At 37.2% G+C, this 134,325-nt stretch overlaps 2 protein-coding genes across 3 annotated transcripts; one reads left to right on the top strand and one right to left on the bottom strand.

Annotated features, from left to right (window-relative positions):
• Positions 1-6,469: 6,469 nt before the first annotated feature.
• Positions 6,470-19,825, bottom strand: LOC129420879 (alpha-N-acetylgalactosaminide alpha-2,6-sialyltransferase 2). Its single transcript, XM_073867117.1, has 9 exons — positions 19,523-19,825; positions 11,025-11,406; positions 10,196-10,361; positions 9,738-9,912; positions 9,168-9,306; positions 8,935-9,038; positions 8,637-8,720; positions 8,350-8,449; positions 6,470-7,315 (listed from the first exon to the last, which is right to left on the bottom strand). Exons 1-9 carry the CDS (start codon positions 19,666-19,668, stop codon positions 7,145-7,147), a joined length of 1,467 nt encoding a protein of 488 aa, XP_073723218.1. The 5' UTR covers positions 19,669-19,825; the 3' UTR covers positions 6,470-7,144.
• A 36,901-nt stretch (positions 19,826-56,726) lies between these two features.
• On the top strand, positions 56,727-120,819 carry LOC129421129 (alpha-N-acetylgalactosaminide alpha-2,6-sialyltransferase 2-like). Of its 2 annotated transcripts, XM_073867126.1 has the most exons (10): positions 56,727-56,850; positions 61,815-62,066; positions 65,843-66,218; positions 115,425-115,590; positions 115,884-116,058; positions 116,454-116,592; positions 116,722-116,825; positions 117,800-117,883; positions 118,454-118,553; positions 119,663-120,819. In XM_073867126.1, exons 2-10 carry the CDS (start codon positions 61,921-61,923, stop codon positions 119,831-119,833), a joined length of 1,461 nt encoding a protein of 486 aa, XP_073723227.1. In that variant the 5' UTR covers positions 56,727-56,850; positions 61,815-61,920; the 3' UTR covers positions 119,834-120,819. The 2 variants fall into 2 exon arrangements, with proteins under 2 accessions (XP_073723227.1, XP_055032420.2); XM_055176445.2 differs by lacking the exons at positions 56,727-56,850; positions 61,815-62,066; positions 65,843-66,218 and adding exons at positions 108,436-108,810; positions 111,325-111,733.
• The last annotated feature ends 13,506 nt before the right edge of the window (positions 120,820-134,325 follow it).

Below are 134,325 nucleotides of genomic sequence, written 5' to 3'. Positions count from 1 at the left end.
TCAGATGTGCAAACAACATGACACAGACAAAGAAAACGCGAAACACTGTGTTAAATTTCAGTTTGGGGAGAACGTCAGTTTCGTAAACAGTTCCGCGCATCTGAGAAGTGAATTTGACTTTTTTTTAAAGTTTGTGTCGTGTTTTATTCAGAAACTGATCTGCCACTGACTTGTTTCTCCGTCTAGAACGCAAGTAAATGCCTCTTTAAGCGCTTTTATATTTAAAAGAAACCCGCAAATTAAAAGGAAATGACGAAATTTACGTGTATATTTACAGCTGGTCGATTCGCACTGGATTAGTATTAACTGAGGTAATTTCTCCGGACATTTTTAAAGAAGGTAAAAGACGCCGTAATCTTTACTGACATTGTCCGTAATGATTACTGAAATGGAGCATTCGGACTGGACTAAAATCACAGAGAACCTCTGATAAAAACTTGCTTTACCCCACCTCCCTATGTAAAACTAATCCCGTCCGAATAGTACTTTATACATTTACTGTGCACTTGCTATTAAATCAATGATGAATATCAGACAGGGGCACTTCAGGGGCCAATCAGATTTCATTGGCCAATTGTCATTAGAGATAATCATGTTTATTTTGGCAAAGTTTACGTAGGACTACATTTGATTATATCTAATGCTGAATTTCTGTACCATACATCATGTATCCCAATGCTAGACGTAACGTTGTTATTTAAGTGTACTGTCATGTATTGTCATACGATCTGCTGAGGGGAAAATAAAACAGCAGTATGCTAAAAAATTAAGATAAAGTGTTTTATTATTGTATTAAACTGTTGTATTAAAAGTGTTCTATTTTTTTATTGCTTCAACTAGGCTACTACTGAGGATGTAATGTCAATACATTTAAAACTATTTAAGATAAATGTAGCCTACTATTTAATAGAGCTATAAACATCAAAGTATTTATAAGTCTATCAGTTTATTAAATCTTAGCCTGACTACAATTTTTTGCAACTACAATGTTGAGAGCATACAAAAATCTCACCCAAAGTCAGACAAAACAATTTACAGATCGGATAAATACACAGAGGAGCAGTAATAGAGAAGCAACTGATGCATTTTGTTTATGGAAAAACAAACACTTGAAACTAAATTAAAACAAGAAATTACCACTAATTCATCTAACCAGTAGATGGCTGCAGAGGACCACTTGCATTATCACTTCCACTCCCTAAATCGACTAGAGTAGAGAAAATACTGACCCATAGAACAATTATGATTCATGCTTTCCTTTATCCCCCCAAAAATTATTTTCTTTAAAACACCTTTGATAATCAATAAAAATTGATTTTGTTTGTTTAAATGTACGGTTGTTGATTGCAAACTGTACAGAAACTGTCGTCCACATTACATGGAACAGTTTCACATGACTATCTGACCCCCTCCCCCACCTAAGGTTTTTAACTTGAATATAGAGCACACCAAATGAAAATGATAAACACATTTATTGAATGGTTATGCTATTATTAATTTGCCATTGAATGTAAATACCAAAATTTGTAATCTATGATAGGCTACAGTTTTCTTTGTGTTCACTGTATACTTTACTTTGTTGTCCCCCAGGGGAAATTTGTCTTGGGCCTCACAATCACTGCATTACAAACGTACACAGCTCATACATGGCAATTAGAAAACAACAGTTACACATACAACCCCCCCCCCACACACACACACACAGTACACACATTACAACAAGGAACAATCCAGTCCAAAGCTCCATACTGGGTAACGTACAAACAACCGGCTATTTATCATTAATCATCTTTATGGCAGTTGGAATAAAATAGTTTTTATATGCATTTAATTTGCATTTTGGTACTCTGAAACGTCTACCTGAAGGTATAGGAGGACAAACTCCTTATACAAGATGTGTGTGGGGTTATCTAAAATTTTCCGTGCCTCCCTGAGAACTGACTTTTTATAAAGTGCCTGCATAGCCCTGGTCTGAATGACCTACAATCTTTAGTGCAGTTTTAACCAGACGCCCCAACCTGGACTTTAACTCAACTTTCAAATTGCCATACTAGGTCTGCATGCCATACTGTATAAGATTCTCTAAGATTATATGGAAAAATAAGAACAAGAGCCCGCTAACGACACCATACAGTCTCAATCTTCTAAAAAAATACATCCTCTGCCGGAGCTTAGAACAAAGACTTTCTATATGAACATGCCATGTAAGTGAGCAGCCCATAAAAACACAAAGATATTTATAAGAAGAGACCTGACGGATATGAGGAGACCTGACGTATGGGAGTGCTATGGATACTCACTAAACTTGATTCAGAAACTGCTCTAGGGTCAAAGATCATTTCCTCAGTCTTTTTCACATTCACAACTAGATGGTGAGCGTCACACCAATCTACAAACTGCTTAATTTTGGAGTGATAGGATGCTGTGTCTTGATCCCTACATAACAAGCCCAAGATGGCAGTGTCATCTGAAAATTTAACAATATAATTGTGTGGGTGTTTACTCACACAGTCATTTGTGTAGATGGTAAAGAGGACTGGGGAACTCACACACCCCCGAGGGGCCCCTGTGCTTATAGGCTTTAGTTGTGAAACTTCTTTATTGACTCTAACATACTACATCCTATTTGTTAAGAAAGAATAGTACCATCTAATAATAAAGGGGCTAACACACATATTCTTCAGACTTTCTAACAGTAAATAGGGCTGTATTGTATTGAACGCTGAACTAAAGTCAATAAAGAAAAGACGTGCATAGGCCTTAGTGTCCTCAAGGACCAGGTGGGTGATGCTACTTATGGCATCGCCTGTGCTTCTCTGGCATTTGTAGGCAAACTGCCAGGAATCAAGTTTGTGGCCTACCTGAGTTTTTAAAAGACAAACCATGTATTTCTCAAGACATTTCATGACTATTGAAGTCAAAGCTATTGGTGTAAAATCATTATTTTTTACAGCCAAGATTATGTCATTAAAACATTAAAATATAACATGCCATATGAACCAACAACAGCGCATATAATTATCTAGATTGCAATTTATAATGCAGCAACTTTAAATTCACATGTTTCAATTCTGTGTGATTGAATTTGGAAAATAATTTTTAAATATAATGAAAATCTGCAAACTGAGAAAATTTTTTTGAGGATTTAAAAAATATTTACAATTATGTTCCTGTAGTAAGTAGTTTTCATCTTTAAAATTGTATTAGAAAATCATATGTCCTTTTGAAAGAAGTGGAACATTTGCCAAAATATAACAATGCCTTACCGCCACCTACTGGCGGTCTTATTTTTTATTTAGTTTTATATATGTTTGGGTTTTTTAATTTTGGCATTTACAAGTTTATATGAGCTTGCTAGGATTTCATTTTTATGACAGATACACAGAGCATAAGGATGCCCGGCCTAGTCTAGTTTATTTTATTATTCATTTTAGTATATTTCCTGTCCCAATGCATGCATTTGTTGTGAGATTACCTTTTTGATCAAAGTATATTGCCTTGATTTTTCTCAAGGATGTTAAATATTTACTTTAAAAGTCTATTTTAAATAGCTATTTATGTGATATTTCTATCTGCTGTTGAAATTACTTATCTAATTTGAAAATATCTTAAATGATCGGATTTTACAGCCACCACTGTTTGAATGGTGTCCTAAATAACACAAGCCCTTCATACAAGTAACTGTATAACAGTTTATGTGCACTATTTTGAAATTAGACACGATAAGTATGACGTTAAGACGAACGCACGTTCTCCACGTGCATATAAATTAGACACGGTAGTATGACGTTAAGACGAACGCACGTTCTCCACGCGTATAACAGACGCACGTTCTTTACGCGCATGTCACGCGCACGTTAAAGCCGAAAGTATACTAGGGACGTCCGCGTATGCGCGCCGTCCGCATGACGTCATTTTCGTCATCAGGAGGGTCCGCGGCCGGCCGCGCGGACCGGCCGCGTGCAGCCCCAAATTGGAGACCGCGCGGACCGTGCGCGTCCAGTCCGCGTACGACAGCGCATGCGCGTGAAAATATTTAGACAGGACACTCCACTATAAACAATTATACAAAGGAAATAGACAGCATTTGCACACACACTATCGTTTTTCTTCTTTAACTTTTACTTCTTCCAAGAATAGAAAGCCCTGGAGCATGTTTGTTTGATTCCTGTTCTTTGTTGTCTTATTGTTTGTTCTAAACTGTGTTTGCAATGGTGGATAAGTTACTTTTCTTCACCTATCTTTAATGTTTTGAGGTACTGTAAATGTCTCCAAATCAGTGCTGCCCTGACAGCCTGTTAGACTAATCATTTGAATAAGAAATCATTGGGATTGCGTATCTTGTCGAACGCGGCCGTCCGCGTGTAGCTGCGGGGACTATACTCGGAAAGCTGCGCGGCCGCGTGCGCGCGCGAGCCGGACGCGGACGCGGAAAAAAAGTATACCCGGGTCTTAACACGTCTTTAAGCTTGGTTTGGAAAGAAATGACACAAAGCGAGCGCCATAATGTAAGGAGTTGGCTGCATCCCAAATGGCGCACTTTACGACTTGCAGTCTCGACTTAGCGTGCGCGTGCATTTAGTTAGATGCTACCGCTGTCAGAAGAAGTGGTGAAAGCTATTCAGTCAATAGATGGAGATCTCAACGTGAGATGTAAACATATTAAATCCAATACGCAGGTCCAACATTTCATTAATCATTAACCACTGCAACTAAATGTTTCAACACATGATGGCAGTATAGGACAGGAACCGTGGTGACATCACACCAAACTGTAGATAATTCACGGAGCTGTATGTAGGTTTTTGACTTTTGAATAAAAAATACTATAATGTATTCGTAGATATTTAGGAAACAAGTCAAGTTTCTCTTTCTCTGAAAAACTATGCGTATCCAGTTTGTTTTGGTCTGTGTGATCCTTCCCTTACGAAAATGAACCATGGTTTCATTGTGGTAAAAGTGTATAACCATGTTTTTTTTGGTGTATTGATTACTATCAGTAAAACCATGGTTTTACTACACTAACCATGGTTTAACTATGGTTTTTGAAAACCATTGTTGTCAAAACTTTGGTTATTTTGTGGTTAAACGTTAAAGTGGTTTTATTACAGCTAACCATGTTTTTTTTTTGTTTTAACTGTAGTAAGACCATGGATAATTTTCGTAAGGGTTGCCCACTGCCATTTTTACAGCTCAGTTGGTCAGCTTTATTGTGACCTGAGTAATTTTATATTCATCTGTATTCTCCATTCAAGTACATAGCAGGGCCGTGCAGAGACATTTGGAGGGGCAGACGCTCAAAGTATGAAAAGGGCTCATACGACCTCGCCGACATGCATGCACACAACTGAAACAAATAATTAAGCAAAACAGAATAGAAAAGACAATTTTCCTTTGCTTTCCTTGCAAAAATAGTGAGACAAAAAATCTATATTGGGAGTTTTATATCTATATATTTTATATATTCTTTGTATGAAAGTTGTGTTCAAGTTTAATACAAGTGTTAACTAAATACCTTTTTTAATACAGAGATAGTATGTTAAAAGTGCATTTTAGTTCATATTGGTGTCTCAAAATAGCACAGTAAAGAACACTTAGATAATGTTAAGAACATCTTAAGATGTACTAAATATGAATTTCTAGTATAGTGTGCAAGGCCTTGTCCTAGCCCTAGGAAATCACCCCCAAAAAAGAAGGTCTTCGACTGAAAAAGCCACAGCAGATTAAGAAAAAAACTCAAATTTTATAATCAACAACACATCTTCAAAAGATTTGTTTTTTTAAATACAGCTTTAAATACACAGTGTCATGTTCAGTATCTTCTTTCATTGTCTGATCATTTGTGATTTTGTATCTGTTACCAAAAATGATTTACTCCTTCATAAAAGTAAAAAAGTTAAATCCCTGAACCTGTTTAAAGCAACCAGAAGTAATAGTTTAAAAATGATTTGGTAAAAGTGTTGAATTCAGTTACAGCCGCAGAAATAGTATGTATAAAAACTATTTTGTTGCCTTACATTTTTAAGTTCAATCAAATTGGCCTTTAAAGTCATTACAACTTACTGTTTCAAATTTTGACCAGTTGCTGTAACTCAGTAACATAAGTTGACATTTCTTAACCTATTTTAAAGAATTAAAGTAAAAAGCAAAATTGATAAAAAAACATTTTGTGATTTTAAGTTATATTAACACATGTTAATACATTATTTTAACATCTGAAACATACGTTTTAGAATTTTAACATACGTTATATTAACTCTTTACTAGCCAAAAAATTGAAGTTGAAATGGCTTACACATTTTTTAAAATTTAATTATACTTAAAAATTTAAGGGTGCAATTTTTTACAGTGTAACCACACAGAGCAGAACTACGGAGCCCCTAAGGGGAGATGGAGCAAAAATTAAATAAAGTTTAGTTTCGGTTGCGCACGTGAAACTATCATGTGGGAAACTACAAATTCTGCACGTGAAGGTTTCATGTGAGCACATGGAACTAAACTTTAGATTTTTTTACTCCAATGTCACCCTAGGGGATCAGTATTGAACAAATCAAAACAATTCACATTTCAAATTAAATAGCTTATGTACTAAATATAAGATATTGCACTTTAAAGCTTTAATAGTCCTACTTAAAACAGAAAACCATGTAAATCTACCCGTGACGCAACAAGGACATAATGGGAAAATGTTTACATTCATATAACATGAAAAATCATTTTAAAATAACCTCTTTGGTTGATTCTGTGTCTTTCGCATAGATCTTTTACTGAGATAACACACGTAAACGCATTACATTTATGTAGACCAGATAGACTCCATTCTGCCCCACCTCCATCTGCAATGACTCAACGTTTGTGGACAAGCAGATGTTTGAGTGGGTTAGTTATTTCAATATCTAACCTTGTTTTCAGCTCCTCTTTCTATGATGCACTAGTCAGCCTTTTGGTCTGAACCATTATTCAGAAGGTCGGCAACAAAGTTGCTTCTGTTTGCAGTGCCCATGAAACAACTAAACAATGTCTGATCTTCACCTTTTGAAGCAGAAATCCCAAATAAATGTTTGAAAAGAAGAACAAGAAGTTTATCCTGTGGCCAAATGCCACCCTTAGTTTAAATAAACACCTTGTACAAAGACCAGCGTTCTCAGTTACGCGTGAAGAGATTTATCAGTCCGGCCTCATGCAATTGCTTCCACAACCTCATCTCCATACGCATGTCATGATTGGCGTAAAAACGCACAGGCTTTATCGTTCTGTCATAGTAGTGGTCCGAGAATGAAGTCCAGTTTGGAGTCATATACCCGTATGCATCAACCTGGCAATAACAGAAAATAATTACAAACTTGAAAGATAACACGGTAACACTTTAGTATAGGGACCAATTCTCACTTTTAACTAGTTTCTTATTAGTTTATATTTTGGCGGTTTATTATTGATAATGCCTTGTTCAGCATGACCATATTGTTCATTCCTTATCCCAATCCAATACCTAAACATAACAGCTACAACTACCTTATTAGCTATAAATAAGCAGTATGTTGGGAGTTAACTGAGGCAAAAGCTATAGTTAATAATCAATAAGTGTTACCCATACTGAAGTGTTACAGATAACACTATTGTAAACCGAGTTTATGGTCATTGTGGCATGTTAATTGAGAGTTACATGACTCCAACAAAGCCAGTCAGGTGAGTCTTTAGTATGTACTTAATTCCCTGATTAACATATTTCAAAAAATGGTTACAGTAACTAGGGATGCACCGATAGGATTTTTTTTGGCCGATACCGATTTAAACAGACGACTTCAGGCCGATACCGATATTAAACACTTGTATACAATACTATACAGTTGGTCTATTAGCTAGTTTATTTCTGCATCAAATTATTTTTACTCAACATGGATTTGATCTAATTAACATTCAACTGACCAACATAATAAGAGAGGCACAAATTAAGCTAAAACAAATATAATAAGACAGCATGACAACCTTTAAAAGTGGTTTTTGCTATTCAGCATTTATTTTATTAACAACATTAACTCATTTTTTTTTTACATATAATGGATTTCTTTATGTAGTTAATTAATAATACAATTGGTATCGGCTTTTCTCGTGCTATTGCCGATATGCCGATGGTTTCAAATTCATCAAAAATCGGCCGATAAATATCGGCGGCCGATACATATCGGCGGCCGATACATCGGTGCATCACGAACAGTAACTCATCACTTTGTGTTTGCGTATAGCTTAGGGGTTAAACAGTTAACAGGGGTTAAAGAAAAACAATAGGTTGGTGGGTGTTGGTGTGCATTTGTGCCATGTGTCACATTCTTAAGAAGCATTTCAACGAACCTGATCACACGTATGAAGAGCAGCCAGGAGCATCACCGCTCCTGTTGTTGGTCTGTAATAATTTCTTGCCCTTGTTTTCAAAAGGCTTGAATACAAGAACCTGAAGAAAAGAAAAGAATTAAACTAGCTGCTTTATTGCATACAAAAAAGTGAATAGACAGAATGTAGCTTTTAAAATGCGTCTCCGTCTTAATGACCAGAATAATATACATTTATCTTTTAGTGTACATTATCCAGACCATGCACTGACCATTACAACTCAATACATACTGATACAACATGCTCACCTGTTTCTAAGATAACGGACAAAATCCGGTTGGTACATTTTGAAGTTATTCAACGTCACATTTTCACCAAAGTATTTAGGTGGTCTGAAAAAGATTAAATCGTTAATACACTTAATGATTACCTTTACATAAGAGAACCGTTTAAGGGATTATATGCAAAACCCTTTAATTATTATCTTACAGTAGTTAAGGGGAATTTACCCCTTAAGTGTCATACTTAAGGGAAAAACTTAAGGTGCTTTATGCCAGTGGTTCTCAAACTTTTCAGCATGCACCCCCCCCCTTATGTAATATTTACGTTTTGCTGCTCTCAGGGCCTTCTTCAATGACTGTATGTGTGGCGGCCGCTCTGATAAGAATGTAGTCTCGGTCGTGATCTGGCAGAAAAATGTATCTGGTCTCCTGTACAGAGGAAAATAAGAGTTGGTGAGAGCAAATAATTAATAATGAATATAAAAAATATATTTCTGTTGGAGAACTCCAGAATTAATGTCAAACTAAAAGGTGGTCTAGCTGGACACCACTCTTTACATTGGATACTGGTGGTCCCTTGAAGCCCAATCCACCATAACCACGTAAGGAGTTTCGCATGGTGTTTGTTGAGAATGTATAAAAAGATGTTCGAGATCCTACATCCTCCTCAAACCCCTTTAAAATCGCACCATTCACCCTGAAGATGGAAGAGAGAAGCATTAGGGCTTTACATTAATGGACAAGATTTTAACAAACTAAGAGATCTGTCTCATTTTTAAGCAGTTAAAGAAGAAAACAAATGATGATACAATTATTGGCTATATAACCCTATAATTACTTCAATTGTTAAACGCCAAAATAATTTAAGTTTTTCAACATAATTTCCTCACTTTAAGTAAAAATGTTAAGTTCAGTTGAATAGATATTTTAGGTTTTACCAATTGAAGTAATTTTTTTGTAAAAGTTCACTTTTTACAGTGTATGACTTATGAGTTATATTATCATTTTTAAATGATTTAATTAAAAAAATTGACCTTTTCATGTAAGGGGGTGTGTGCAAATGTATTGTACAATAAAAGTTTTGTTATTTTCACCTTTCTTGGAAAAAAAGATTATAGTCTCCCTTACCTGAACACATAATCATGCTCATCAATCTCTTTGCCTTTTTTTGATCCATTCAGTATTCCTCCGTTTCCCACCACGGCACAGCGGATGCACTGTGATCTGCTTTTCCTTTGCTCCCAGTCGTCAAACATTAACCGATTCGCAGATGTGTTTAAAATCCTCAGTGAGCTATTTAACACTGTGAAGACACAAAATAAACTTAAACCCTAATAATTATATTTTAAAATTACAGTGCTCAAATATAACACAAATAATGATAATACTTTCATTTATTATTTTTATTATTAGTAGTAGCTGATTTTCAAAAAAAGTTTTTTGTTCTGTAAAGGGTTTCTAGTACGAGGTCTACAAAAAGCTTTTGTATTAAAGTTGTATTATGTAAATTAGCAATATAAAAACAATAAAAACAAACTCTTGGTTAAGAAATCTGACTTTAATTGTTAAATTACTACAACACAAACCATCGACAGAAACATTTGCCCAACCATGAGCTCCACTATAACGTTTCAATCGCTGGTACTCTTCTGGAGTAAAATGCTTTGCCCACTGCAGGACTGGAATTGTTTGTAGAAACGTCTCAGAGAAGTTGGTCTGAAGTACACGCTTTCTGATATTGTTTGGACAGTCCTGAAAAAAATAACAATAAAGAAGCCCATTAAAATTTTTCCCCTTTATTGAATTTGAGCAGCACATTGTAGTGAACAGCGTACAACAAACATTCCAGACCCCTCCCCAATTGCTACATTTGGAGTGGATTTTGGTGGGTTGACATAAACAAGTGTCCAGTCAATCAGATAAGGCTGCTCGGACTCTTTTATGGCTGACCTTCTTGCCAAAGCAGAAAAGAAGAGGGCTTTTGATTGGCTCACACTATTTCTGCTTATCATCCTTTCATTTGACGACCCCCCTCACCATCTCATGAAGGCAGGATGGTCTTAAACGTTCCTTAAGGAAAAACATATTTCAAAGTATTGGCTTACCAAAGAACCTTTTCAGATTTAGCTTTCACCTTTTCTATTTCAATCAGAAGTGTAGTTTCTGTGAAACTCTTGTCTTTTATCTGATAGTCCAGTCTCAAATTCATGCTATTGTTTGAGCTAATGTCATGTTGTGTTATAATCAAATATGATTTACTTGGAAGTTCTCCAATTGCATTTATCGTACTGGCACTTTCTTGGCTGGAAGAGTCTCTATGCATTTTGAAATCTAAATGAAAAGTTTTAAATGCAAGCTTGTGCATTTCACTATAAACCCTTTATAACACTACAGTAGACACTAACTGACACTTACTGTTTGTGAAGGAACATCATCCACAGCATACTGGTCACCAAAAAATTCTTCCAAAGTGGGTTTTACTGGGATGACTATTTCTGTCCCATTTTCTGGCACTGTTCTGGAAGTGTTTGTGTTTAGATTTGTAATCTGAGGTTGTGTGTATTTTGTTGTTGATGGATCTGGAAGATCTGATTGATTGACTGAATTCCGCTCTAGATCTTCAGTAATGTTCGATTTATTGTGAGAAGATAGTTTGTTCATCAAATTCTGCCTTAGTTTTTTAATAATCATCTGTTCAATTTCAGAAGACAGTTGATATTCAGTAATGAACTCTTCATTTTCAGAAGACTGTTGATAGTTCAAACGGTTGTGGATGTTGTTTTTATTGTAATACAACCTGTAAACAGGAAAGACAGAACAGACAGCAAACTGTATGATTTATTAAACATTAAAAAATCATGTCATTTGCTTTTTAAAAATATACTTTATTCCACCTCAATATGCAAAACATGTAAACAAACCTTTTGCGTTTTGTTGTTCTATCAAAACATTCCTCTATTATTTTAAGCATGCTAACCTAACATGGTAACATTGGTTTGAAGTCGTGGCTACAATGGCAGAATTTTTGTAGGGTTAGGATTTTTTTGTTCTTCTAGTAAAATTACCCTCTTCCCCTTTAAAAAAATGAACTCAAAAAGATGTGAATTAAAAACATGACAAGCATTGAATTTTGCGTTTGTATTGCCTTTGTTTGTAGGTACAAAATAACTTTTATCAACCAGTCTGGTATATACTGTACTTAACGTAAGCAAACACGATCATGAAGAAACCAGAAAGCTAATGTTTACTAGTATGGCAATTTTTGACTTCAAGAATTACATTTTCACTAGTAAAAATGGTAATACTTGATATCAGAAAATGGATATCTACTAGTAACAATTGCTATTTTTGAAATCAATAATTGAATTTCCACTACTAAAAACTCAAATTCTTGATATCAACAATTGTATTTTCACAAGTTAAATGTCACCATAGGCTACCATTCAAATAAAAATTTTGATATCAAGAATTATATTTCTGATCTGAAATTAGTAGGGCTGGACCAGAATATTCGAATATTCGTTCCATGGGTTGACATTCGATTTTCATTTTTGAGATTCGAAAATAAATATATATATATATATATTTTTTTTTTTTTTTCAGCGTTAATGCAAAGTTTTTGCCAAGAAGGAAGTGCGCTTCACACTCCCGCTCTATAGGTGGCGCAGAGAGACCAACATCCAACAGCCACCAAATGCCACCAGTGGAAGATCGCCTCAAACGGAAAACGCGCTTCCTGCTTTGGCATTCACGCTAATAATGTTGTAAATAACGTTCAGTTTCTTGCAAAAACTGATTGCTTTGCTTCACAAGACGTCAATATGTCAAACGGAGTTATGGGGAATCACTTTTGTATTGGATATATATGCTTTAGCTCTTAAAGTGCGCGGATCGGTTGACTTGCATGACGGAGCACTGGGGTTTCTGCAAAATATCTTCGTTATTGTTCTGCTGATGAAAAAAACATATTGGATGGTGTAAGTGTTATAAATAAGCTTGATTTTGAAAGTATGCTACCGTTTTATTACAGTTTGTTGAACTTTGTTCATTTATTTTCGTTGTTTTATTTAAATGCTGTACCCTTTACGATTTCAGTAATTACTGTGCTGTTAGTTTCTGATACGGGAATGTTTGTTTGTTAGAAAAATGTTAGGCTACCTTATTAAAAGTATTGCTCTTGTGTTTTGTTTCACTGATCCTGTTCTTGCAGGACGCGTGACAGGCACGCCGTTTCCGGCTTGCGCTGTTCTGTAGTATTTTTAAAGTTTATTAATTCTAAATGGGGCTGGGTAAAAATATCGATTCATCAATGCATTGCAATTATTTCTTTCTCAATTCAATATCGATTTATCAAATCCTACGAATCGATTCAGCCCACCGACCAGTGGCGGCGCTGTGGGCAACACTCTAGTGAGAGCGTTCAGCGTTGTACAAGACGTGCTTTATCAAAACAGAAAGATCAAAGATGGCAAACAGCAGCACTTCTTTCAAGCCTGCACCATCAATGTGATCAAACATTAGTAATACTACACACATTATTTAAAAATATACTCGGGTACTTAATTGCTTGTGCATCGACTTATTATCGAATCGTTACCGAAGCAAGTAGTTCAATATCGAATCAAATCGAATTGAACCGAAGCCTCAAGAATCGAAATCGAATCGAATTGTGTAACACAGTCTCACCCCATGTCGTCAATATTTGACGACACTTGACCATTCGTCAATATGTGACGCGGAGGGTATACCTTTCGCGTCATTTTTTGATGAACTGGGGACTTCAATACTAATACGTCCGTTGCATTCTCTTCTCCTATTTTCTTACCATTTTCGCGTCGGTTTAGGGTTAGATTACGCAAAATTAAACAGTGTACGCGAAATTAAACAGTGTACGCGAAATTAAACAGTTGTCACCTGGCGTTGGGGTTAGAGTTAGGTTTGGGTAGGGATGTCATTATGTAAATCTAACCCTAAACCGACGCGAAAATGGTAAGAAAATAGGAGAAGAGAATGCAACGGACGTAATACTATTGAAGTCCCCAGTTCGTCAAAAAATGACGCAAAAGGTATACCCTCCGCGTCACATATTGACGAATGGTCAAGTGTCGCCAAATATTGACGCCATGGGGTGAGACTGGGTTGAATTGTGAAATTCCTAACAATATCCAGGCCTAATTCTAAACGTGTCACATGTCCATATTGCACGAAAAAAAAGGCACTACACTCCCTTGGGTCCGCAGCAAACACATCCGCCACATAATAAAACTGTAGACAGCCAGACACACACGCATATACACACACACACAGAGATTCCTGCCTTTATTAAAGAGAAAAATATGTTCAGCCCCTCCTTCCGAAGCTTCAGACTGGACCGGAAGTCGTCTTCTTAATGGGGTTGGCAAACCAAGTTAAAGGTGCATTCCCGCCACCTACTGAAAAGGAGTGTGAAGTGCATAACAGAAAGGAAGTTTAAAGCTAGATCTCTTTCAAAAAATATAAAAATGAAATTCATATATAAAAAGTTTTTCATAAAAGGGAGTTTTACATCCTATAAAATAATCCTGTTTCCTTTAGAAATATAAATAACTCATGATAAATTCTTGATTGTCTCCTAGGAGAACCTGAAGTGTCAGCTCATTGATTTTAATATTTCTTAAAGCGTGTCTTTCATTCTATAAGCACATGTTCAACAGTTTCAGCTAACCCACATTTATCACAGTTTCCATTCTCATGTTTACAAATTCTGTGTAAGCATTGATTTAATGAAGAAAGTCCAATACGCATTCTTGTGACTAAAACATCTTCTTTCCTGTTTCTGAATCTTCTTCTCTCTGAACCAACTCTTTCTTGAATGCAGTAAAAATGTCTATGTTTTGTTCCTTCATTCCATTCCTTCTGCTAATTTTCCTGTTTTTGATTCTGTATTATCACTTGAATTTCTGGTTTATGTAATGCCACTTAAATGTCAATTTGTGAATGCCGGTTTAGCCAGTTTGTCAGGCTCTTAGTTTCCTTTCACACCCATATGTGATAGAACCCATACAAGTTTTACCAGAAGTCCATACTGTCTTATCATGTTTTGCCTTGCTACTGATTTTTTACTTTACAAGCTATTTAGAGCTGCTAGAGAATCTGTACATTTCAACTAGTAAAAATTGAATTCTTGATATCAATATTTCCAATATTTTTTACTAGTAACAATTACATTCATGATATCAGTAATTAATTAGCATTGTCACTAGTGATAATCAAATTATTTATATCAAAAATTAAAATGTTTACTAGTAGGAATTCAATTGTTGATATCAAGAATAGATATTAGTAACAATATAATTATTAATATAAAAAAATAAATGTTTTTACTTGATATCAGAAATTCTAATTCCTGATTAGAAATATAATTCTTGATATCAACAACTGAATTTAAATGGTGGCCTATGGTGACATTTAACTGAAAATACAATTGTTGATATCAAGAATTTGCATTTTTACTAGTCAAAACTGAATTGTTGATAAAGAATTTTAGTTGTTACTAGTGGAAAATCAAAAACTGCAGTTGTTACTAGTAGAAATCTAATTTCTGCTATCAAGAATTAGCATTTTAACTAGAGGAAATTGAATTGTTGATATCAAAAACTCACTGAATAAAAGTATAAACAGCTTTCCATAAATGTTTAACAAAGGTAGATTCTCAAAGCCCAGAACTCATTGCTTGATGGTAAAACAAAGCAGCAGTGTCAGTTTTACTTCACAATACTGTTTTGATTGGACTATTGCGCTTCATTAAACCAAACAGTGTGAATTTATTGTCTGACCTTGACAGATCATTAGGGGGCGGTTTCCCGGACAGGGATTAGACTAGTCCTAGACTAAAACATTTTTTAAGAGCTGTCCAAACTGAAAACAACTTGCACTGACATATCTTAAAATACATCAGGGCCCTTTGTTTTGCCTCAAAATGCACACAGGTAATGTTTTTAGTACGGCATATTTGTTAAAACTAGTTATATTTCCTAATCAAACTAAGGCCTAGTCCTGGATTAAGCTAATCCCTGTCCGGGAAACCACCCCTAAATCTTCTGCATTACACAACAGATGACTTTTGTTTGCATTGAACTTTTTGTTTACACTGAAAACCATAATAAGTTCAAGGACAAGTTCGGTATTTTACACTTAAAGCCCTGTTTTCAGATTGTTTATGATGAAATAGAACGGTTTTGACTGAAATTTCAACATATGTTTCTTGTATCACCTCCCACCTGTACAATGGGTGTATGGTGCACTGAAACAATCCTTCCTAAAATGCATTAAACTTTTGTTTGTGAGTGGTCAGGGGTGTTCACCGATATGCTCACACAAAAATCGCTGCAAAAGATGCTTTCATGGATTTAAGTGAAAAAAATTCTTCGGACTGAATTTTTTTTCTGGCCAACTCATATTTCTTTAACTAAAACTTAATGTAGGCGAGACCAATATTTCATTGGTTTCCATATTTAAGTCTCCTGTGGCATATATAGGTAGCTGTAGTGTGCATGGCATTTAAGATGAAGGCGAAACAGCTAAATAACTCACTATATAAAAAGAAAACATGAATATCACCACCTTTAATGAATCTTTCATTCATTATTTATTAATTGTAAATGTATTTATTATAGCATTTACTAATATTTTTTTTAATCAAAGTTGAAACTGTTAACATTAGTGAATGCACCATGAACAACCATCAATTACTGTAATGACATAAACAAGAATTCATTAATGCTTATATACTCTATATTTCAAATTATTTGTTCATAATGCATTTACTAATGTGAACAAATACAACTTTTTAATCATGCAGAAATCGCACTCACGGGATTTGGATGTCATCTGCCTCTTGGTTCTTGTGGCGCCACATTTAATTTACCCACGAGTGTATCAGCAACTGGCCTGATGAGCATAGCAGTCAAAAACGGGACGCGGGTGATCATGTACGTGAGAAATCATTTACCCCAAAATACAGGACACCTAATCGCAAAGACACGTAAATTACCTGGCGGTTTGGTTTTCTTATCCCACAAACTGAAAGGCTTGCCAATCGTCATCATTTCGCTAAGCAAAGTCAATCTCCATTGGTCTTTTACACCTTTATTGCCAAAACATCGGAGCCTTCCTGCATTATAAGTTTGTCCATGCTAGCTGAAATAAAGTTTTACCTCAGTTTAACGCGGGTGTAGGCAAGTTTGGTCCTACAGAGCCGCAGTCCTGCAGAGTTTAGTTCCAACCCTAATCAAACACACCTGAACAAGCTAATCAATGTCTTTAGGATTTAGACATCAGGTTAGATTATCAGTGCTTAGGCTAAAATATGCAGGACTGCGGCTCTCTAGGACCGAACTTGACTACCCCTGGTTTAACGTGATACGGCCACAAAACCCGGAGGGGATCCGGTCGGTGCGTAGTGATTACACTTAAAGTGTAGAGAGGAACGTGATTTGGCTCCCCCCCAGGCTTTGATCACATCCAACTTAAAAAAGGTGAATACACGTCGTCTTTATGAAAAGTGAATTTAATAATGCAATTGATGGAAATCCGTCTAGCGACGGAAAACTTTAATCCATGTGCTTTCCAACAGGTGTTTTAGCATTCTTAAACTTGTGGACCTATTTTTCCAAATGCCTCACATCCGTATATTCTTCCGTTGAGAGCTTGAATAATAGATACTACAGCCCGGTTGGTGGCGATAATCCACCTTTGCCAATTGCAAGAATACAAACAACGTTTCCGGTTCGGAGTAATATCGTACCTCACAGCACATCTAATAAGTCAATGGAGATGGCAAAAACTAAGATTAAACCTGTTGGAATGCTTATTTTGCAGCGATTTTTGTGTGAGCATATCAGTGAACACCCATGACTGTGAGTTTCACGTCTTTGTAAACAAGTGTTTAAACAACTTTACAAAGAGCGAACAAAATTACAATTATTTCACTACATTCTAAAGCATAGAATCATACTGTGTATTCTTTAATATTGCATTTTAAAATGTATTTAATACCTAATTACATTAAAATGGTGTACTTTTACTTGAGTAAAAGTATGTTAATGTACTTAAATATTAAATGTAAAATAAAACAAAATATTTATGAAATGTAATAGAGTAAAAATTATGATACGCTTTGCAATGTATGTTTTCCAAAAAAAAACACGGATAAAATACAAATATTTGAAAAAACATGTTTAAGGAGAAATTTATAGTGACCCTAGCAACTTGTCAACCCACCTGTGATCTGTGGATGTTGGCATGAACGATCAATTTATTTCTCCTTTCTGTGTTTTTTGGCAATCTGTAAAACGATAGCTCCAAATTCTTGTTAATCTGTTAGTACAGTCTATCGCACAACAGCCTTTTCCCGTTTTAACGTGTTTTCAGCGTGTTTTTGCTGATGTCACACTGTACTAAAATGCTGCCGCTCTATATTTTGCCACTCAGTGGGCGTAACCACAGTCCCTCTCGCCGACGGTGACGTCATGTGCATCCCCATATGTCTATGACCCTCTATATGCTGATGTCACGCAGACGAGCCTCCGGTGTTGTGTTTGGCGACTTCCGCGTGACTTTCGGCGGCACGAGCAAAAGTGACCGTTGGCGACTGTATGGGCGTGTCCAGCGACGCAAGAAAGTTAAGAAACATTTTACTTTATGCAAATGTCGAGTGAATTTCGGGAGCAACTACCAATGAGAACAAAGCAGTGGAGTTCATCATCCTTCTCTCGTCAGTTACTGCCGTGGATGGTTCTCATTTGTTTATGACAAGCAGATTTAGAAACACCTCATTGAAAGAGACGGGTGACACACAGCGATAACATCGCTGGCTGTCTGAATGCGCCGTTTTTCTTTTCTTAACTTTCTCGCATCGCCGGAAGTCACCCAGTTTCCATTGAAATGAATAAGATTGCATTGCTCTGCTACTGTAAATTTGTTAAAAAATGTGTACATTGTTCACTCATTGTAAATTTGTTTAAACACTTGTACATTTATCCATTTATTGTAAATTTGTTGTAAATTTGTTAAAAACTTGTAAATGTGTTTAAAAAATTGTAAATTTGTTTTAATGTGGTAAATAAATAATTTACCATTGTATTTTTTTTTGCACTTTGAGGCCACCATATGTTTGCCTGCTCTTTGGGATTTTACTAATAAATCTTCTGCATATGGATTCGTCTCTCGCTATCAGTGTAATGAAAGCTTTCATCTCATTTTACATAAGCGCCTTAAAGCCCTAAAACCAAGCCAGAGTATTTCTTTACTTGACTGAAATTAAAAAGAACCAAACCCATGGGTGTCACCTCATTATAATTCCACTTAACATTCGTACGCTGTAAAAATGCAACATTAAAACAACTTTTGCAAGTCAATTCAGCCTACCATTTTAGGTTTTGACTTATAAAACAAGTTGAAATTGTTTAACTTAATTTGTTAAGTTAAAGTAAAATAAAAATATATGTTAATCATGATTTTTTACAACAAACAATGGTACAGTTTTGTCAGCCTATGTGGGCTGTCATCGCTAAGCTTTGCTTTTCCTCAAAGTTTCTTTCTCATATTAGGCAGTTTTTTGCCATTTCACCCTTGGATTGCCCACTGGGGCTTAAAAGACATTGTGAAGCTGTTGTGAAAATCAATAAATCAATAGAACAGTTTTTTTTACTAAAGTGAATGATTCGAATCTCTTGAGAGACAATGTAGATTATTTACTTCCTTATTGACAAATTACCAAATAACGCCTATTGCAATTGGAGCAATTTAAGCAAATTAAAATTATTCTCAAACTATTAAGATGGCTATCAGCTTTCCAATGTTTTTCATAAATGTGTTAAAAAGCAAGCATTTATTGCATACTGCATGTTAAAGTATTATGAGTAAAGCTCTACCTGTAGTGTTTTATGTTGAAGCTGGTAGGTTTTTCCCATGGCATTTGAATCTGCAGTTCCATGCACACTACAAATAATGCAAACAATCCGATTCCCACCAAAGCTATGAAACATAACAGCAGTCTCCGGGGAAGCTGGATCATCATTGTAACTCTTTCCTTGATCCCAAATTGCTGTACACCTGCTTACCTTGTAAGGAGGGTTTGGGGGGTTTGATGAACACTTTCTGATGAAATTGTCAAGTGCTTCTCAAGATCAAATCAAAATCAAAATTTTGATTTGAGATTTTTACACTGCACTGAAAAAAAATAAGAACAATTTACTTAGGTTTTCTATTGCATTCAGGTTTTTCAAGTAAATTGAACACTTGCATTAATTAAGTAAAATTTACTTAGAAAAGCTGAGTAAAATTAACAAAAAACAATAAGTAGAATTTACTTAAGTTTATGAAGTAAAGTTATATTACACTGGAAAAATAGGAGATGTTTACTTAAAAATTGCATGTATAATATTGTCACCAAAACATTTTAACTATAATTTTAAAGGGTTACTTCTTTACTGGAATCTTTCTGATTTAAAAATGTAAAATTTCTTCTTTTCTTTATTTGTTACTATATGCCACATCATGTTGAGCAAGTAAGAAGAGACTCAGTATGTCTCAGTACTGGCATAAGCACATACTGCTCATTAACACATCATGGTTTTTATGTGTCACCTGTCTATATACAAGCACCACTCTTTTGAATGATGGGAACCACAAAACGCAAAACAGAAACTCTTCTAAATCTTAAAGGGGACATTCCATGAAAATCAGACTTTTCCATGTTTAAGTGCTATAATTGAGTCCCCAGTGCTTCTACCAACCCAGAAAACATGAAAACCTGTAGCGACCCTGTAACTTTGGCTCTCTCTGCAAGCATGTGAATAAATAGGCCATTCGAATTTCGCTCCCCCCATGACGTTTTAAGGGGCTCTTATTATAATGATACTGCCCCTTCATCTGCGCTATCCAACCATGACGTGGCCTCACGAGTGCGAGAGACAGAGAGAAAGAATGACTGACAGCACGATGCGTTTGTATTCCCTCAAACACAAACAGGAGCCTACAATCTTATAACTTGTAGTTTTAATAATCTTTCTAAAGATTGAATTAACAAGGATTAACCTTACCTTAGTGCAACAGAGAGAGTGAGCGAGTGAGAGAGAGAGAGAGAGCGAGTGAGAGAGAGCGAGCTTCGCGGGTGACCTATCTACTTCGAGAACTATCAGAAACGCCAATGAACTTGGCATGCAGGTATTTGCATAATGCCGGCGCCGCCCCGCCAGGTGCGTATATAAGGCGCAGGTGCATAATAACAAATCATCTTTTATTGCTTCGAAGCCGGCAGACATCTGCTCACGAGAAGCTATTTTGAACTGATCTTCGTAGATCCTGTCTTTGGGGAAGAAAAAGATATCAGCTTGCCAAAGTTGGTTGGGCGAAGACACCTCAGCGGAGGCTCGCAGTGTTTTTCTCCACCCTTTCTCTCTTTGTCTGTCTCTTTAATTTAGGACTTGAGTTCGAGTGAGTGCGTTGCCTCTCCCTGTGTGTTTCACCAGCTTGCACAAAGAGTGATTACCCTAAGAGAGCAGCACGTTTGAGCTTTGTGTCTTTTTAAAGACAGCCACTCATTCGTGTCACGGTCGGGGTCGTCTTTTTAAAGATGGATTTCCGTCCGTGCTCGGTTTCTGGATGCGGTGTGTTCATCGCCCTCCGGGATGGCCACGAGCGTTGTCTTTTGTGTCTGGGGCTCTAGCACGCAGAGGCAGCGTTGCGTGATAGCTCATGCTCCGTCTGCGAGGGCATGCCTATGGCGGATTTGCAGAGACGGGTGTCGTTCCTCCGGCAACGCCCCCGCCTTCCAAGTCTGGTGCTGCTAAGGGCGCAGTTACCAGAAGGATGATCTCCGTATAACAGTGCTGGGTCGGTCTGCTGGTTCGTCCAGTAGCTCCCAGCGCCCTGATCCGTTGCCAGCGGAGGTCCCGATGGAGACGAGCAGCCCGTGTTCTACGGTGTCCTCGCGCTCTGTCGAGCCTCCACCCAATGCGATGTCCACCGTAACATCAGAGGGGGGGTTGTCAGCCTCGGACGTCGATCCGGATCCGCTCCCGCCTTCGGGCCAGTTTGCGGCTTCTGCGTTCGACCCCGGGATGGCAGCCATGCTCGCTCAGGCAGGGGAGGCGGTCGGCTTGGAGTGGACTAAACCTCCCCCACCCGAACCGTCCCGCCTCGATGATTGGTTCTTCGGGGGTGCCAGGGCTTCTCAGTCCTCGCCCCCGGTGCCTTTCTTTCCCGAGGTGCATTAAGAGCTGACGCGTTCGTGGAAAACCCCGTTTTCCGCCCGGAACCGGCCGTTTCAGCCTTCACCTCTCACCTCTCTCGAGGGTGGAGATGCCAAGGGGTACACTGGTATCCCGTCAGTGGAGTGGCCGGTCGCGATGCAGTTGTGTCCGGCCGGTGTTGCTTCCTCCTGGCGGGACCAGCCTACTCTCCCCTCACGGGCTTGTAAGCAGTCTTTGGCGCTGACCGGTGCTGCTTACAAGGCTTGAGGGGAGGCAGCCTCTGCCCTGCATGCCATGGCATTGCTGCAGGTTCACGAGGCTAAGGCTCTGAGGGACCAGCACGCGGGAGGTCACGACTCGGCGGAGTTCTCCGTCGGTCGTGCGATGTCTACCCTGGTAGTCCAGGAACGCCATCTCTAGCTGTGTCTGGCGGACATGAAGGATGTCTTGTGCGAAGGTGTCTTCAGCAGAGCCTCCCTTACTCACCCACCCAGCAACGGACTCAGGTGAGTGTTATCACACACAACACTGCTGTCGGTGCGGCCAATACGCACACACCGGCGATCACCTCCGTTGCGCCCGCCGCGGGTACACCGATTGTGCCTTTAGTCCCCCTCGCACAGTATCTGGGGGCGTGGGAACAGCTTCCCAGCCCGTGGCTTTTACGCACGATTCGTCTCGGCTATGCGATCCAATTTGCCCGAATTCTCCGGAGTTCGTTTCACTGCGGTGAGAGCTGCCGATGCGCACGTCCTCCGTCTGTCTTATTGGCGAAGGACGTGATCGAGCCGGTCCCTCCAGCCGAGATGAGGTCGGGGTTTTACAGCCCTTACTTTATTGTACCCAAGAAAAGCGGCGGCTTGCGACCGATCCTGGACCTGCGTTCGCTGAACCGTGCACTTCACAGAATGCCGTTCAAGATGCTGACGCCCAAACGCATATTTCCATGCATTCGTCCAAACGATTGGTTCGCATCTATCGACCTGAAAGACGCGTACTTCCACGTATCCATTCTCCCCCGACACAGGCCGTTTCTCCGCTTTGCGTTCGAGGGGCGAGCATACCAGTACAAAGTCCTCCCATTCGGGCTCTCTCTGTCACCCCGTGTATTCACCAAAGTAGTGGAGGGGGCTTTAAAACCCCTGAGAGAGAGAGGTGTGCGCATCCTCGCGTATCTGGACGATGGCTAATAATAGCTCAAACACGTCAGACGCTGTGCGATCACAGAGATTTAACTTTAAAACACCTCGCTCTTTTGGGTCTTCGGGTCAACTGGGAAAAGAGCAAGCTTCGCGCCGTGCAGAGAATCTCTTTTCTCGGGATGGAACTGGACTCGATCGATTTGACAGCTCATCTAACAGAAGCGCGTGTACAGTCGATTCTGACTTGCCTGAATACATTCAAGAGCAAGAGCGCGGTCCCGCTGAAACAATTTCAGAAGCTCCTGGGGCATATGGCAGCAGCCGCAGCTGTAACTCCGCTCGGACTGCTTCATATGCGACCGCTTCAGCATTGGCTTCACGATCGAGTCCCGAGGAGAGCGTGGCTGCACGGCATTTGGCGTGTTATCATTACACCTGCATGTCGTCGCACTTTCACTCCGTGGTTAGACCGTGCGTTTCTCCGAGCCGGTGTGCCTCTGAGACAGGTCTCCAGGCATGCGATAGTATGCACGGGGTGGGGGGCCACGTACGATGGGCTTGCGGCTTCGGGGGTCTGGATGACACCCCAGCTGCATTGGCACATAAATTGCCGGGAAATGTGGACTGTATATCTTGCGCTCGTCCGTTTCAGCAACGAGTTACGGGGCAAAGATGTATTAGTTTGCACAGACAACACTACGACCGTGGCGTACATCAATCGTCAAGGCGGTTCACGCTCGCGTCACCTGTCGCATCTCGCCCGTCACCTCCTCACTTGGAGTCAGAAGAATTTGAGGACTCTTCGTGCCATTTACATTCCAGGCACGCTTAATGTAGAGGCGGATGCGCTCTCTCGGGCTGCGCGTCCCGGCGAATAGCGGCTCCACCCCATTGCAGTTCAGCAGATTTGGAGACGTTTTGGCAAAGCGCAGATAGATCTGTTTGCTTCCCCAGAGACAACCCATTGTCGCCTGTTCTATTCACTAGGCGACGACTCGCTCGGCGTGGATGCATTGGCACACAGCTGGCCGCGAAACATGGGCAAATACGCGTTCCCTCCGGTGAGCCTCATTGCGCAAACCTTATGCAAAATCCGGGAGGACGACGAGAGCGTGCTGTTGGTGGCACCGTATTGGGCAACCAGGAGTTGGTTTCCAGAACTCTCTCTCCTTGCGACAGCCCCTCCTTGGAAGATTCCCCTGAGGAAGGACCTTCTTTCTCAACAAGGGGGCACATTATGGCACCCGCGCCCCGACCTGTGGAACCTCCATGTGTGGTCTCTGGACGGGGCACGGAGGATGTGAGTGATTTACCGCAAGAGGTATCTAACACTATTGCTGCTGCGCGAGCGCCGTCTACGAGACAGGCTTACGCGCTTAAATGGAACCTGTTTATCGACTGGTGTTCTTCCCAAAGTGAAAACCCCCGAGAATGCCCGATTAGTGTTGTGCTTTTGTATCTCCAGCGTCGTTTGGAGAATAGGCTGTCACCATCCACTATTAAGGTCGATATCGCTGCGATATCAGCTCACCATTCACCCGTAAACGGTAGGACAGTGGGTCAGCACGATCTGGTCATTAGATTTCTCAGAGGCGCTCGAAGACTGAATCCTTCGTGTCCTCCCTTTATTCCTCCTTGGGACCTGTCCTTGGTGCTGAAATCACTCCAGGAAGCCCCATTTGAGCCTCTGCATAGTGTGAGTGTTAAATTTCTTACTATGAAAACATTAACTCTCCTTGCTTTGGCTTCTGTTAAGAGGATAGGGGATATTCATGCATTTTCGGTTGATGATTCGTGCCTTCAGTTCGGGCCGGCTGCATCCAGCGTAACAATGAGACCCCGGCCCGGCTTTGTGCCCAAAGTTCCCACCACTCCTTTCAGAGATCAGGTGGTGAACCTGCAAGCGCTGCCTTTGGAGGAGGCAGACCCAGCCATGGCTTTGTTATGCCCTGTTCGTGCACTACGTGTGTATATAGACAGGACGCAAAGTTTTAGGACCTCAGATCAGCTCTTTGTTTGTTACGGTGGTCAGCAGAAAGGAAAAGCTGTCACCAAGCAGAGGATGTCCCATTGGATTGTGGATACTATAGCCCTTGCATATCAAAAGCAGAATGTGCCTTGTCCATTTAATTTACGTGCTCACTCTACACGCAGTGTGGCATCATCTTGGGCACTGGCACGAGGTTCCTCGCTAACAGATATTTGTAGATCTGCAGGCTGGGCGACACCTAATACGTTCACAAGATTCTATAGTGTTCGTGTCAAACCGGTTTCCACTCGAGTTCTTTCTACTAACTAGTTAAGAATCGGCTTGGAGCCTCTATTTTGGTGCTGTACATTTGCACCACTATGGAAGGCCATCGGGGCAAAAACCTCACAAAAACTGTTTTTGCCTCTCCTCCACCGCCCTGATAGCTGATGTTGCGGAGCATCCGCTGTCAACCTATCACTGTTGTATTCTCTGTAAACCTGTGTAGGCTAGGCGTCCACATTTGTCCCCTAGTTGGGGTTCATTTGTGTGTATAGTCCGTGGGGTTCTAATCCTCTACGTTTTTCCTTAGCAGAGCCTGCTCTGCATCTCTCGGCATACCATGTATTGTTCAGAGACCTTTTTATGAGTAACCTGTCGGTTGTTTCATATGTTTTTATGTCATCCATTAACCTTCTTAGGGGATGGCTTCCGCAGTGTTCTAGCTCCGCTCAGTTAAGATGCTTCCCCAGTTCGCTGCTTCACTATCGTGGGTTAAGGAACAGGTAGTGACCGGCCTTCTGCATTTCGCCTTAGGTTCCGCCCCTTTATGTGGAGGGCGGAGGGCTTTTGCAGGCACTGGAAGGGTTCAGCTGCAGTGGCGTTTTGGTAGGGATTCCCAATTCGTCGGTCACGACGTGACGTCGTAGTGACCGACTGAAAGGGAACGTCTCGGTTACGTATGTAACCCTCGTTCCCTGAAGGAAGGGAACGAAGACGTCACGTCCCGTCGCCACAGTTTGCTGTTCCATTGCTGTTTTCAGGCCGGGCACTGTTGCTCGGCTTCTCAGCAATAATATAGCTGATTTGGTATTATGCACCTGCGCCTTATATACGCACCTGGCGGGGCGGCTCCGGCATTATGCAAATACCTGCATGCCAAGTTCATTGGCGTTTCTGATAGTTCTCGAAGTAGATAGGTCACCCGCGAAGCGGTTCCCAATTCGTCGGTCACGACCTGACGTCTCCGTTCCCTTCCTTCAGGGAACGAGGGTTACATACGTAACCGAGACGTTTAATGTTTCTCTCAAGTTTCAAAGGAATACGAGGAGTTACAAGATAGAGAGTGAGAGACTGACAGAAACGCGAATGTGTTCAATCACAATAAACTTAAACATGTAATTTGATCTGTTTCTCTTAAGTTTAAGCCTTAAACGTGTTGTTTTATTACAGATCATTTAAATGTGCTCGTGTGGTTTGGTCAAAAAGTAAACTTCTGAGTGTTTGTGGAAGTGTATTTTATTATAACATGCTGGAAGTCATTGTGCCTGTTTAAAACACGGGCAGCATGAGACCTAAAATTCTTTATTTTTATTCCACAATGTTCCCCATCTGCTGATAAACATGTATTTAGTATGCATAAAACAGATGATTGACTTTTTAAACTTGTTCAAATATATAATGCTTATCATCGTTCACTAACTTCTTTAGTGAGAGAATCTTTCTCAATGCTCTGTCTTGACTACAGCACGAGCGCTTGAGACTCCGCCCACCTGAGCAGCTCATTTGGATTTAAAGGGATACACACAAAAACGTCTCGGTTACATATGTAACCCTCGTTCCCTGAAGAAAGGGAACGGAGACATCACGTCGTGACCGACGAATTGGGAACCGCTTCGCGGGTGACCTATCTGCTTCGAGAAACCTTTAAAACGCCAATGAACTTGGCATGCAGATAATTGCATCTGCCGGCGCCGCCCCGCCGCACAGGTATTTAATGAGCGGCAGGTGCAGTTATCAAATCAGCTATTTTTTTGCTGAGAAAGCTGGACAGAAGGAAAGGGTCCGGCCGATATCAGCAGTGGAACAGCAAATTGTGGCGACGGGACGTGACGTCTCCGTTCCCTTCCTTCAGGGAACGAGGGTTACATATGTAACCGAGACGTTCCCTTTCAGTCGGTCACTACGACGTCACGTCGTGACCGACGAATTGGGAATCCCTACCAAAGCGCCACTGAAGCTGACCCTTCCAGTGCCTGCATAAACCCTCCGACTCTCCTCTTTAAGGGAACGGAAATGGGGTTAAAGCAGAGGCCGGTCACTACTTGTTCCTTAACCCACGATAGTGACTAGGCGAACTGGGAAGCGAACTCGTCAGGCGGGACTAAGATCGCTGCGGAAGAAAAACCCTCTAGGGGTCTACCACTAAGGTGATGGATAAAAAGACACGAGGTCTATAAAATACACTCTCTTAGCAACACTAGAGAGGCGCGGAACGGACTCCGCTAAGGGAAACGTGGTAAATCATAAACTTTCCACGGAAATACTCACAAAGAAACCACTAGGGGGCGCAATGTGGGCGCTAGCCTCACCCAGATAGTCAAGAATACATCCAGTGAGAGGCTGGCAGCCGATGCTCCGCAACATCGGCCACCAAGCGGTGGAAAAAGACAAAAAACATTTTTTGTAACGTTTTTGCCTTAATGGCCTTCCATAATGGTGCGGTTTCTGCGCAGCCAAAAAGAAAGGCTCCAAGCCGACACAGGAGCCGTTCCTCGATGTTCTCACTGATCTGACGAGAGAACTCGAGAGGATACCGGCTCAACACGAACACTGTAGAATCTAGTGAACGTATTAGGTGTCGCCCAGCCAGCAGCTCTACAAATATCTGAAAGCGAGGAACCACGAGCCAAAGCCCAAGATGAAGCCACACTTCTGGTTGAATGGGCTCTCAAACCAAAAGGACAAGGAATGCCCTGTTTCTCATAAGCCAGGGCGATTGTGTCTACAATCCAGTGAGACATCCTCTGTTTAGTGACAGCTCTCCCTTTCTGCTGACCACCGTAACAGACAAAGAGCTGCTCTGAGGTCCGAAAGCTTTGAGTGCGATCCACATACACACGTAGTGCACGTACAGGACATAACAAAGCCATAGCTGGGTCTGCCTCTTCCAAAGGCAGTGCTTGTAAGTTTACCACTTGATCCCTAAAGGGAGTGGTGGGAACTTTAGGCACGTAGCCCGGCCGGGGTCTCAGTGTAACGCTGGATTCAGCCGGCCCGAACTGAAGGCACGAATCGTTGACCGAAAATGCATGAAGATCCCCTATCCTTTTAATAGAAGCCAATGCGAGGAGCATCAAAGTTTTCATAGTGAGAAACTTGACACTCACCGTCTGCAGAGGCTCGAACGGGCAGTCCCTGAGAGCATTCAGCACCATGGACAGGTCCCAAGGAGGAATCGAGGGAGGACGCGAAGGATTCAGCCTCCGTGCACCTCTTAAAAACCTAATGACCAGATCGTGCTGACCCACAGATCTACCGTCTATGGGTGCGTGATACGCGGATATTGCCGCGATATCCACTTTAATAGTGGATGGTGACAGCCTCTTCTCCAAGCGGTGCTGGAGATATGAAAGCACAATACTGATCGGGCATTCTCGGGGGTCCTCTCGTTGAGAAGTACACCAAACAACAAACAGGTTCCATTTCAGCGTATACGCCTGTCTCGTAGACAGCTGTTCCCTGCTCGGGAAAGCGCGTCTGCCGCTGTGTTGAGCGACCCCGGGATGTGAATGGCACGAAGAGACCTCAGATTCTTCTGACTCCAAAAAAGGAGATGGCGGGCGAAATGCGACATGTGACGAGAGCGCACTCCGCCTTGGCGATTGATATACGCAACAGTCGCAATGTTGTCTGTGCGAACTAATACATCTTTGCCTCTCAACTCGCTGCTGAAGCGGACGAGCGCAAGATATACAGCCCACAGTTCTCGGCAATTTATGTGCCAATGCAGCTGGGGTGATGTCCATACTCCTGAAGCTGCAAGCTCGCCATACGTGGCTCCCCACCCCGTGTTGGAGGCATCTGTGTATACTATTGCATGTCTGGAGACCTGTCTCAGTGGCACCCCCGCCCTGAGAAACGCTGGGTCTGACCACGGGGTGAAAGTGAGACGGCATTTTGGTGTGATTGTGACACGGTGAAAGCCGGTTAGCCACGCTCTCCTCGGGACTCGGTCGTGAAGCCAATGCTGAAGCGGTCTCATATGCAGCAAACCGAGCGGTGTTACAGCCGCGGCTGCAGCCATATGCCCCAGTAATTTCTGAAATTGTTTCAGAGGGACCGCAGTCTTGCCCGAAAACGTATTCAAGCAAGCCAGAATCGACTGAACGCGCGCCTCCGTGAGGCGTGCTGTAAGATTGACCGAATCCAATTCCATGCCGAGAAAAGAGATCTTCTGTGTCGGGCACAGTTTGCTCTTCTCTCGGTTGACCTGAAGACCGAGACGGGCGAGGTGTTTGAGCACCCGATCTAGATGAGTGCAAAGCATTTGACGCGACTGTGCTATAATGAGCCAATCGTCGAGATATGCCAAGATGCGAACACCGCTCTCTCTGAGAGGCTTTAAAGCGCCCTCTGCTACTTTTGTGAAGACGCGGGGAGAGAGAGAGAGCCCGAACGGTAAGACTTTGTACTGATATGCTCTTCCCTCGAACACAAAGCGGAGAAACGGCCTGTGCCGGGGAAGTATTGAGACATGAAAGTACGCGTCCTTCAGGTCGATGGCTGCAAACCAATCCTGTGGGCGAATGCATTGAAATATGGTTTTCTGCGTAAGCATTTTGAACGGCATCTTGTGAAGTGCTCGATTCAGAACGCGCAGATCCAGGATCGGTCGCAACCCGCCGCTTTTCTTGGGTACGATAAAGTAAGGGCTGTAAAACCCTGACCTCATCTCGACTGGAGGAACCGGCTGAATCGCGTCTTTCGCCAATAAGACAGCAATCTCTGCACGTAGTACGTGCGCATCGGCGGGTTTCAATATAGTGAAACGGATGCCTGTAAATTTGGGAGGTCGCCGGGCGAATTGTATCGCATAGCCAAGACGGATCGTGTGTAAAAGCCAGCGCGACGGACTGGGAAGTTGCTGCCAAGCTTCCAGATACCGGGCGTGGGGAATTAACGGCACAATCGTAGTACCCGCGGCGAGCGGAACGGCGGTGCTCGATGACGCGCTCTCTTGGGCTGCGTTGACATGTGTATTGTGAGAATGAGCACTCACCTGACTCCGCTGATGGATGGCTGCGCAGTGAAGACTCTGATGAAGATATCTCGGTGCGCTTAACACATCCGCTGGCGAGAGAGGAGGGGGAGGAGGACGTAGGGTTATGAGCCCATCCGTCACACCCGACCGCCTCTGATGACCTGGAGGAGGAAGAGGAATTCGCTCTTTTTGTGGTTTTGTGGGTGCCGGCTGAAAAGCCGGCGGAACGGAAATTAATGAAAACCAAAGATTCCCCACCCGGTCCTCCTCCGGGGGGGGAGTGGTGCGTTCACCATCTCCCAAAGAGCGATCCCCTCCACCTCCAGGTCGCCCATCTCAGGGCCGCTTAGATTTATGCTTTCCACCAGGCTTAGCGGGCTGAGCGGGCAGGGCGGGCTGCTGACGGCCGGTTCCTCGCTTCCTAGGACGGCCCCGATGAGGAACGGAGGCGGCCGCCGCTGCAGGACGCCCTCGGCGAGGGGCAGACTGAGGTGCCGACGTCGACGGGGCAGGTGTTGGTTTCTTCCGACGCGGCATGATGTTGGCAAGAGCCTCAGTCTGCTTCTGGGTGGCTGAGACCTGCTGTGCAAAGTCTTCTACTGCCTCGCCGAACAGGCCGGCCTGGGAGTTTTATCGGCATCTCTCATGTCCGCCAGGCACAGCCAGAGGTGGCGCTCCTGGACCACCAAAGTGGACATAGCACGACCGACGGCTTGTGCGGTGGTCTTGGTCGCACGTAGCGCCAGATCCGTAGCCGCACGCAGATCTTTGAAGACCGCCGAATCGTGACCACCCTCGTGCAGGTCCTTCAGAGCCTTAGCCTGATGAACCTGCAACAAAGCCATGGCATGTATGGCTGAAGCTGCCTCCCCACAAGCCTGGTACGCAGACTCCGTCAGGGCTGACGAATGTCTGCAGGCTTGTGAGGGAAGGGTAGGACGGTCCTTCCAGTAGGAAACGCCGGCAGGACACAACTGCATCGCTACCGAACGCTCCACTGTCGGGATACCGGCATACCCTTTAGCAGCCCCGCCATCGAGGGAGGTGAGGGGTGATGGCTGATACGGACGGTTCCGGGAGGAAAACGGGGTTTTCCACGTCCGAGTCAGCTCATCATGCACCTCGGGAAAGAAAGGTACCGGTGGGGAAGACTGTGAAGCCCGTGCAGCCCCAAAGTACCAATCATCTAGGCGGGACGGTACGGGAGGGGGAGGAGCTCTCCACTCCAACCCGACCGTCTCCGCAGCCCGAGCGAGCATAGCTGTCATCTCCGGGTCGAGATCAGGAACCGCAACCCTTCCCGAAGGAGGGAGAGGATCTGGATCAATGTCCGAAAATGACGGCCCCCCCCCTCCGATGTTACGACAGATATCGAATCCTCGGGAGGCCCGACAGAGGTAGAAAGCGACGCAGAACGCGCGCTCTCCGTCTCCATCGGAACCTCGGATGGTTGCGGATCCGGTGGCTGAGAGCCGCTGGAAGAACCAGCTTGCCGATTCAGCACCGTGAGGCGGAGGTCGTCTCTCCGTAGCTTCACAGCCGCCTTCTTAGGGGTGATCAGCAACGGAGGGCGGCGTTCCCGGAGAAACGCCACACGACCCCGCAGATCCGCAAGAGTCAAACTCTCGCAAGCGGAGCATATCCCTCCCACGAAAGCCGCCTCAGCGTGCTGGAGACCCAGACACGAGAGACAACGATCGTGTCCATCACGAGGACCCATATATTTGCCGCATCCAGAAGTCGAACACGGACGGAAAGACATCTTTAAAAAGATGCTTAACGCCCGTGAGCAGTGAACGGCTGTCTTTAAAAAGACGCAAGTTCAACTGCAGCTCTTTTAGGGAAATCACTCTTTCAGATGTGTAGTTGATGAAGCACACAGGGAGGAGAACGCACACACTCAACTAAAGAGAGTGAAAGCGATCACGAAGATCAAAGGTGGTGGAAACACTATGGGAGCCCCGCTGTGGTGCCTTCGCCCAACCAACTAGCACGCAGAGATCTATTTCAGAGAGATAAAGCAGCTTCTCGTGAGCAGTTTAGTCTGCCAGCTTTCGAAGCTAAAAAGCTGATTTGATAACTGCACCTGCCGCTCATTAAATACCTGTGCGGCGGGGCGGCGCCGGCAGATGCAATTATCTGCATGCCAAGTTCATTGGCGTTTTAAAGGTTTCTCGAAGCAGATAGGTCACCCGCGAAGCGGTTCCCAATTCGTCGGTCACGACGTGACGTCGTAGTGACCGACTGAAAGGGAACGGTGCATTTTTGCTCAGACCCATAAAGTGCCTATTTTAACATGCCACAATAAATTACCTATATGGTATTTTAAGCTAAAACTTCACATAATGTACTCTGGGGACATCAAAGATTTATTTAATATCTTAAAAACGTCTTGTGGAATGTCCCCTTTAAAGGAACAGTATGTAGGATTGTGGCCAAAACTGGTATTGCAATAACAAAACTAGTGGCTAAAACTGGTACTGCAGTCACAACTGGTGGCCAATACACAAAATGACAACATAAACATCAGTTGAGGGCTACAACTCCACTTTTTAAATGACAATATCCTGACCAGACCACTGTTGTCACTGATATAAGTATTTGAAATGAAAATTATTTTTTAATGTCTAGTGACATATCAGGGACATTTTATGATTAATTGATATAAATGTCTTACATACTGTTCCTTTAAAGATAATTTAACATTAAACACTAACAAGTCTTTTTTTGTTAAAAACACATAAAATAGCGTTTAATTTCACATTTTATTCTATTCAGCTATTCACGCTTGAACCATTTTTTGTTGACCAAAAAGGACATATGCAGAGTTAGAAATTGTGATATTGAGCCAATAACTATCTCAGATCATAGCCCAGTACAGATGAACTCGATTTGGGATTGGAATCATGTATGAAGTATTGGAGAATTAATGTTTCATTATTGACTGATGTTAATATAAGAGAAGAAATCAGGTTAGCAATAATGGAATATTTTTCTTTAAATGACAATGGAATGGTCTCACCTACTGTTTTATGGGATGCAGGAAAAGCCACAATAAGGGGGAAAATAATATTTATAGGATCAAGGTTAAAGAAAGACAGACTTAAAAAACAAGTAGATTTAGAAACTGAAATCAAGAGATTAGAAAATTAACATAAACAAAGTGGAAAACAAGAAGTACTTAACAAACTCAAAGAGAATAGAGCCAATTTAGATGAAATTTTGACACATAAAGCAGAGGGAGCTCTTAGATTTATTGATAGAAAATACTATGAATGGGGAAATAAGGCTAGTAGGTTATTATTTCTTACTTTTGGTTTCAGCTGTTGTATAAAAATTCCCAAATCAAAAGTTAGAGTTATTGGACATTGCTCTGATTTTTTTTCTATAGAGAGGGGTGTAAGACAGGGTGACTCTCTCTCTCACCTATTCTCTTTGCTCTCAGTATAAAGCCTTTAGCTGAGGCAATACGACAAGATATCCAGATTGAGGGAGTTGAGGATGGTGGGGGGAGAGTCCATAAAATTTCTCTTTTTGGGGATGATGTCGTGCTCTTTATAAAACATCCCCTTACTTCAACACCTCGATTAATGCAAAATTTAAAAGATTATGGAGACATTTCTGGATACAAAATTAATCAAAATAAATCAGAGGCAATGATGTTAAACAGGAATATGGCCTAAACAATTAAATAAGATCGTGTCATTTCACTGGTCTAAACAAGGTTTTAGGTATTTGGGGATTACTATCACACTTGAAACTACAAGACGTTTTGAGGCAAACTATAATAAGTTACTTGATCAAATAAGGAGGGATCTAGCTCGTTGGGAAGTTCTTCCATTATCTTTGTTTGGTAGAGTTGAGACTATAAGGATGAACCTGCTCCTACGTTTTTTATTTTTATTTCAGTCACTACCCATAAGAATTCCAATTTCTACTTTTAAGATGATAGACAAATTAATTTCTTAATTCAAATGGCAACACAAAAGACCTAGAATTAAACTTAATACACTTTATTTGGCTAAAAATAAAGGAGGTTTGGCTTTGCCAAATATAAAGTTATATTACTGGGCAGCTCAATTAGCAGCAATTGTGACTTGGATAAGTGGAGATGAGGAAGTAAAGTGGACTCAAATAGAGCAAGGGGAAGTTAAAGGTGCACAATTGCATGCCCTACCCTTTATAGATCCAAAATATGTTAATAAAATGAAGATTGAAAATTAATGGATAAAACATACAATAAAGGTATGGGTAGAAGTAAAGAAAATGCTTAAGGATGTTGGAACAATCTCATGAACTATGCCCATAGTGGGTAATGTAGATTTTCCACTTTCAATGTGGGACCACCGTCTTAAGAAATTTTTGACCAGCTTTTTGAAGAAACACACTTTAAGTCTTTTACACAACTTCAAGAACAATTTAATCTTACCTTAACTCTTTCCCCGCCAGCGTTTTAAAAAAAAGTAGCCAGCCAGCACCAGCATTTTTCATGATTTTCACAAAAGTTTAATGCCTTCCAGAAAATGTTCTTCTTTAAATATATAAACAAACAATATATCAGATGAAAGAATTGACCCTCTGCTTTAAAAAAAAAAAAAACGTTTCATCCTACCTTCATTAGTTCTCTTGTAATCGCCTCTAAAACATGGGTAGGTTTCTTCAAAAACACCCAATTTTGAGCAAAAAGCTGAGATAATTACATTTTTGCGAAGGACTTTTGATAGAGATCAGATGCAGAGCGATCTTTGAAACATACACAGACCGTGTGTCTCAATTCGTTCCCTACCTCCCGAGGTCGTGAATCAGTATATCGTGTACACAGGTTCGGGCACTGGTAAGGACCCTAGCTCACTTCACATTGGGACAATGTTCACTTATTTTTCTTATCACTCACAGCTGTTACTCATCAACAACCGGCAAAACCACTTAATTTTAAAAACAGTACATTGTGAAAAATGCTGTCATTATTCTCTTACATATCTGTGCATAAAATTGGAGGCATATAATTACATTTTAAATGTAATAAATATATTTACAATTTTAAATAAATATTATTATTTTAAATATTGAGTAGATTGTGGTCCCTTACTGTGTAGCAATGTGTGTTTATATTTACAACTAAAACAAACGTTTGTCTTTTTAAAAGTTCTGTAACATTTCATAAAGTTTATTGAGTTGGATCATGTGATGTTCGGTTGGCGAGCTTCAGAAAAGGTCACGTGATTTCCGGTGAGGGAACATAGGGACCATCGATGCTCACTGTTTTTTGCATTGCATGGTGGGAATTTTTAGGGAACGAACGTTCCAGTGCACTGAACGGATTTTGCGATTGAGACAGCCCTTAAAATGGCCGACTCCCTGATCAGTGCCCTGACTACTGAACAAGGGAGCTGATTGAGACACACGGAGAGTTCTTTCTCTTTCACGTGAGTTGCTACTTCCGGGTTGTATAAGTTGCGGAAGCCACCTGGTGGATAATAGCGGTATTGCGGAAAGACGGAAAATCTCGTCATTGGCGGGGAAGCGTTTTCTCTTAATTGACGAGATATCTCGCAAATGGCGGCGAAAGAGTTAAGTGATTTTTATAGATATTTGCAAATCAGACATTATATTACAAACCATAAGGAAAAAGAAAGAATTAGCATAATCCCCAATGGCATAGAAAAATATTTTATTACATTTATCGAAAAATGTTTCCCTGTTGGTAGACATGTTTCTCATCTCTATAAAATATTGTTAACAGGTATGGGTGGAAACACCTACAATATCAAGGAAAAGTGGGAAATAGAAGCCAATATAGAAATAGAACTTTAGAAGATGAATTGTGGGATAAACTTTGTTATAAGTGCCACAAGGGAATTAATAGTCAAGAGTGGAAGGAATTTGACGGAAAATTTAAAATACGTTATTTTCATACTCCTTTGGTTATTTCAAAGCAGAGATGTTCACAAGTCTCTGAGCTCGAGTCCGAGTCAAGTCTGAAGTCTTTGACCTCGAGTCCAAGTCAAGTCTGAAGTCTTTGAGCTTGAGTCCAAGTCAAGTCTGAAGTCTCTGGGCTCAAGTCCAAGTCAAGTCTCAAGTCTCGTTGTAACAAATAAAACTCTAATAACAAATAAAGAAATTATAAACATTTATAAAAAAAAACAAAGTTACACACTAAGTAAGGTCTAAAATTAGCATTAGGTACAGAAATTAAATTAAATGGATAATAACACTGTCTTTATTGTACAAATTAAATATTATTATTATTATTTTTGAGCAATAGAAGTGATTTTCTGTTTGTCTTGGGTTGTTTGATTAACATAAATGACACAGACTTAAGTAGGTTAATTGAGGTTACTGTCTCTTTATTAAGAACAAATAAGCCCAGACTGGTTTCTGACTGGTTTCTTAAGACATAAACAAAAAAAAATTATTAGAAAAAGAATACTGTGAGATCATTTTGCATTTTGCGTGAAAGATTTTATGTTGGCTTAACTTTTGAAACACTACTCTCTGTATGTGAATTACTGAGGGCATATCAAATGAAATAACAGTACATCCGCTTTCCAACAACAACAACAAAAAAAAAAACGTTTCAGCCTACCTTCATTTGTTCTCTTATCAGTTATCACCTCTCAAATTTTCAGCTAAATGCGGAGATAATTCCATTTTTGTGAAGAACTTTGTAAGAGATCAGATTCTGAGAGCCTGATCAAAACACACGTCCACCACAACGCTATTGTGTCGAGTGAATGCTTCAGTGTTTAAGTTGGGTAAGATTGCCATCTTGTGGATAATAGCGGAAATATCAATAAGACAAAAAGAAAACCTCAGAGAACGTTTTCTCTTTATTGACGAGATGTTTTATTTATTGACATTTATCTGGATATCACCATAATTGTGCAAAGGTATACAATTAAAAAATGATTAAAGACTGTGGTGTTTATTTTCATAAATCAGTACGCAGCAACAGTGGCGCAGTAATACTTGTGATGCGGTCTGAACCGTGGGTTTACCGGGGTATTTTATCACAGCTTAGAACGCGTTTCAACCAATCAGAATGAAGAACCAGAACGAGCCGTTTTATAAGAAAAAATATATATAAATAAAAAGTTAAAAAAAAATAATTCCCTATGCAAAGCATGCTGGGAAGTACAAGTCCACTGCTTGGGGCACGTTCAATCTCACACCGGTGCACAACGTTTTGCTACGGTTTCCGGGTTGAACGACATGTTTCCTGGAAACGGTGTGCAACAGAATGCAACAGGTTTTAGAAGCGTTTTCTCTTGTTTGGTGGGTGTGTCAGAAATGTCGGCCCAATCAGCGCCAAGATGTATAAAACCACGCGGTAGTAAAGAGACAGCTCGCTCAATGGGTTCAAGTTGGAATGTTGTCTTTCATTCTGGACGGCAAGGTCAGTGACTGTAACATTGAGGGTCTTTTACAGTATTAAACACACATTTATAACGATTTCATCAGGCTTCAGAAACATTTAAAAAAGAACACAAAGAATGGCCTCTCAGCTACCATAGTTGCAACTCATCACAACAAGGCGTTCAACGCATCACCGTTTCTGTTTAATAAACGTTGTGCAACGTTTTGTGGGGGCTGAACGCAGCCCAGGTTAGTTATATTTTCTTAAATAATTAAAGTTAATTTCCTTCTTACACCCGTTTAAGATTTAAGTGAATTGTACTTGATAAAATTAAGTTAAATTTACTCAATAATGTGTTAATTTAGAATTACTTAGAACTTACTAATTTTTTGTAAGTTAAATTTATTAAGGCACATAATCATTTTTTTTTACAGTGTGGGAATCTCTTGCACCACATGAAGTTCTCTAAAAGAGAAAAAATAAGATTGTAGGTAGTATAATCCTGCTTTAATTAAAAAGGTCGGAAAAACCAGAACGAGCTGTTTAACTTCTGGTTTGTAATGTTAATAAGTATTGTCAAGGCAACATCAGGATTGGAAGAAAAATGAACAAGCGAAAGACAGAAAGAATGGGAAAGAAGTGCAAGGCACTACATAGGTAATGAGAAAGGTGCATGAGTAAAAGATCTCTCCCAGTTGGCGGATCTAGGAAACAAACACAACTCCCTCAAGGAATATTTCTCAAAGGTATTTCTTACATGTACTTGTTCAACATAAATATCTATTATAAATCAAATCCTTTTGAATTAAATGCACATCGAACTGTTATATAAAAACAATTGAATTTAATGAGTGTCTGCACCGAAAAAAATGATTCACCATTGAAACTTTTTCGCTGAAATGAACTTTGCACTTTTTTATATTATTGCCTCCCTAAAACAATTTGCTCTGTTGGTTTTATCATTTTTGTAAGTTGCTTTCAATTAAACCCTAAATGTTAGTCTTTATTCACATGCACAATTGTCTAATATCTGTTCTTTTTGTACAAATGTGGAATGACAAGAATGACACTTACGTGAAAAAGGTTTTTGTGGAAAAAAGTTTTATTTTGCTTTCTGGAGCTCAGAGTAGACCATGAGAAATGTCTGAAGATGACTACACTGTAAGTTCACATTGAAAGGAAGCTTTTGCAAACGGCATACAAACTTTTAAATAATAATAAAAAATATTTCCACGTGATAAAGTTTTACCTAGTTATAAATACCCATGTTTTTCATAATAAAGACAGTGATACAAAATCGTAGTAACTGTAACCATGATGTTCAAGAACAGCTTCCTCTTTAAACTCACAAAGAACCACAAAAATACACAAAAGACATTTAAATACAATTAAAAATGTATCATACCTTAAGGGAAACTTCTGTCAAGCAATAAAAGTTGGACTCAGTTCAGCTCAGTTTAACAACTAACAGGTACAGTCCCACATAGAGGTGCTTGAGAGGCGGCCCTATTGTAAGATGAACAACAGCTGCTGGTAAGTCATTCACTCCTCTATCCTCTCCCTCTAAAAAATACATGTATGAGGAAGAGATAGAGATAGCTATGTAAAATGTTTTAATCACATTTCTTTCGTTTTCTTAAAATGTAATGTGCTGCAGGGTGTGACACACATTACTTAAAAACACATTTCCCATGCAGTCTCCCAATATGAGGTCATAAAACTACATACTACTTGGAAATAACATAGTTTAAGAGACACTTACAATGTGCAAAACATTTAGCACAAATAGAGAACAATTTGGAAACGTAATGCTAAAACGTATACTACATCACTAGTGTCCAATCCTGCTATCGGAGGTGTGTCACGAAGTCAGCTCCAACCCCAATTCAATACACCTCAAGCACATGGGAAACCTAAAAAAAAATCTTATCATGAAACATGAAAAAAGAATAAAAACATACATTTTAAAAAGGCATTTTATAAATGCTCACGCAATAATAGTGACAAAAATAAAATTAAAATGTAAAGTTAAATTTAAATTTTATGTTCACTTTTATTGGTTTTCATTTTCATTAACGTTTTCATTTTCAATATGTATATAGTGTTGCTTTCGTCAACGAAAAGTATGGCTAAATATAGTCGTCAACGAACCTTTTTCATGTGACGAAAACGAGACGCAACGAAAATGCTGGTCATATGACGATGACTATAATAAAATGTATAATGCAATATTGTTGACGAGACTAAAAGTGGTTTAAAAAATAAAAACGAAGCTACAGTAAAATGTCTCTTCATTTTCTTTGACCAAAACGACACGAAATGTTATAACGTTATTTCGTCTTTTTAGCCATCCCAGCATTTCCCCGCCACCTGACTGCAGATGATAACGTGCGTTGTTGGCGCTGCGCAGATAAATCAAAACATAAAAGTACAGAGAGAGCAAGTAGAAAGCATGCGAAGCAGTCTGCTCTCGCGATGCTTTGATATCATTAGCCTCCTTTTGCACAGTAATGGGCGTTTCACACGGTATGCGGCAACCACAAGTGTTTAGTTCTTTTTACGACGTGCAGGAAAGGGGAGAAATGGGGGCGGTTACAGAGATGAAGCTGAGTTGATCCACACGCCTTGCTCGTGCACCCAAAATCCTTTCCCTTTTACAGACACGACTCTTCATGGCAGGCGCTGTAGAAGATAGATAAACATATTTCCATTAAATGTTGCACAAAACGCTTCCACTACACGAGAAAAGCTGTAGCCGCGCAGCATTCTGGCTCCAGATGTAAAAGAAAAGCCCAAAATAAATCCCGTGCATCACAAATTCACACAGTTCAACAAACCTGTTAAAATCTATTGATTGCTGACACCACCAAATCATCTGCGTGATAACAATGTACAAATTTATATCAAGTAACAGTTTTATTAAATTACATTGCGTTGCGTTGTGAAGCATTGTAAAGATATCTATGCTAAAGACATTTGTTGTTTTGTATATGCTAATAACTACACTTATTTATTATTTAAATGAACAAAACAAACTTAGCTGAATACTTGAGTATTAAATCAATCAAACACCTGTACTATTGAGAACATAACCATACATACCAACTTTTGATTTTCCAAATAGACATCTGCTGTTTTCTTAAAGCTGACTTTTAATTTACTTACAAGAAAAACATTTAGTAAATCTCCAAAATTGCTTGGATTTATACTAAAGCAATAAACCCCAAGAAGCAGTGGGTTACCAGTGCATGTTATAAAATGCACTGTAACCCCACTGCTTCGAGGGGTTTATTGCGTTTATAAAATGGTAACTTCATATGCATAACGTTAGCGGGATTTTATAAAATAAAACACAAATAAGTTGTAATTATATTAGTACAAATATTACTCTTCCACCAAACAAAGTAGTTCCTCAGAATCAAGTGTTTTTTTTTCTCAGAATCAAGTGTGACTGAAACAGAGCGCAGTTCCCAACCAACACAGATGCAGCAAAGACACAATGAAAATATGATTTAAGACTGTGGTGTTTATTTAATAAATCACTGTTCATCTATTTTATACATTAACATTTATATTGTGCAACTGTTGAAGTGATGATCAAATATGCTTGGAAGCATGCTGAACTCTTTCCCCGTCAGCTTTTTTTTTTAAGTTGCCACCCAGTTTTAGTTTAATGCCTTGCAGAAAAATTATCTTCTATAAATAAACATAAAATATCAAATGAAAGAACCGACCATCCGCTTCCAAACAAAAACAAACAGAAAACGTTTCATCCTACCTTCATTTGTTCTCTTATCACCTCTCAAATTTTTTAGCTAAAAGCAGCGATAATTCCATTTTTGTGAAGAACTTATGTAAGAGATCAGATTCAAAGACATCAAAACTTACACGCTGTGTTTTATAGTCTTGAGTGAATGCGTCAGTGTTTAAGTTGGGTAAGATCGTCACCCATGCAGTGGATAATAGTGGATGTATGAACTTGAGTTATAAACTCCTCAGACAACGTTTTCTCTTTATCGAAGAGATGACTCAACAATATTTATTGACATTTATCTGGATATCGCCATTAATTGTGCAATTGTAGATAAATAAAAAAATGATTAAAGACTGTGGTGTTTATTTTCATAAATCAGTAAGCACCAACAGTGGCGCAGTGATACTTATGTAATGTGGTCTGAAGGGTTTGCCTAAAAGAAAATATTGTTTTGTCTATACTACTACTAGCTCATTATTCTATATGGGTTAAATAGAATTGCATTACTAAAAAGAGACTAAAAAACAATTTCACTGACTAAAACTAGAAAAAATAGTCATGGATAAGTCTGACTAAAATAAGACTAAAATGCCCAGACTTTTAGCCGACTAAAACTTGACGAGACTAAAAAGAGTATGAACGTAGCTAAAACTAATAAAAACTAAAATGACAGCTTGACACAAACTCAAATCAAAACAGGCTGCCAAAACAACACTACTTGTACGCAAATTCAAGATTAATGAGTGGGTGTGGGTTACTTGCTAAAAAAGAGGATTGAGTGGATGTCAGCTGCCAGCTATTCATTTCACAGGCTTGTGAATGTGAACTGACCTGAGTGTGATGCACAGGTTTTATTTCGTTCTTTTTGTCTCCATTTGAAGACAGAATGCTGCGTCTTCCTGGGTATTGGTGTCCATCAATTTTGACGCGTGTTACTGTACAAACAGATAGCGTATGATATCAAAGCATGACTAGAGCAAACTGCTTCGCATGTAGGGTGACCACCTGCTAATAAGCCCAAAGGGGGACAAGGGATGTGTTTCTGAGGGACAATGTGGGACGCTCCCTGGCCCGGCGGTGCACCCAACCCACGTGCCGACTTATTGATAGTGGTTTACCCATTTCTAGCACATACCACCTTACACTGGAAAAAACTTTTTTACTATTTTTGTCTTGTTTTAGTAAAAATATCTAAACATTCTTAAATTAAGATGCTTTTTTTTGATGAGCAAAACGACCCAAGAAAATAAGTCTAGTTTTTAGACCAAAAATATCTATAATAAATAAGTGATTTTGTGCACAAAACAAGCAAAAAAATCTGCCAATGGGGTAAGCAAAAAAATCTTAAATTTTTTTTCCCAAGAAATCCAAGAAAAATTTGCCTACCCCATTGGCAGATTATTTTTCCCTTGGTGTATGCACAAAATCACTTAAATTTGATATTTTTCATCTAAAAACTAGACTTATGTCGTTTTGCTCCTTAAGAAAAAGCATCTTAAGAGAAAGACACAAATTCATAACTGACAGCCTTAAATCTTCAGGAATTTTGTGCTTTGTTAGCAAAACTGCAAACAAGTATTTTGTGCCTCGTTATTTAATATTGAGTGTCTGCAAATACCGTATCCCAGTTCGATATTAACTAGTGTGTTGCTTTCTAAAAAAATATATTTTACTGTGGTTCTCTTCATTATTGGGCATCGTACCAATTGGTTATGTTGGGTTTGTAGTTTTCTTTCATGCCAATAGATGGTGCTTAATGTATTTATGGTGTCGAATTACCACAGCCAGGATACTTGACTTCACTTCTTTGTTGAAAATATTGACAAAAATATTGCTTTACTTTGGAAACATGTATTATTAGGTCTATTTGTAAATCAGAAGGGCAAACAAATTCACACATACATGATTAATTTTATTATCGTAATGGCAAAATTCCATAGCCTGGTGCAACCATTGCAAAGCATTACTTCCGTTAAGGAGGGTCCTCTGCTGAAGTTTAAAACTATTGGATCTGCCCAGAGTCACTCTGAATCTGCCATAACTAATCGCTAACGTTTGGTCGTGACGTATGTTACTCAGTCTGACGCCCGACCTCAACGTCTGCATTCTTAGCCACTCCCCGCTGTTCGCTGATTGGACCTGCAGATTTTTGCCGGAGAAAACGAAACTCTACACAGCAGTCCCAGAGGTTGTTCTGAAGCGAAATGAAAATTAAGCGGAAGAACGTAGGAGGGCGGAGCCAGGCTAAAAATTCCATATACATACATGTAAATTCTCTGGCCGAAAACCATGCTTTACAGTATTTAAAGAAGAAATTATACACTATGTTGATCAAATATTACCCTAAAAAAAACAGAAAGCCTGTCAGGTTCTAAAAGCATGTAATTATTTTCATATTTTCATATTTTAGCAGCAATGTCTTTATTTTCATTTTAAACCAACACTATGTAGTTTCCATGTAAAAATGACTTAAAGCTCCCCCATGTGGTTGAAAAGCGCAACAGTGCCTGGTATCAGACACTCTTCTGCAGGCAGGGGGAGGGGTGCTCTACCCTCCACTGCCACTTTCAGAGTGTGCTTGTAGTAGCTAGGAGGCTGCTCAGGTTGCAGCAACAGTACAATTTGTCCAGTTAAAAGTTGTTCTATCACTGAAATAATTTTAGAGACATTATTTAAAGGTAAAAAACTACATAGTGTTGCTTTAAATTATTTAATTTTGTGTTATTTTTTATACAATTTATATTGCTGTAATATTTATATTACTGTCAATTGTTCAATAAAAAAAACACAGCCAGGTGCTCGTGAAGGAGTTAGTTCAAACAAACCTTTTGACCGTTACCGTTGTCACCATATCTGAACTTGAGTAGATAGATGCTCATTTATTTTATTTATTGTTTATTGCTGATAAATTTTGGAATCAAAGGGAGGACATAGTAAATGTATTAAAAAATACAACTGTATACTATAAGTTATGAACATTGTTTTATCGCCTATCTATTTTCAAGTTCAAACGACGCATCAGAACAAAGACCTCAAAATGGACAATTACGCACACTTTAAGTCAAAAAGTTTGGCCTGAATGGAGAAGTTTATTGTTGAGCAGAGTTGTGCTAAGTCTATCTTTGCGGACTGACGAACGATATAGTATTAAGGTTGAATTACAGTATTATAAGCTCGAGCTATAATCAAACTGACTTAAAAACTTATAAGGCCATTTAAAACAAACAAAGTGTGCGCACCCAGTTAAAAAGAGACTATTGGGTGTTGCATAATGTTTGCTTTGTATTTATGGGTATGTTGTGAAAGAGCAAAGTGTTTTATGAAGGTTTAAAAATGGCACAGAAAAGTGAGACGTGTGACTAAAAAAATTGACTGATCCTGACGAGGATCAAACACAAAATACAAAGGGTACTAATATAGTTGACCAAGCGGTTAGAAAATGTGAGTAAACTTACTACAAAATGGTTGTAGTTTAAACTTGATACGCTGCAAAAACACAGAAAATCTAAGTTTGAAATGGCATCAAAGCCAAATTACTGTGGGCTGAGGAGTTTTCTGCTGTTGTCATTAAGTGGCTAAAACAACATCAAGAGGAAAATCAGTGTGTTGATATTGATAGTGAAATCAACCCTGATGATAGCATTTCCAACATTGATCCCCCGGGCAAAGTTCAAGTTCAACCAAGTTCAACCAAGTTCAAGTTCAACAAGTTCAAGTCCTCTGTTCATCGAGTGCGCGTACATGTGGAGGCTGAAAGAGCTGCTCTGGTTGCACGTGCACACTCTTTAAAAGATAGACATGAGCTTGAGGATCAACTGGAAGAATTAAGGAAACGAAAGGAACAACTGTAAAAATATAGAACATTTTACGGTAAATATCTGTATTTTAAAAAACAGAATTATTCCGTAGAATAACTTAAGGTTTTTTACTGTAATTTGAAGGTAAGTGTTTGGCAACTTTGCTGCCAGACTTTTTACCTTTTTTTTACGATTGTTTTTTTACATGTATTTACCTTAAATTTAAGGTTTCATATTAAAAAAAACATATAGTTGTCTTAATTTTAAATATGTGTTTTTTTATTTTTACATAGAATTCAATGTAATTTAACATTCAAGACAATTAAAAATAAGAATAATCCTGTAAAAAAAACTATGATTTCTCATTAAGTGAAATTACAGTTTATTAATTTTATTTTATGGTTAATGTTTTTAATAAAAATGTTTTTCTTTATTTTAATGACATTTACACGTAATGTAAAAAACTGAAAATTTCAGTAAAATAATACAGTATATTTCTGTGAAAAAAAATGTTTACAGTGTGGATTTGCAAAGTCATTTGTCCTTAAAATGTTTGAACAACAAACCACTGAGAGTGTGATATATCTTATTTTGGGGAAATATGAGGAAAATCTAAATCAAAAGCTTCATTTCTAAATTCAGATTTGACTGAACCACCAAATGCCACATCACATAGATATAAAGGTTTACCATTACTACCTTCCTAGATGTAGCAATAAAGTCACAAAGTTGGCAACACAGTCACAGAATTGGCATCACTGCTTCAGCCAATTCCCTTTTTTTTTGAGTAAGTAAACCCCACCCACTGATTAACATTGAATTTGCATACAAGTTGAAAACAAAAATGAAAAAGAAAACCAATGAATAAAAGAGAACATACAATTAAAACTGAACTTTACATTTTAATTTTGTCCAACATTGATGCCCCGGGCAAAGTTCAAGTTCAACAAGTTCAAGTCCTCTGTTCATCGAGTGCGCGTACATGTGGAGGCTGAAAGAGCTGCTCTGGTTGCACGTGCACAATCTTTAAAGAGATAGACATGAGCTTGAGGATCAAGTGGAAAAATTAAGGAAACGAAAGGAACAAATGGATCTCAATGTTGAAAAAGCAGCCTCTATGCAAAATGGCCAAAATGATGCTTCATTGTGTTGAAAATAAAAAATCTAATAATTTAATTTAACTGTAACTCTTTAACCATTTGAGCTATCAAAAAATAAGAATTGCTCCTAAAGAAGAAAAATTGCGGCTTATCACAGTAATTTCTTGTTATCTAGAGTGGAAAAGGCAATAGAGCGCGGTAGGTTGGAGTGGACTGAGAGTAGTCGATTTGTGTGAACGAAGTAAGAACGCGTAGATCAGTGCGGTAAAGAAAAGCCTCCTAAATTAAAATGTTGTACACCAGTAACACTAAAGTTAACTCGCTCTTGGTGGCTCGATACTCGACGGCCAAAATGGACTGTTTAAGTTTCAGAACCAGTGCTTGAGTTACGTTAAGCCACGGGCGTTAAGCTAAATAAATGCTTAATGCTTAAATAGTTAATCGTAAATAGTTGTAATATGATTATGACTTGCGAATGTAATGCTCATTTAACTGAAATAAACCAGGCATATCTGACCTCCGGAGGATGCAGCCTTCCATTTAAGAGATGGCTGATTATACGGTTAGATTAAATAACGTAATGTTTTCATCTTGAATTGACACAAAAAATGCAATTTAAACACAGCACATATACAGAAATATTGTGTTTTTATGTTAAAATAACTCTGCGGCCCTCCCACAAGATTTCCATCTCAGTTCGAGAATGACTTTAATGCCATTGGCTGGTAGATCTGCGCTTCGCTGCTGAAGTTAAACACGTGTACACGTTTGTGTTAATTTAGTCGCAATAGTATTTTGTAATTTGATTTGTTCATATTTGCCTATTCAGGCACAAAGGTTGCGTGTTTCTGCCTCCCCTGTAACCGTGGAAAAACAAAAATTTATTCATCTGCTTCATGTGATGTTAAACACATTTAATTTCATGTAAACGAAACAAAGGCTATTAATATCACTAAAATATGAAATGATTTTTGTGACTTATGTCCTTCAAAATGGCAGACAGTTAAAAAAGTCTAACCCAACCTTTGTTCAACCTGTTAGTTTAGATTTCGGAATTGACCTTGTGGTGTGAAACCATAAATCAATTTAATATGTTTCAGATTCCTGAGTCACCACATTGATGTTTCTTTTACCTATCTCACGCATCTTCATCTCTCTTCTTTCATGCAGGAGATAAAGAAGCTGAAAGAGTTAATTAGTGCTACTGAAAAGATCTGCAGGGAGAAATGGATCGAAGAAAAGAACAAAAGGAACAAGGAGATTACAGTAAAAGGTCAGACGAGTTCAACAAAATCTATCTGTCTACATAATTGCTATTCAACGGTATCCATTCAGTCCTGTGTATGTATGTGTGTGTATATATGAAGAGTTTCGTTGCAAAACGAGATAAATCCATTTTTTTACATTTTTGCCAAAACATGTTTATTATTATCTTATCATGTTATTATTTTGTTTTATGGTGCTACTTAGCTGTATTTTTTAAGTTATGAAGGTTTAAATCAAAACAAACTAACTGCAGTTGCATTGATATTAATTGGAATATATATATATATATGGTTTTGGACAAAATTAGCAAAAAATGTGTCACGCTTCAGTCAGGCAAGACTGAATGGATACCGTTGAATAGCAATTATGTAGACAGATAGATTTTGTTTGGAACAAGGAGATTACAGTAAAAGGTCAGACGAGTTAAACAAAATCTATCTGTCTACATAATTGCTATTCAACGGTATCCATATATATATATATATATATATATATATATATATATATATATATATATATATATATATATATATATATATATATATATATATATATATATATATATATATATATATACATACACACACACACACACACACACACACACACACACACACACACACACACACACACACAAATATATATATATATATATATATATATATATATATATATATATACATACATACATACATACATACATACATACATACATACATACATACATACATACATACATACATACATACATACATACATACATACATACATACATACATACATACATATATATATATATATATATATATATATATATAAATTCTTGAAGATTTAAGGCTGTCAGTTATGAATTTGTGTCTTTCTCTTAATAATAGTTGGGTGTGTGTATTTTACCTGAGGCTTTGGAATGATAATTGCATACTAGTGTGCATGGCCGTAGCCAGCTATGAGGTCACAGAGGTCCGGAACTCTGTAATTTTTTCATATAAAAAAATTACATTTGAAGTTCTCTAAATGACACATTGTTTTTTCAAAACGAATCCGCATATATAATTACGTTTGGACAGTTTACTGTATAGTTTAGTGTAAAATGATGAAGATTGGCTTAAGCTGCGACGGATTAATGTGAGACTTTGACATTGTGAACAAGTGATTCTTAGGTGTAGGTTAGTATTAGCTATTTATCTGATTTATTTCTGAAATACAAGGTTTGGACGTACTTTGTTTTTTAAGGCCAATTATTTTTGCTTGTTTTTCGTACTAATATCTGGCAACATGGAAACTGAAAGTTATCAAATAAGACGCATCATTCAGCGCGAGCAGGTTATTGCTGATACTACAGTCTGTAAGCGTATATCAACAGTATCAACAACACTAAGAAAAACAGAAAATAACACTGGTACAAAGATGTAGAATAATTGGTTTTAAATAAAATATGCCAAATATGTTAAAACACGTACCGTAAAACGGTAAAGCTATCTCAACAAAACATAAGCATTAAGAATTCTGTTATTTCATTTAATTTAGAAGTTAACCTTTAACAAACTCATGAGTAAAACAATAAGAACACTAAACAAGTTCTTGTTTAAAATCTTGTAATGTTTTTGTTATATAATATTGCTTATTAAAATGATTACAAAAATAAACATTGTTGCATGAAAAAGTAATAAATAAAAACAGTAAACCCAAATATTTCACCCAATTCCCCAAACATCTTGTGGTTGAATGAGAAGTATAAACATACACCATTCCGACACTCATATGCAATCCCCGCGCCCCCACCTGACTGCAGATGATCAAAAGGTTGTTTGATAGCGCTGCGGAGATAAACACAAAAGTACACCCAGAGCGATTAGAAAGCATGCGGAGCAGTTTGCTGTAGCGATGCTTTGATATCATCTTTGTACAGTAACACGCTTCAAAATTGATGGCCACCTATACCCGGGAAGACACAGCATTCTGTCTTCAAATGGAAACAAAAAGAACGAAATAAAACTTGTGCATCACATTCAGGTCAGTTCACATTCACAAGCCTGTGAAAATGTATAGCTGGCAGGCAGCTGACACCAACTTAATCCACTTTTTAGCAAGTAAACCACACCCATTGATTAACATTGAATTTGCAAGTAGTGGAGTTTTTGGCAGCCTGTTTTAATTTTAGTCTAGTCTTTGTGTCAAGCTGTCATTTTAGTTTTTATTAGTTTTAGTCACGTTGATACTGTACTCTTTTTAGTCTAGTCAAGTTTTAGTCGACTAGGGAGTGGTTTCCTGAACAGGGATTAGTTTAAGCCAGGACTAGGCCTTAGTTTAATTAGGAAATATAACTAGTTTTAACAAACATCACTTGTGTGCATTTTGAGGCAAAATAAGGGGCACTGATGTATTTTAAGATAATGTCAATGCAAGTTGTTTTTAGTTTGGACAGATCTTACATTTATTTTAGTCTTGGACTACTCTAATCCCTGTCCGGGAATCTGCCCCTAAACGTCTGGGCATTTTAGTCTTATTTTAGTCAGACTTATCCATGACTATTTTTGTCTAGTTTTAGTTGACGAAAACTGATGACATTTTAGTCTAGTTTTAGTCAGTGAAATTGTATTTTATTCTCTTTTTAGTAATGCAATTCTGTTTAAGCCAGATAGTATAACGACCTAGTAGTAGTATAGATAAAACAATATTTTCTTTTAGCCAAACCCATTTCAAACAAAAGTTATATTATTGTGCTCTGATTTGAATTTACAAGATATTTATTTTACTATCCTCTGAGTAAGTGACTTTACTGTTCATAAGAGTCTACATAAAAGTCTACATAATCAAAACAGAAGTAGTTTAAGCAAACGTACGCACACACACACACACACACACACACACACACACACACACACACACACACACACACACAAACACACACACACATGTTTAGGGTTTCCCGCAGCACTTTGCAGTTCGGGCGGCCCGCCTAAGCTGGGAAACCCCACCGCCTTAACAAGGTCGTCCAAATTTTTTTATTTTGCTGCACAAAAGGCCATCAAGTGCATCTTATACAGTGAAGCTGTATTCCCTACTAGTAAGCGAACATAAATAAGTAAGCAATAAGGTACGAGAGGCTGTGCTGTATCGTGAATAAGTAACGGCTGAAGGGCGTTGTTAGGCATGACACGAAGGGGAGTATTCAATTAAATCATTTTAGTATTTAATTTAATAATTTGAATCAATGTGAGAATAATGTGTTCATTCAACATTAAAACAAAACATTTTAATTCTACTCAATTAAATGATATTCACACAAGAAATATAAATATTTCGTGTCACATATATGTTAATTTTGCGCCCGCTGTCTATCCAATAGTATAGACCTACTTGGCGGGTATTTAGTAAAGCCCTTTCTGATTGGTCTAATTTTGACATATCTCTAAGCATGCAACACACAAATTAAGATACATAAAATAAAGATTTGGATGTCGGAAATCAGAATTAGCAAAAATCGGTATTGGCAGGTCACACCAGTAGAAAAATCGGCAATCTGTGCATCTCTAGAAATACATCACTGCCTGTCAAAGCTGACATTCATATCAGCCAAAACCCTTGTTAATATGAGGTGTACACAGAGACAGTGTTTTATATCTTGTTATCTTGTAATATGAAACAAATATAATCTTCTTTTAGTATTCCTGAAGATGTTTTTTTGTTTGTTTCTCAAGCACGAATTTGACCAAACTAGAGACTCTGCTTAACCCTTTCCATCATGCGCAGATAAATCAATGAACAAATATCACCGGGTGGATGTTACGAAACCTCAAAAACATGTTTGGATCGTATTTCACCTAAAATCAAAAGAAAAAAATATCAAGGACTGTAATTAATTATTTTAAATATTTAGTAAACTGTTTTAAAAGAATTACATAACTTGGTAGTGTTGGGGCACTGGATTACATTTAAATCAATTTAATTTAAATAAATACATTTTTAAATATTACATTTAATCTAATAAAAACATTGTTTTACAGTAATTAGTAACTATAGTCCATTATAAAATAACATACAGTATTAAATATTCTCTGTTAGACAACTATGTTTGAAATTGTTGGGTTGTTTTAACTTATGGGTGGGCAAATATGGACAAACTCAGCAGTTGTTATTTATAACACAACTGTTGCGATTAGCCGCATTTCACCCAACTAGAGAGAACTAACAGATAGTACATGAGAACTTTTGTTGTCACAATGGAAAAAAATATATTTTTAATTTTAAAATTATTGATTCACCCAAGTAGTGAAACAATCTTTTGCTAGGCACAGAGGTCTTTACTGGAAAGTCTTTCCAGATGTTTCTTTCATAACGTACCATCTCGCTTCTCCCCAGAGTCTGAAAGTTAAAAAAATGGAAGGTGTGGGAGAGCCAAAGGCTATGAAGTCGAGACAGTCACCTTAACAATAAAGTGAAAAGCCCCCCATTTACAAAACATACACCCAACCCTGCCCGTTTTATGTTGCATACAAATGCCTTTTGTCCCTTTGGGATATCCTAGAAGCCCTCGGGCCACCAAACATGTTTATACATATAGCCCAGCTCTGCATCAGACGTCATATAAAGATGGCAGGATAAGTCAAGGCTTTGTAGAGAGACAAAAGAAATAAGTTTTAAGTGTTACAGTAAGTGATTTTGTGAATTGACAGGGACTGACAGTAGATCGAAATGCTCTTGAAATAAAAACATGCGGCTGATTTGTATTTGCATTGACGAGTTGGGATTGTGGTTCAGCTGAGACGGCCATAGCAAGTCAGATGGAGATTAAATATATATATATATATATATATATATATATATATATATATATATATATATATATATATATATATATATATATATATATATATATATATATATATCAGTATTGTTCAAAATAATAGCAGTACAATGTGACTAACCAGAATAATCAAGGTTTTTAGTATATTTTTTATTGCTACGTGGCAAACAAGTTACCAGTAGGTTCAGTAGATTCTCTGAAAACAAACAAGACCCAGCATTCATGATATGCACAGCCCAGTCTCACGAAATTTCTTTATATTGTCACGTATTTTTTTGATTCTTTTTTCGTGCTATTATCACGAAATTTCGTGTTTTTTCGTAGTCGTATAACGAATTCCTGTTTTCGTGTGATTATCACGTATTGGTTACTCGACTGTTTTGTCCTATTTTCTTACCATTGTCGCTTCGGTTTAGGGTTAGATTTACATAAAATGACATCCCTAACCAAACCCAACTCTAACCCTAACGCCAGGCGACATATAAAAAAATAAATCAGGAAAAATAGTATAGATCAATATATTAAGTGACATTCTAATGCAAGCACCAAATCTAACCCTAAACCGAAGCGACAATGGTTTAAAAATAGGAAAAAACAGTCGAGTAACCAATACGTGATAATCACACGAAAACAGGAATTCGTTATACGACTACGAAAAAACACGAAATTTCGTGATAATAGCACGAAAAAAGAATCAAAAAAATACGTGACTATATCACGAAACTTTGTGAGACTGGGTAGGATATGCACGCTCTTAAGGCTGTGCAGTTGGGCAATTAGTTGAAAGGGGTGTGTTCAAAAAAATAGCAGTGTCTACCTTTGACTGTACAAACTCAAAACTATTTTGTACAAACATTTTTTTTTCTGGGATTTAGCAATCCTGTGAATCACTAAACTAATATTTAGTTGTATGACCACAGTTTTTTAAAACTGCTTGACATCTGTGTGGCATGGAGTCAACCAACTTGTTGCACCTCTCAGCTGTTATTCCACTCCATGATTCTTTAACAACATTCCACAATTCATTCACATTTCTTGGTTTTGCTTCAGAAACAGCATTTTTGATATCACCCCACAAGTTCTCAATTGGATTAAGGTCTGGAGATTAGGCTGGCCACTCCATAACATTAATTTTGTTGGTCTGGAACCAAGACTTTGCCCGTTTACTAGTGTGTTTTGGGTCATTGTCTTGTTGAAACAACCATTTCAAGGGCATGTCCCCTTCAGCATAGGGCAACATGACCTCTTCAAGTATTTTAACATATGCAAACTGATCCATGATCCCTGGTATGTGATAAATAGGCCCAACACCATAGTAGGAGAAACATGCCCATATCATGATGCTTGCACCTCCATGCTTCACTGTCTTCTCTGTGTACTGTGGCTTGAATTCAGAGTTTGGGGGTCGTCTCACAAACTGTCTGTGGCCCTTGGACCCAAAAAGAACAATTTTACTCTCATCAGTCCACAAATTGTTCCTCCATTTCTCTTTAGGCCAGTTGATGTGTTCTTTGGCAAATTGTAACCTCTTCTGCACATGCCTTTTTTTTAACAGAGGGACTTTGCGGGGGATTCTTGAAAATAGATTAGCTTCACACAGACGTCTTCTAACTGTCACAGTACTTACATGTAACTCCAGACTGTCTTTGATCATCCTGGAGGTGATCATTGGCTGAGCCTTTGCCATTCTGGTTATTCTTCTATCCATTTTGATGGTTGTCTTCCGCTTTCTTCCACGTCGCTCTGGTTTTGCTCTCCATTTTAAGGCATTAGAGATCATTTTAGCTGAACAGCCTATCATTTTTGCACCTCTTTATAGGTTTTCCCCTCTCCAATCAACTTTTTAATCAAAGTACGCTGTTCTTCTGAACAATGTCTTGAACGACCCATTTTCCTCAGCTTTCAAATGCATGTTCAACAAGTGTTGGCTTCATCCTTAAATAGGGGCCACCTGATTCACACCTGTTTCTTCACAAAATTGATGACCTCAGTGATTGAATGCCACACTGCTATTTTTTGGAACACACCCCTTTCAACTAATTCAACTAATTGCCCAATTGCACAGCCTTAAGAGCGTGCATATCATGAATGCTGGGTCTTGTTTGTTTTCTGAGAATCTACTGAACCTACTGGTAACTTGTTTGCCACGTAGCAATAAAAAAATATACTAAAAACCTTGATTATTCTGGTTAGTCACATTGTACTGCTATTATTTTGAACAATACTGTATATATATGAAGAGTTTGGTTCCAAAACGCAATAAACGCCATTTTTGAAAAAAATGAGTTACTGCCAAAATCAGCATTATATCAGGTCAGTAGTTAAAAGTAAATTCTTAATTTTACGCAAAATCCAATATCCGCCGTGTTATTCTGTCATCTTTTCTCCCTTTTTTCCCAAAATGCGATAAACGCCCCTCCCCCTTTTTTACAGAACGCAATAAATCCCACAGCGCACCATTCACACAATGTAAACAAACATGGCGGCGCGCTGAGTACATGGAGTCTTAGTTTTCCTCATCTACTTTGTGATCAACAAACAAGACAAAATAATACTTTAATTGCATTGATAAACCTGTGATGGTTTTCTGTGATGGGAAAGAAACGTAAGCCATCAACATGTAATAATTTCCCTGAAAGGCACTTGGGAGACGGGTGCTTGTTCTCCCGACAGCATCAAGCTTCTCATGCTAACACATTGACCCCAGAGGATCTTATGAAAAACTTTCCATAATTTTACTCAAAGTCAACGAAAATCGAGCAGGACCAAAAACATTTTACAGATGATCGCTGTGAAAGATGTTAAGCGAAGACGTCAAGTAACCGCAATGACAGGATTCTTAATATGACAAAGTAAGTGTTTTGATTAATAACATTAATGTTTATATTTTTAATTAGTGTGTACAACTAGTCTAGCCTGGTAATACCATCCTCTGCTATTTTGCTTCGCTTCATAGACAGAGTCTGGCTGGGCATAATTGACAATCGTTTTCCTTCTCGTGGGAGGGGCTTGTCTGAAGTTTAAAATCATTGGTCTAAACGTAAGCCAATCACACATAACATTTGGATATGATGTGCTTTATGCGCCGGATCAGCCGCATCGAATCTCTGCTGTAAAATACACGTATAAACCCATCGAGCGAAATACCAGAGTTAACATGGCTATGAACGACTTTTGCAGATTATGTTAAGTAAATCGTGCCAGAGCTAGTTGAACACTATCCTTACGGTGGCTTTCCACTCACGTCTAACGGGAGGAACGCCCCTCTCTCCTCTCAAACTCTTCCACCAGACAACCATAACCATATGTAAATTAAATCTCCCTACCTTATTTTCTGGTTAATCAGGAATGTCACCAAAGAATGCTTGCCCACGCGTCCTCCACCATTAACTGTGAACAATATAATTCCCTTCCATGATTTCTCGATCGTTGTGCACGTCAAGCTGTGCTGCACACAGTTTCTCGCTGACGATCGGTAAAGTTGATAAATTAAACTTTTCCAAAAACTTGTCGGGAGCAGGGCAACAACATAATCTCCATTCAAATGTTTAACAAACACTTTTCTTGTTCGGGTTTAAGTTGGCAAGCGGTTCTCCACAACAGAGCTTTCTGTGTCTCCATGTCCACAACCACAACAGACTACAACCGTGATTCGGCGTTTAGCGTCTACGTCACGGCTCTCAGCCCGCCCTCTGTTCGTTGATTGGACGGTCGTTTTGAGACCGGTGGAAAACGGTTTGAATGGGAGGTATCTCAGACTGAGTACAGAAGCGTAATGAAATTTAGCGGAAGTACGAAGTCTGACGTAGTCAGGCTACAACTAGTCAACTAAATGAATATAACACGGCAAAGATGAATGCACATTTATATAGGCTATTGATTCAATAGATTTATAGCATTTTGAATAAAAACTTGTCATGGATTTATTGCATTTTGTGGAAAAAATAATCCGTTTTTATAATAAATCTTTGAAAATCAACTTATGGATTTGAATTTTTTATGTTTTTATAACCTAAAGATGCTGTGTGAAAGTTTGTAACAGAAAATAGTTGTTTTCATCTTGTCACTTTCTTGGTATAGAAAACACGTTTTTACCAAAATTTGTCAAAATGGATTTATTGCGTTTTGGAACCAAACTCTTCATATATAGAGCCGTTTTTTAACAGTGAAAAATATATGCTTGGATTGTTAGTAGGACAATAAATCTTTAAAATAAACATAGTATGTTTAAAATAGTATGTAGTTTTTTGACCTCATATTGAGAGACTGCATGGAAAAAGTAATGTGTGTCACACCCTGCAGCACATCACATTTTAAGAAACTACAGGCAGAAATGTGATTATTACATTTTATGTAGCCACCTCTCTCTTTCTCATACATTTTTTTAGGGGGAGGGGATAGGGGAGTAAACGACTTCCTAGCAGCCGTTGTTCATCTCACAATAGGGCCGCCTTTCAAGCCCCTCTATGTGTGACTGTGCCTGTTAGTTGAGTTGTTAAACTGAGCTGAACTCAGTCCAACTTTCATTGCTTGACAGGAGTTTCCCTTAAGGTACGAGACATTTTTGATTTGTATTTAAATGTCTTTTGTGTATTTTTGTAGTTCTTTGTGAGTGTAAAGAGGAAGCTGTTCTTGAACATTACTCATGGTAACAGTTACTAAGTTTTTGTATCACTGTCTTTATTATGGAAAACATGGGTATTTATAACTAGGTAAAACTTTATCACCTGTAAATATTTTGTATTATTATTTAAAAGTTTGTATGCCGTTTGCAAAAGCTTCCTTTAAAGATGGACTTACAGTGTAGTCATCTTCAGACATTACTCATAGTCTACTCTAAGCTCCAACGCAAAATAAACATGTTTTTTTTTTTCAAAAAAAACTTTTCAAGCAAGTGTCATTCTTGTCATTCCACATTTGTACAAAAAGAACAGATTTTAGACAATTGTGCGTGTGAATAAAAACTAACATTTAGGGTTTAATTGAAAGCAACTTACAAAAATTAGAAAACCAACAGAGCAAGTTTTAGGGAGGCAATAATATAAAAAAGTGCAAAGTTCATTTCAGCGAAAAAAGTTTCAATGGTGAATCATTTTTTTCAGTGTAGACACTCATTCAATTCAATTGTTTTTATATAACAGTTCGATGTGCATTTAATTCAAAAGGATTTGATTTATAATAGATATTTATGTTGAACAAGTACGTGACTTTGTAAGCCTTTGAGAAATATTCCTTGAGGGAGTTGTGTTTGTTTCCTAGATCCACCAATTGGGAGAGATCCTAAAAACGACTTTTACTCATGCACCTTTCTTCTTAACTATACATTTAGTGCCTTGCATTTTCTTTCCCATTAGCATCACAAACCAGAAGTTAAACCGCTTGTTCTGGTTTTTCCAGCCCTTTTAATTAAAGCAGGATTATATGTGCACTTACAATCTTATTTTTTCTCTTTTAGAGAACTTCTGTGGTGCAAGAAATTCCCACACTGTAAAAAATGATGTGCCTTAGTAAATTTAACTTACAAAAAATTAGTAAATTCTATAAAAAAAACAATCTTGGTTAAAAGTAAAAATAACACAAAAATGTAAGCAATTCTAAATGAACACATTATTGAGTAAATTTAACTTAATTTTAAATTTTATCAAGTAAAATTTATTTAAATCCTATACGGGTTTAAGAAGGAAATTAATTTTAATTTATTTAAGTACCCAACTAGGCAGTGGACTTGTACTTCCCAACATGCTTTGCATAGCATTTGGAGAGTAAATTGTGAAATTAAATGCTATTTTATTTTTAACAAAAAATGACTTGTTTAATGTTAAATTATCTTTGAGATTTAAAAGAGTTTCTGTTTTGCGTTTTGTGGTTACCATCATTCAAAAGAGTGGTGCTGCTTGTGTAGACAGATGACACGATAAAAACCACGATGTGTTAATGAGCAATACCTGTACTTATGCCAGTACTGAGACATACTGAGTCTCTTCTTACTTGCTCAACATGATGTGGCAGATAGTAATAAAAATAGAAAAGAAAAAAAATTTACATCAGTGATTCTTGGGAATTTGGATAAAACGGGTTTAAATTTTGGGAAAAAAGTTATAAAATTATATAAAAATCATTAAAGACCAAGGTCTTGGCCGTTCAGCAATTTACTGTTGCAACCTCCCCTGTTCGTATTTTTTCATAAAATAGGCATTTTTCCAGTTATTACTCATACAACATTTACTTTAAGCCTAAATAGAAAAAGTAATGATTTTTTATTTAATAAACATATTTTTGTATTAATAGAGACTATTAATTTAATAAATCAACAGCAATGAAGAAACATATTGTAAGCATATTCATTTAAAACAAATAAAACTCCGTCTGACGATGGTGACGCTAATCTGACGGTGGTGACATTGGCCTCATTATTCCAAAATGTATACCACTCAAGTCAATGGCTTCTTGCTTAAACTTTATGTTAATATTTGGTCCAAAAAAATAACAATCCTGAGCACTGTGATGAACAAATACCAAATCATAACTTCCTAATAAAACCTGACAGAAAAGACAGAAAACCTGATGGTGGTGACCAGAGCCGGATTAAATAAATGGACACTAGGCAGGCTGCATTTTTTGCCCCCACCCCCCCCCCCATCGAGGTTATTTATGAATTGAAATCTGAAACTTACCAAAGTTACTAATAAAAGTGAATTCACATTTTACATAGCCTAGTCTTTGCTTACAAATTGGTTGTTTGTATACCAAATTAAGTCATGTGTTGTATATTAACCAGTCTATCAGACAATTTTTTGCTAAATTTATTATTTATTCGTCATTACATGGCTCTATTAAATGCTATTAAATTATCCTCACCTTATCCATTGGGAGTGTAATTGTTAAGGCAGTAGTACCAGTAAATAACCAATAGGTGTCAGTAATCCGCGGGAGAGCTTCGCTGCATATTTCTCTTCAAGATTGAGAATCGCAACGAAATCCTCGTCAAGCAACACGTCCACTGAGGTAAATGTCCTCAAAGAACTGGTTATTTATGTTTCAGTTATATGAATTATACACTAACAGTTTTTATATTATGTATAACAGTTTTATCTCGAAGTAATGGTAGTGCTAAACTCTAATGTATCCTTTCTGAGGCTGCTAGATTTTTCTTTACGCTATTCACGTTTGTGAAGTGAATTTAAAGCACATATTGCTTGCATTTGACTTAGTTATCCACTATCCATTGGTTTTGTTATCACGTTTGGTATCTAACGTGATTTTCGTGGGGCTTAAAGAAAAAAAATCTTGACCCGCTAGTTCTGCCATTGCAGTCATGAATTATTATGCAAGGAACTGTTTTTTTTTTTTGCCTCGTTATTATACGCAAACATGCCTTATATAACGTAGGGAAATGATCGTTTGTCCTTTATTTATTTATTTTTTGCAGCAACCATGTCTGTGTCCTTAAAGGAACTCTGTCAGGTACAGATTAGAACTATGAACTTGAAAATCAACCATTCTGATGACTGGCGTCCCCATCCGAGTCACCACCTCAGACAACAACAGTCATAAACTCACAAACACAAATACACTCAGTAATGCGCTTAATAAAGAAAGACTTAACTATGATTTTATCTGTGTTAACCTATGATATCAGTTATTGATGTATTTTAAATATTTACGTATTACTAGGCTTATCATACATGCATTGAAGTTTTAAAATGTATCTAATATAATACTGTAATTAAATTGAATGTTTTGGATACCACCATTAAATTATTTTGTGCATGTAAAACATAAGCAGCAATGTTTTTATTGAATTCAATTTTGAATTAAATTGAATGTTTTGCATAACACCATTAAATTATTTTGTGAATGTTAAACACAAGTAAATGTTTTATTTATTGGAGATAAAATGGCTGTTTAATTAATATAATACTTCTGTTTGTTAGGCACTAACAAGTGAAAATAGTTAGGTTTAAGTACATTTATTAAAACTCGATAGCTGTAATGCTTCTGTGCAGAAGGAAGCCCGTGAGCCATGAAGGTAAGTTTGCGAGCAGATTCATTTCCACTTATTAGACAGCAGTCCGCTCATCGTGTTTTGTATTGCATCACTTAAAGATCGTAAACCTTTAAAATCGAGTTTAGTAAGATGTATACTACAGTCAGGTTTGGTTAACTATTGAAGCATCGTCTTTAAGGCTCAATGTGACCGCAGTATTTGTTGAACACTGCTGGCAGCGGCGACGTCTGTGTCCGTACCATTTTATCAATGAGAGCATAAGTTCGTATCTCTCTGCTCCCGAGCCATAAAGCTCGTCTTTAATTGAAATAATGTTTAATAACTTAAAAAATACGGCGTTTTTTTAATTTCCTGAAAAATAATGGTTTTGGAGATACGGGGATCCCGCCCGACAGCGGCGAAATTGTAGATGGGACATTTGTAAAAAAAAAAAAAAATCCCCCTCTGTCTGGGCCCCATCCCGCCAATCGGGCCCTAGGCACGTGCCTAGTTTGCCTTTGGGTTAATCCGGCTCTGGTGGTGACATCTGACGGTGGTGACAAAAACCTAATATAGATAAAAAAATAGATGAGTTGTTCACATTAGCCATCTTGTTTCCCCTCTGTTGCTAGCTACTTCAGACCTCTTCTTAAAAATGATAAATTTATTTCATAATCTAATCTAATATTTTTTTACAAAGATGGCGGTGTTGACATGTTATGGTTGTCAGAGTAGCAGTGTCCAAAAATATGAACAAGTTTAAGAGAAAATAACATACAGGAGCTTGAGTGATCTTGAAGCATGCGGTAGAGCTAAAGGTTTGAAAATGGGGTCCTCAGGAATGCAGTTGACCCTTTAGTTGTCTGATTTTATTGCTTTTTATAAATATCTGACGGTGGTGACGAATATGTGGGACACATTTTGAGCAATCACAAAATAATAGTTAATATTGATCAAAACTCACCGTTTGGAGTTTTTAATACATATTACAATGTACCATTTCATGCGGTAAATATATTATTAAATTCAGTTATTACCTTTGGCTTTTTTAATCAAGTTGAAATGATTATCATTTAGGACAGCTGATTTTGTAGGCAATGGGCCAGCATATAATCATAAAATTAATAAAAAATAAAAATAAACATATAAAAGAAGCTTACATATGTGCAAAGGACCCCTTGATTATAACATTGATTATTTTTCTTCATGAAAATGTTATTAATTTCCAACAGAATTAGCACTTTTCTTAGTGGGACATGTTTTTGCCAAAGTTTCAAGAATCAGTGACATGTTTAAATCAGAAAGATTCCAGTAAAGAAGTAACTCTTTAAAAGTATAGTTAAAAGTATTTAAAATTATATTTTTTCCAGTGTAATATAACTTTACTACTTATTGGTTTTTGTTAACTATACTCAGCTTTTCTAAGTAAATTTTACTTGATTATGCAATTGTTACATTTACTTGAAAAACCTGAATGCAAAAACTTGCAAAAGAAAACCTAAGTAAATTATACTCATTATTTTTTCAGTGCAGTGTGAAATCTCAAATCAAAATTTTGATTTCATCAAAACCCCCAAACCCTCCTTACAAGGTGACCAGGTGTACAGCAATTTGGGATCAAGGAAAGAGTTACAATGATGATCCAGCTTCCCCGGAGACTGCTGCTGTGTTTCATAGCTGCGGTGGTAATCGGATCGTTGGCATTATTTGTAGTGTGCATGGAACTGCAGATTCAAATGCCATGGGAAAAACCAACCAGCTTCAACATAAAACACTACAGGTAGAGCTTTACTCATAATACTTTTACGTGCAGTATGCAATAAATGTTTGCTTTTTAACACATTTATGAACAACATTGAAAAGCTGAGAGACGAATCCATATGCAGAAGATTTATTAGTTAAATCCCACAAGGGCAGGCAAACACATCCAAATAGGGCAATCCAAAAACGTAACCCAATAAACCTGTCAAAATCCAGAACATCCATTACATGAAAACAGAAACCATGAACAAGAGACAAATTACAAAAACCATGAACAATTGATAAGACAGGTGTTACACTGCCAATACTTCGCAAATGGTGACATGTTTAAAACCGTTTTTTATAGGAACAAACAGTGGAATGTGAAGCGTGACATGACAAGATTACAAAATAAAAGACTAGAAACAGAACATGATATAAAAAAAATAAGGGCAAAGCTCTAATATTAATGCAGCCAGACCGGTTTCCCGAGTCGTGAAACACGAGTCAGTCCTGAATACCTTTTATTACACCTTGTTACATAAAGTTAAATGACAATTTAAGTTCAGTGCTTGTGAACACCACATGAACTAAATTGTTTAAGTGCACTGTACAAACTCCATGTTTGGTGAATTTAACAATTTAAGTTCAGCCTATGTGGCCACCAAGTTAAGTGAACTTAAATATATACATTTTTGGGAGACCCATTACTTAATTAAATTGAGGGAATGAGTTTACTCAAATGAGTTCAGTTAACTTATTAGGGTTTTCAGTGTACTCAGAAATGGCACCAAATGCACAAAACAATGTACATGCAAACAAAAGTCATCTGTTGTGTAATGCAGAAGATTTAATTATCAGTCAAGGTCAGACAATAAATTCACACTGTTTGGTTTAATGAAGCGCAATAGTCCAATCAAAACAGTGAAGTAAAACTGACGCTGCTGCTTTGTTTCATGAGTTTTGGGCTTTGTGAATCTACCTTTATAAACATTTATGGAAAGCCATTTTTACTTTAATTTGTTGAGTTCTTGATATCAACAATTACATTTTTATTAGTTAAAATATTAATTTTTGATATCAGAAATGGCGTTAGGCATGCAGTTTTATGAGACTTTTAATAATTCGTAAGATATGAATTTTGTGATATCGACAATTAAATTTCCACTAGTTAAATTTTAAATTCTTGATATCACAAATGCCGATAGGCAAGCAGTTTTGACTTTTAATCATTCGTAGGATATGAATTTTGTGATATCATCTTGTGATATCAACTTACATTGATTCTACTTAATTCTTAATATCAGAAATGGCGATAAACAGTTTTGACTCTTAATCATTCATAGGATATGAATTCTGTGATATCGACAGTTCAATTTCCACTAGTTAAAATGCTAATTCTTGATGAATTAGATTTCTACTAGTAACAATTGCAGTTTTTGATATCTAAAATTACACTAGTAACAATTAAAATTATTAATCAACAATTTAGTTTTTATTAGTAAAAATGCACATTCTTGATATCAATTTTTTTTTCACTAATTAAATGTCACAATAGGCCACCATTCAAATTCAGTTGTTGATATTAAAAATTATATTTCTGATCTGAAATTGGAATTTCTGATAACAGAAATACAATTCTTACTAGTAAAAAACTTTATTTTTGATATCAACAATTTAATTGCTACTAGTAAACATTTTTATTTTTGATAACAATAATTTGATTATCACTAGTGACAAAGCCAATTTCTGATATCATGAATGGGATTGTTACTAGTAAGAAATAATGGAAGTCGTTTTAACTTTTATTCGTAGAGTTCTTGATATCAACAATTCAATTTTCACTAGTTAAAATTTTTATTCTTGATATCAGAAATTACATTTCTACTAGTAACAATGGCAATTGTTTATATCATAATTTAATTTCCACTAGTAAAAACTTTCTTGATATTAACAATTGTATTTTCACTAGTTAAATGTCACAATAGGCCACCATTCAAATAACATTTTTGATATCAAGAATTATATTTCTGATCTGGAATTAGAATTTCTGATATCAGAAATACAATTCTTACTAGTAAAAACCTTTATTTTTTTATATCAATAATTACATTGTTACTAGTAAAAATGTGAATTCTTGATATGAAGAATTCAATTTTTACTAGTTGAAATGTACAGATTCTCTAGCAGCTCTAAATAGCTTAGAAAGTAAAAAAATAATCAGCAAGGCAAGACCTGATAAGACAGTATGGACTTCTGGTAAAACTTGTATGGGTTCCAGCACATATGGGTGTGAAAGGAAATGAAGAGGCTGACAAACTGGCTAAACCGGCATTCACAAATTGACATTGAAGTGGCATTAAGTAAAACAGAAATGAAAGTGATAATACCAAATCAAATACAGGAAATTGGTTCAGAGTGAAGAAGATTCGGAAACAGGAAAGATGATGTTTTAGTCACAAGAATGCGTATTGGACATTGTTTATTAAATCAATGCTTACACAGAATTTGTAAACATGAGAATGGAAACTGTGATAAATGTGGGTTAGCTGAAACTGTTAAACATGTGCTTATAGAATGAAAGACACGCTTTAAGAAATATTAAAATCAATGAGCTGACACTTCAGGTTCTCCTAGGAGACAATCAAGAATTTATCACGAGTTATTTATATTTCTAAAGGAAACAGGATTATTTAATAGGATGTAAAACTCCCTTCTATGTAAACTTTTTATATATGAATTTAATTTTTTTTTGAAAGAGTAGATTAAAAGTCCTTTCCAACATGCGCTTCACACTCCTTTTCAGTAGGTGGCGGGAATGCACCTTTTAAGTTGGTTTGTCAACCGCCATTAAATCCTAGAAGAAGAAGACGACTTCCGGTCTAGTCTGAAGCAATGGCGGCGAGCACAGCGAGGGACCGTTGATCCATTCCTAAATGTTTTAATAGTTCTACTAAACACCCATATATCAGTTTCCATTCTTTTCCAATTCATGAAGCGAAGATAATGTGGATCCATGCTATTCGGTGGGATATATGCAAAAGTTTTGTCATTTTGTCGTTGATATCAAGAATTCACATTTTGCACAATTGAGTTTTAATTGCAACAACATCCACCATCATTGTGATAAGTGTTTGAATTTTATCAGCTCATTTGCATTTTAAAGGACAAACCCAAAACGGCACATTTTTGCACACACCTACAAAGTGGCAATTTTAACATGCTATAATAAATTATTAATATGGTGTTTTGAGCTAAAACTTCACATTATGTGCTCTGGGGACACCAAAGATCTATTTGACGTGCCATGGCCCCTTTAACATTTTTACTAATGAAAATGTAGTTCTTGATGTCAACAATAGTAAACATTAGCTTTCTGGTTTCTTCATGATCGTGTTTGCTTACGTTAAGTACAGTATATCATATACCAAACTGGTTGATAAAAGTTATTTTGTACTGGGCAAACAAAGGCAATAGAATCACAAAATTCAATGCTTGTCATGTTTTTAATTCACATCTTTTTGAGTTTATTTCTTTAAAGGGGAAGAGTGTAATTTTACTAGAAGAACAAAAAATCCTAACCCTACAAAAATTCAGCCATTGTTGCCACGACTTCAAACCAATGTTACCATGTTAGGTTAGCATGCTTAAAATAATAGAGGAATGTTTTGATAGAACCACAAAACGCAAAAGGTTTGTTTACATGTTTTGCATATTGAGGTGGAATAAAGTATATTTTTAAAAAGCAAATAAAATGATTTTTAATGTTTAATAAATCATACAGTTTGCTTTCTGTTCTGTCTTTCTTGCTTACAGGTTGTATTACAATAAAAACAACATCCACAACAGTTTGAACTATCAACTGTATTCTGAAAATGAAGAGATCATTGCTGATGATCAACTGTCTTCTGAAAATGAACTGGAGATTATTGAAAAGCTAAGGCAGAATTTGATCAACAAACTATCTTCTCACAATAAACCAGACATTACTGAAGATCTAGAGCGGAATTCAGTTAAACAATCAGATCTTCCAGATCCATCAAAATACACACCACCTCACATTACAAATCTAAACACAAACACTTCCAGAACAGTGCCAGAAAATGGGACAGAAATATTCATCCCAATAAAACCCACTGTGGCAGACTTTTTTGGTGACCAGTATGCTGTGGATGATGTTCCTTCACAAACAGTAAGTGTCAGTTCATAGTGTCTACTGTAGTGTTATAATGGGTTTATAGTGAAATGCACAAGCTTGCATTTAAAACGTTTCATTCAGATTTCAAAACGCATACAGGCTCTTTGCCAGCCAAGAAAGTGTCAGTAAGATGAATGCGACTGGAGAACTTCCAAGTAAATCAAATTTGACCTTAACACAACTTGACATTAGATCAAACAATAGCATGAATTTGAGGCGGGACTATCAGATAAAGGACAAGAGTTTCACAGAAACTACACTTCTGAATTAAATAAAAAAGGTGAAAGCTAAATCTGAAAAGGTTGTTTTAATATGCTTAAACTTGTGAAGGAACACAATAAAATGTAGACACACAACAGGGCCAGTAACTTAGACATTTATTAAAATGAATCTTATGAAATTGATCAGAAATCATGTTTAACTGGAGTGAAAATATCGTCACTATAAATGACTTAATCTCATGTGAAAAGTTCTGTAAGTCACTTTGTACACTGTAAAAAAATCCTTGTTGCACTTATATTTGTAAGTTTAAGCAACTTGAAAGTAAGGAGTTGCTATAAATGATAAAAAATAATGTTGAAATAAAATAATACTATAGCCAAGAAAGTTAAATTGTAAATTCAAGCTGAATACATTAAAAATGTATGTGCAACAAGAATATTTGCTGCCTCAAATTTTAATCAAAAGTATAATTAAATTGGCATTTTCAAGTCATTTTAACTTTTATCTTTTTTTATCTTATACTGTGATAAGTTGCTTTACCTTGCTGAAGTTGAAATAGTTTACCTTAATTCAGCTTTTACACTGTAAAAAGTTACTTTAACTTAAAAAGTGGCACCAGCTAAAGAATTTCACGTTAACAATAAGAATGATCTATAGATCATTCAACAAACAAGAAATTTGAGGGAGTTTGTTATTTAATTTATCTGAAGGATTTTGTGAGATTCGGACCACACTGTAAACCCAGATAAGTTCTAACTCAAAAAAAAATGAAGCAACTGATTGCCCTATTTTCTTAAGTTTGCAAACTTAAAATTTTGAGTACTGACAACTTCCATTCAAATCAAAACATTTTATTTATCTAAACTTAGTTTAAGTCTTATATAAATTAAATTATATACTTAATATAACTTAAATTGTAGTAGTAATGTTACTTAAATCTTTTGTGGCAAATGATTGCCTTTGTTTTTTATAAGTTTTCTGTACTCAAATACTCAACTTTAACATCTTAAAAGTACACTGTAAAACCCAATAAGTCCAGAATACTCAAAATATTTAAGTAAACCAACTACTATTTAATTTTGTTCTCAAATCACAAAAACAAATCATGAGACTTTTAATGTAATACCAGTGAAAGTGTGTTGAGACTGAACTCAGTGCTGACTTTCACAAAGTTTTTGTTTATATGATAAAGGAACACATTATTGACCTACAGCACACTACACTTCTGAACAATGGTAAGCACAAGACAAAAAAAAAATGCAAACTCTTCTACATCTCTAACATAAATAAATGTTTAACACTACTGAGTCTTTTTATTTACTAAAAACCACATAAAATATTACTTAATTTAAAAAATGCTGTCATATTGCGGCCTCATGCAAAGCATGCTGGGAACTGGAACCTCCTCAACCAATCGTGTTGATTTAACTTTAAACTGAAGTAAATTTGCAGTGCCAGACTCTTTCTAAGCTTACCTAGCAAATTGAACTCATCACAACCACCAAACGTTTGTAATTGTTTGCATCCAAGAGCAAATTAATCCGTTTGAAACACGTCTGAGTGCCCGTTCAACGATGACGTCACTTTTTGGTATAAACTGCCACTTGAGGGCGTTTGACATTAAAATATTTAATTATGGTTGAATCTATTTTTCAAGTTTTCTAAATTTTTTAACTTTAGTGTAGTTGTAAAAACTCAGAAAAAGATTTACTGTTAAATTAAATCTATGATAGATGTTGAATTAACTCAAAAATAATAGTTAGCCTAACTTTTTAGGGACGGGGTGTACGCGTCATGATGAAAATATTTTTATTTAAAACACTCAAATAAAACTTAATTTTGAAGAAACTATGATAGAAAATGAACACATACTAGATTATTAATGAATTAAATGTTTTTAACAGATACCTCTAACGGGAATAGCTGCATGATGAAGTGAAACTAAAGGGTTAATAAACACAAACTGAAGCAGTTGTTGTAAAACGTCAGGCGAACGATGATAGATAGCACGAAGATTGTAAAAACTGATTATTTCCCACTATTAATACATTATCTTAAAGGAGTGTAACTACTGTATCATTAAATAATGCACATAAATAAAGTGAGCAAGAGCGCTTAACAATTATATCTAATCAACAGGCACCCGAAACCTAGCTTGCAGGTTGCTCAAACAACAAAATCTAAAAGATTAATACAGTATATAGTAAGCTGTTCATTAAAGGGACAGTATGTAGGGTTTTAAGTGTTTTATTAATCAAAATCAATGTCTTTATTCATAAATATGTCCTCGTTGGTGTCAAATGACCTCTGCCAGTGATCTGACATTTCTTTGTAAGCTTAAAATTTCTTCTCTTTACTTACATTGAACAGGTAAGTCCAAGGAGGCTTCCATGTTGTTCTGCCATACTGATAAACTATAATAGCAGAGAAGGACAAAAAGCACTAGTCTACCAACGCATTTTCATTCAGAACACGTGAACTAGCTGAAACGGACAAGGAGATCAGTGATTACATGACGGCTAGTTGCAACACACATTTGGAAAAGCAAGGCGCTAGAGAGCACTATTCGTTTGAATGCAAAATACAATTTCACCACTAAATGAGGGTAAATCCTACTTATTGTCTCTTTAAGACAAAGTCGCATTATAACAGCTACATTTTGTCTATATTCACTTTTTAATTATTTTCTTTTCTTCAGATTCTTGCATTCAAGCCGTTTGAAAACATATGCCAAAACGTTTTACAGACCAACCACAGGAGCGGTGATGCTCCTGGCTGCTCTTCATACGTGTGATCAGGTTAGCTTTTGTCGTTGAAATGCGTCTTAAAGGGATAGTTCACCCAAAAATGAAAATAATGTCAGTAATGACTCATTCTCATGTCGTTCCAAATTTGTAAGATCTTGGGAACACGGTTTAAGATGTTTTAGATTTAGTCCGAGAGCTTTCTGACCCTTCATTGAAAATCTACGTACGGTATACTGTCCGTGTCCATGAATGTGTTGAAGCATCAAAAATACATTTTGGTCCAAAAATAACAAAAAATACGTAATATGTAAAACTTGTGCACGAGACTAAAGTCACGTGACTGCAGTGACGCGGTTGACGTATTATTCTCAGACATGTTTGTGAAGCTCGGGTGCATCAGCTGCGTCGTACGTCAGCCGCATCACTGCAGTCACGTGACTTTAGTTTCGTCCATGCGCTTCACAACAGCACCGGAAGAGAAGACAAAGCTGAATAAAGTCGTTTTTTTAGACCAAAATTTATTTTCGATGCTTCAACACATTCTAACTGACCCACTGATGTCAACACATTACAAATTGCCTTTATATAGATTGGTGGTCTACATTTACAATAATTTAATGATTAATAGCAAGATTTATGCGTGTTTAATGACATGACGATGTCGAGGTGGAGAGATTTAGAAGCATATTGGAGGCACCCAAGTCTGCACTCGATGCATCCTTGATATATCAAGAACACATCCGGGTATTTTCAAATTGCGTTCTTGACAATTAGAATTGAACTTTGATAGTTAATGATGACATAGAGCGAAACAACAAGGACGCAAGATCGCTGAAGAACGCAAATTGAGAAACAGCCAAGTACATACTAAAGACTCACCTAACTGGCTGTGTTGAAGTCATGTGACTCTGACTTAACATACCACGATGACCATAAATTCTGTTTACAATAGTGCATTATCTTTAAGTTTGTAATTATTTTCTGTTATTGCCAGGTTGATGCTTACGGGTTCATGACTCCAAACTGGACTTCATTCTCGGACCACTACTATGACAAAAAGAGAAAGCCTGTCATTTTTTATGCCAATCATGACATGCGTATGGAGCTGAAGTTGTGGAAGCAGTTGCATGAGGCCGGACTGATAAATCTCTTCACACGTTACTGAGAACGCTCTGTACAAGGTGTTTATTTAAACTAAAAAGTTTTGCATTTGGCCACAGGATAAACTTCTTGTTCTTCTTTTAAAACCTTTATTTGGGATTTCTGCTTCAAAAGGTGAAGATCAGACATTGTTTAGTTGTTTCATGGGGAACTGATATGTGCCTTATCTCAGTAAATGATCTATGCGAAAGACACAGAATCAACCAAAGAGGTTATTTTAAAAAGATTTTTTATAAGATTACCATTTTTATTGTGGTATATGAATGTAAGCATTCGTAGATGGTCTATCCATAATGTCCTTGTTGCGTCAGGCGTGGAGATCTATATGTAGGGTTTTCTGTTTTATGGAGGACTTATATTTAAGCTTTAAAGTGCAATATCTTAAATTCATTAAACAAGCTGTTTGAATTGAAATATGAATTGTTTTGATCTGTTCTGCTCAGTTTGGTTACACCGTAAAAAAAATGTTGCACCCCTAAATTGTTTATTGTAATTAAATTGGCTTTGTTAGTGTAAAAAAAAAAATGTGAAAGTCATTTCAACTTCATTTTTTTATTTTGGCCAGTAAAGAATTAATATAACTTATGTTAAAATAAGTTAAAACAACGTATAAACATTTGTAAATATAACTTAAAATCAATTTTGCTTTTAACTTTAATTCTTTAAAATAGGTTAGGAAATGTCAACTTTTGTTACTGAGTTACAGCAACTGGTCAAAATTTTAAACAGTAAGTTGTAATGACTTTAAAGGCCAGTTTGATTGTACTTTAAAATGTAAGGCAACATTTGACTGTAACTGACTTCAACACTTTACTACCAAATCAATTTTAAACTATTACTTCTGGTTGCTTTTAACATGCTTTTAACTTTTCACTTTTATATGAAGGAGTAAATTATTTTTGGTAACAGATACAAAATCACAAATGATCAGACAATGAAAGACGACACTGAACATGACAGTGTGGTGTATTTGGGTTGTATTTAAAAATAAATCTTTTGAAGATGTGTTGTTGTTTATAAAATTTGTGCTTGTTTTTTTTTCCTCAAACCGCTGTGGCTTTTTCAGTGGAAGATTATCTAAAACATTAAGGGGCAGATAAAAAATAAAAGTTGAAATGTGAACTTGTAAATCCAAGTTGATTACATTGTAAGTGCAAAAAAAAAATGTACAGTGGCTTTTTCTACCTTATGAAAATTATAGTGCAGGCAAAGTAATATAATATTCGGTCATTACTCATGTCAGTACTTGCTCATTTACCGTTTGACGTGGCAGGATAAGTCTAAGAGAGGGTAACTTAAAATATGTGGAAAAAACAGCTAAAGACAATTTTTTGTAGTTTTTTGTTTTCTACATAAATCATGCTACATAATGTAAAGAATATTGTGTGAAAAATAACCTTGCTATATTTACATTGACTAAGATCATGTCACAAATTTAAATGTCAATGTGAAATCAGTGATTGAAATCAAACTTTTTTTTTTTGATTTCCTAATCTCATTAATTCATTATGAGATGTTAGCCGGGTCATAGTATAATAACATTAAATGTATGCTATATGTATTAATAGTTTGGTGTAAGGGTTTGTATTATTATACAAACGTTGCTTTCTGTTCCCCTTGAACTCTTTGGGGTGGTTTCCCGGACAGGGATTATCTTAAACCAGGACTAGACCTTAGTTTAATTAGATAATATAACTAGTTTTAACAAACATGCCTTACTAAAAACATTACTTGTGTCCATTTTGAGGCAAAACAAAGGGCACTGATGTTTTTTAAGATATATCAGTGCAAGTTGTTTTCAGTTTGGACAGCTCTTACATTTATTTTAGTCTAGGACTAGTCTAATCCGTGTACGGGAAACCGCCCCTATAACAGGTAAACCTTTGTTCAGATGAACTGATTGTCACTTTTATGTTGCATTTGACAGACGCTTTTATCCAAAGCGTCTTAGTGCATTCATGCTATAATTTGTTTGAATTCTTTGTGGTTTTAACCCATGGTTGGGTCAAAGGGTTCAAAGATTGAACCCATGGCATTTTTGCTGCTGATGTTCTACCAACTGAGCTACATGAATACTTTAATATTTTAATAGGCTATGTGCAATAGCTGATAGTGAGACTAATTATTTAATCATATCATTATTTTACTTAATATCTTTTTTCCTGTGGTTATGTTTACTTCAGTTTCTTTAATATAGGCAAATAGAGCTGCAGGAAAGCTTTTAAGCATGTTTCAAAAGTAAGGCATGTTGTCACACTATGGGGCGGTTTCTCGGATAGGAATTCAACTTGTCCTAGCCTAAAACAAATGTGAGAGCTGTCTAATATGAAAACAACAGGAACTGTAACAAGTAAACGGTACAGTATGTCTTTTAAAATTAGTTATCATTCATTTAGCAAGATCTGACATGTAAACATACCATGTTTGCAGAAAGAAACAACACTGATGGCAGCAACTATGTCTGCTTAGATGACAGCTGTCATCTGTTAAACTAATACATGTTTTACATGTTCAAATGTTTGAGCCATGTGAATGTATTAGCAATATAGGATATCCACCATGAACTCTGATAGGAATCCTGGTTGTAAAATTACACCAAAGTACATTAACCAAGGTCTAAAAGTCCCACAATAGTCTTTAAGTCTTTTATTTTTGTAAGATGTCAAAATAAATCATTGGTGTCCTCACAGTATGTATGTGTATGTGAAGTTTTAGATCAAAGTACCACATAGATAATTTATTATAAAATGTTTTATATGCCACGTTGTATGTGTGAGCAAAAATGTGCCGTTCTGGGTGTGTCCTTTTAAAAGCAAATGAGCTGATTTCTGCACGTAATGGCAGTGTGGTGGTTGAATAGTGCAGATTAAGGGGCGGTATTATCCCCTTCTGACATCACAAGGGGAGCCAAATGTCAGTGACCTATTTTTTCACATGCTTGCAGAGAACGGTTTACCAAAACTAAGTTACTGGGTTGTTATATTTTCTAGGTTGATACAATCATTGGGGACCCAATATTATCACTTAAAGCTCCACTGTGTAGTTTTTTGAGTTAATCCTTAGCAAAAACCCATGTGTTCTTTCAAAAGTATGTGCTCATTCGTGTGTAATTACTTCCACCTACTAATCAAAATATTCTCGTAAGTGTAGAATTTGCTATTTAGCAGAGATGGGACCAAGTCACACATGTGCAAGTCTCAAGTAAGTCTCAAGTCTGAACCTTCAAGTCTCAAGTAAGTCCCAAGTATTTTTTGTCTTGGGCAAGTCAAGTCAAGTCAAGTCACAGGCTATATCAAGTCAAGTCAAGTCCTGTAGTAGGTCAAGTCAAGTCCAAGTCAAGTCACCTTATTATTGTAATTTTACCTGCAGAATCTGATCTCAATAAAGTGAAAAGACAAGATATACAGTAAATAACTAACAGTTAATTACAATCATTTGGATTTCCATTGTAAATATTCATGTTCAGTAAAATACATCATGGAATCAAACAAAATTGTAACTTCATAAATTATTTATTTTTCACTTCTGCCAACCTTGTTTGAAATGTTTGAAATTTTCAACATTGAGTCCATAAAACAAATAACAGCTTAACATCCAACAGACTCCTCTCTGAACACCTCCCTCTCTCTCTCTCTCTCTCTCTCTCTCTCTCTCTCTCTCTCTCTCTCTCTCTCTCTCTCTCTCTCAAACATAGTTTACGCACACACACACACACACACACACACACACACACACACACACTCTCTCTCTCTCTCTCTCTCTCTCTCTCTCTCTCTCTCACACACACACACACACAAACTCTCTCTCTTTCTCACTCACTCACACACGCTCTCTCTCTCTCTCTCTCTCTCTCACACACACACACACACACACACACACACACACACACACACACACACACACTTGTGTAATGCTCTGACTGCTCAAGGCTGCGCCCAGAAAAACAAGCGCGTCGCACCGCGTGCGCGTCTCTTCCGTTCGTGCGCCTACATTTGAAATAACGAACTTGACGCAAAAGACGCTTACAAACTTAGAAAAAGTAGCCAAGTCTCATACCGCTCAGATCAAAATTATTTTGCCCACATTTGTCCCCAACACGGTATAATGACTCATCATTGATGAGGGTTAATGGCTACTTTAGCGATTATTACATTAGCTATCTACCAACTAACCAGACATTAAAAAAATGACAAGCACTTACTATGGCTCTTCAAATGACGGACAAAATTGGAGGTTGTCACGTGGCTGCCCGTGATTTTAATGTTGCATGTCTTGCAATGCACTGTTCATCTTTTGACATCTTGTTGAAGCCGAAAGCGATGACTCTCGGTACCCCTCCGGCTGACATGTTGATATCTGATCTAAGTGGGCGTGGCGTGCGTAAGGTACGAGAGCTGATAGAGACAGAGCGCCGTTATGCAAATTTGAAAACCACGCCCACCGGGGGGGAAAGCGATCCAACCGTCTCCATTGACTTTGTATTGCGAGAAGCCGCCTCCTTGTCATTTCTGGCTTATAACAAAAAACTGAATAATGCCTAAAAGCTGCTGTGTGACAATATGTACAGCTAACAAGCCAAAGAACCCAGAAATAAGTTTTTATAAGCTGTCGAGCCGTAAAACCCAGCCTTTAAGGAGAATAAAGTGGGTCGCCGACTGCGTTTCCCCCTGGTGGACGCAGTTCTACTAGAAGTACTATGAAAAGTTGCCTGTATCAATTTTTGTGTCTTTAAACGCTCGGTTTTTGGGGTCGACAGCTTATAAAAACTTATTTACAGATTAAACTTAAAAACAGAATAATACCTAAAAGCTGCTGTGTGACAAGGTGTACATCTAACACGCCAAAAAAATAAATAAATGATTTTTTGTAGGCTGTCGACTTCAAAAAACGAGCGTTTAGACACAGAAATGGAAACAGGCAACTTTTCATAGTACTCCTATTAGTAAAACTGCGTCCAATAGGGGGAAACGTAATCGGCGATCCACTTTATTCTCCTTAAAGACTGGGTTTTACGGCTCGACAGCTTATAAAAACTTATTTCTGTGTTCTTTGGCTTGTTAGCTGTACATATTGTCCCAAAGCAGCTTTTAGGCATTATTCAGTTTTTTGTTATAAGCCAGAAATGACAAGGAGGCGGCCTTTTGCAATACAAAGTCAATGGAGACTGTTGGATTGATTTCCCCCCCGGTGGGCGTGGTTTTCAGGTTGTGACGCGCTGCGCTCTGTCTCTATAGTGTCGTGATTCAGTCATGACAACGCCATTCTTAGCCAGCTGCGTCAACTTTATTTTTTAAAATTATTTATATATTTTATATTCAAACTGAAAACATGATGTGATTAACACTCAAGTCATTCAAGTCATCGTGTCTCAAGTCAAGTCAAGTCCCGAGTCTTTAACTTCCAAGTCCGAGTCAAGTCTCAAGTATTTTATTTTTTGTCAAGTCAAGTCACAAGTCACAAAAATAGCGACTCGAGTCGACTCGAGTCCAAGTCACCAAGTCACAAGTCCCCATGTCTGCTATTTAGAATACATACGGGCGAATCCATGTTGTGCCTCCATCTTTGAAATACATTCACCGACGAGGCACATTCCTGAAATTCAAGCTCCACCTTTCGCGCTTTCAGACTACAATCATGCTGGCCGCTAGCTGAAGCCTCCGAGGTTGCATTTGTAGGCGAAATACGTCATCAAGACAGTCTTATTTCAGAATATTAACAATTATAAAGCTGACAATTATTTTTAGTTAATCGTAAATTTATGTAATATGCTTATGACATGCGAATGTAATGCTCAGTTAACTTAAATAAACCAGGCTTGATGACATATGCAGCCTGCATATGCGACTTGCGTAGACTGAAATCCTTTGGATTTTACAACAGCCGCATACCGTGATGATCCCCCGATCTAATGCTTTGATTTGAAAACCTGTTGAAGACCTATTCTCTAGGACATTAAAACAAGTCGCCAAGGAAGCAAAAAAGAGATTTAAAATTACAACGCAACAGGAAAAACAACAAGACCAAAGTCAATATTGGAGTATTGTTAGTTTTCCAACATCATGAGGCTCAAGGGACACCGAAGTTGCCAACTTTCTATCTTCTCCACAGGTAGTTCAGCATATTCGTTTAAATCTATACAGTCTATGGTTTAAACTCAAAGTTTTACAGTTCCTTGGCTAACTATAGCATGGTTATGTATAACACTTGTTAGTGTAAACGCGCATGAGGATTAATGTGTTCGAACAGCCACACGCCGTCTCTCTGCCCATTTATGTAATCCGAGGTACTATTATAATTTTTTTACATCTTTTCTGACCTCTAACACAAAGCCTTTCATTGATACAACTAAAGCATCTGATCTGTGCGTCTTCGTTAGTTTAATTTTACAAGCGTGTGAAAGTTGCGTGATCTTATTTCACCAATACCAGAGAAAGCTCTTACACATACACGGATTAAACATTGTGTAACATGTTTACTTAAAACACAAGCATCCATTTAAACCCGTCATTACTCCCGCTCATGTTTAAATGACAGGAGAAGGACTCGTCCACAGACCATCCCCTCAGTAATCTGGAGAGAAGCGGTTGAAAATGGACAAAAAGAGACGGATTTAAATACCAGTTGTAAACGTGTCTCTCTCATCCACTTGTGATCCGATCGACGAAAACACATCTTAATACCAAGTGTAACAGCCCCTGGGATATCTTTCCTTGCGTCAATGAAAAAGGAGTGTCTAAGCTACGTTTATGGGTGCTTTTTGTATGTGATTTAAAGTGGACATATCATGAAAATTTGACTTTTCCATGTTTAACATAAATCTCTGTGCTATGACGGATCACAGACAAATGACACTATAAATTGTTCATTATTTTTCATCGCTTTTGCTTAGTACTGGAAGCCACGTTAACCTTGGCATGACACGGCCACCGAGTGGGGGGGGGGCTAGAAGGTAATATTCAGTTGGTTGTCATATAGAATTTTACAGCTAGATGGGAGTAGATCCAACACAGTGGAGCTTTAAAAATGGAAAAAGTCAGATTTTCATGATATGTCCCCTTTAAAGACTGATGTACAGGTGTGTTTACGTGTAGGCCCAGCAGAGGGAGCTGACGATCCGTCACGTATGCTTGGAAGCATGCTTAACTCTTTCACCATCAGCGTGTTTTTTTTAAAGTTGCCACCCATTTTTAGTTTAATGCCTTACAGAAAAATTATCTTCTTTAAATAAACATAAAATATCAAGTGAAAGAAAAGACCCTCGTGTTTTAAAAAAAACTAATTTCATCCTACCTTCATTTGTTCTCTTATCACCTTTCAAATTTTCAGATAAAAGGAAGAATTAACTCAATGGAAGAATATACGGGTGTGAGGCGTTTGGAAAAATAGGTCCACAAGTTTACAACAAATGGTAAAACACCTGTTGGAAAGCATCTTTTGCAGCGATTTTTGTGTGAGCATATCCGTGAACACCCCTGAACACTCGGTGAGTTTCACGTCTTTGTAAACGAAAGTTTAATGCATTTTAGGAAGGATTGTTCCAGTGCACATATACGCCCATTATAGAGGTGGGAGGTGAAACAACAAACACCCGAAAATTCTCGGGGCAGCCGCATATGTCGAAATGTCAGTCAAAACCGTTCTATTTCATCATAACCAATCTGAAAACAGGGCTTTAAGTGTAAAATACTGAACTTGTCCTTTAAGAGCATGTCGCTACAAAAACCATAAGGCGCGCTCTACTTAACAGCTAGGATAACGGAATGCGTGATCAGATTTCTCATCTGCATCTCACGTCAATCATATCATTGTTGTCACCATGCGATCAGTTAATCTAGATTCTTTGAAGTGTTCGTCCAGAGAAGAGATGTCATGGCGGTGACTAGGGCTGTCACGATGCTGACATTTAATTGCCTAATAAATTGTGACCATTATGACGATTAATTTATTATTATTTTTTTTTAGTTTTATTGCTTTGACATTTAATTCTAATATTTTTGTTTGTTTGTTTGTTCACACATTGTTGTGATATTTCACTTAAATCTTTTGCCAGGTTTACCCGGCAGTAAATATTAATGCACATGACACGTATTTAAAAGTAATTATTTAATGAATATATCTTTCAAAAACGGAAAATTCTTCATAAAAATAAACACAATAAAGTGTCAAAATGCAATCAAAATAAACGGACTATATCAGAACAGTTTTACCTGGCAGTTAATACTGCTTATCAAAGTTTTTTGCATATTTTTTAAATGTTGTTTTTTCCACTGTATTAAAAGGCTTTGCAATGTATTGAGTTACACTGTCAGGTAAGGAGCGCCATCTGATGCTGTCTCATTTATACATGCGCTGCAGCTCCCCCTTGTGTTTTTTTAAGAAATGTGCAATCATTGCGGTGATCTGAAATCATCGCGATGAGGTCAAACAATTGTGATGAGACGATTATTTAGTCATTGTGACAGCCCTAGCGGTGACTTAAAAAAAATCCTAAATAAATCAGAACAGAAACACATTTTTTGGTCCCAAAAAATGTAGGCTATAATATGAAAAATGTATGTATTTGTTAGTTTAGTGCAAGGTTTTCATAGAAAAAGGTATTTAAGATAAGTTTAAAATTCACTTACTGTTGTAAAATAATGTTTAAAATAGATAATAGATTTTTTAAGTATTGTATTATATAATACAATTTAAACGCAGTACATATACAGATATATTGTGTTTTTATGTAAGGGATAATGTAGAGGCAGCCGGTAGTTATTGGGAAATAAGCCCCGACAGTGGAGGGCCTTGTATCACACTGAAGGGGCTTATTTCCCAATAACTACCGGCTGCCTCTACATTATCCCGCTTATTACACGGCTACTTGCCACATAAGAAAAAAAACTGGACATGAATATGAATTTGAAACATTTTATTGGCATATTTGTTTTAAATTAACATTTTTATCCTTCCGTGAAACTTTGCACAGATGCATAAAATTATGGTAATACCTTATTAAGATCCTCTGCTTCATACTTGTCTCCATTTTTTTCTCTTTTAGCCAGTCTTTGAGAAGTTTAAATGCCCATTCTGTATTTTTTTGTGTGTTGGCTTCGTAGCTGTCATGCTCTATTTTGTCAAGTTCAGTCTGTGTCTTGTCGTGGTTGTCGAGTGTTTGTCACAAGATTGCGCCAAACAGACAGCAATCTTTATTGATCTTTATTGGCGCGGAGCGATTTTACTCGTGCAAGTAGTGCCGGCTATGCGTTATTATTTTGGAGCGGTTATTATTTGAAAAGAACGAACCTGCAAATGTCTCAACTGACCAATCAGAATCAAGCATTCCAGAGAGCCGTGTAATAAGTTAAAATAACTCTGCAGCCCTCTGACAAGATGTCCATCTCAGAAACGTTTGTGTAATTTAGTCGCAATAGTATTTTGTAATTTGATTTGTTCATATGTGCGTGTTTACTGCCTCCCTTGTAACTGTGGAAACAAACATTTATTAATCTGCTTCATGTGATGTTAAACATTTAAAGTGACGCACAAAATCTATTAATATCATTAAAATATGAAATGAAAATGATGATGCTGATTGATTGATTTAAAAGGTTTTTATGACAGTTAAAAAGTCCCAACCTTTGCTTTAACCTGTTAGTTTAGATTCCGAAATTTAAGTTGCGATTTGAAACCATAAATCACTATAAAATGTTTCAGATTCCTGAGTCACCACATTGATGGGCTTGCCCAGGGCATAGGCGGAATAGGCAAATGCTAAGGGCGCCGCCGACCCCTTGGGGCGTCCGTGCGCCCAAATTATTATTTTTTTAATATATGTATATAAACATTTAACTATAAATATTTATATATTTTATAATATAAATATTTTGCACAAGAAAACAGCAGTTATTAATGAATTATTAGTAGCTCGGAAGATCGTGCTTGTTAAATAGCTCTGTGGCTATACTGCACTGAAGCGGCAGTTTAAAATATAAACCCAGAATTCAGCGAACGTCAAGAACAAGAAAACGGAAACAACAATCCGACAGAGACGCGGAATTTACATAATGTTACACAGACCATGTTTAAATTTCAATGTTTCTGCACAGAAATACCAACTTGTTCACTTTTTTTGATATTAATAAGCTGCGCATTGGAGTGCTGGCCGCAGTGCTGAAGACGCGCTCGGACGGAGTACTGGTGGCAGCACAGATATTTACGTGCAACCTATTGGAAACTATTATTCGTTATTATATAATTATTATTCGTTATTTTACTTTATTACTTCCACTTAAGAAGAGTTCTGCACTTTTTATTTCAATATTTCTCTTTATATAAATACTATTTTGTACTTAAATCTATAATTTCATTATTTTACTAACCCAACTAACTCATCTGCACATTAGGGGAAAAGTATATAGCTTTCTTCCCCTTTGAGAAGAGTTCTGCACTTTTAAACTTAAAAAAAAATCTCTTTACAAAAAACTTTTTTCTTCTATTTAAAAGCTGTAATTTCGTTATTTTACTAACCCAACTAATGACTCCTCCGCTTTCCAATAGATTGCACGTAGATATCTGTGTATATGTGCCATCACGCGTCTTCAGCACCGCGGGGAGCAGCCAACACTCCAATGTGCAGCTTATTAATACCAGACAAAGTTGGTATTTCTGTCCAGAAACATCGAAATTTATACATGGTGTAACGTAATTTAAATCCCGCGTCTTGTCCTTATTGTTTTTTTCTTGTTCTTGACGTTCGCTGAATTCTGGGTTTATATTTTAAACTGCCGCTTCAGTGCAGTATAGCCACAAAGCTATTTAACAATGAGCACAATCTCCCGAGACACTACAACATGCTACACTGTTAAACCTTACCAGGCTTTTTAGGAGTAAATTACTGGCAACACTGTTGCCAGCTAGTTACTGTACAGCATCTGTAACGGTGACTTACTGGCAACAGTGTTGCCAGTCTAATACTGGTCCTATGACAATACAGGGAATGACTGGCACCAGTGTTGCCAGTAATTTGCTGTCTCTGTACCATTACGGTGTCTTACTGGCAACAGTGTTGCCAGTTTTATACTGTAGGTTAGGAATTACAGTTGATGACTGGCAGCAGTGATTTCAGTTAATTACTGTACGGTACCACATGCTTCAGGTATATAATACTGTATAGCATATGAAATGCCGTACTCATTGTGGTACTCTAAAACTTTTGAAAGATTCTTTTTTTATGTTACTTTATTAAAAAGGGAGAAATAACCCCAAAATATTAAGACAAATACACTTTATTACTGTGGCAAAAGATGTCAGGATCAGAGGACGGATGAACCCAATCGCAGACGAAGTCGGGGAAAACAGAAAACACTTTATTTACTAACATATAACAAAACCCACGAGGGTGTACACGACATGAAACACCGTAAGCAGATAGATAATACTAAACTTGACTAGATAACTTGGCTAGATAACCACATGAACACGAGAACAAAACAAAACAAACCTGCACAGAATTAAGGACACAATGACATTATATAGAAAAAAACAAACAAGATAACGAGGGGGAACAGGTGATGGGAGAAAACCAATAATTACGAATAAGCAGGAGAACGAGGGGGCGGGGACAAGAGACAAGACACCGAAGGCACATGACCCAATAAACAAGGCACGAACCTCCACATAGAGCAGGGATGGGCAACTTCGGTCCTGGAGGGCCAATGTCCTGCAGAGTTTAGCTCCAACTTGCCTCAGCACACGTGCGTTAGAGTTTCTAGTATGCCTAGTAAGACCTTAATTGGCTGCTTGAGGTGTGTTTAATTATGGTTGGAGCTAAACTCTGCAGGACACCGGCCCTCCAGGACCGAAGTTGCCCATCCCTGACATAGAGCATGAGACTGCCAGAACTCCAAATTTCATAATACAAAACAAGACACCTTGGCAGGATCCTGACAATAGATAAATACATAACACAAGGAATCACAAAATTAAACTAAACAGAACTAATTTTCTGTAGAATTGGCAAAATAAGATAAGATAACAAAAAGCAATAATATAAACAAAGAACACTGCCACTGCGTGACAGTTAAACCCAAACTAACAAAATCATACTCCAAAACAATGCAATCAAATAACATTCAGGTTATTTATTGGTAGTGTGACACATAGCAAAAAAAAAAAAAAACACATTTGGCAAATTGTGTGGTTTACTTTCAGTGTATTAGACAAATTCTTTTAAGACACTTAACAAAATCATGTCAAATCCCACCCTCAAAAAAAAAAAAAAAAAAGATCTCCGTTGTCACTGTTGACCCTCAGGTTATTCCAAACCTGCAGTTATTCAACATAATTTGAATGACCTTCTTGTATTCTTACAATTCAAGGATTAACAAAAATGCTTCATATAACATGAAGTAGAAACCAGAAATTAGGATCTGTTTTTTGCACAGGCCTATTAAGGGGTAATGGTGCCACATGGTGATCAACAGTAAAAATTACAAATTTTACCTTTTTGCAAAAGGAAAAACCATCATCAATCAAAAATTGCTTTGCAATCAAAAATGTTGCTATAATGGAAGTCAATGTGGCAAAAATGACCACAAACCATAAATGAGGAAGGAAAAAAATTTAATCTGATGCTGCACAAAAACTAAAAATTCATCAAAGCCAATGTTTTTTTCTAATCGTTGAAATGCCCAAGGCTGTGAAAAGGATTTTTAAAAAATCCAGTCCAAAATCACTTTTTATATTGAAAATAAGTCATTTTGTGTTTTTTCCAAATACTTATTTGGGAAGTTCACTTATAAACTTTTTAAAGGGTTACAATCATGGAATTTTTATAAATATTTGGTAATTTTGATCAGTATTGAGGTTGATTAACAGATTAATATTTTTTTATATTAATCTGATACATTTTTACAACAGTTTCATTTAGTGGCATTTTTGGCCACGAACAACAGGAAAGGGCAGTGAATTTGAACAATGCACAAGGGTTAACGTTGATAGGAGATGCTGAAAACTTGCTAATCAGGAAGCTATTTGGAACCTTAACTTTATGTGTTTTAAAGACACTCACAAATGTTTTAACAGTTTACTTACTCATTTTCAGCTTTTAAACATACAAATCCACTATTATATTGTTCAACACAGCACGAGCAAACAAACAAACAAGATTATCAAGGCAAATCGGTGACACCTGCACCTGTGTATGTGTGTGTGCCAGTAATTTACCAGATAATATTACAGTTATTTTCCTTAATTGGTGCAAAGAGTAATTCACTGTAGTTTATTATTAGTGCAGCATAACTGCACCTCATATCACAGTAAAATACCTTTCACCAATGTTAAAGCTAAATACTGCCAATTTTACAGTTATTTACCCAGAAATCTACAGCAAGGGTTAACAGTGTACTAATAATTCATTAATAAGAGCTGTTTTCTTGTACACAATTAAATATTTTAAGTTAAATGTACAGTGTTAAAACATGTAAAAAAGACAAGATTTTAACAATGTCAAGATCAAATGCCTGAGATACAGGGTATTGTGTGTATGTGTTCGTGTGCGTGTGTTTGTGTTTCCAAAATATTTTCAAAATAAAGAAAAACAAGACAAAGCTGTGCAGTTTGTTTCTGTGTAAGTTTATGAACAAAATGATTGGAACACAATTGTGATTCTGTGATTCTAAAGGGCACCAGGTGAAATCTTGCCTAGGGCAGCAAATTGGCCAGGGCCGGCCCTGGGCTTGCCCCTCTATAAACGGATGTTTCCTTTACCTGTCTCACGCATCTTCATCTCTCTCCTTTCATGCAGGAGATTAAGGAGCTGAAAGAGTTAATGAGTGCTACTGAAAAGATCTGCAGGGAGAAATTAATCGAAGAAAAGAACAAAAGGAACAAGGAGATTACAGTAAAAGGTCAGAAGAGTTCAACGTAATGTATCTGTCTACACAATTGCCATTCAATGGTATCCATTTCGGTCTTGCCTGACTGAAGCATGACAAAACTTTTTTGCTATTTTTCTCTCTGTCCTAAAAGACCACAATAAATACTACTATGCCTGGCCTGTCGACACCCTAAAACCAGGGCCGGATTAACCATATGGGCAACTGGGCAATTGCCCAGGGGCCCAAGACCTCCAAGGGCCCAGGGCAGCAAGGGCACGAGCAACATACTGTATCTTGGTAATCTCCCGCTCGCCGCTTTATATTAAACAAACTGTCAACACGGGCTTTTGCGTTGCAAAGAGAGACGCTGCGCTTATTACTTTGAACGTGAGTTGAGAGCGGTTGAGTCTCATGCAGACTGACCAATGAAGAGAGGGCCTCAGGTTAAGACCCTCTCCTCATTGGTCAGTCCGCATGAGGTGGGTCAAAGGTTCGCCAAGCATTACGTGACGCAAGGCTTTGGTACAACAGAAAAAACGAGACACGGAGAAGTCGGAGCGCGAAGGAAAAGGACATCAGAAACGCAGAAAATGTAAAGTATAAACAATGGTGTAGTCTACGTGATACGCAGGTATCTGCGCGATCCGATCGGCGTATGAATTCAAATTACTATAGCGGCGCAAAAGTGACTGGGGAGCAGAGAACCCACAGGCGAGTGACAGCAAAGTAGCGCGAGAGCGATTCCAGTTATCACATGAAGAAATCTGCTTTGAATCGCTCTCGCGGTACATTGACATAATTTAGAGGTCTGCTTAGCGCCACATGAAGTCGAACCTGCAGTGTAGCTGCTCACGCGACACTGTAAACAAACCGACCATGTGGAGAGTTGAACGAGTGGAGCAGTGCACAACATAAAATCCGGAGAGTTAACAACGCACATGTGTGAGTAAACAACATTTAAATCATCAATCCAGTTTGGATTACTTTATCTGGAGGTAAGGCTCCAATGAAATAAAATAAGCCCGTGTATATGTCCTGATGGTTTTTAGCTGCCTTCCAGCATGTTTGCCACAGTGTTAAACTTACTTTCCCTGTGTTCATTTATATATCTACGAGTACGTTCAAGATGTAGCCTATATGATCTTAAACTTCTGTGAGGAAATTCATGTCTGCGTTGATGTTCAGTTCAGACTTCAAATTAAAGATCATTTTCTTCACTTTGGTTTGGGGGTCTAATATTAGGCTATATGATGGTCTTGTAATAATAATTAAGTAAAAGCCTATTTTCATTTTTAGACAATGCTTGTATATGCAACAAATAAGCTTTTTATATCAATGACTATGCAAATTAAAGTTAATCCATGGTCATCTTGAATGTGTATTAATTAAAAAGTTCTGTTAAGTGAGCTTCCATCAATGACGAGGACAACTCAGCTAAGTAAGCCAGGACTTTTCTACACCGCCAGCTTATGTTTACAGCCCGGAGATTATACAGATGCTGATGTGTTTAGTTTTCATAGCAACCAATACGTGACAGTGACACAAACAGAAAAGCGTGACATGCTCACGCTCAAACGTGGCAAAACGTGACATTTTCATGATATTGGGTTGCATTATTGAGGAAAGTTGGCTGTTAAGCATTAAAAATGGCTTCATTCTTACATTCCATATTTTATACCTTTAATAACTGCCCTGTCACTGTTGTAAAAATTTATCAGATTAATATTTTTTCAGAAAATAAAATAAAAAAAGAAATAATAAATCTGTTAATCAACCTCAGTACTGATCAAAATAACCAAATGTTTACAAAAATTCCATGATTGTAACTCTTTAATTGCCAAGTTCATAAGTTATGTTAAAACACAAAATGACTTGTTTTTCAATATAAAAAGTGATTTTGGACTGGATTTTTTCACCCTTTTCAGAGTATAGAGTGCCGAAGTAATGGCGTCACTTTGTAGGCTAAAACGCGGAAGTGAGGTAGCATTTTAGCACTACGGGTTCCCTCGCCCTGAAGTCTATGGGTTTTTTGAATGGGTTTTTGCTAAATCGCCTGAAATAAGGTCTGTGGTTAACAAAACCTCTAAATATTTTCACGTTTTGTTCTATGACATAAAATACACCAGTTATAATCTGCTTGTGATTTTTTTTAAACTTTATTGTGCCTTAAAAACGGTGGTTGCTAACAAGTTGCTAATAGGGACTACATCCTTGGCGGGGAGTTTAGACGTCATCATGACAGGAAATCTGTCACTAGCCTTTTAGCCTCACGTTCTCAGAAGTTTACTTTTCAGTTAATATACATACCGTTATATATTTAGTCTTTTCAAATTGTAGTTTTTCCAAATATTGTTGTACTGTGGAGAGACTGTAGTTTTACATGTTTTGTTTTGTCCGGTGATGCAACCACAAGTCGTCGATGAAAGATCCTCGTTTACCGTCCGATGTTCCCCAGGGGAGACTGTTCGTGCCGCAAGGTAAGCTAACACAACGATGATTTCCATGTAAACACCGTATTTACTGCCTTAATGTGGCCATGCACGACCAAACTTTAATGGTGCATATTGCTCAACACGCGAATGATATGATACTTTGACGGTCAGATGGAATTAAAAAGGCAAAGTTAGCAAGAATAAACGTTTTTTATAACAAAATCAACAGCTAAAATAACTTACCTGTGTCTTTCTCTTAAAATATCTTAAAGCTTGTTTACTTTGCTGTTTAATAGATAGATTAGATCCGCTGCAGTTTTATTAAAGGCTAACGTTACTTCGAGAAATGTGTTTAATTAAAATATTCAAAATAATACCTGGTTTATTGACTTTTATTTAACTTTGCTTTACCCACTAATAATAATGATTGTAGTTATTTGTAAACAGCACTAGTTAGGCATTAGGTAACAATGATATTAATCTTTGTTATTTTAGTAGTAAAGTGTGATTTTTGTAATTTTAATTTGTAAAGGTGTAACTTCCATAAAACTAACACTGCTTATTTTGAATTTATTTTTAGATGAGCTGACCGGATGCCCAGTGTCCTTTCTCGCATCTGCAGCTGTCATTTTCCTGCAGGGGATAAAATGTCCCAGTTTTGTTTATATCCACAAATGATGTTCCCACTGGACAAATTTTGGAAGATCATTCATACTCCCTGAGACAGGATAGGGCTGATGTGCCTAAAAATGTTCCACCACCCATTTATAAAGAGGAGGAAATGGCTACAATTTATGGCTGACAAAGATGATGAACCATCTCCGGCGGATCAAACCCTCACTATCAATTCTGAGGAACAACCAAATAAAAGCACAACTAAAGAAGAGCTGCAGTCTGGACGAAGAAGAAGAATCCAGCTTGAGATTGAGTTAGAGCATTCCATAACAGAGATTCAGCTTCTCAAAGACTAACTCCAAAGACAAACGAGTAACTGTCATGACAGGTATTCAGCCTTTCAGATGAGTGAAAGTGTGAATCGAATGGAGACAGGATTGCCAGATAGAGATACTTTCAGTGCTGTGTGTGAATATGTTGCTCATTTTGAGGATTCCATTACGTACTTTGCTGGATGGAGGAGACCCAAAGAAATCATCCTTGAGGACCTTGATTAAAATTCGCCACAACTATACACACTTGCACTTGCATTTTCCATGTGGGCATTCACATTGTGTTGCAAAAATACCTCCTTTCCCTGTAGAGACTTGTCATGTGAATTATATAGTATATAGTTTGTTTTCAGTTTACTTATTTTATGAAAATAAAGATGTTTACTACAAAACTTGCTGCAATGTTTCTGTGGATCAGTGATTGGTGCATTTTGTTAACTTTTGTTTAATTCCCAGAGAACACGCTGATATCTATAGCTTGAATGCACTGTAAGTCACTTGTCTAACAAATACCAAAAATTAAATGTTAAACTATTGTATACTATTGTAACTATACACCAGTCAGCTCACAGTAATGTGAGATAAAATTTACTACACAGGCTCTCACATTGGGGCTTGTGGATTACCAGGTAAAAATATATAGAAAATGTGAACAAAATTAGTATATATGGTTTATTTAGGGAACATGTATGGTTTAATTATAATATATTGTATTTAAGCATTGATGCTATTGGACAATTCTCTTTAAATTCAACATATATAATTATATATAACTATTATATTAAATGTTTGGAATTTAACTGTGTTCTGCTTGTTCAGAGATTGTATAGTTTTCTTATAAATACATAGAACACTTTATTTAACTCCTCTATCTCTCCATAGTTTTACTTAATGAGACTTGATAAACCTTGTCCCTCATGCTGGCCCTTACAATACCGGTAAGTAAACCAGCATCTAAGCTGCACTGTTATGTCCAGATTTATAGTGGTTCTCTCTCCTTGATCTATGGTTTTCTATCGTCTAAGTAAGAAAAAGTACATAAGATTGGAAATTGATACGGCAATAGCTAGGGCTTCTGAGATGTGTTTTTTTCTGGCGAATTAGCAAATGGTATGCAAACATACAATCAAACATAGTACAGTGAAAGATAATCTTTAAAGTTTATTTGGGGCACAATGATCATGCACAATAACCTTAATCACATAATATTAAGGTTTATATAAACTAACGAAATAATAAACTAATAAATAAATAAAACATTAACAAAAAATCTCAAAGAGGCACGCGTAAACAAAATTTCTAACATTTTTGGAAATAACTAATGGGCAATATTTCTCATGAAAAAGTGGATAAGTGTCCATAAACAGCGCAGATCATAATGAGCGAGCGTGTTTTTTAAATAAAGTTTGAGGAAGCTTGATGATGACGTTGATCCGCGACCGGTGCGCTGTAGTCCGTTTATAGCATACCATTAGCATTTTATATCTGACGGCTTTATTTAGGCTTCAAGTTTTATACATTTTCGATTAACTTATAAAGATTATCTTGATAGACAAAACGTGTAAGGTTCATAACTCTTTGTTGAACACAGATCTTATTTTTTGCGATTTTCCAAAAGTCTATGGGAAAAATTAATGGCTTTTCGATCGAGGGAACCCATGCGCCGCTAACTTCCGGGTTGGCCTACAAAGTGACGTCATGACTTCGGCACTCTATTGGGCATGTCAAAGATTAGAAAAAACATTGGCTTTGATGAATTTTTAGTTTTTGTGCAGCATCAGATTAATTTTTTTTCTCCCACATTTATGGTTTGTGGCCATTTTGCCCCATTGACTTCTATTATAGCAACATTTTTTGATTGCAAAGCCATGACACCTTATTATCATGCATTTTTAGTTGTTGGTGATTTTTCCTTTTGCAAAGAGGTAAAATTGTTCATTTTTTACTGTTGATAACCATGTGGCACCATTAACCCTTTAGTAGGCCTGTGCAAAAACAGCTTAATTTCTGGTTTCTACATCAAGTTATATGGAGCATTTTTGTTAATGCTTGAATTGTAAGGATATACTAAGAAGGTCATTAAAATTATGTTGAATTACTTGGAATAACCTGAGGGTCAACAGTGATTGAGATCTTTTTTTTTTTTTGAGGGTGGTATTTGACATGATTTATGTGTCTTAAAAGAATTTGACTTTTTTTCAATGTGTGTTCTTCAGCGATCCTTGTGTCCTCGCTCTACGTCATCATTAACCGTCAAAGTTTTTTCTCAAGAATGCAAGTACAGAGGATGCATGAAAATACCCGGATGTGTTCTTGATATCGAGGATGCATCGAGTGCAGACTTGCACGCTGAAGTCGCTTTACGCCCCAGAAGTCATTGCGGCAAAACAATGGTGGATCTCCACGAAAACGCAAGTGTTTTCTTTGCATTCTTGGAATTGAGAAACGGCTTTGTCTATTACACTGCATTGTTTTAGAGCAGTGGTTCTCAAACTGGGGGCCGCAAGATGGTGCCAGGTGGCCCAGTTTTATGACATTTTATAAAATACATTAATTTATCAAGGCAAGGCAAGGCAAGGCAAGTTTATTTGTATAGCACATTTTATACACAGAGGTCATTCAAAGTGCTTTACATAGAAATTAGAAAACAATATATAAAAGAGAAAAAAAGAAAATGTAAAAATAATAGATACACAATAAAATCACAATAAAAACAAAGACACATGAAAATTTAGAATAACAATTAAAGAAAATAAATGTGATTTTAATAAAAAACACTTTAAAAAGGTAAAAAGAATAAAACAGAAGTAAAAGTGACCTGAGGATTGGAGTCAGAAATGTCACAAAAAATAACAACAATATATCAACAATGCAAATCACATTAAGATGTCACTTCTTCTTTCCAGTATTCGTGGACCTTTCATCCACGGGCTGCTTTTACACCCTACTATCATAAAGTCTGTGTAATTAAACCTAAAAATAATAAGCCAACTAACCAACAGCACTACTAGGTATAATTTTATATGTTTTGTTTAATTAAAATATTACATTTTAGAACTGTTTTTGTCATAAATTTTCTTTCGGGGGGCCGCGAAAGAATACATCGTACACAAGGGGGGGCCGCACGCTGAAAAAGTTTGAGAACCACTGTTTTAGAGTATGCTTTTCTGAATTTTGGCCAAACTGACATGGAGTGGCAGTGTTGTTTGTTGATATTATTGCTTTTTGTTATCTTATCTTATTTATCTTATTTTGCCAATTCTACAGAAAATTTTGTTAGATAATCTTATAATAATATTTTCTGTTTTGTCTATATCTAATAATATCTAATTTTGTGATATTTGGTGATTTCTTGTGTTATGTATTTATCTATTGCCACAGTAATAAAGTGTATTTGTCTAAATATTTTGGGGTGAAGCAACAGACATGTAAGCATGTGCAGGTGGTGGTTTCTGTTTGCGTCATCACAACATTTTGGCCGTATTGTTTCGGTGATAAAAGTTTTTTTTCAGCCAAAAATGGCCCAAAAGAGCATTTTCGGTTTTCGGACGAAAATTCGGTGCATCCCTACTGTTTAGTATTCTTTAATTGATGTTTTAAGCTGGAACCTGCCTAGCATAATAAGTTTTTACATTTGGAATATTCTACATGGGTCAGTAACTCCATTCAAACATTAAATGTATTAATAGATGTTGATGCTTACATTTAAGTTGTCTCAGTTAAAGTTAGTCTGGAGAATGCCTTGGTTTAAGTTACACTGTAAAAAATAATATGCCCCATCTACTCAATAAAATTGTGGCAACAGATTACAAGCAATATCATTAATTACATTCAACAAATCAAAATTGATTTAGATTTACTCTATAACTCCTTAATATTTACATATTCAAAAAGCCAAACTGCAATTTTTATTAAAATTTTTATTAAAATTTAAACAAAAATATTGTGTATACTAGACAAAGATCTAGCACTATACAATAAAAAATATTATGCCATATCTACTCAATAAAAGTGTGGCAACAGATTACAAGCAATATCATTAATTAAATTCCACAAATAAAAATTGTGTTAGAATCACTACATAAACTCCTTAATAGTAACCCATTCAAAAAGGTAATCTGCAATTTGCAATTAGAAATTAATTTAAATTTAAACAAAATATTGGGCATACAGGACAAAGACCTAGCACTATACAATAAATTCTATTCAATTATACTATTTTAATTTAACATCATCCATTAATATTTTTATTAGTAATGAGTATTATATCTGATTTCAGAATGACAGACAAAGATGAATCAATTCTTATTTTATTGCAGTCAAAAGAACAGGAAAGCATCTCATTTTAATGATGTATTTGTAACAGTGTACAATTCAAAAAGTATTTTACAGTCTTTAAAGAAAACCGTCCACATTTCCCGACGAAAGGTTCCATGTTTGTGTTCTGTTACAATGATTCACACCCAGAAAATCAGACAGCAGTTTAGACTTACTGTACTGTAATCAGTTCATAAACTTTGAAGAATCCTGCTCCAAGAAAAGTTTCTGAAACACCTGAAAAGATGCCTGGGATACTGGAGATTCAATGCATAGATCCAAGGATAAAGCATGCCCCGTGAACACCTTTAAGGCCTCAATAACAATTCCAGCATCCTTTGGGCTGCCACTCCTAGAAGATCCATTCTTTACAATTACAGCCATCACAAGCTGCTCAAGTCCCGCCTCTTCATCATTATCCTGCAACATTAAACAGCAAATATGTCTTAAAACCTTTATAAATGTATACAGCTTGAATATTGAAATAATCCACACATTAAACTTGTATATTAAAATGTTTTAAAGAAAACTGGAAGATATGTGCAATGGAGTTCATCTGAGTTTGTGGCTTATTAGGTATGTTTGAAATGTGCAATAATATTGAAAACTGATAAAAAAAATTCTCATTGGAATTACAAATAATATCAAAAAATGTTTGAAAAGATATATAATCTATATTTATAATTAGGGCAAATCTTTTCCCTACATTTTTTTCTGTCACACGACAGTCACATTTTTATTTGTTAGCCAAGTTACTCACATGTGTATATACACACACACATACACTATATACACAATATAATATGTACAATATATTCATTTAATAATATTCCTCACCTTTTGTTGTGAATAAAGTTCTCCCTCAGCAATGTTTCACGTTGCCTGCAGGAAGCTGCAGTACGTTACAGGCCTTCATGAACACACAATTTAGATAATAGGTCGCGAAATTAATAATAATAATAAAATGTTCAATTTACATTATGTAGAAAGCTTAAACATTTTAAAAAGACAACTTATACATTTAATATCTTACTCACCTTTTGTGGAATTAAATGAATAATGTTATATTTCCCCTCAGTAATGATACTGTACTCGCGGGAAAATTCAACACAGGGCGTCGCAATTGAGCACACAATTAATTTACAGCGAAGAATAGTTTTATATTACCAATTTATTCGAATACTTTGTCTATATAGTTAACACAAAACTAAATAAACCGAAAAAGACCGCAGTAAAGTCACATTTATTTTTATAACACGAACCAAGCGAGCGAGCAAGCAGAATTTGTCATAATAGATACATACATGATACATATCTATGAGAGTTAGTGATAAGAGAACCCACCCATTCAGAGGAACAGTATGATTGGTCAGTTTTTCTGTCACTCAAAATGAGTTGCATCTGGACCACCAATCGCAGCATGCGAATCGACGAATGCATCCTAGATATGCGACCTCCTGGGTCCTAAAGCTAAAGTTACGTACAAACCCAGTTCATATTAATCCTTATTGTAATTAATATTTACAAATTACAAACAAATTATACAAAGAAACCCTGCTTATAGACTTATAAGACTAAAGATTGCCCGTTAAATTTACCCGAAATGAATTTTATCCACAGTTTAAACACTACATTGACGTCACAGCCAGCGGAGATTTTCAGAGACTGGCCGAGGTGAGGCGACGTTGACCGGTATATTTACACGCGGAGCGCCCGCTGATTATCTGGAGCTCCCATCGCCACAAAACTCGAAGGAAATGTTTAAATAGGCGATATCTTTATGAACCTACTGCAGATTCTTGTTTAAAAAACATACATTCTCGACTGAAATGCTTTCAAAACTTTGAATGTTGGCACAATAACAGAAATATTTCCTAAATCCGTCTGCTCAGCGCTCACGACCTGCATATCAACCCGGAGTGGTTTTTGATTTAAAACAGCTGATTAATATTACGTTGGATTTATTCAGTATTCGCTACATGCGCAGATACACAATAAGAATAGCTAAATCCTTCACAAAAACAATAAGTTGTTTTTATTCCAGTCATTTTTAAAGAATTTTAACACAAAAAAAATAACAAACTACATGAAATTAATTTTATTAAATAAAGTTTACATATTCAATTTCATAAAATCTACAAGCCTGCAGAATGACTTTTTACAGTGTAGACTGGACCTTCCTCAACTTAGACTAAACCTCAACTTTGAACTAAGTTAGAGAAACCTCTTCTTAAGGCTTCTGGACATCCTCAATTTAAGTTTATAGTAATGTATCCGCATTTATATTATAAACCATGATAAAATAACTATTGTTAAACTGTGATCAGCAGAATTAATATTTTTATTAGGGCTGTCAAAAGATTAATCGCGATTAATCGCATCCAAAATAAAAGTTTGTGTTTACATAACATATGTGTGTGAACTGTGTATAATTATTATTTATATATAAAAACACTCCCAATCATGTATATATTTAAGAATTTTTTTTATATTTATATATAAAATATTTATATTTATATATAATATAAATTATAGAAATGTATATACAGTATTTAAATGCAAATATTTCTTAAATATATACATGAATGTGTGTGTATTTGTATATACATGATGTTTATACACGGTGCACACACGTGTGCTGTGTGGACACAAACTTTTGTGTTGGATGCGATTAGTCGCGATTAATCTTTTGACAGCCCTATTTATTATTTAATATTGGAGTCAGAAGCACAGAGAAAAGACAAAACATGCTGATACCTTCGCCCACGTCATTGAATACCGGCGTTGGGCCGATGGTTTCTAAGAATCAGAATGGGTGTGTTTGTGTTTTAATTGTGAGAGAAATTGTGTTTTTGTGAACAATGAAAGTGAAAGAATAAGCATTAATTAATGAATCCATCTAAAAATGCACCAAATGTCACGATTAAATCCGTGTCATGTTTTGTGTCTGTTCAGATTACCGTCACCTGGACAATTCATTGATTAATTACCTTCCTCATCACACCTGTGCATTGTTAGTCTGTCTGTATTTATACCCCTGTTTCTGCTATACTCACTTGCCGGATCATTGTCGCCATTTGTCTCCATTCTGTCTGTTCCTGTTTATTTGCCCGTTGTTTGATTCCCGTGTTTGTTTTCTATGTTATTTATATTAAATGTTATCCTTTTATGTGAACCCTGCATATGTCTCCAGATTCCTGTTTCCAGGCGTGACACCAAAAGCACTGCTTGTTCTGACTGTGTTTTTGTAACACCCACATCATGATTTCGGGAATCGAGTAGTGGCACTAACACACCCACAAATTAGGGTTAATCATTCCAGATGCCATTTGATTATGTTCAAAAGGCCATTGTCCACAAAAATGCAATGGTTTAGAGAGACTGACTAGTAAAAGTTTTAAAACACTAAAGCTTAGTAAACATACACAAACATATAACCTTTCAATTACACAAAAATATTAATATTGAAAATGAGTAGACTATTCCTTTAAAGCATTGAATAAAGGGTTTATTATTCTTAATTAAAAACCCAACAACAAAACAATCTCGCTTATATTAAACATTATATATGTAAATTATAACAAACGAGTGAGCACGCGACTTCTGCCATCGTCTGTTCAGTCAGCTTGCCTTGCACACTCTGAAAGTAAAAAATTAAATCTGACACCTGCTGCTCTGTGACGTGACGCGCGTTCAGCTCCGCTGAATTCACACATTCAGTTGTTAGTGTTTGTTCTCAAAAAGGGCAAGTGCTATGCGGTTGTCTGTTTGCAAGATGGCTGATGTTGATTGTGCATTTAACAAGAGAGTTACCGGTTTGTATTGTTTTGTTGTTGTGTCGGATGCACAAAAAGCACCATTCGCATGTACCGCGCCAGACACTCAATTCGTGCCATTCGATAAAAATTGAATGAAAATAAAATTCAGGCTATGCCACTGTAATGCTGCATTTACACCAGCCGGGGTAGAGGCGTCAAGCGCGAGTGATTTCAATGTGAAGACACGTTGACACATTATCTTAGGCATCTTAAAATGAGCGGGCCGCTCTAAATTACATGGAGGCTATAATGTCTGTATTAAATGTGCACATTTTCAAATGTTTGTGTGGACTGGGTGTGGAAAATAAAAAGCATTGCGCTTGCAGTTGATCCGTGGTCACGAGTCACGACCCACGGTTCGGCTCACATGCGATTCATTCGATTCGCGGATTGACATAAAGATTCAAATGTAAATATTCAAGTGATTTTAAACAATTTAACGCAAAAAGGCGCTAAAGTGATAAGCTTTTTGTAACTACAAGCAAACGCACGTGCGGTTGAATGTGTCTGGTTCAGCTCCAAAACGGGATCATCACTACACCATTCAGATTAGAACGCTTGATGTGTAGACTAGAGCAGGGGTCCCCAACCTTTTTTTCACCACGGCGCGGTTTCAGCTTTAAAAAAATTCGCGGACCGGGGGTGATATGGAGCGAGATATGTGTCTTTATTACATGCGATAAATTAAATGATCTGAGAGAAATAAAACTATTTGAAAGAAAAAGTCACTGATAGCAAAGAAGCATTTCATGAGAAAAAAAAGAATATTTGAGAGAAAAAGTTTTTATACCAATAGCAAAAAATATTTGAGACTAAAAAAAAGTTTTGAGAGAAAGTATTTTCTCATGATAGAACATAAAAAATATAAATTTTAAATTTCTTAAATTATTTCTGAGAAAAAAAATCTCAAGTATATGAAGAGTTTGGTTCCAAAACGCAATAAATCCATTTTGACAAATTTCGGTAAAAACGTGTTTTCTATACCAAGAAAGTGACAAGATGAAAACCACTATTTTCTGTTACAAACTTTCACATAGCATCTTTAGGTTATAAAAACATAAAAAATTCAAATCCATAACTTGATTTTCAAAGATTTATTATAAAAACTAATTATTTTTTCCACAAAATGCAATAAATCCATGACAGTTTTTTATTTCAAAATGATAAATCTATTAAATCAATGTATAAATGTGCATTCATCTTTACCTATTTATATTTATTTAGTTGACTAGTGTTATACAATGATTAAAAAATAAACATTAATGGCATTAACCAAAACACTTACTTTGTTATATTAAGAATTGCTGCGGTTATACTCGTCTCTTTATATTTTCACAGCGATCAGCTGTAAAATGTTTTGGTCCCGCTCGATTTTCGTTGACTTTGAGTAAAATAATGTAAAGTTTTCATAAGATCCTCTGGGGTCGATGTGTTAGCATGAGAAACTTGATGCTGTCGGGAGATAAGCACCAGTCTCCCGAGTGCTTCGCGTAAATTATTAGATGTTGATGACAATCTTTCCCGTCACAGAAAACAACCACAGGTTTATCAATGCCATTAAAGTATTATTTTGTTTTGTTTGTTGATCACGAAGTACAAAGTAGATGAGGAAGACTAAGACTCCGTGTACTCAGCGCGCCGCCATGTTTGTTTACATTGCGTGAATGGTCCGCTGTAATAGCAGGAATGGATTTATTGCGTTCTGTAAAAAAGGAGGAGTGGCGTTTGTCGCATTTTGGGAAAAAAGGGAGAAAAGATGACAGAATATCACGGTGGGTATTGGATTTTGCGTAAAATTAATTATTTACTTTTAACTGCTGACCTGATATAATACTGATTTTATAGAAATGTATATACAGTATTTAAATGCAAATATTTCTTAAATATATACATGAATGTGTGTGTATTTATATATACATAATATTTATACACAGTGCACACACATATGCTATGTAAACACAAACTTTTATGTTTTTTCTCTCTAAAAAAAAGTGTTTTTATCAAAATGCTTTTCTTTGCTCTCGATGCAATTTCTTGCTCTCGTGTCAGGATTTTGCTTTCTCTGTGAAAATTGTGTCATGAGCGGGGCCACGTTCCTATTGGCCAGTCGGGTAAGCATCGTCTTGTCTTGGGAATCGATCTGAATCATTACACCGTTGTTCGGTTCACCTAGATAGATGCCGTCTCTGCTTTTAGTTGAGCACGGACACTCTAATGTTTGAGTAAGATGATGACACACAACTCGATGGATAGCTGGCTGAGCAAGTTCACAGCACTGAAGATTAAACATTAAAAAATGAAATGGTACTCTTATTCATGAATGAATGTGTATTATATTATTAGCTTGCTAATCGCTAATTAGCCATCATGCTAGGAAAACTTGCAAATGCCAATGTCTCTCACATTGTAGACCATTAAAATACATTTGCCGAACAGAGCACTGAAAAACAACAAAGTTTTTTATGTGGAGCGACTGTTTATGCTGTTTGTAATTTGTCCTCTGTTTGTGTGTGCGCGAACGTTTAAGTGCCCTCAGTAGTGCACACAAGAGAGAGAGACGCGTTTCAAAAAACAAGCGAACATAAAATCTTTCTGTTCTTGACAGGGCACATACAAACAAAATGATCTCCACATTCTTTTTCTAATAAAAACATTTGTTTATGATTTATTAGATATAGAAGCAGAAACAGCTTCTCTTAAAGAGACAGTAACATCAAGAGGAAAGAGAAAATCAATTCTGTATCTCTGTAAAAAATAATTATATTTAATTCATACAATAAAGAAAAAACATTATTCATTTGATTCGATTTCTGTACCTAATGCTAATTTTACAACTATCGAAAAAAAGAAACCATGTTTATTTTAGTACTTTGACTTGACTTAAAACTTATCGGGACTCAACTTGACTTCTTTGGGTGAACCCTTGACTTGACTTGACTTGCCTGATTTTTCTGAACTGTGACTTGAGACTTGGCTCGAGACTTGATGGTTAAGACTTGAGACTTGTTTGGACTTGACCATGTGTGATTTGTACCAACCTCTGCGTTGTGGGGACTAAATGTCCCCACAAAGATAGGAATATCAGTACATTTGTAACCTTGTGGGGAACAAGGTTATAAATCAAACAGAATTATGTTTATTGAAAATCTGAAGTACTGTAGCAGAAAGTTTTCTGTGATGGTTAAGGGAAAGGAATGGAATTCGGGTGATTCTCACGAAACCATTGAAACACCACGACACTAATGATTTTAGCTTTAAAATGTGTAATATAGTAACATTAAAAAGCATCAGAATTAACACAATACTGTGTTCTACCTTGCACAATGTGTGATTTCAACATAAGAATTAATAATTGTAATAATCTCATTTTCTGCTGAAATTTTCATTACCGCAATGTGTCCGGCTGTGTTTGAACATGTGTTATGTTGTAATTTAATCAAATTAACACAAAAATATTAAGAAAAAAAAATAAATGGATGTTTTGCTAGACTACTTTAGATGACAGAAAAAATATTTACTGAATATTCATGTATAATAATAATGAAGAAAAATTAGGAAAATGATGTGTCCATGCCTGATGTTCTCATCCTCCGCAACACTTTTTGAGAACAGTTTAAGCACACATACAGAATTTTAATAAAGTTTGATTTTGAGTGACCAAGCACATGGACCAGTTACTTCAAGATGGCTACCAGGTAAGATCATTTTTTTACAGTTAATTTGAAATATTGTCTTGTCAGAATGCTTACACGACATTTTGATTATCATTACCGCAACAGATGCTTATTAAATGTTAATTTAATTAATAGAAGCATAATACTTTGATTTTAAATGCATCTCCAAATTATGTTCTTTCAGGTTTGTCATGTCATTTTGAAAATATGTCAGTGTTGATGTTTTCTGACTGTTGCGGTAATGAGATTTTTTAGGACTAATTTTTTTAATTATGTTACAAAAAGTGTTAAATGATAAGTAAAAGTTTTTAAATAAATGTTCCCATTTACTCCAGACTTTGTTTTTCAATGTCTGGTGGGAAAAAAGTAAATTTGAGTAATTTTTACATTTTCATGCTTGACATTTTTAAAACCACGTTTTCGTGAGAATCACCCATACAGTTTGTACAGTATAAAATGCATTACATCTATTGAATGTCCCCACAATGTCGTGATTTTAGTTATTATTAACTTCAGAAAATTTTATCAGAAAATTGAAATAGTCTGGCAAGGTGGGGCCACGGGTTGGCACATTCCCAGGATTGACTTTGGCGGAAATCTGAAGGTGATTGCTGGTAGGCTGTCCCAATCAGTGGCGCCTCACAATCCAATCACATTTGAGAGGGAAACAACAAATTGAGGGTTTCCGAAGTCATGGGTACTTAAGGTTATGGATGGAAATCTACTGGAGTAATGGGTACAATATTTGCCTTTCAAATGTACTTGAGTGAAGTCATGAGTACTCCTTAAAAATTATACTTGAGTAAAGTACAGATCCCTTAAAATTTTATTTAAGTACTGTGTAGTAAGTAAGTGAAATATTTTTTTTAAATGAAGCGTTCTTTTTCTCTTTTCTTTTAAATGCCATACTGGCTTCTAAGGCTATATTCATGGTGAGAATAAAGTGTAATTAAATAAAGTAAGACTAGAAAATTATGTTTAAAATTCATTTCCTCTAAAACTCTTAGAACTTTGTTTGGATTCACAAGATTAAAAAAACGTTTTAAAAGTATCAACAGAATAAAAAGGTTCCTCACAGAGGCAGATGACATACAAGCTAGAAAAATATGTTTAATGGTCAATGAATTCTGACAAGATGAACATTTTTGAGGATTTTCTCCTGAGAGTAAAAATTGATGTGTAATTTTTAAATGGCCTATTCTGCATTTTGTATAGATGACTTGATTCCAACGATTCTCAAAACAGAAATTATGTTTTTTAAATAAAGTGTTCAATAGCAAGATATGTTCTGTGATAATACTCACACAGATCGTGGTCCTTGAAGCTTCATCCCTGAGACGCTGAACGCTGTTCCATTTTGGGGCGGGGGCAAAAACTAAACAAACAAAAGCCGCGTATCCAGTATGTAAATACACACAGACAATGACGTCCCCCGCTGCACGCTAGAATCGTTATGTAGAGCGACATAAATTCAAGCGTCAACAATTTTTATCGGGTATGTGTGCACACAGCTAAAAGCCATGCAACTTAACCGGTAGCATATTGATATTGAAAAGCAACACAATTTAGTGACACTGTGACAACCACAGTACAGGCATAATCTCAATATGATTAATAAATACCAGTCAATTGTACTTCCTCGATGACGATGCCTAGCATGTTGGTCCAATAAAATTCCGTGGCCATCATGTCTTGCCATATACAAACATCCTTCTTCGATATGAATTTTTTTTTTTTATAAACTTGCAATCAAAACTACTTAGAACACTTCCTAAGGCTGCATCGAAAAGTAACTTTGAGTCTGCTGCCGTGTTGGATAAACAAAACAGCTTCGGTGTGTCGCATAGACGTTGTCATCGTCTTGCTGTCCCCTCTCGTTCTGTGATTGGTTCCCTATTTCAGGGGCATAGAAGATCCATAGTTTCCATGTTAGACTTGCAGCGTGAATACATTTGCGTGCAAGGCAGCATGGGGAAACCAAGGCTAGGGCTTTACACTTTTCTTACTGATATTATATTAGCACCAGTTTATCAGGAAGTGACGATTTTGCACTCTTCAACTCACTGCTTTATTCGCAAATGTTTAATGCAATATTACAATTATGCGCATAAGTTTAATACACAACTTTAGATTAAAACATAGCTTTTGAACAATACTTCTATAGCATTTACTACTCTTAGTTCATGTTATTTTTAGCATTTAATAATACATTTTTAATTAATGATTTTAATTAATGATTTTAAATAAAAAAACATTAGTTAATTAATGCACCATAAACTTAAACAATTGTATTGGCATTAACTAACATAAACAAAGATTAATAAAGGCTGAAAAATTTTATTGTTCGTTAATGTTAGCAAATGCATTTACTTATCTTAACAAAATATGTTTAGTTTTTTTGTTTCCATTCGATTCAAGCTATATTTTCTTAGTTTATTGCAGAGCTATTTAGTTGTCAAGCATATACATTGGATTTGATTTTTATCACCTTTGCACTAGTAAAATACAAATATTGCACTGGGATACGGTATTGACAGATATTGACTCAATATTAAATGACTTTGAGATGGGGGGGCACAAAAAACTTGTTTGCAGTTTACCTCACAAAGCACAAAAGTCCTGAAGATTTAAGGCTGTCAGTTATTAATTTGTTCTTTCTATTAATAATAGTTGGGTGTGTGTATTTTACCTGAGGCTTTGGAATTACATTTGCATAACAGTGTGTATATAATTGTCAAGAGGTGCCAAAATATCCTGTTTGTTTCTCGGTTGCTTAAAAACATTTTGTTGAAACTATGCCTCATATTCTCAAAACAGTAAACACAAATCCGTAACATCTCACCAAATTCCCCAAACATCCTGTTTTCATGTCAAAATTAAGCTCTACACTTAAAACCATTTACTCTTATTGAAAAACCAAAATTTTCCCTTATACATCACACACAAGCTTTCAAAAACACCCACATTACAACATCCCAACTAACACAAATACGTTACTGTTACGTAACATCGACGTAATATGATGACCAGACTTAAATCGTGGCAACGTACCGAGTTACGTCGTGGCGACCGGCAGAGGTGTCGAGTAACGAAGTACAAATACTTCATTACCTTACTTAAGTAGAAATTTGGGGTATCTATACTTTACTGGAGTAATTATTTATCAGACAACTTTTTACTTCTAATATTGTGCATCACATTAAGGTCAGTTCACATTCACAAGCCTTAAAAGTAAACCACACTTACTGATTAGCATTGAATTTGCATATGAGTAGGCTAGTTATTAGCATATACAAAACAATAAATTTCTTTAGCATAGATATCTTTACAATGCTTCAAAACGCAATGCAGCACAATGTAATTTAAACAACTGTTACATGATATAAATTTGTACATTGTTCAGGGTTTCCTGCAGCACTTTGCAGTTCGGGTGGCCCGCCTAAGCTGGGAAACCCTACTGCCTTAACTAGGTCGTCGAGAGGCTGTGCTGTATCGTGAATAAGTAACGGCTGAAGGGCTTGACGCGAAGCTGAGTTTTCAATTTAATCATTTTAGTATTTAATTTAATAATTTTTAATCAATGTGAGAATAATGTGTTCATTCAACATTCAAACAAAACATGTTAATTCTACTTGATTAAAAGGGAAACCCTACCGCCTTAACTAGGTCATCCAAAAATAAAAAAATAAATATGATTTTGCTGCACAAAATGCCGTCAATTGCATTTCTAAGAATAGCGCAAACGCCCTTCACACCACGAGCGGGCACGCGCGCCACACGGCCAAAATGAGAAAGATGTGGGTCAGACCGGACCGTCACTGTCTGGAGGATAACTAGCAGGGTCAAATGGGATCAAATAACTTGGAGCTTTATTATTTCGCAGTTATTATTTATGCTATTATAGCAACGTTACACACTAACTAGGGTTTAAAAATGGGATCAGAAAGAACATGACCTTTAAATCTTTCCAGGTGTTTTCAATGATCTTTTTGCCAAAAGATGTGGTAAGTGAAACATACTAAGATGTGAAATAACAAATACAAACGTGAAATAAACAGTTCTGTCTTTTTTACTACAAAAACTTGACGGGGCAGTTTCGCAGACAGGGATTAGACTAGTCCTAGACTAAAATAAATGTAAGACCTGTCCAAACTGAAAACAACTTGCACTGAACATATCTTAAAATACATCAGTGCCCTTTGTTTTGCCTCAAAATGCACACAAGTTATGTTTTTAGTAAGACGTGTTTGGTAAAACTAGTTATATTTCCTAACTAGTTATATTGCCTAGTCCTGGTTTAAGCTAATCCTTGTCCGAAAAACCACCCCAATAAGTCATTGTAATGGCTAAAAAAACATATAGTGAAGCTGTATCACCTACTAGAAAGCGAACATAAATAAGTACCATATTTTTTGGTCAATAAGCCGCGTTTCTTTTCATAACTTGGCTGGTGCTGCGTCTTATAGTCAGGTGCAAGTGTAAATCAGTATGAATTAATTTTTACATTTTTGAGGCAAGTGACATCATTACCGTTTATAGCTGCGAGAGTCCGCTTCTGTATTTTTGTAATTCAGAGAGTTCTGTAATGTGGAGTGCGAGTATGCGAACTTCATGCTAGTTGGCTTGTTTGGTTAATTTAGCCTATTCAACCTTCCAGGTAAGTTCTGATTACTGTTTGTTCTTGTTTCATGTAAATTTAGTGTGTCTTTCAACAGGTAGCCCTTGTTTTTTTTCCCACTTCTTATGTTTTGTATATCAAGATTAATAGCACATTGTAATTGTCTCTTGACTTAAACTATGTTATTTTCAAGTAGTATGTAGTTTTATGACCTCATAGAGACTGCATGGAAAATGTGTTTTTTTAAGAAATGTGTGTCACACCCTGCAGCACATCACATTTTAAGAAAAAACAGGCAGAAATGTGATTATAACATTTTACATAGCGATCTCTCTCTCTCTTCCTCATACGTTTATTTTTTAGAGGGAGAGGATAGAGGAGTGAATGATCTCCTAGCAGCTGTTGTTCATCTCACAATAGGGCTGCCTCTCAAGCACCTCTATGTGTGACTGTACCTGTTAGCTGAGTTGTTAAACTGAGCTGAACTCAGTCCAACTTTCATTGCTTGACAGAAGTTTTCCTTAAGGTATGATACATTTTTAATTGTATTTAAATGTCATTTTTGTAGTTCTTTGTGAGTGTAAAGAGGAAGCTGTTGTTGAACATACGCATGGTTACAGTTACAAAGTTGTTGTATCACTGTCTTTATTATGGAAAACATGGGTATTTATAACTAAAAACTAGGTAAAAGCTTCTTTTAAAGGTGGACTTATAGTGTAGTCATCTTCAGACATTACTCATGGTCTACTCTGAGCTCCAGAAAGCAAAATAAAAGTTTTTTTCACAAAGACCTTTTCAGGCAAGTGTCATTCTTGTCATTCCACATTTGTACAAAAAGAACAGATTTTAGATAATTCTGCATGTGAATAAAGACTAACATTAAGGGTTTAATTAAAAGCAACTTACAAAAATGAGAAAAGCAACAGAGCAAGTTGTTTTATGGAGGCAATAATATAAAAAAGTGCAAAGTTTATTTCAGTGAAGAAAGTTTCAATGGTGAATCTTTTTTTCACACTCACTCAATACAATTGTTTTCATATAACAGTTCAATGTGAATTTAATTAAAAAAGATTTGATTTACAATAGATATTTATGTTGAACAAGTACATGTGACTTTGTAAGCCTTTGAGAAATGTTCCTAACAATGACTTTTAATCATGCACCTTTCTCCTAACCTACACTGAAAAAAATGTTATGTTGAATTTTATTATGACAAGAAGATGCACACAATTAATTTATCTAACTCCAGATATATATTTTTAAGTTGAGTGTACTTATAATTTATCAATTGAGTGTACTTATATTTTATATGTAATTTCAGATTAATTACATTCATAATTATTTTGAGTAGAATTTGCTCAATTTTTTATGTTCAGTCCACTAAAATTAATTATGTGCAAACAAATCAATTTAATGGTTTAATTTCTACATACTAAAATTAAGATAATCCAATCGTTTTTTAAATCTCTTATTCTATTTAACTTTTCACATTTAACTGCCACATTATGTTGAGCAAGTAAGAAGAGACTCAATAGATCTCAGTACTGGCATAAGCACAGTTATTGCATACATCATGATTTTTATCGTGCCGCCTATTGTCTATACACAAGCACCACTCTTCTGAATGATGGAAACCACAAAACTCAAAACAGAAACAGAAACTCTTCTAAATCTCAAAGATAATTTAACCCGAAACACTAACAAGTCTTTCTTTTTTGTTAAAAACACAAAAAATAGCGTTTAATTTCAAATTTTACTCTCCAAATGCAGTCCCATGCAAAGCATGCTGGGAAGTACAAGCACACTGCCTAGTTAGTTACACTGTAAAACCCGGCAAGTTCAGAGTACTCAAAAATTTTGTTGAAACTGATTACATAATTTTTTTTAAGTAAACCAACATCAAAAATTTTAAGTAAAGATAACGTAAAAAAAATTCAGTTAACCCAAACTTAAAAGTTTATGCTTCATTTTATTAAATCTTAAAGTACAATATACTTAAAACTAATGTTTATTATAAGGACTGTTTAACACATATATATATATATATATATATATATATATATATATATATATATATATATATATATTGTATAACGTACTTAAAACCTCTTTTACCAATACATTTTGTTCACAAGTCACAGAAACAGATCATGTGACTCATGAAAATTTAAGACAAGTGAAAGTGTGTTGAGACTGAACTCAGTGCAGACTTTCACTCAGTCATAGTTTATATGATAAAGCAACATATATCCGACCTACAGCCTAAGCCCAGGCACTACACTTCTGAACAATGGTAACCACAAAACTAAAAATAGCAAACTCTTCTAAATCTCCAACATAAATAAATGTTTAACACTATTGAGTCTCTCTTTTTACTAAAAAACACATAAAATAGCACTTAATTTCAAAAAATGCTCTCGTATTGCAGGCTCATGCAAAGCATGCTGGGAACTGGAACCTCCTCAACCAATCGTGTTGATTTAACTTTAAACTGAAGTAAATTTGCAGTGCCAGACTCTTTCTTAGCTTACCTGGCAACTTGAACTCATCACAACCACCAAAAGTTTGTACACTGAAAAAAATGATTAATTGAATTTAATAAATTTTTTTAAGGTAAGTGGTTGCAATCAATTTATTTAAGCTACATTTAAACAAAAGTTTTATATTTTATTTTACGTTACTAATCTTTTTTGTTTAAATGTAGCTTAAATAAATTGATTGCAACCACTTACCTTAAAAAAATTGATTAAATTCAATGAATCATTTTTTTCAGTGTAATTATTTGCAGTGTTTGTTACAGTGAGGCAGTGGTATTGAAATTACTCCGTTTGGAAGTAATAAATACATTTTTTGAGTTCTTTGACTCATTTTATTTGAGTTTGTGGAACTTAAAATGGCGAACTTGTTGAAAACACATAAAAATTTTAAGTTCAATAAACTTTTTCACAGTTTTGAGTTCAGTTCACTCATTTTAAATGAGTACATTGTACTGTTGGGGTTTACAGTGTATATTTACTTAAATAATTCAAGTAGTTTCAACACAAAATTTCCTTCTTACAAATTTGGGTGGATTTTACATAGTAAAATTAAGTGACATTTACTTAATAATTTGTTAATTTAGAATTAACTTAAATTTTTGTGTTATTTTTACTTTTTACATTTTTTAATAGAATTTAATAATTTCTTTTAAGTTAAATTTACTAAGGCACAGAATCATTTTTTTCAGTGTATATATTTAGTGCCTTGCACTTCTTTCCCATTCTTTTTGTCTTTCGCTTGTTCATTCTTCTTCCAATCTTGAAGTTGGCTTGACACTACTTATTAACATCACAAACCAGGAGTAAAGCCCCTCTTTCTGTTTTTTCTGACCTTTTTAATTAAAGCAGGATTATACTACTTACAATCTTATTTTTTTCTCTTTAAAGGTGCAGTGTGTAAATTTTAGCGACATCTAGTGGTGAGGTTGCGAATTGCAACCAACGGTGTAGTCCACTGCTCACCCCTTGCTTTTGAAACACAGAGAAGCTACGGTAGCTGCCACCGGACAAACATGTCATCGTCGGAGACAACAAAAAATTGTCCGTTAAGGGCTTCTGTAGAAAAATGGCGGCACAAAATGGTGACTTCCATGTAAGAGGACCATCTTTGTATGTAGATAAAAAGGTCTCGTTCTAAGGTAATAAAAACATAACGGTTCATTATGAAAGGTCTTTGTACACCCCTGATAATATAGTTTTGTATATTATCTTGCATTTCTGTCAAGAGATCCTTCTAAAAATTACACACTGCACCTTTAAGAGAACTTCTGTGGTGCAAGATTGTAAAAAATGATTATGTGCCTTAGTAAATTTAACTTACAAAAAATGAGTAAATTCTATAAAAAAACCTTTGTTAAAAGTAAAAATAACACAAAAATGTAAGTAATTCTAAATGAACACATTATTGAGTCCTACTGTATACGGGTGAATATAACTAACTAGGCATGCGGTGACACGATAAAAACCATGATGTGTTAATGAGCAGTACCTGTGCTTATGCCAGTACTGAGACGTACTGAGTCTCTTCTTACTTGCTCAACATGATGTGACATATAATAGTTAAAATCTTTTTAAAAATGTTTTGGCAACAATATTATACATGCAATTTTTAAGTAAACATCTCATATTTTTTCCAGTGTAATATAAATTTACTTCGTAAACTTAAAGGTGTAGAAGAGGATTTTCTCGAATTTTAGAACAGAACCGCCTTATTCACTTTTTTAAAAAAGGCAATTGCGCAACACTCCTGATTGACAACTAGAAGGACCAATAGTCTTGATGATCCACCAGGAAAAAGAAAACCCTCTGCAATACCTTAAAGTAAATGCTACTTATTGGTTTTTGTTAATTATACTCAGCTTTTCTAAGTAAATTCTACTTAATTATGCAAGTGTTAAATTTACTTGAAAAACCTGAATGCAAAAACTTGCAAAAGAGAACCTAAGTAAATTTTACTTATTTTTTTCAGTGCAGTGTGAAAATCTTGCACTGAAAATTTTGATTTTAATTTGATCTTGAGAAGCACTTTAAAATTTCATCAAAACCCCCAAACCCTCCTCACAAGGTGATCAGGTGTACAGCAATTTGGGATCAAGGAAAGAGTTACAATGAGGGTCCAGCTTCTCCAGAGACTGCTGCTGCGTTTCGTAGCTGTGGTGGGAATCGGATATTTGACATCATTTGTAGTGTTCATGGCACTGCATATTCAAACGCCATCGGAAGAACCAACCAACTTCCTCATAAAACACTACAGGTAGAGCTCTACTCATAATACTTTAACATGCAGTATGCAATAAATGTTTGCTTTTTTAACATGTTTATGAACAACATTGGAAAGCTGATAGCCATCTTAAAGGAATAGTCTACTCATTTTCAATATTAAAATATGTTATTACCTAAACTAAGAATTGTTGATACATCCCTCTATCATCTGTGTGCGTGCACGTAAGCGCTGGAGCGCGCTGCTACACTTCGATAGCATTTAGCTTAGCCCCATTCATTCAATGGTACCATTTAGAGATAAAGTAAGAAGTGACCAAACACATCAACGTTTTTCCTATTTAAGACGAGTAGTTATACGAGCAAGTTTGGTGGTACAAAATAAAACGTCGCGCTTTTCCAAGCGGATTTAAAAGAGGAGCTACATTTTATGGCGTAATAGCACTTTTGGGAGTACTTCGACTCGGCGCAGTAACACCCTCCCTCTCCCATTATGAGAGTGAGAAGGGGAGCGGACTTTTCAGGCGAGTCGAAGTACTCCCAAAAGTGCTATTACGCCATAAAATATAGTTCCTCTTTTAAATCCGCTTAGAAAAGCGCTACGTTTTATTTTGTACCACCAAACTTCTTAGTTAAAGTAATAATATATTTTAATATTGAAAATGAGTAGACTATTCCTTTAATAGTTTCTGATTTAATTTAAGTTTGCCTGCTCCAATTGCAATAGGCGTTATTTGGTAATTTGTGAATAAGGAAGTGGTAGACGAATTACACAAATCATGTACTTGAGAAAAAGTAAGAATACCCAGGGTAAAATATGAATGGGCACGCCCTATTCCTCATGCCACGCCCCATTTATTTCCAACCTTATGGCACGCCCATTGCTCCAGCCTGCAGTTATGCAGCTACCCTGTCTCAATTGACTTGCAAACCAAGTTGTTTTAATGTTGCATTTTTTAGGGTGTATGAATGTTAAGTGGAATTATAATGAGGTGACACCCATTGGTTTCGTTCTTGTTAATTTCAGTCAAGCAAAGAAATTCTCGGGCTCGGTTTTAGGGTCTTACACTACGCGAGATTGAGAGCGAGAGACAAATCCATATGCAGAAGATTTATTAGCAGGCACGTGCACACAAAGATATCAAAGGGGGTTTGAGCACCTGCCATTTTTATTCCTGGAGAGAAAGTGCCCTTTTTTCTGGGGTGCTTTTTTATTTTTGAAAAATAATATATATTCCTGTTTCTGTTTGCGCACAGCTTCCCTGTCAAACAAGTATATTTATTGAAGAATAGTATATCTAAATATCAGGTCAGGAGTTCTGAAGCTTCCTCTCTCTCTCTCTCTCTCTCTCTCTCTCTCTCTCTCTCTCTCTCTCTCTCTCTCTCTCTCTCTCTCTCTCTCTCTCTCTCTCTCTCTCTCTCTCTCTCTCTCTCTCTCTCTCTCTCTCTCTCTCTCTCTCTCTCTCCCCTTGCGTCTCTGTGCAGCGGTGCCGGCGCACATCGGCCCACTTATTACATGGCTCCCTACCAAATAAATAATTAATTTTATCACAAAATATTGATTTAAAGGGGAGTTTATTGATTTAAACCTGATTGTATTGCTTCCGCTAAAGAAAATAGTATGCTCCGATGGACTTCTAATTTGCATACCGAACATCCCCAGTTAATGACTTACATCAATAAGTCTTTTCCCCTTAAATTTAGACATCTAAATTGGGGAGTAGAAATAATTTAGCATTAAAAATAATTGTTAAGTTGGTGTGTTTTTGTATTTTGCAATCATTTTTGCAGTGATTTTTTCAGCAAAGTGTTGATTTTAAAGTATTATGTATCCTGATAATACCTAAATAATTAAAATGATGTACAGGAGTGCCTTGTGCAAAAATAAACTAATTATAAGTAAAACACGCCCCTCTGCCAGAATTGATTTAATGACAGCCAAACATTTGGTTCTGTGCACCTGAAATGCTCCGATAATTCATCCACACAATGGCATTAATTGATGTGTTACAATCCGGAGTCCGGTTTGCAGAATTTGCAGTGTTATTTTACATATACCCATTGCTACAGGGCAGGCCCAGGTCACTCTCCCACTTCTTTCTGTAACTTTTTACTTTCCCACTTCGACATCTTGATTTCCCGCTGAGACTGAGAACGCGGGCTCACTGACGGCGTTCGTCAAGCCATCAACACAAAAGTCTTGTTCAACTTCATGCGGTGCCGCTAGAACTGTCAAATTTGCCGTGAGAGTGAAACGAAATTACACTTCGTATCATTTCTCGAATCGTTCTCGCGGTACTTTGATGTTAACATGCTTGAACAAATAGAGGAAAGTTTTGTTAGAGCCACAAAACCACAGTTTCCACTTGTGGAAGTCAAAACTCAACGCAAAAGGTTTGTTTACATGTTCTGCATATTGAGTTGGAATAAAGTATTTTTTAACAGAAAATGACATGATTTTTAATGTTTAATGAATCATACAGTTTGCTTTCTGTTCTGTCTTTCCTGCTTACATGTTGTATTACAATGAAAACAACATCCACAACAGTTTGAAGTATCAACTGTCTCCTGAAAATGAAGATTTCATTACTGAAGATCAACTGTCTTATGAAATTGAACAGATTATTATTAAAAAACTAAGGCAGAATTTGATCAACAAACTATCTTCTCACAATAAATCGGACATTACTGAAGATCTAGAGCGGAATTCAGTCGATAAACCATCTTCTGACAATGAAACAGACATTACTGAAGATCAAGAGCGGAATTCAGTCAATCAATCAGATCTTCCAGATCCATCAACCTCAAAATACACACAACCTCACATTACAAATCTAAACACAAAGCCTTCCAGGACAGTGCCAGAAAATGGGACAGAAATGGCCATTACAGTAAAACCCACTATGGCAGAATTTTTTGGTGACCAGTATGCTGTGGATGATGTTCCTTCACAAACAGTAAGTGTCAGTTAGTGTCTACTGTAGTGTTATAATGGGTTTATAGTGAAACGCACAAGCTTGCATTTAAAACGTTTCATTTAGATTTCAAAATGCATAGAGGCTCTTTGCCAGCCAAGAAAGTGTCAGTACGATAAATGCAATTGGAGAACTTCCAAGTAAATCATATTTAATTATAACACAACATGACATTAGATCAAACAATAGCATGAATTTGAGGCGGGACTATTAGATAAGACAGAAAGTATACTTCTGATTGAAATAAAAAAGGCGAAAGCTAAATTTTAAAAAGGTTGTTTTAATATGCTTAAACTTGTGAAGGAACACAAAGAAATGTAGACACACAACAGGGCCAGTAACTTAGACATTTATTAAAATGATATCATATGAAATTGATCAGAAATCATGTTTAACTGGAGTGAAAATATCGTCACTATGGCAAATGACTTAATCAACTTGAAAGTAAGGAGTTAAATGATAAAAATAATGTTGAAATAAAATAATACTAGCCAAGAAAGTTGAATAGTAAATTCAAGCTGAATACATTAAAAATGTATGTGCAACAAGAATATTTGCTACCTCAAATTTGAATTAAAAGTGTAATTTCAAGTCATTTTAACTTTTACATTTTTTTATTTTATACTTGTGATGAATTGCTTTAACTTGCTGAAGTTGAAATAGTTTACCTTAATTCAGCTTTTACACTGTAAAAAGTTACATCAACCTAAAAAGTTACTTAATTTGTAACACCTAAAAATGTTACATTTTAAAACCTAAAGTGAAATTTTAAGTTGAATAAACTTACATTTTTAGGTGTTACCACTTGAAGTTATTTTTATAGTTGATTCCAATTTTTTATTTTTTACGTTGTAGTGTCAGCAACTCATAACTAGTCAAAATTTTGCAAGTGACTAGAAAAGCCAATTTGATTCTATTTGAAAATCCAAAGCAACAAATATTTTTTACTGTATGTTAGCATTTCCTAAATGACTACCTGCATTTAAAGATGTGTTCCCACTTTAAAACCTCAGCTATTTTATGTAAAATATCTAAATTCTGCTTTTAATTGTCCTTAAATGTTGCAGTGATTTTGAACCGGGCACAAATTAATTTAGTGATTTTCAAATGGGCAAATGGGTTAGTATGCCATATATATACTTTCTCTTTTTGCCATCAGGCATCATGCCACTCCACGGATGACCACGCAGTGTGGCGTGTTGACCTACATTCACAGAACCTGGGTTACCTGCGTAACCCTCCGTTCTATTCCATATCGGTCAACACGCCACAGTATGGGTCAACAGTGTACCAAATAAAGTTACGAGGGGGAAGTAGCGGGGAACCTTTCAGTAGAAAAATTACAAAAGACAGATATTCACTTCACACAGGTCTTTATTGAAAACCAGATCAAACAAATCACCAGGTGTCGAACACCTTGTAGAAACTGAAAATAAAAAGGCCACAGACAAAATCACAGTTGGCTCCCAGTCTGTAGGACAGAGGCAGCTAGAGCAGAGGCCACATTGAGGCGGTAAAACCGTCCAAATGTCAGTGAAGACCTCCAGCCAGCTGCAGTACAGATGTCTTCCAAAGAAGTCCCCTTAAACAAGGCCGAAGAGGCTGCCATCCCCCGGGTGGAGTGAGCCACAACGCCTGTAGGTAAGGCCAGCCCCTTCTTACTATAGGCCAATTCAATAGTCTTCACCACCCAGTGAGCCAGGCGCTGTTTAGAGACTGCCTGACCACGGTTTGACCCCCTATAACACAAAAACAGCTGATCTGTTCATCTGACATCCGCAGTGCGATCGACATAGGCCCGCAGTGCCCGGACAGGGCAAACAAGGTGCAACCTAGCAGTATCAGGAGAGTCATGGGGAGGAGGGTGAAAGGGATCCAGAATCAAAGGCCTTGAAACAAAAGATCGCGGGAGAACCTTGGGCAAAAAAGCCGGGTTTGGCAAGAGGGAGATGGGAGAACCGCTTTCCCCAAGCTGCAGACATGCCGGATGGACTGACAAGGCATGCAGTTCACTGAACCGTCTAGCCAATGTGATGGCTAGGAGGAACACTGTCTTAAGCATAAGGCACTCCAAATCCACCTCAGACAATGGTTCAAAGGGAGCCTGTGACACTGCTTCCAATACTACCTGTAGATCCCAGGAAGGGACCATACAGGAACGCAATGGACATAGCCTCCCCACTCCTTTGAGGAACTGGCTAACAAGAGGCTGTGAGCCCACTGACAACCCATTCAAAGCATCATGGCCATTTGATATGGCTGCCACATATCCCCTTAAGGTAGATTCCTTCAGACCATCTTCTAAAAGCGACTGAAGAAAAGACAAGATAACAGGCACACCACATGAGACTGGGTCCACACCACTGGGATGACACCAGCAAACAAAACTCTCCCACCTCCCAGCATAGAGTGCCCTGGTGGAGGGTCCCCTTGCTGCCTGCAAGGAGGTAAAGACATTCTTGTCCAGATTGCCTGGCTGACTCCGTGTAATGGCCAAAATGCAGTCTGAGTAAGCCTGGGTTTGGGTGGCAAAGCTGTCCCCGACCCTGTGCATATCCCGCCTGAGGGGAATAGACCACTGAGATCTTGCAAGCAGAGCCACCAGATCTGGCATCCATGACCGATTTGGCCAGTCTGGTGCCACAAGCAGCACCCTGGCTTGCAACCTCCGTATCTTGGCAAGCACTGCTGGGAGTAACGGAAACAGAGGGAAGGCATAGAGGAGGACTTGAGGCCACTCGTTGGCTAGGGCATCTATCCCCAACATCCCTTTGAGACCTGTCATGGAGTACCAAAGAGGGCTGTGCGTAGTTTCCTGAGATGCAAACAGGTCTACTGACGCCTGTCTATACCTCGCCCAGATCTCCTGCACAATGACTGGGTGCAGCCGCCATTCTCATGGCCTTGCCCCCCCCCCCGGACAGAAGGTCTGCTGCCACAATGTCCACTCCTGTCAGATAGACGGCCCGCAAGGACAGGTTGTGCGCATGAGCCCACCGAAGGAGTTCGTAAGCCCTCTGATGGAGGGACACAGAACGTATCCCGCCCTGGTGGTTGCTGTACGACACCACCGTCGAACTGTCTGTCCGAACCGGATCATTCTCGGGGTACTTTGACATCATTCGGCGGTCGGTTCTTGCAGCGCCACACGAAGTCGAACAAGCCTAATGTGTGTGACATCGTTGCTGTAAAGCAAGTTGTGATTCTCGCGAGATTTGTCAGGGGCGGTTCTCTCAAGCTTGCATTGCTGGTTTTGCTAGCGGGTCCTCCCTGAGCTTCAACAGGAGGATGAGACTTTGTTTACCGCCGAAATAACTTTGAAGCTGTTATATTAAGGTAAAATAACTGCATAGTGTGTTTTTAAGGAATGTTTACGACCATCCTGCCTTCATAAGATAGTGAGGGGGGTTTGAAAGGATGATAAGCAGAAATAGTGCGAGCCAATCAAAAGCCCTCTTCTTTTCTGCTTTGGCACGAAGGTCAGCCATAAAAGAGTCAGAGCAGCCTTATCTGATTGACTGGACACTTGTTTATGTCAACCCACCAAAATCCACTCCAAATGTAGCAATTGGGGAGGGGTCTGGAATGTTTGTTGTACGCTGTTAAATACAATGTGCTCACTAAACTCACTAAATGGGAAAATGTTTATAGGTTTCTTTATTGTTATTTTCAGGACTGTCCAAACAATATCAGAAAGCGTGTACTTCAGACCAACTTCTCTGAGATGTTTCTACAAACAATTCCAGTCCTGCAGTGGGCAAAGCATTTTACTCCAGAAGAGTACCAGCGATTGAAACGTTATGAGGAAGGTCATGGTTGGGCAAATGTTTCTGTCGATGGTTTGTGTTGTCGTAATTTAACAATTAAAGTCAGATTCCTTAACCAAGAGTTTGTTTTAATTGTTTTTATATTGCTAATTTACATAATACAACTTTAATACAAAAGCTTTTTGTAGACCTCGTACTTCAGATATTAACACTTTAAAGAACAAAAAACTTTTTTTGAAAATCAGTTACTAATAATAATAATAATAATAATAATAATAAATGAAAGTATTATTAATTGTGTTACTTGAGCACTGTAGTTTTAAAATATAATTATTAGGGTTTAAGTTTATTTTGTGTCTTCACAGTGTTGAATAGCTCACTGGGGATTTTAAACACATCCGCAAATCGGTTAATGTTTGACGACTGGGAGCAAAGGAAAAGCAGATCGCAGTGCATCCGCTGTGCCGTGGTGGGAAACGGAGGAATACTGAATGGATCGAAAAAAGGCAAAGAGATTGATGAGCATGATTATGTGTTCAGGTAAGGGAGACTATAACCTTTTTTTTTTCAAGAAAGGTGAAAAATAACAAAAAATTTGTAGTACAATACGTTTGCACACACCCCCTTACATAAAAAGGTCAATTTTTTATTAAATCATTTAAAAATTATAATATAAATCATAAGTCATACACTGTAAAAAGTGAACTTTCACTTTGTGAAAATTTAAGGTTAAAAAAAATACTTCATTTGGTAAATCCTAGAATATCTACACATCTGAACTTAAAATGGAGGATAATTATTAAGTAATATATAGCCTATAATTGTGTCATCATCTGTTTTCTTCTTTAACTGCTTAAAAATGAGACAGATCTCTTAGTTTGTTAAAATCCTGTACATTAATGTAAAGCCCTAATGCTTCTCTCTTCCATCTTTAGAGTAAATGGTGCGATTTTAAAGGGGTTTGAGGAGGATGTGGGATCTCGAACATCTTTTTATACATTCTCAACAAACACCATGCGAAACTCCATGAATAATTATGGTCGATTGGGCTTCAGGGGACCACCAGTATCCAATGTAAACAGTGGTGTCCAGCTAGACCACCTTTCAGTTTGACATTAATTCTGGAGTTCTCCAACAGAAATATATTTATATATTCATTATTAATAATTTGCTCTCACCAACTCTTTATTTCCCTCTGTACAGGAGACCAGATACATTTTTTTGCCAGATCAAGACCGAGACTACATTCTTATTAGAGCGGCCGCCACACATACAGTCATTGAAAAAGGCCCTGAGCGCAGCAAAATGTAAATATTAAGGTTTTTTTCTTTATATAGATACTCTGTATGTCCTTATACTGTACAGTTTTAGTCTCCTCCAAACAGGTACAACTCTCATTGCTTTATCTGTTTTGTTCTTTAATAGTCACTTTTTAATGTGTTAGTTGTGTTGCAGATTATTATGTTTTTAACAGGGTTTCCCGCAGAAAATTTGTGAGTTAAGGTGGTAGGGTAATTGGGCAGGTGCTCTGTGCCGGGGGCGGGACAATCAAGGGGGGGGTACACGTCATGATGAAAACATGTTTATTTAAAACACTCAAATAAAACTTCATTTTGAAGAAACTATGATAGAAAATAAACATATACTAGATTATTAATGAAATAAATGTTTTTAACAGATACCTCTAACGCATACATGGGCAATATACGGCCCGGGGGCCAGATCCGGCCCGCATAGTGCTTCAATCCGGCCCCCGCGATGCGCTCGCAATTTGGATGAAACAAAATAAAAAAATTAAAAAAGAAATAATAATCATAAATCATCTTCTCATGTCTTGTGTGCTCGTATGGTGTGTGTGTTATAATTGTTTGCACGTGGGCATATCCTGTAGTATGAATGACAGTTGAACAATATGCAGGGTAGGAAATGAATCCTTGAAAGTAAATCCAGTTATTGTAATGTTAAAGTAGCCTAGGTCAGACACAGGCCTAGCAAAAATAAATATTAGGCCTTGAAATAGGCTGATAAAGCCAAAGTAACTGAAGAGTAGTCCAGTGGTTTTCGAACTGGGGGCCGGGGGCCCCAGGGGGGCCGTGAGATGGTGCCAGGGGGGCCCTAGTTTTATGACTTTTTATGAAATACATTAATATATCATGAATTTTTTTTTTTTTTTTTTTGGATTACCTAATTAAGGCGGTAGGGTTTTCCAGCTTAGGCGGGCTGCCCCAACTGCAAAGTGCTGCAGGAAACCCTGTTTAAATGTAATTTTAATCTTTTTCAGACCACCTAAATTCTTTGGTGAAAATGTGACGGTGGAAAGCTTCAAAATGTACCACCCGGATTTTATCCGTTATCTTAGAAACAGGTGAGCATGTTGTATCAGTATGTATTGAGTTTAATGGTCAGTGCATGGTCTGGATAATGTACACTAAGAGATTAATGTATATTAAGCTGTTCATTAAAGGGACAGTAAGTAGGGTTTTAAGTGTTTTATTAATCAAAATCAATGTCTTTATTCAGAAATATGTTCTCATTGGTATCAAATGACCTCTGCCAGTGATCTGACATTTCTTTGTAAGCTTAGAATTTCTCCTCTTACATTGAACGGGTAAGTCCAAGGAGGCTTCCATGTCGTTCTGCCATACTGATAAACTATAATAGCAGACAGGGACAAAAAGCACTAGCCTACCAACGCGTTTTCGTTCAGAACACGTGAACTAGCTGAAACGGACAGAGATTAGTGATTACGTAACGGCTACCGTAGTTGCAACACACATTTGGAAAAGCGAGGCGCTAGGGAGCAATATTCGTTTGAATGCAAAATACTACTTATTGTCCCTTTAAGATGAAGTCGCATTTTAAAAACTACATTTTGTCTATATTCACTTTTTTGTATGTAATACAGCAGCAAGTTTAATTCTTTTCTTTTCTTCAGGTTCTTGCATTCAAGCCGTTTGAAAACATATGCCAAAAAGTTTTACAGACCAACCACAGGAGCGGTGATGCTCCTGGCTGCTCTTCATACGTGTGATGAGGTTAGCTTTTGTTGGCGAAATGCGTCTTAAAGGGATAATTCACTCAAAAATGAAAATAATGTCATTAATGACTCATCTTCATGTCGTTCCAAATTTGTAAGACCTCCGTTCATCTTCGGAACACAGTTAAAGATGTTTTAGATTTAGTCAGAGAGCTTTCTGACCCTTCATTGAAAATTGTATATATGTCAATGAATGTGTTGAAGCATCGAAGATACATTTTGGTCCAAAAATAACAAAAATTATGACTTTATTCAGCATTGTCCGGTTCGGTTGTAAAGCGTGTGCATGAGACTAAAGTCATGAGACGTCAGCCGCATCACTGCAGTCACGTGACTTTAGTTTCATCCATGCTCTTCATAACAGCACCAAAAGAGAAGACAAAGCTGAATAAAGTCTTAATTTTTAATATTTGGACCAAATTGTATTTTCGATGTTTCAACACATTCTAACTGACCCACTGATGTCAACACATTACAAATTGCTTTTATATAGATTAGTGGTCTATACATACATTTTAAATATACTGTCTGAAATGAGTCTACATTTACAATAATTTAATAATTAATAGCAAGATTTATGGGTGTTTAATGACGTGACGATGTAAGGGGGGGGGGGGATTTATAAGTGCGTTTAGTTGATAAAACACTTCAGCATAGGATACACTTGTGTATCCTCGCTCATGACTCCTCAGAAAGCCTCCTAACTCCTCGTTCCTCGCGGTGCAATTAAAGAATTGAGATGTCCTTCAAGATGGCGGAGTTTGATCGGTTTCCGGGTCGTAGGATGTAGGAGTGAGGGGACAAGGAAGCATATTGAGAAGCACCCAATGCATCCTTGATATCAAGAACACATCCGGGTATTCTCAAATTTAGTTCTTGACAATTAGAATTGAACTTCGACGGTTAGTGATGCATAGAGCGAAACAACAAGGACGCAAGATCGCTGAAGAACGCATACTGAGAAACAGCCAAGTACATACTAAAGACTCACCTAACTGGCTGTGTTGAAGTCATGTGACTCTGAATTAACATACCACGATGACCATAAATTCTGTTTACAATAGTGCATTATCTTTCAAGTGTGTAATTATTTTGTGTTATTGCCAGGTTGATGCATACGGGTATATGACTCCAAACTGGACTTCATTCTCGGACCACTACTATGACAAAAAGAGAAAGCCTGTCATTTTTTATGCCAATCATGACATGCAAATGGAGATGAGGTTGTGGAAGCAGTTGCATGAAGCCGGACTAATAAATCTCTTCACACGTTACTGAGAATGCTGATCTTTGTACAAGGTGTTTATTTAAACTAAAAAGAGTGTCATTTGGCCACAGGATAAACTTGTTCTTCTTTTCAAACCTTTATTTGGGATCTCTGCTTCAAAAGGTGAAGATGAAACCTTGTTTAGTTGTTTCATGGGGAACTGATATGTGCCTTATCTCAGTAAATGATCTATGTGAAAGACACAGAATCAACCAAAGAGGTTATTTTAAAATGATTTTTATAAGATGTCCATTTTTATTGTGGTATATGAATGTAAGCATTTGTAGATGGTCTGTCCATAATGTCCTTGTTGCGTTGTGGGGAGATCTACATATGTAGGGTTTTCTGTTTTAAGGAGGACTTAGACTATTTAAGCATTAAAGTGCAATATCCGAAATTCATTAAACAAGCTGTTTGAATTGAAATATGAATTGTTTTGATCTGTTCTGCTCGGTTTGGTTACACTGTAAAAAAAATGTTGCACCCCTAAATTGTTTATTAAAATTATGTGTCATTTCAACTTCATTTTTTTATTTTGGGCAGTAAAGAATTAATATAACTTATGTTAAAATAAGTTAAAACAATGTATAAACATTTGTAAATATAACTTTAAATCACAAAATGTTTTTTTTTTAACAATTTTGTTTTTTACTTTAATTCTTTAAAAATAGGTTTAAAAAATTTAACTTACGGTACTGAGTTACAGCAACTGGTCAAAATGTGAAACAGTAAGTTATAATGACTTTAAAGGCCAATTTGATTGTACTTAAAAATGTAAGGCGACAAAATAGTTTTTTATACAGTGTCTCATACTATCTTTTGACTGTAACTGACTTCAACACTTTACTACCAAATCATTTTTAAACTATTACTTCTGGTTGCTTTTAACAGGTTTAGGGATTTAACTTTTTCACTTTTATATGAAGGAGTAAATCATTTTTGGTAACAGATACAACCTCACAAATGATCAGACAATAAAAGATGATACGAACATGACAGTGTGGTATATTTAAAGCTGTGTTTAAAAAATAAATCTTTTGAACATGTGTTGTTGATTATAAAATTTGTGTTTTTTTTCTTAATCTGCTGTGGATTTTTCAATCAAAGACTATCTTAAACATTTTGGGGTGATTTCCTAGGCCTAGGACTGGGCCTTAGTTTGATTAGGAAATATAACTAGTTTTAACAAACATGCCGTACTAAAAACATTACTTCTGTGCATTTTCAGGCAAAACAATTGGCACTGATGTATTTTAAGATGTCAGTGCAAGATTTTTTCAGTTTGTACAGCTCTTACATTAATTGTACCTGTCCAAGATTAGACTACTGTAGGTCCAGGACTTAACATGGGTAAAAAATCCCATGTGTAGTTAAGATAAAAAATAAAAGTTGAAATGACTTGTACAGTAAATCCAAGTTGATTATACTTTAAGTGCAAAAAAGTTTTCAATGTTTTGCCTACCTTATGAGAATTAAAGGGCAGGCAAACAAGGCAAAGTAATATAATATTCGGTCATTATCAAAAGTGCCACGACTAGCTGTCACAAAAAGTTTCAGCTGCCTCAATAAGTCACTGGCAGCTCAGTCTGTGACCGAAAGTGCAACCCTTATGAAAATTAACCATGGTTTTACTACAGTTAAAACCCAAAAAACATGGTTACTGTAGTAAAACCATGGTAACCACAAAATAACCATAGTTTTGACAACAATGGTTTTCAAAAACCATAGTTAAATCATGGTTAGTGTAATAAAACCATGGTTTTGCTGATAGTAATCAATACACACACACACACAAAAAAAAACATGGTTACTTATACCACAATAATGGTTCATTTTCATAAGGGAAGAATCACACAGACCAAAACAAACTGGATACAACATAGTTTTTCAGAGAAACAGAAACGTGAACTTGACATGTTTCCTATATATTATAGTATTTTTTATTCAAAAAGTCAAAAACCTACATACAGCTCTGTGAATTATTTGGTGTGATGTCACCACGATTCCTATCCTATACTGCCATCATGTGTTGAAACGTTTAGTTGCAGTGCCCTGCTAAAAAAAAAACAATAGACACCATCACAGAAATTCTATTGGTTTTATTGTTTTATTGGGAATTTTATTGGTTCTGTAACGTGAGGCTTCGGTATGTGGTGGTAGATCACTCTTTAACACAATAAACAGCAGACGGGAGACGGAAGACTTTCTCAAACGGCACCTCTTTACTGAACACCGTCAACAACAACAACACTTCCTCTTCAACCCCTTACGTCACCCCCACTAACCAATCAGAGGCTAGAACGTAGACTGATATAAATCAGTAAAGGAATCAGAGAGGCAGATTCGGCAGAATATCCTAACTGCATTAAATACTTAAACATATATAAATAATTAACTAAACATTGTAACTATACTTTCATTAAATTAACTCAAATATGCATCATATTAAATAAGCATTACAAATATGAAATATGAAATTCACTTCTAAACTTTACATTTCCCCCCCCACAAAAGAAACGTCCCCGTTTCTCATCAAATAAATATGGAACTGTTAACTACAATAACAAAGCAACAGTGTCACTCAAGAACGTAGTTCTGAAGATATCTGGGAGGTACCACGGAACGTTTCCCAGGGCGTAGCACAGAACTAAGAGCTGGAGGAGAGGAAGAGGAGACAATGTCAAACTGGCATACTGGGCCACATGGGGGGGCAGAACCAGACTGAGCCAAGGAGATTGGAATGGGGGCTGTGGCCGGGATTGTGAATGGCCAGTAGGAAGAACCACTGAGGGGGTACTGCGGCAGCCAGATAAAGTGCAGCTGTTTGTGGCTGTGATCTTTGAAGGTCTAAAGGGCAAGGCACCTGACAATGCCGTCACACGAGGAAGTTGAGACTGCAAAGAGCCACATGCAGATGTCTCATGTCCCCGATCTGGCACTGGAGCATGATAGGGTCTGAGACGGTTGTAGTGGACAATCTGGGATTTATCAGACTGATCCAAGAGGTAGTGAATTCTGTATGTCACTCCAGGAGACTCCACATCAGATCCAAGGCACTCTAATATTTCAAAGGGGCCTCTCCAGTGAGGAGCGAGTTTTTGTTTTGCTGTAGTGGGGTCATTCAACCAGACAAGATCTCCTGGAACATAGGGAGTGTGCCTAACACTCTTGTCATACTGTTGCTTCTGCTGATTGTGAGCACAATCTCGGTTCCATGCCGCAGAACCGAAAGCGGACTGAAGTTTCTGCATCAATTTAACTGCATAGTCAGCAGGAGAACCCGTAAAAGACGAAGATGGTGTACCGCTAGGTAACAGCATGTTGACAGGCATCCTGGCTTCATGACCATGTGTGAGGAAAAATGGTGTGAAACCCATCGTAGAGTGTGGGTTGGTATTGTAAGCCAAAGCAACTTGGTTGAGGCAGTCATCCCATTCCCCAGGCTGCTGGAGAAGTGTCTTGGCTAACTGATCAATAAGTGTCCTGTTAAACCTCTCAATCATGCCGTCACATTGTGGATGATATGGGCTGGTTCGTGTTTTCTGCACGCCCAGCAGGTCACACAAATGTTTCACCAGGTCAGATTCAAACTGACGTCCCTGATCTGTGTGAAGCATTTCCGGGATGCCATGTTCACAAATGAAGTTTTCAAACAGACATTTTGGCACTGTTAGGGAACGCTGATCTGGAATGGCATAAAGGTTGACATACTTAGAGAAGTAATCTTGGACAACAAGCACATACCTGTTGCCACGACTCGTGATGGGGAGCTCCAGTATGTCAGCAGCAACCTTTTGAAATGGCTCAGTAGCAACAATTGTTTTCATTGGAGCTCTCTGATGAGGTGTGGGACTGCGTCTAGCGTCACATGGAGTACACTGCTTACACCACATCTTGATGTTGCGTGACATAAAGGGCCAGTAACACAGCTGTTGAGCACGTTTCAGGACCTTATCAGCCGATAAATGACCAGTTACAGGATTTCCATGCAACAGCTGCAGAACAGTGTCTTTCAAGGCATGAGGGACAATCAGTTGATGGACCACTGATGCTGTGGGTGGGTTGAAAACTTTACGGCAGAGTACACCATTATGAAAAATTAGTCTGTAGAACTCATGCCAAAGTACTTTCTCATCAAGTGTGCATTTTTTCATGCGCCAGTATCGTGGTTTCTGTCCCTTAACAGTCCAGCTAATAACCTCTGACAGTATGGAGTCTCACTGTTGTTCCTTCTTAAAATCTTCTTCAGAAAACTGAAGCACAAATGTGGAGAAGACAGACTGTGGAACGCACTGTGAGGAGGCTGGAGGAAGCTGCGGTCCAGTCAGGTTACACCCAACTGACTTAGTGGCAGTACTGCAGAGGTTGTGATGTACAAAACTGCCCGGACTAGACAGACTTACAGGACTAGAATGTGTCTTCTCAGATGGTGAATTACCAAGAGCACTGGAGGAGACGCTCTGCTCAGTTTGTCCGATGTCAGCAGGGCGACGTGACATTGCATCTGCATTGAGGTGACTGTGGCCATCCTTGTGAATTACAGTCCATTCAAAAGGATCAAGTTCAAGAGCCCAGCGTGCACGACGGCCAGTTCTATCATTGTCGATGGGTATTTTTCTGAGACCCAGGAGAGGTTTGTGGTCAGTAACAATAACAAAGGGCTGTTTGTAAAGGTAGTGGCGGAAATGTCGCACGGCCCAGACAATGGCCCAGAGTTCTCTGTCATATGTTGACCATTTTCTTTCTGCTTTTGTAAGAACATGGCTAGCATACGCGACCACTTTTTCTTGATTTCCTTGTCTCTGAGCAAGCACAGCACCAATAGCAGAGCCTGAAGCATCTGTGCAAAGGGAGAATGGCACCGAAAGTCAGGAAATGCCACCACTGGAGCGTTTGTGAGGGCATGTTTCAGGTAAGTGAAGGCATCCTGACATTGAGAAGTCCACTGAAAAGGTGCATTCTTCTCTGTGAGTGCATGTAAGGGGACACTGTGATGTGCAAAGCTTCAGATGAACTTGCGGTAATATGAACAAAGTCCCAGAAAGGCTCTTACTTCTGTAGCTGACCATGGGGTAGGCCAGTTTTGAACACTTTTCACATTATGCGGGTCTGGCTGAATACCGTCTTTGGAAACAACATGGCCCAGAAACTGTACCTGATCTCTGGCAAAATAGCATTTTGAGGGGTTCAGCTTCAGGCCACTTGACTGGAATCTGGAGAGAATTTCTTCCAAGTGCTGGAGATGTTCACTGAAAGAGCGACTATAGATGAGAACATCATCCAAATACACTAGGCAGGTTTTCCATGGGAGGCCACGCAGTACCATTTTCATCAAACGCTGGCATGTGGCTGGAGCATTGGTCAGACCCATTGGCATAACTTTAAAGTGATAAAGGCCACTACCTGTTGTGAATGCTGTTTTTTCACGGTCTTCCTCCTGCAGCTCGACTTGCCAATAGCCATGTTGCAGATCCATTGTAGAGAACCAGGCAGAGCCAGACAAAGCATCCAGTGCGTCGTCAACTCTCGGAAGAGGATGGGAATCTTTGATTGTCACTGAGTTAAGTTTTCTATAGTCCAGGCAGAAACGCCATGTGCCATTTTTCTTGCGCACCAAAACCACTGGCGCAGCCCAGGGACTATAGCTTTCTTCAATGACATCTGCCTTTAACAGGTTTTCTACTTGAGTCTGTATTTCAGCTCTCTGTTCTGGTGTCACTCTGTAGGCTCTCTGTTTAATTGGTATGGCCTCACCAGTGCGGATTTGATGCTTGATGATGCTTGTGCGACCTCTGTCCTCTGAGTGTTTACTAAATACTGCTGATTATTTTTGAAGCAGTAATTTCAGCGACTGGACTTGGGAAGGGGACAGGTTGCTGTCATTTATCTGGACAGATGGAGCTAAATCATGTAAGGGGGAGGTTGCAGACCCTGTTCCTTCCCCTGATAGAATGTCGACCGATGAGGCCGAATGAAACTCACCCAAGTGTTGACCGGAATGCAGCTCGACGTCATCTCTGGAGGGATTGAGGATTCGAACAACAGTTGTACCATTCTGAACCTCACTGAGAGAGTGTGCCACAATGATGTCACACGATGGGTTGGGCATAAGAACACCATAATAGTCAGTTGGCATGGGAGAAGCAGGTGTAGCTGCAGACACACAGGCTGTGAGCAGGGTTTCACTCATAGCTGGAATCTTAGTGGGCGCTAGAACAGACACATTACAGCAGGCAGCCACTTCATGTCCTTCGGGCAAGAGAGGAATTTTAATTTCCCAAAGTTGCAGCATTTTGTTGTTAATGTCAAGGAGGGCATGGTGTTTCCGCAGAAAATCGAAACCAAGAATGACTGGTTGGCAAGCACCTCTGAGAATTTCAAAGTCCTGTTGCCATACCTGATGTCCAAGTCTGATCCCAATCATTAACTTGCCTAAAATGTCCAGGCACTGTCCATCGACTGAGCGAGCTGGCAGAGCAGAGGGTGTCATGGGGCGTTTTCTTAATGCTGGGTGAGAGTTACGAAAATCTTTACTCACAATGGAGACAGTAGAACCAGAGTCAATTAAAGTGCACACTTCAATGCCCTCAACAATAGCCAAGATTGTAAAAGAGACAGAATCATCAGAGTGTGAGTCATTCTTGTCAAGCATTAACTTGGGGAAATCCTTTTGGGGCAATGAGACAGTAGCTGATGTTTGCCCCTCAACAGCAGCTAATGGAAGTTTCCCTGACGGTTGGATCCAGAGTGCTGATATCTTTCAGGAGACTGGAAACGAACACTGCCTCTAGCGTGTGGGCTGGCATCTCTGTTACCCCGTGGGGATGGACTAGGACTGCGTCTGTATCTGTTTGTATCATCCTTGTCATGGTGACCATACCTGGAGTACTGATAGGACTGGCGTGAGGGAGAGCGATACCGATCACGTCTGTCACTGTCATGCCATTTACAGTCTCTTTGAGGAACAGGGGAAGGAGGACCACGGTCATAGTTGGACCCTGAATCACGACCATGACACTGCTCATGTAAGTAAGCATCTCTGCTGTGTTGTCTGCTATGGTAGGGTTGTGGAGAGACACTGCGTGCACTGTATCGAGCATCCTTGGAGAGAAACCGTTCAGGTTGAGAGTCCAGACGCTGAACTAGGTAGTTGTGTTTCTCTCGTAACAGGTGTACTTCACTTTGTAAGCTGTTGACAGTAAGAGTCAGCTGCTCGACCGCATGCAGAAGCTTATCATCAGTAGGTTTAGGACGAACCATAGCTACCTGCTCTGAAGATTGAGTGTGCGGAGACCCCACAGTGGTCAGTTGGAGCACTGCACGTGCCCTCTCACAGCGGCTGGCAATACGCAGGGCATCCTCAAGATCCTCCGCACCCATCTCATGGATTTGTGCATTGTGATCATAGTTGGGAAAGGCTTCTAATACAAGACGAGTGATGTCTGCACTGTACACATCCAAACTTTCACCTGGTCGACGAGGTCGAGCATTCACATGTGTCTGGAAGAACGGCAGGGAGTATATTGGTCCAAAAACATCCCTCAGTTTCTCCTTTACTGACTCATAGTCCTTCTGGATCGAAGGCAGAAGGCTGTCCCAATAAAGAAATGCAGCATCTGCTAAGCGAGTAGGGAGAACAGAAGCCATCACCATATGCAGATCTGTATCAGTTGAACTCATTGCCTGCACTGCCGCTTTTAAAACGGCGAGACCAACTTGTGAATGATTCAGTCCCATCTCCTTTAAATGCAGGTGGAAGATCAATTTTCAGGGCACTGGAGACAGCATGTGTGGCTAAAGAAACAGCAGCTGCAGCTAGGGGAGGAGACTGCAGCCCAGCTTCACTTTCATCAGCCGACATGATGTCAAAATGTACAGTTCAAACTCACAAAAAGCTCTTAAAGGAGGAAAAAAATATATATATATATACCACAAAAGTCCAGTAATGTCTCCACAGGCAATCCGCTGCTCTTTAATAGTGTAAAATCCAGATGGCACAAAAAAATGAGCACATCCACCGTTTGTAGGATTAAAACTCACAAAATGCGCCAAGTCCACCAAAATAACACCACGCTGCTACCAAATGTAACGTGAGGGTTCGGTATGTGGTGGTAGATCACTCTTTAACACAATAAACAGCAGATGGGAGACGGAAGACTTTCTCAAACGGCACCTCTTTACTGAACACCGTCAACAACAACAACACTTCCCCTTCAACCCCTTACGTCACCCCCACTAACCAATCAGAGGCTAGAACGTAGACTGATATAAATCAGTAAAGGAATCAGAGAGGCAGATTCGGCAGACTATCCTAACTGCATTAAATACTTAAACATATATAAATAATTAACTAAACATTGTAACTATACTTTCATTAAATTAACTCAAATATGCATCATATTAAATAAGCATTACAAATATGAAATATGAAATTCACTTCTAAACTTTACAGTTCTTATGGAATATGGCCCAAAACACACTACAGTGTATTGGTTTTTGTTAGTCTCTAATGGTATCTATTGGTTGTATGTATTGGTTCTAATGGAATATGGCCCAAAACACACCACAGTGCAGTGGTTTTAATGGTAAAAGCTAATGGTTCCTATTGGTATTTTAATGAAAACCATTACAATTTTCTGTAATGGTTTTATTGTTTTTTCAGCAGGGTGGTTAATGATTAATGAAATGGACCTGCGTATTGGATTTAGTATGTTTACATCTCAGGTTGAGATGTCCTTCTGCATAGCCTAATGCTTTCACTTCTTATTCTGACAGCGGTAGCAACTGAATGCACGCGCACGCTATAAGTAAATGTGAAGTGCGCCATTTGGGATGCAGCCAACTAGCTTACATGCGCTCTCCAGTCTCCCAATCTCTTTCGTCATCATTCCTTGACTCCAAAACCTCCATGTTCACCTAAACTCCTCTCTAGCACTACTCACTTGAAGCACCTGGAACCACTTTCTGCATCTTTCCGGTTGTTGTGTGTGTGGCCAACTCTCTTCTCCGTCCAGGTAAACAGAAGATATCATCTTATTGTCTATTCCAAAGCATCTCAATATCTACTACAGGCTATTCCTTGCGTTCCCTTAATCTGTTTGTCTATAAATATGTGCCTGTTCGGTTGACTTTCTTATAGTATTCACCTTATTTTTCACGACAACAAGGGCAGCGCCATAGTGCTCATTTTGGCATCCTACTTCCGGCTAACAAAGAGTCGCAGGTTATGATGATGTTTTTACAAAACCTGTTTCTACTGGGCCATAACGTAAGATACAAGGTAATGGAGCCTTTAATACATTTTCGTGTTTCTTTAGAAATAAGTAGGCAGACAAATGGAGTCTTAAAACGCCTCAGATGTTATCGCTGTCAAAGTGACACCAAAATGAATGGTAGTCAATGAAATGCTATCCACGATCGAGGTGCAAAAATACCAGACTGTTTAAAAATGAAATCGTGTCGCAGAGTTGCGCCGGACTGTGGAGCTGCACTCGGATAAAGTACGTTTGTATTCACGTGACATTTTTTGTTCACATTCAAACTTTACCCATACTTTAGATGTTTATTTTTATGAGTGGGGTTGTACTGTAAGTTATGCACAGCAAGTTTCATTCATATGATGATTGCACTGAAAACATGGTATATTTGCAGTATATAATTTGGTGAGCATTGCAGTGTAAAGTAAAAATTACTTTAAAAACTAAGACCGATGGAAAATTTAAAGTTGCGATTTTCTAGGCCGATATTATAGAGGACTACAAGAGTCATGCAAAATGTTATAAAGAACTTCAATATTTACTGGACAATAAAAATAGCAATTAATACATTTGTTTAAAAATTAATTAATTCATCTATAAATAAATAGACAAAGTTACAAAAAAAATCATTATGTAACATTTTATTAGGCAATAAAAAGTGAGATTATAAAAATAACGTAGAAATAAAATATTAATCCATTACTAAATAGTTCAAAGTAATAAAACAATTTACAAAAACAACATAAAACACTCAATAAGTTCATCATTTTAAATGGCATTTACAAATTCTTAATTAAATAATGGAATTTCAAAATGTATTTCAAAAAGCGATTTAAAAAGAGAAATAAAAAACTGGATTTATAAATTGAACTACAAATACAGGTTTAAATTGGGCATTTAAAGGGGTGTTTCCGTTTAACATTTCTGTTAGATCTCGCGAGACAAATAAGCAACCAGCCCTGTGAAAAGAAGCCCAAAACAAGCGACTTTTCTACTAAAATTTTTTAGTAAAGTAAATTTTTTCCCAAGACAAACACTCTAATAAAGCACAGATTGGAAAATGTATTTAAAATACTCATGTAACAAGTTAGTGTCCGCCTGCTGATACTCTGCACAGTGTTTTTGAGTCGTCCCACACGGCATGTTGAATCCATTCTTTTTCTCCTTTCTCTTTCTGCCAGTCTTTGTTATATTTCTTCCCATATTTCACCCAATTTGTCCCAGACATTTGTTCCTCCAAAAAACTCTACTACAGTCCAGTCAGTCACCATCAGTCGAAACTTGCGGGCATTAATTTAAAGTTTACGTCACTCACTGACTATGTTTTCCTAACCAGAAAAAAACAGATTGCCCTGCTCTGCCTCCGATTGGCTAGTACTCGTTGCCATCTGGGTCAGAGCCAATTAGAAGTAGGATGTGGGTGGGAAAAAACTCTGCTGCCTGTATCCTGTGTGTATGGGGAAAGGGGAGGGACAGACAGAGACTAGACAGACTCCTACGTTTAAATAACATATAGAAAATATCTGATCGACAACTTATTATGGAGCGGGGATCAAGCCCAAATAAGCAACTACACTTTAGGAACAAGCCCAAAAAAACGCGACTACCAATATTTGTAAGCAACTTTACAGAAAAACAAGCCCAAATTCGCTTATAATAAGCGGACTTGGCAACACTGTTCTCCTTATTCTTTTCGCTATTCGATTTGCTTTTCGTTTTAGCCTTTCTATTTAGCTTTTCCGTGACTCTTTGGGTTCTTGCAAATGGTCAAATGAGAAATGCAAATTAGCTATGGCCAGGTGGATGTAACAAGCTCGCTGATTGGCTCTAATTGTACGTCATTGGCAGATTGGTCAAATGAGAAATGCAAATTAGCTATGGCCAGGTGGATGTAACAAGCTCGCTGATTGGCTCTAATTGTACGTCATTGGCAGATTTATAGATCTCGGATGAGGACCCAAAGAGTCACGGAAAAGTTAAATAGAGAGGCTAAAACGAAAAACAAATCGAATAGGGAAAAGAATAAGGAGAACCATCGGGAAAATGAAAACAGAAATGTTAAACGGAAATGCCCTTTTACATGCCTATAATTTAAACCTGTATTTGTGGTTCAATTTGTAAATCCAGTTGTTTGTTTCTCTTTTTGGATCGCTTTTTGAAATGCATTTTGAAATTCCATTGTTTAATTGGGAATTTGTGGATGCGATTGGAAATGATGAATTTATTGAGTGTTTTATGTTGTTTTTGTGATTTGTTATATTAATTTGAACTATTTATTAATGGATTCATACTTCATTTCTACATTGTTTTTGTAATATCACTTTTTAGTGCCTAATAAAATGTTACATAATGATTTTTTTGTAACTTTGTCTATTTATTTATAGATTAATGAATGAATTTTAAACAAATCTATTAATTGCTATTTTTATTGTCCAGGTAGTTATTAAATATTGAAGTTCTTTATTACATTTTGCATGACTCTTGTGGTCCTCCATACGATATGGCTAGGAACTATACTCTCATTCCGGGGTAATAATAATTAAGGAATTTGCTGCCATACGTACCATGGCTGCAGCAGGCGCAATGATATTACGCAGCGCCCAAAAATAGTCCCCTTTCAATAGCAGGGGACTGTTTTGGGGCACTGCGTAAAATCATTGCGTAATCATCAATTCCCCATCGGTCTTAGTTCACGATGTAACTACAGAAGAGTCAAGCTTTTTAAATAGGAAAATATTGAAACTCTTTCGTCATTTTTAAGCGCGATGCTAATGGTCTAATCAGATTCAATGGATTGTGCTAAGCTATGCTAAAAGGGGTACTGCCAGACCTGGAGATTGGCTGAATGGATTCCAAAACTGTAAAAATCTAATGTTTCACTACAGGGGAACTGGAAATTTAGCCTATTTTTTTTTTTTAAAGTAAAGTGTCCCTTTAAACTTAATTTCTGAAATCTGATTGGTTGATTGAAATGTTGTCCTAAGGACTTCAACCACTGACAAAATCAGGAGAGCCTTACAGCTCAGCTGCAGATTTATCCACCATGCGGTTTTATTTGGAATTTATTTACTTAATAAATATTTGGAGGATAAATTAACTACGTGAGCCTGTTTATAAGAAACCAACATAATGATGTCAAATGTCTATTTTGTTCATATGTGTTTCATAAAATGGCATTAAATTGATATTAATCTGCTCTATTTCCCTCTGTTCTGTTCCTTTCTTTGCTTTTTATACTAAGATGATAAGGGGTGGTTGTATAAATTCTTGTGCGCCTGTTCTGTACACTCATCCATGTCTTATCCATGCTGCCTTGGATCTCTGGGGAATATAGGGATTTTCTGAGAGTTCCCCACTGCTGTCTATATCTAAACTGCACCACAGGTTTTGCTGGCTGTTTTTACTTGCATTGGCAGCATCGCTTAATTAATTCACTGGTTATTTTAAGGCCCTTCAGAAGTGTACTGTGTGCCAACAGTGGCACCTTTGTGTTATGCAATGAAAGTTACATAATAGAGTAATTTTGAGCTGTAATGTGCATAAGCCTTTGTGAATCATATCTGGCTTTTTGTTTAAACAAATGAATTTATGTTTGTATCATTTTTCCTCTGTTTTTCCTTCACATTCAGTTGTAAAGGTATGTAAAGTACACTGTAAAAAAATTCCGTAAAAAAACGGTAAATCAAAAAAAAAAAAAAAACGGTAAATCTCTGGCAGCAAAGTTGCCAGAGAAATTCCGTCAAATTACGGTAAAAAAATGTTTTTCAAAATTACATACAAAAACCGTAAAAATACAGAGAATCTTTTACAGTCCTAATTCATTAAATTACAGAATATTACTGTTAATAATTGTTATAAAACTGTAGAAAAAATAAATTATGTGAAAATACATGAAATACAACTACTTTTCAGATCAATCCCTGTAAATATACGGCTTTTATTAGTTATTTTATTAAATTGCTCTGTATTTATACAGTAATATTAATAATACAGTTTATCTTTGTAAAATAACTAAAAACACCTGTATAAAAACGTATTAAGTATGTGAAAATACATGAATGTTCAGTTGATTGTTTTTAGCTTTTATTGTTCAGTTCATTTTTTGGCATCAAGGTCTATACTTGACAAATGACAACTTTGGTATCTCTTCACAGCAGGGCCGGAGTGGGACTCATTTTCAGCCCTGGAGTTTCATGCCTTAGACCGCCCACTTTAGTTCATGACTGACTATTGAAATAATATCTTTAAACCCTCAGTAGTATAAGTCTGCAGTAGTGCACTGTTCTCTGCAGCCTTGCAATTAACTGTATTTTTCAAATCATATTCCGTGCAAATGCAGTAAACAATTATAATTTTTGCCATAATCATGCAGCTCTACCATAAGACCATAATTTTACTAAAGTAAACTTATTCAAAAACTAAAGGAAACAAATGTGTTTGTGTTTTCCTCTATATTTCTATCTCTAAAAAATTGTGAGTCTTGAGATTAACTGTTGGGTTGATAACGTTTGGAAACCCCTGATATACAATACACAAGCAAGATTTATCAAGTATGCATTGGAAACAAATGGAAAAAATCTGTATCTTTTTTTAGTACTTAGATCATGTCTATTGCTAAATAACGTAGGCCTACATTGTGTTAAAAAAAGAAAACATCATGGATATACTTTTGAAACTACTTTTTTTCAAATAAACTAATGAGTTTTGCATCAAATAGATTTTTGTTACTCTTGCAATAAACGATGAATAATGACTATTCATAGAGAATTCATCTATGACTTGGATAAAAAAATACGTTTTGTAAATTCTTTCCCGAGGCCAGCCCGTTTGTATTAAGACGCGCTCAAGTTTATTTAAAATATAATAGACGCGCGGCCGGCAAGCGCACTCAAAAGACGCGCTCAAGTTTATTTAAAATATAGACGCGCGGCCGGCAAGCGCACTTAAAAGACGCGCTCAAGTTTATTTAAAATATCATAGACGCGCGGCCGGAAAGCGCACTCAAAAGACGCGCTCAAGTTTATTTTAAATATAGACGCTCGGCCGGCAAGCGCTCTCAAAAGACGCGCTCAAGTTTATTTAAAATATAATAGACGCGCGGCCGGCAAGCGCACTCAAAAGACGCGCTCAAGTTTATTTAAAATATAATAGACGCGCGGCCGGCAAGCGCACTCAAAAGACGCGCTCAAGTTTAAAATTAAAAATAGGTGCGCGGCCGGCAAGCGCACTCAATATAGACGCGTCTG

The sequence above is a fragment of the Misgurnus anguillicaudatus genome, chromosome 4 (assembly GCF_027580225.2).
Source record: "Misgurnus anguillicaudatus chromosome 4, ASM2758022v2, whole genome shotgun sequence".
Classification (NCBI taxonomy): Eukaryota; Metazoa; Chordata; class Actinopteri; order Cypriniformes; family Cobitidae; genus Misgurnus; species Misgurnus anguillicaudatus.
This window is presented reverse-complemented; position numbering and strand designations above follow the sequence as displayed.

Coding starts and splice junctions, on each gene's coding strand:
- LOC129420879 (XM_073867117.1), bottom strand. CDS start 19,668: ATGATGATCCAGCTTCCCCGGAGACTGCTGTTATGTTTCATAGCTTTG. Junction 9,307..9,737: donor GAGCATGATTATGTGTTCAG/GTAAGGGAGACT, acceptor TTCCATCTTCAG/GGTGAATGGTGCGATTTTAA. Junction 9,039..9,167: donor AGGGACCACCAGTATCCAAT/GTAAAGAGTGGT, acceptor TCCTCTGTACAG/GAGACCAGATACATTTTTCT.
- LOC129421129 (XM_055176445.2), top strand. CDS start 108,665: ATGAGGGTCCAGCTTCTCCAGAGACTGCTGCTGCGTTTCGTAGCTGTG. Junction 111,734..115,424: donor ATGATGTTCCTTCACAAACA/GTAAGTGTCAGT, acceptor TGTTATTTTCAG/GACTGTCCAAACAATATCAG. Junction 116,593..116,721: donor GGGGACCACCAGTATCCAAT/GTAAACAGTGGT, acceptor CCCTCTGTACAG/GAGACCAGATACATTTTTTT.